Below are 138,076 nucleotides of genomic sequence, written 5' to 3'. Positions count from 1 at the left end.
ATCGTGTACAACCCACGCACAGAGGCGACGTTGCTACCCACAATCAAGAAATTCATTACACCACGGTACGTAGTCATCAGGTACTTGATGCTTTACCTACGGTATTGTTTACTAACTTGAGTGATGCACTGATATTTTTGCGTCTTACGTGGCTGGAAGGGTGAACTGGGCGCCCAAGTCCACACCCTCGCCGACAACCGTATGCTAGCTGGTATGCACTAAGATCACAGCTGGGTAAATCATAGCCTCAACTTTGTGTACCCTGTGGCGGTACCCAAACTAACACCGTTCAGCGACGCTGGGAGATGCTCATCAAGGCAATGCACGGCATCAAGAAGGACTCCCCCGACGGTTATCTCGATGAGTACATGTGGTGTTCGTGAATATCTCTGGCACGTTCCTCGTCTGGCGAGTATATTTGCGGGCTAGTGTAGGCAGTAATCCGCCACCCTAAGCAAGAGGAGTAGGTTACATAGGGTACATATGATTATTATCAATAAAGTACTTTTTTATTTGACATTCTATAAAAGCTGTTTCGAAGGAAAATAGAGCTCTGGTTGGGGACAACCAGGTCCGTCGCACCTTCGCCAAGATCGTCCACGTTCCTCTCTTTGAGTCAGCGCTTTCCAAGGTCGGCACGGAGACACCCTGATGATCGCCGAGGCTTGCGCGGTCAGTGTTTCGAGGCAGCCAGCGACAGCGAGGACGAAGGAAATGAAGTTGCCGCCGACCACACAACAGCCATAAAGTAGAAGAAGAGAAGGTGGAAGAAGCCGAGCTGCGAATACGCGGTCGCCATTTTGCGCGACGGTAAGAAGCGCCATGTGTCAGCGTGCATAAGCGTCCGTTAGAGGGAGCTGGTAAAGCCGGTGCCGCCGACCTCGAACACGGTCGAGCGGCTGTGTTCATCGTGAATGTGGATCATGACCCTGTAGTGTAGCTGCACGATACTTGCGAACTTTGAGACGATCGGCTTTTTGCGTGCGAACCGCGAGATATGGAACGCGTCGTCGCTCTTTGAGCAAGTCGAGTAGTTGGTCTACCACGGTTGCGATACACTGGTATTATCCCAGTCATTGGTCATTGGTCTTGCCTGCTATTGCAATCTTATTACTGTTGCTCGTTTACTCCAGTTCTTTTTTTCCTGTATTTTACAAGGCCTGAGCGTTCGCGTTGGTTTGTCTGCTTTGGCACAGGATATTTGTGATATGTTTGATGTCTAACCGAGATTGCGTGGCCTTGGGTGGTGGCTGCGCTTGTGGTTGGCGTCGTTTCAGCGGCGTGGCGATCAACTTGTCGTCCTCCTACCAGCTGCTCGTCGTCGAGCTTGACTCCACCTTGTGCACCACCGCAAGCTCTGGTGGCTTCAGCTTGGTCGTGTCTGGCGTCATTGGGTATTCTCTGAGCCAACAAGTTAGCTCCTCCGCTAAAGGATTATCACCTGTTGCTACTCAGTCACATCGGTCCCTAGTCCACCAACCAGTGAAGCTGGGTCTCGTGCTGCCAGTTCGAGATTTACCACTCGCGCGAGGAGGACGTGAAAGCAGACTGAATACAGTCATCCCCAACATTTATCGACCTCACGGCAATTTCTAGACTTCAATAGCAATAACAGTCGCGAGCCACAATGCCTTAAACACTGATGTCATTAACTAGCGCGCTACCAGCCCAATCCTCTAGTTAAAATCAGGGTTTTATAGCCCTGGCACTCGTTATATGTTACTGTATGTAGGTTTGCTGCGCAACATCGAAAGCTGCCATAGCATACAATAACTCGATCCAAGCCTTTAGAACTACAGTGACCCCCCCCCCCCCTCTCTCTCTCTTTTCGCTAGGGCGGACCATATCAAAACCTCGGGTTCATAGAATTTACAAATCAAGGCAAACGTAGTTGATGTGAACATGCTTTAGGTAAGCAGAGTGTTGGTGCTCATCTTATTAACGAAGCCCGTGTGGCACCAACAGAGCCAGATACTATCCCTACTAATCTCTTGCCAGCCTTTTGAGCACGACTTTATCGCAATGTACACGTTCAGAGGCACGTAGGCTTCGTCATTGTTAAACCTTCGAATTTCGTCTTCTCCTCTCACCTGGCGATACATGTCCTTTAGGCACTTGATGAATCCTTGGTCCGTAAGCTGCAAAGCAGTAATAGTGTTAGGGTCCGGATAGATCACCGTCGAGCAGAACTTCATTGTGCGAAGAGACGTTGTCGAAAAGTAGGATAATGTGCCACCCTTGCTGTTTCATGCTGGCTTAGAGCCGTGACAACCATTTACAGTACTTCTGGGTGTTCATCCAGGCTTTGGCTGTGTTCGTGTATGTGGCACCGAATTTCGCGGACACGTCGTGGTCCATCAGACACTTCGGCTCCTTCGCCTTGCCACTGTCGTGGAGAGGCAGGAGGTCACTGCCGTACGCTTTGGTAGCAACACACACTGTGATCCTCTCCTTCGACTGCTTTGTTCCTTTCTCATGCTTGTCCGTCGTCAATGTACATCTGTACTCTTGGCGATAGAAAACGACGTTTCATCTACATTGTAGACGCCGTGGAGGCAATATAAAGAGACGATTCTCTCCAGCTCCTTCTCAACCGAGTCCCAGTAGATCTTTTTGCTGGACTACCATGTCCATCACCGCTAGGTGAAATCTACCATGCTGGTACGAAGCATTAGTTACAGTACCCACAAACGCGGCAGCAATTGTCAAACATCTTACCACGCTGGATGGCAGCCTGTGCGCAACGATGCACAAGCCCACCGCTGACCAAAAGTTGAAGCAACAGCTCCTTAATAAAAAGAAGGAACGAGGTGAGAATATAGTCAACTTTGATGTTGGCGACTTCGTGCTACGTTCCTGTGTTGACAGTAAGTAGGGCAACAAACTCCTCGTCATATGACAAGGACCTTACAATGTGGTCCGGGCAGTACGAGGTATACCCAGCCTTTTGTAAATATTGTTTTTTTTTACTATAGGATCATAGCCCGTAGGGCTTGCAGGATATCGCGGTTTACCCGCTCTGCAGACTCGTTAATCCATGGACTATATGCAAGCGTAAAGTTCTGTGGACTTTTGAGACTTCTGCATAGCTCGTTTACTACCTCGTTTTTAAAATGACTGCCTTTGTCGCCGACCCACAACTGTAGAGCGCCAAAACGGCTGTGCCAATCGACGTTAGCAATTGTAGCATGCGTGGGGAATCTAGATTCGGAGATCCAAACGAAGCACACTATCTTCCTCTCGAGCCGTCGTAGGAGGCGCCGTGTGTTGGTGCTGTGCGTCTCTGGCTTCGTCCACTGACAACCAGACTAAATCCGCATCGTCTAGGGGCCGGAGGATATTCTCCATGCGTGGCTTGTCCGCACGGTGCTTCTTGGAACGCTTCCGTGTAAATCGTTTAGCCTCAGCACCAAGGTGGACTATCCAGTCAGCGCGACAGAATATCAGCCCAAACATTGGAAACACCGTCAATGTGCTTGATGGTGTAGCGATAGGCTACCAGTATGATATCCCATCTGGGTAGCTTGCCCTTAATGTGCTTCTTAATGTTTGGCTGCGGCGTGCAGACATGACCAGGTTTCTGTGATCGTAGAACAGCCGAAATGGCCGCGCTCGCATCAACAGGTAATCGAGCTTTTCTTATATTACGACGACAGGATAGGCATCCGTTTCGATGACAGTCCAATTTAATTGAGCATCGTGAAAACAGCCGCTCACCCAGGTCAACAGCTCGTGCTGCTGTGTCGCAATAGGGGGCTTCGCATCAAAATGGGTCACCTGCGTAACCCATTTTGAGGAGGCATCACTGAAATCACGATACCTCTCATGAGATATATGCACTACAGGTTATCCAGGTGACCCATTTTGATGCGTTGTAGCCTCGTCATCTGGGAGTGCTAGCGTAGCCAATGTGGCCAGCAAGTTCTTAACACTAGCGTACACAGCTTTTTCATGCTCTGACAAGTCAATGGAAACACCAGTAGCAGCACGCTTGGTGCGCTTATTATTACTCAATACGAGGTTTAGACGCTTCTACAGCGGATCAACAGCCCGCGCATAATCGGCGATGGATTCGCGTATCCAGTTCGGCGCGCTCAGGAACCGTTGTAGCTGACCTGCGGTGCTAGGATAAGTCGTGGCTCTTATGGTAGCAATACGCTCTCGGTCATGTGCAATTCCGTCGCTGGTAAAATGACCTGTCCGCACCACTTGACTGACCTCTGATACAGGCTGCCCTTCATCGTGCTTAGTTTGAGGCCAAATGCGGCAACAAGGTCGACGAAGTCCTAAAGCTCGGATAGACATGGATTGATGTCGTCGGCGAATATAGCAGTAGATCATCTGTCCAAATCACTAACAACTTGTAGAGCAACGAATCGAAACACTTTTCCATCGTCTACTGGTAATGCGAAGCGGTATCACAGCATCCCTGAGGGACACAACGTGGAGTGTATACTGCGTTGTCCGTTATGTACGATAAGCGCTCTTGGCTAGATTCATCACGTTGTAGCTGCCAGAAACCTTTTTGGATGTCGAATAGACTAAAATGTTCCTTGCCTAGAGTATGTTCGAGCAAGGTCACCATGTGAGTCATCGTGCTGATGAGCACCTCGATGACGTTGTTCACTAGGCGATAGTCGCATGTCTGCCGAAACTCAACACCCTGGCGTCCCGGTTTCTGCACCGGAAGAACTGGCCTGGTCATGCCACTGCTGGGATTTTCGTAGACCCGGCCCAGTCCAACGAACTTCTTGTTAAACTCGCGCAGGGAGGTCCGGACAGAGGGCGGATAGCGGCTTTCTCTTCATAGCCGCGGTCATTCCTTGAGTCTGATCTTCAACGAGTCAACGTTGACCGGTAGATCGTTTCCTAATTCTATCCGCCAGATGTCATGCTTGTGAGCAATAGTACGGAGAGTTGCCTCCGTGTTCCAGTGCTGTAGAGACTAGCCGTTCAATAGCAGTGCGTAGCACACCTTCACTCGAGTGTGATGGAAATCCAGGTAGATCATCGCTCGAAGCAATGTCGCCTTCATCTTCTTCCTCCTCGGCACGCACAGGGAGCTGTTCAAATTGTTGGCCAATGTCAGTACTGAGTGTCTTCAGTGCTCCTGTCCGAAATGAACTCGGTTTCACCTTTCTCGATAGTACGGCATTCGACCTGTTTATGCAATGCTACTGGGTCTGCGGCGGTGTTAAGCTGCAATCGAAGTTGCACCGAGTTCGCACACGTAACCTCATGGATATCAACAGTAAGCCCACTACTGGGACATCTAGTTGCTTCACAGTGACGTTGTTGGGGCTTCGTCACGTGGTGTTCACCAATTGCGGTCCAGTCGGCTCCCGTGTCAGCGCAGTATGACACATCGAGCATATCATTGAGGGGAATGGTCTTCTCTCCTGATCGATGACAAACACACTCTTAGACGTTTCGGCCGGGCCACAGCTCGATTGCCAGCGTCACCACCACGCTGAGCACGTAACGTACGGTGCAGCCCCGACTTTTGATTATATGTTGTCGTTAGGCACTCAGCCAACCGGTGCAAGTTCGAACAAAGCGGGCGAGGTGTGGGCAATGTCGTTGTTGTTGACACTGGCGATGACTTTGTCTACGTCGGTCAAGATGTGACTTTCAGTGACATCGTCGATCGAAATGCGCTAGCGCAAAAGGCACCACATTTACAGCAGGACATCTCGAAATAGTTCTTGATGGGAACGAGCATGTCGTCCGAGTTCTCCTGCGCACGGCCCCGTGTACTCTTTTCGGTCCGGTCACTTGAGTGGAATGCATTCATGCCAACATACTTGTTGTTATGCTTCGGGCGTCCTCCTAGTTGTCGTTATGCCGATCGTGCTGTCAGCAGCCTTGTCGAAAACGACAGCTGCTCGGTGCTCGTAGTTCAACACCAGAGTCCAGCGTGCATTGTGCTGCTGCTGCTGCTGCTAGATAGGGCGGGCTGAAGTGCACTATACTCGGAGAGCTTCTGAAGGACCTTCAGGTCGGAAGCGCAAATGGCTGGTGACGATCGGCGCTTGCGCGCGCTGGGTGTCCAACGGGTCGGCAAAGCCCGCAGACCGCTTTAGAATGCCTTAGACAGTAGTGCGCTTGACTCATCCTTGGGTCTGGAATTGCTGGGTAGCCCAACGGGTAAGTTCTGAGTGCGCAGGCGAAGGCTCAGCGTTGTGCTTCTGGTATACAGCGTGCTTTGAATGACAGTCAACGAGACGTAGGTGTAGCATGGCTTTCCCGGTGAAACTTAAAGTGAGCGTTTCTATAGATTGCCTTCATGCCAATATATGAAACGAGTTCCTTGAAGGTGCGCGACTGTAGCTGTCAGCTCGAGGCTGATACAATCTGCAAAAGCACAGTACATCACGATGGTTCGACGCTTGGGAGAGGTTGTTGATTAGGGGCTGCAAAGGAAATTGCAAAGTATTCGAAGGAGTCCAGCCTCAACTAATTAACGCACGGAACAAGTGTCGCGGCCTGTGTGCAAGTAGTAGCACTGGCACGAAGCTCTAGGTCTCGTGAACAAGCTGGCGTCAAAACATAGGCGGTGTCCTATAATCGCCGATTATCTATCTCCCATACAATGGTCGATTCGGTATCGTGGGAACGGTGAAGTACAATGAACTTAACCGCGGTTTCCGAATCTGAGGCCAACGACGAATCTGGGTCATTCGCGGTTTATCAGACCAACGTTAAGAAGGTCGACGAACTCAGAGCTCCGTGAAGAAGCAGCCATGCTGTCAGCGAGAATATTATATGGTTATCCACGTCATCGCGTCGAATCCATCGGTCCCTCCCCGCAACCCGCATCGCTCGTCCTACGCGGGCCTCGGCGGTCGAACTGTCCGCGTTGAGGCTCCCGACGAGCTCCCCGGTACCTGGGACGGTACACCACGATTTCTCGCGAACCTCAGACCATGAAATCGGCGATCAGCTCCTTCTTTGACGAAAAGATCGGTCTCAAGCCGCCTGCTTGGCATGCCACCCTGACGTTCTTCCTTCCTGGTCAACGCCGTTCGGAGATTGAGCCCGCTATGAGCGAACTTGTGAACGTTCCTTACTGGATTCCCCATTGGCGTGTTGCCCAGCTGTCCCATGGTCTCCGGCTCGCGATCCAGGAGCGGCCCTTGCTGTCAGTGTTTCGATTTCTCCGGTTCGCCGAATTCTATGTCGCAGAACCCCGCTGTGACACAAAGTTTACCAAGCGCACCTCTGATGTGTACCTCTGTGGCCAAGTTCTAGCGTATGTGCACACTTCGTCCATTGCTCTCGTCGAGGAGCGTACCTGCTCCAGGGGCCAGGCTGCAATTACATGCGCATGATCACCATCCGGTGTTACGCTGATGAGCGTCGGCAAGTGGTCTCCGTCCCCCTCGCATACGTCCGCTGTCAGGCTATTTCTCTCGCGACGCGTTCGTACTCGGTTTCTACCATGGGTTCCTGATGACACTCCATCCCTCTAGCTTTGAAGCCGCCTGGCCGTCTTTCGCCGCGTTGTCTCTGTCGAATCTCCGTTCGTCCTGACCTGGCCAGCGCCCTCCCCGCTCTTGGTGCGGCCGACGGTGTCCTTGTGGATTTGGGCTCCCGCCCGGTCTCCTACGTGACCCCTCGCTGCACCAAGGCGGTTGCTGTTCCTGCGCCTTACACGTGGCGGCTTCTCCACCCGCCCTTGCGCTCCCTGGAGGATGTGGAGTCACCTAGCACTCCTGGTTCTGACTCGGAGGCTGGGCTCAGTTACCGCTCCTCACCAGGACGGACGCCATTCCAACCTCTACGGATATGTTTTCGGTTCCGCTCCCGGGGAGTACGACTACGCCGCCAGACGCGTCACGACACACTGATGGTTACAACTATGCCCGAGGAGCCAGGTTCCAGATCGGCTCGATCGTCGACGTCTGCGGAGTCACTGGCCCTTCCTGGAGACCCGGTGTTGCAGGCGATGTTCATGGAACTGCGCAAGTCGAATGAGGTCATGAGTTCACGTCCGTTACTCTAACCAACTTCGGTCGTTTCGCTTCAGCACCAGATCTCCGGACCGGCGGCGTTTCAGCCGTCACATCCAATCCCCCCCCCCCGAGTCCTGAACGAAATCAATTCGGTGTTTTACGCTAGCACAAGCTCCAAAATTCTGGGTTGGTGTAGGTCTTGGATGTTTGTCAACGAACCGCCGTGGAAATGACGCCAACCGCGTTCCATACGTCCGTTTCAGCATTTTGAGGCGTATTTTCAGCTGATGCTGACTTTTTCCAGTGTTTGACATGTCACGCCAAACTCAGTTCCAGTTGATTTTGTATCGTTCATCGAGTTCGGCTTTCGCTAGCTGAAACAGAAGCTTGTCTGCATTGTGGGAGAAATTCGCCATCTTAAATGCACTAATGGCAATACAAACCTAAGACAACTGTACTGCTGGTTTTAACATCAGCCGCCGCGACATAATCTTTACTTCAACGAGGATTATTTCTTAATGCCGTCCTATTCGCGCAAATTTGAAGTTGGTGACCAGGTGTCGATTTCGCCTCGGGGTTCGCTTTAGCCAATGAGCTTCATTCGTGCCCAGTATAACGAGCTGTGATTGGCGGAATTTTCCTTCCTGACCCCACTTCAACGGACTTCCCGGTGAAGCAGCGGATCCTGAGGCGGCAAAATCAATTGTCAGCCACAGCTCGTTTCCAAATTGTCTAGGCACCGCACACACCGAACACGTCATCGCTGCTAATATCCCCGTCCCCGCTTGGCAGAACCAATCCCTGTTATTACACTACGCGCACTTCGAACGCCGCCATCTATGCTCAAGATGAACACCACCAGACCACCGGCCAGCTTCCTGGTGGACCGCGCCCCCATCGCCCTCCGACCGATACCGAAGCTAGCCACAACGCTAGGGGATCCGTTTCCACCGTCCGACAAGCTTCCTTCAAGCATCTGAGCCGGTCGTCCCGACGTTCGAGAAATGCATTCAACCTCTCTCTCTCATGCTGACTACAATGTCAGCACCTCTGTTCACGACGCGCGGCGTCAGTGCTGCCGGTCTCGAGGGACGCACCCGACGCAATGCTGACAACGGTGTCGGTTGCTGCTGTTCACGGCGCGCGTGGAAGACACCCGCCATAACAGATCAGTAGAGCGGCGGTGAAACCGCTTCGATGCTTGACGACTCGTGGTATCTGCCACCGCACAGTTCGCATTGTGTTGAAGCTCAATGCCTGGATTACCAGACAGACAGCATAACTTGAGCTGGCGCTGGACGAACTGCACGTACCATCCGGAAGCTAACTTTGGAGTCCAACCCTTTGAATCAGGTTTGCCAAGCTGACAGCTAGGGCCGTCTCATCACTTGAGGTCCTACACATGTTGTGCTGCTACCAGCGATGCCAGCGATACTACATAGGGAACGAGGTCGTCGTTTGGTATAACGTTGTTATGTACAATAAAACTCGGTAGCGTTTTCTTAATTTCTGGAATCCTTTCCAGCGTTGTAGTTTACACGCTCAATCTATTAGTGTTGATAATTGTATTGTGTTTTACAGAGCCTACTTATATTTGGCGTTTGACCGCATTTACACAGATTTTATGGGGAAGTCCACACGTGAGAATTCTCGCGAGGTGTTTCACGTCGATCTTTGCATATCCACTCATCGCTCAGGGGATATACAAAACCCAAGCCATTTGGTCCTCATTTGACCGTTCGTGAGCGCGCCGAGGAAGGAACCACTCACTTCCAAACCAACCACCCTTCCAGACGTATTCGGCAGGACGAACCTCGATCCGAATGCCTAGTGAGATCGCAGTTCGAGCAACGCGTAATCGGTTGCGGCCCCCGTTGCCTCTACATCCTGATCGTGGTAGGTTTTGCAGAAATTATTAGAATTCGCATGGTGAATCCTATTTGACCTGTTTGTACTCAATACGCGGTGTTTCAAGGATGTGTGGCGCGTTTGATATCGTGAAGGTTGTAATTCACCCACTCAGCAATCTCGACCTTCGTTTTAAGTATATTTGCCTTGGAGGAAGTCCGAACGGAGAAGAGGGTAAAGACTATTTTCCAGGGGAAGAGAACCTTATCAAGTATTACGTATCGATGGTTGGAGGAAATTCGTCACGTGAAGTTGGGGAAGTGAGTACAGATTTAGGAACAGCGGGGGGCGTCTTGGAAATTGGAGACGTTGAATAAATGGATAAGCATCCTGTAAGCGGCGACGACGGGTCCGCCGTATGTGTGACTTTGGAATGTAGAATCCAACAAGCTAATATGGACATAGAGCTTGAATTGGTAGAGGTAAAGGATGATGACGTCCATGATGAGAATTTGAGTAACCGTGACTGCAGTAACGCAAATAATTGCTCCGAACAAGTTATCGCTTTTCGCTGTGCCGTTTGTCGAATGGAGTGCTCTACCGATCGGTCAAGCACATATTGTGGTGCGTTCATGCATCATTTCTGCTCTCATGATGTCTGCGTAGACCTGGAACTTAATGACCCCAGCGGCCAAAGAATTCGTGATTTTGGTAGCGCAAGATATTGTAGTGGGAGGTGCGACTTTGGGGCTACAGCCAAATCAAGTGAAAGCATGTTGCTTACTTCTAGCGGCCGAATCTACAATGGTGCGACATGTCGGAATCGTTCCGAATCCAGCGTACACCAGGGACCATCAACAAACCGCACAACCAGTCCCCGTAGTGGGTCTGCTTTGGCTCACTACTTTAGCTTACACGTTGCGCTACGTGTATGAGGAAGCGTAGGAGTTTATTAATAATTTGAGTTAATTATACTTGAGTCCACAAGTATAATATAAGTCAAATAAAACACCAAGTAGCTAGTTTAAGGTAACATGAGAACTGTGTTGTTTGAAAATTGATCTTTCTCCTACATCTGCTCAAAATGTTTATCATCTATGAAAGGGGTTGACAGCGGCTGGCTGTCAGAGCCCCGCTAATATGCACGTCTCTAATTGGTAGAAAGATGTTGTTTTCTACCAATAGGATCTTTGAGTATGTGTGGACCACTCATTGTGGTGCCCACTTCAATGTATCCATTGGTGTGCCTTACACCAAGGTGAGGAAGTATCTAAAACTTTTAACAGATATTTTATCTGTTAATATCACATGTGCAATGCAGTCACTTGTGTGAATAACCCTGTTACAGTCCCTGTGAGGTCTTTGATGATGCAGCGTGGCTGTCGACGCATTTTAGATCGCAAAGGAAGCACGATAGCATTTCTACAACAATCTCAAAACGGACCAAACAAGATGCCACCCAAGCAAAACGAAAGATAACCCAGACTAAGAGTCCAGTTGCGATGAAAAGAAGAAAGTTGTTTCCTCTCGTACCTCCATGAAGCAAACATTATCAGCAAGACCAAGCGGTCGAGGAGCCAAGACGAGCTCGAACACGAAACGAAGGAAGCCGAAAGCAAGCAGCACCATAGAATCCAGTTTTAGAACCGAGATCCTCCGCAGATTGCGATTGACAGCTGACCGCTTTGTGAATGCAAAAGTGACTTTTTCCCCGGCAGAGGAATCGTAGATGCCCTCAAAACATTACCGCGATGTTGGAGCAGCATATCTCACTGGTAATGTGACGCGGTTTACGATTGAAGATTCAATGGGAGCTTTTCACAAATGGATCAACCACCCGCCTAATCTGCAGCAGATATGTCGAGGCATATACGCGCATAAACGCTGTGAGACGAGATTTACGTCTCACCAGGCGGCCCTACCCCTAGCTTTATGCTGTGTAGCCATCATAAACAAATATCTTAGTTTTTGTATACTTTATGATGACCTTCACTCTTACGTAGTGTACTCACTTATCGAGCTGCATATATCTTCCGCGACCTGGTGCGACGCTCACTTTTGAATCTGCCTCCAAAGAACTTGAACGCGGCAACATGGTGCATCTCACGCAGTCGGCGCGTCATTGGAAGCAGCGCTGCATCCAAGTCAGCGACGACGAGAACACCTCGTCAAACATCCTGATCCTCTAGAAGTACGCCGATTGCAGCAGCGACGGGGGTTCCAGCGACTCTGTCAGTGCTACTGGCACTGCGACTCCGCCGTGGCGGTCTACTGAGAGGAGCAAGGGTCGTTCGAAGGCAGCGACGAATCGACCGCCAGCACCAAGAACGACACCGACAGCGACCACTCGTCAGTCCGCTAGCCCTACGACTTCGTCGCCCGTGCTGCTTGACACGCCTCCCAGATCTGAAACGAGAGTTGGCAAGATGCCGCGTCGGCGAGAAGGAGTCCATATGCGTCGTGAAGCTGCTGCGCCTTACGCGCGTGTGCGTTCGTCGCCCCAGCGGACAAGTCGTATAGTCATCAACCCACGCGGGGCGATGCAAACGGGTGCAGTGGTGTCGCTGCGACTACCGTCGCGTTCAGCGCGATCACGCGATCTGTACGTGCCTGAGCACTGGCCATGCCGCGTGGCGCATCTGCGCGAGCAATTTAATCCGCTCGCAACAGTTTTTCCGGTGGTTCCGCATTTTGGATGGTGCGATTGCGAGTCACCGTGCCGAGTCGACTCGTGCCGAAACTCGCTGATGAATCTATATTGCAACGTGAATTGTTGTCCGTACCAAGGTCAATGCGGCAATGGATTGTCGGAGTCGAGCAAGGTGTACTTGGCGCGGAACGTGCGCACGAGATCATTGGGCGTGGTGGCGGCTGACGACATCGGCGCGAGCGAGGTGCTGAGGCAGTACCTCGGCGAGATGGAGCACATCAGCACCTCTCGCGCCCATCGCCCCCGCAATAGTGGCTATCGTCTGGTATTGAAGCAGCGGTCTGAGTAGTCAAGGGCCCCGGTGTGCGTCGCGATCAACGCAGAAAACATGGGCGGCTTGATGAGGTTCGTGAACCATTCGTGCCAGCCCGTCGCAAAATTCGTCGAAGTGGCCAACGGGCGACGTAGCACCGTGGTCGTGGCCACTACGCGAAATGTGCTTCGTGGAGAGGAGGTGACAGCGGACTACGGTGATGACCTATGGTTGTCTGCAGGTGCGGGCATGATGGATGTCGTCACCGTAACATCCAACACGATCAGGACCCATGAATGGCTATGGAGATGGAAGACAATGAGGTGATTGGCGGGTGTGTAGGTTCGAGGGTTGTGAGGATGCATGTTGAAATGAATGTATTTTATTTTCATTGAAGTTAACAACTGTCATGGTTCGTGTTGAGTGCAGTGACTCTTGGTTGGAGCGCGACGTGATTCAGATGAATAGGCAGCTCATTTCGCGCCAACGGCGAGCGGATGGGCCCTTCGAAGATCCGATAGAGGTCCGACTTGCCATTTGCGCGCGCAGGTTTCGCGCCCACCAGCAGGCATTTCAAGACACAGGGTCGATCGGTGGCGACGAAGCCTCTCCCCTGGAAAACTACCCTCGGGGACGACTGTCGTCCTCTCTCACGTTTGCTTTTTCCAAGCCGCGAGCAGTGCTACACACCAAGCTCCCCCGCCCCAACCACGTCTACTCCACACCACCTTCGATCCTGTACGTCTGACCCGCTGTTCCCTGCAAGACCGTATGCTAAGGAACGAACCTAATGTTGTCGTGTGTGCTAATAGATGGTGAAGCACTCCAGCAATTCGAACTACACCATGGCCGACATCGGCCGCTTCCTGCTACTCGTGGAGAAGATGTTGCCCCTTGACAAGGACGAGTGGGAGCGCCTGGCGGTGTCGTTCAACACCAACCGACCCCGTGGCGCACCTGAAAGGGACTTTGAAAGCTTGCGGCGCAAGTTTAAGGTGTTTTATAGCACCCGGAAGCCGACTGGCATGCTGGTCATGCCCCCGCATATCAAGCGGGCGAAGGAGGCCAAACAGGCCATCGACGACAAAGCTAACGTCATCGAATTGGACGACGCTGGCGATGACGACCAGGATGGTGAAGGCCCCGACGTTTGCTTCGATCTCGACCCTGAAGACAGCTTCTACGACGACGATGATGGTGATGCTGTGAGAACGGAGCCCGCATCCTCTGAAACCGGTCAGGGTGGGTCTCTCGGTAGCATGGAGTCAGTCGACGGAGAATCGACGACTTCGAGCCGCCCGGCGGGCCGCGGCGAGTTCCAGGATTTGCTTGCACCGGACGACGGTGCGTGTACGCCACGTCCAGCTTCCTCACGTGCGGCACCAAGCACACGCCGTTATGGCTCCGGGGGCTCCAACAGCCGTGCAAGTCGGTGGTAGGCACCACTGACATGGGAGTGGCACCACCACCAGCGGTCCAACAGCCTTCGGGTCAAGGCCAAGGCGGCCGAAGCCACGGTGACGTCAAAACAGCAAGGTACCCAACGCTGTTGCGCAGTTGAAATCGCCTCGGAGGCACGGGCTTAGCTGACTTCCGTGACACGATGGGAGTGAAGCGCGCCAACGAAGAGAGCAAAGATACGTTGGAGGCGAGCTACGCTCAGGCCAAGCGTATACGTGCAGTGAAGAAGACCACTGCACTCAAGTCAAAACTGGACGGGTTGGAGAGCTCTGCCAGCGAGATGTGTGGAAGTATCCTCGAAACACTACTTCTACTGTGCGAGGAAAACGAGCGGAAGGCGGAAGTCCGCCGTGCGGAGAAGGAGAAACGCCATCGTGATGAGAACGCGGCCAGAGAGGCCCGCTTTCTTGCTGAGAAGGCTGAAGCGGAAGAACGTCGTCGACTGGACAAACTGGAGATGGAAGATCGTGTTCGTCGAGACCGCGAATATGCTCGTGCCCGCACTCAAGAGCTGGTCGTGCTCATCGGGGCGCTTACGAATAAGGCCTAACAAGCGATCGTTGAGAACGCGAGGTGTGCGTATCCCAAAGTTTGTCCTCCTTTTCATATAGTAGTGTTGTTGTACTTCAAATTCATTCAAATGAAACTACGCATGTGTATTTCAACTCCCTTTGCTATCTCTACCTCCTATGAACGCACCTTGTTGCGATCGATGAGGACAGCCTTACTCCGATGTACACAACCAACTGTGAAGTCGATGGCTTGGCCCCCAACCATGCGAATGTATACCTCAACCAAACAAACCAAATCTCGTACATGCAACCTAGCATCTGCAGCAGGAAACCTCAGGATCTATTCTGTTGGTAGTGTCACCTCCAAGTCGCCTGAGAATGTCGTTCGAATCTGTGAGATCCCCACCGTACGTACACGGTAGTTGCACATGCGAAAAATATTGTTGATTCTGAGTCCACGAAGCTTGGGTTCATACGGCAAGGGCAAATTGAGGCGGTTGTACACCTTCTGCATGCTCCCCATCCCCCACTCGGCTGCCTGCCGCACCGACGTGATCGCGTTATGTAGGGCCCGTGCCGAGCTCCTTAGAGACGGAAGAATTCGCTCAAGATCTCCGTCTTTCAGAGGCGTCAAGATTCTACCCGTCATGGCGGTGGAACATGCGATCGCCGAGTCCGAGATCACGTTCATACGTGTGTCCGGACAAAAGTCTGGATCCAGCAGCTTCGCTCGAAATCCGAGTGAAGTATCAGAGTCGTTCCACGACCCTTGGCAATTGTACTTGCACCAGATGATGCAACCATCAGCGGCGAAACAAATCATGCCCGTCACGAAGACGGTGTGCAACCACCCGTTGTACATCGCATTTTGCAAGTCCGAGTTAGAAGGCTGCTGAGCCTAGTGTACATCAGTATAGCATCGTTCGTGATTACAATATAGATATTATTAAAATATATGAAAAAGAAGGGATGAACGAACCTTCAGGTTTTTCCCGTCGATGAATCCAAATGTGTGTTTGAGGAGAGGCTCTCGAGCCTCCACCAACTTTGCCGATTCGGCTTGCCGAGCAGGTGATGGCCACGATATCCGTGCAGGGGAGTAGCCATTCAGCGCCATGGATAGCGCTTCCTCTGCACGGCGTAGCGTCCTAGACACCGCAGTCGGTGGAACTCTGAATAGCATGCACAGCGCCGGCAGTTCCATCGAGCCCGTGTAGAAACACAGCACCACCCCGAGAATCTGGTGCAAATAGCGCAACTTAGGAGGACGGCCGCGCCCACTACGGCGAGGAAGGTAGTAGAAGCGGCTGAATCGGCGCAATAGCTGGTGAAAGGCTGGTCTGAAAACAGGCGTGTGTTAGAATTGGTGTTTGAAGCAGCCACCACAAAAGTACTGCACCTGGTTAGGCTCGTGGCATTCAAAAAGTTGAGGTCACTGCCAAACTTGTACAGCTTAATCCGTGCCGAAGCACTCGGGGTGTCAAGGCACTGTGTCGTCAGGTAGTGGCGGCACTTCATCGCTATTTTCCATGCCTCTTCTACCAACAGGCGATACACCTCCCTGCGAACGTCGTCGAGGGTCAGCGAAGCAAACTGTAAGCATCAGCACGGAATCCGAGTCATCACTCGACATCGTGGCGTGTGCTCGATGGTGTGCGGTTTTGAAAGTGACGCGATCTAGAAGGTGTGCGGCGTTTGGGGTGTAACGGGGTTACACGTACAAGTGGCTGCAAGCCACTTGTGAATTTAACAGATAGGTTATCTGTTAAACGTTTTGGATACTTCCTCACATTGGTGTAAGACACACCGATGGATACATTGAAGTGGACCACCACAGTGAGTGGTCCACACCTACCTAAAGATCCTATTGGTAGAAAGCAGCATCTTTCTACCAATCAGAGACATGCATATTAGCGGGCTCTGACAGCCAGCCGCTGCCAACCCTTTCATAGATGATAAACAGTTTTTAGCAGATTTTAGAGGAAGATCAATTTACAAACAATACAGTTCTCATTTTACCCTAAACTAGCTACTTGGTGTTTTATTTGATTTATATTATACTTGTGGACTCAAGTATAATTAATTCAAATTATTAATAAACTCCTACGCTTCCTCATACACGTAGCGCGACGTGTAAGCAAAAGTAGCGAGTCAAGTTAGACCCACTACACCTGGTAGCAATATGTAATCCGTCTAACGACCGACGGCTTGACGTTCGTACGAGGTGTACGAACGCGGAGCCGAGAACCACATGAGCACGGAGGTGCCAATGGAGAGCTCCAATACGCCTGATACGCATGTTGCACGTACTGACCGCCCCCACCTGTCGGACCCAGAGTGGGAGGCCCTCCAACGACTGTCAACAGTCATTGGGGCGGCGGCGATAGCTACGATGCTGCGTGCGCTATCGTCGACGGAGCAATATGGTGTTGCTCTAGGATTCATCATGAAGGACCAGCATGATGCTGTTTCTTCAGTGACGACGTCGTCGCGGGCAACACCGCGAGCTCAATCATTAAAATTTGAGCCTAAGCAATTACGTGGGAAGAGAGGGCGAGCCTCTCCTCCGGTGGCTTGTCGAGCTCGACACAGCCATAGCGGCTCGACGCATCGTCGACCCGCTGTCGAAGGTCGCGTTCGCCATGTCCTGCCTTGGCGGACGCGCAAGGCGTTGGGCGTATGGACGCCGACTCTCCGATCCTACGTGCTTCAGCACGTACGAAGTGTTCAAAGAGGAGCTCAAACAAGCGTTTGAGTCCCCGCAAAACGAGTTCCGGTCGAGGGCGGAGTTCCTCGACCTTCAGCAGGGTAAGCATGACGTTCATGCTTATGCGCAGCGCGCACGATATTTGGTATCAAATATCGTGACTAATCCAATTGACGAGGCAACCAAGGTCGTCACGTTCATGAAGGGGCTTAGAGATGGGCCTGTGAAGACCTATCTCTTCCGAGAGTACCCGAGTACTCTCGAAGCTGCGATTACTCTTGCCATGCAAGAAGAGTTTAGCCTGCGGCAGGCTAAACTGCATGCGAACGTGCCGAGGTCGCAACCGCGCCCGGTAGTGAGCACGGGAGGTCCGGAACCAATGGACCTCTCGAATGCAACGGCTGCTGGTCACCAGCAGCACGGAAATAATGTGCGATGCTTCCGTTGCGGAAGGATCGGTCACTTTGCCAGAGAGTGCACGGCTCCCGTGCACTACAATAGTGGCCGTCGTGGCGATGCTGGGCATCGCCGCGAACAAACAAAAAACGTGAACATCCAGTAGGCGCGGGGCGCCCTACTGGTAATGCAGTCGCGCGTGCCGACATCGGGCACGCGACACTGAGGACTGCAGCCCCCAGTGAGACCAGCTCTCACTGCAAGAAACAAGATGACAGGCCAAACCTAGTCATCTTGGAGGTTTACTCGAAGAGAGCGAGTGACTCTCTTCGAGCTTTGGTGAATTCAGGCGCGTCGAACAACTTTGTTCGACTACGAAGCCTGCCGAGACTTGACTTCGAGGAGGTAAATGTACCTCGAAGTCTTCTGGAGGTACGACTGGCACAGGTGCCATCGTGACGACCGAGCAGCGCGTCGTGAACGTGCGCTTCTCGTACAAACAACGAGTGTTTGTCGAACACTTTATCGTCCTGGACCTGGACGATAAGTTCGACATGGTAATGGGCATGCCGTGGCTTGCACGGCATGATCCGGTAATTGACTGGAAGAAGCGCACGCTCGTGCGCTTCGGTCGCGACTGCGGAACAGAGAGCGATGGCCCTGTTACCGCAGCGCACGCACCAGCAGGTGCGCGCGACTCGCCAGTCGAGACAGCGCTTAATGCCGCTGTCCCGGGGTGCCCAAGGGGTGCGCGTGGATGCGCACAAGAGAAATCCACGTCGGCAATGCTGCCGACGTCGGAAGGAAAAGATGTGTCGGTTCCGGGAACCAACACTCGCGTTCAAGTACGCACGAGACAGTCCCTGACCCGAAGAGGTCAGGTCGGCAACGACGCGTCGGCTCTGGGAGTCGACGCACCCTCGGTCATGAGGGGCTCCGCCAATGAATGGCGTCGAGATGACGAAGGCGTGTCAACTCCGGGAGTTGACGCTGCAAACAGTGCGGACGGTTGCAAACGTACCGCACTGACGCAATTTGCATGCTGTCGTGCAGCCGGGCTGCACGACGAAGCGCCATGCGATCAAGCCGGGCTTGATATCGCGCGCCCGCAGACAGGGTCTGCCGGCGAAGGGACACATTACCGTGCAGCCGGGCTGCACGAAGGAAAATGCGGTCAAGCCGGGCTTGATACCGCGCGTCCGCGGACAGGGTCCGCCGGCGAACGACTGTGCGGAGCCGGGCTCCGCACAACAAGAAGACGGCGCAAGCGAAAAACGCTGCGCAAGTCTCGGTCCGGGACCGAGACGCAACAAGAGCAGTCTGCCGGGCAGACTGCGGCGGTGACACCGAATGTCAAGACGCTAAGCGTCTGGACGCGCACCGATACTGGATTCCAGTATCGTGACATGGAACTCGCTAGTCCTCCGACGACGGCGTCGGAGTTGACTTCGCTTCCAGCCATGAGCTGGAAGCGCTTCACGCGCGACTTGCACGATGGACGCATCGAGCAAGTCTGCGTTCTTTCGGACAGCGAAAGAACGGAGACCGAGAGCGAAGAGCTGAGGCAGCTCTTCATGGGAAGTACCACTGAGAGTGAAGACACTCTCAGTGCGAAGACGAAGCGAGAGCGCTTCGAAGAACAAGGTTGGGACTCGCTGAAGTCGAGTCCCTATTACGAATTGTTGAGGGAGTACAAAGACTTACTCCCGGAAGAGATTCCTGCGGAGCTTCCGCAGGATAAGGGCATTCAGCACGAGATTGATCTCGTGCCGGGCACGAAGTACTGTGTCACGCGGCAGTGGCCACTGCCGCGAGAGCAAGTGAAAGCGATCGACGACTTCTTTGAAAGTCGTCGTAAAACAGGACAAGTGCGGGAATCAAAGTCCCCGCACAGTGCTCCGACGTTCTGTGTCAAGAAGCCACAGGGCGGATGGCGCATCGTTCATGCCTACAACAAGCTGAACGATGCGACGGTACCGGCGCAGACGCCGATACCGCGAAAAGATGTTATCATCGATTCGATGGCCGGGAGCACCGTTTACAGTGCTCTCGACTTGCGAGATGGATTTTATCAAATCCTAATGCGTGAGAGCGATATCCCTCTCACGGCAGTGAGCACGCCAAGCGGCATGCTCTGGGAATGGCTAGTAATGCCACAGGGGCTTAAGAATGCCCCTGCGACTTTCAACAGGTGCGTGACGCACTTGTTGCGCTCGGTGCGCGACTTCGCACCGAGCTACTTCGATGATGTGTTCATCCACAGCCGGGCTGTGGACGGGAAGACCGACGTAGAGATGCACAGGGTGCATCTCCGGAAACTACTTGAGTTTATGCGAAAGCATAAGCTCCACGCGAACCTGAAGAAGTGTATCTTCGGGGCGAGCGAGATACCCGTCCTCGGGTGTCTCGTAGGGAAGAATGGTGTTCGCCCTGACCCGGAAAAGGTCAGGGTGATCAATGAATGGCCAACGCCTTCAAGTGTCAAGGAACTGAGGCAGTTCCTTGGCTTGGCCACGTACTTGTGTAAATACGTGGAAGATTATGCGGGCAAGATCCGCCCGCTGTCACAGCTTCTTAAGAAAGAAGCTGTGTGGAATTGGACACCCGATTGCCAAAAGGCATTCGATGCAGTCAAGCGGGGCTTGACTGAGGCGCCGATCTTGGCAGTAGCTGACCAAGATCGCCCATTTCACGTAGTGTGCGACGCATCCGATTTCGAGATCGGATGCGCGTTGATGCAGCACGATCACGAGGGCCGTGATCGTGTCGTCTATTACCAGTCGCGTCAGCTGAAAGCAGCTGAGCGTAATTATCCGGTACATGACAAGGAACTCCTTGCCATGAAATATGCACTCGCAAAGTTCCGAGTGTATCTACTTGGAAGTAGACCATTTGTGGTCTACACCGACCATGCTTCACTGCGCACCGCAGTGAAGTCGCCACACATATCACAAAGAATGGCGAGATGGCTCTCATTCTTTGCGGAGTATAACTTCCGGGTCGAATACAAACCCGGAAGATTGAATGTAGTGGCCGACGCGTTATCACGTCGGCCGGACTACGCAGAAGCTGCTGACGTCAATGCCATTGACGCCATGCGAACAAGCACACCCACGTCGTCTCTGTTGGACGACGTGAAGGCCGCGTACGCGCACGACGCGGACGCGAAACTCTTGCTGGCCTATGGCACAGCACCTTCTGACAAGGCTCGTCAGAAGTTGCCCAAGCACCTTCGTGCGCGTGCACACCGATATCGGGTGCACGACGGACTGCTTCTTTATAATGCAGTCGACGACAACGCGGACCGCGTTGTCGTGCCAAATGACCATGACCTGCGACTCAGGATCATGTACGAGTATCATGATGCCCCGACAGCGGGACATCTCGGACGTGAGAAGACTTACGTCCTTCTCACGCGCGACTTCTACTGTCACCACCAGTACAAGTGGGTGCGCAAGTACGTCCGTGCTTGCGAGGTGTGCCAACGCGTAAAGCCTGCGCCGTTTGCGCAGGCTCCATTACAATCACTACCGACTCCGTCGGAGTGTTGGAAGTCCATGTCTTTGGACTTCATCTTTGGTCTTCCCCCGGACAGCGGAGGGAATACCGGTGTTGTCGTCTTCGTCGACCGCTTCAGCAAGATGGTACATCTTGCTGCGGTGCCGGCAGAGGTGACCGCGAAGCAGACGGCCCGTCTGTTCGTCGACATGGTGTTCAAACACCATGGCATGCCGTCCGACATCGTGTCGGACAGAGACCCGCGCTTCACAGCGCACCTGTGGCAAGAAGTGTTTACACTTCTTGGGAGCCAGCTTTCCATGTCGACTGCGGATCATCCGCAGACGGACGGTCAAACCGAGCGCGTGAATCGCGTGCTCGTCGACATTTTGAAGAGCTACGCTCACTCGTTCCAAAACTGGAGCGAGTGTTTGTCGATGGCGGAATTCGCCATCAACAACTCGGTACATGCCTCGACCGGGCATACACCGTTCTACGTGAATGCCATGCGGCATCCCCGTCTGCCGAGTTTACTCGGAGTGGTGGCTCCCACTTTAAGTGGGGGAGGATCTACGACTGCAACACAGCAGTCGCAAAAAGCCGCTGACACTGGCACAGTGTCAGCCGCCACAACAAGGACCAAGACAACCAGGTCTGCGCGGGGCGCAGACCTTGGCAGGAAGAACCAACGGTCAGCGCAGTGCGCTGACCCCCAGAACAAGAAAAACGAGTCTGTGCAGAGCACAGACTCCACAAGGAATAAGGACCACGGGTCTGCGCCCTGCGCAGACACCGCGAAGAACCACGCAGAGGCCGGGCCTCTTGCGGAGAGCGAGCTGAACGAGTTCAGCTCGGACGCGATTGACTTTATCAATAAAAGACAAGCCGTAATTCGGTTTGTCCAGGACACGATTGCAGCTTCTGTGGATAAACAGAAGATGAACGCCGATAATATTGGCAACACAAATGAATTCAACGTGAATTCATTGGTTTTGTTATCTACTCAAAACCTGCCCAAACATGCAGTTTCGGATTTCGGAGCAAGCAAGCTTGCTCCGCGCTTCATCGGGCCATTCACGGCGATGGCACGCCACGGTAACGCATACACGCTAGACATACCGTCTAGCATGCGGCTCCACCCGACATTTTATGTCGGGCGGTTAAAGCCATACCTCCAGCACGAGCCAAGTGGCTCGTCTGACCCGAAGAGACAGCCTCGACAGGGGAAACCCTCCCCTCCAGCGCGTAGTCGCGCTGGAGCAGTTAATACAGTCGGGCCTACAGCCCGACCGGCACGTTCAAGGCGGTCTGGGAGACCGCCAGAGCCGGGACACGAAGGAACAGAGCGGCAACCGCCGCGCTCTGAAAGTACTCCACGACCGTCACTTGGTCGTGGAGCAACACGAGATGAAGGTCAACACGGCGTTGACCATCGGGGCGTGTTTCCACCACCTCCGTCACCGCTGCGAGACGCACGCGGAGAAATTCGCTGGATCGTCCAGCGAATTGTTGATCATAGGAAAACAATCCGAGGTCCGGATTGTTTTCGCATTCGCTGGAGAGGTTTCCCTCCCCAACACGACACGTGGGAACCACGGAACGTCCTGATGGAAGACGTTCCGGACATGGTGAAGGAGTACGAAACCCAACACGCACTACCAGCAAGAAGGTAGTGCGAGCGCTGTAGTAATCTACAACGCCTGACGACTCGCGTGCTAGATAATTAGCACGGAGATCATTGAAGCTCTCAGGTATACATATAGTATACATGTTGTGGTCGCGGTTGCTAATACGCACCGCCGCCTGGACGGACACCAGCCTCCACCGCAACAGCGTGGAGTTGTTAATACTTGCCTCACTTCGAGAAGGACTCGAAGTGCTTTGGCGCTTGCTTACCCGATCACGGTAAGCAACAGAAATTCGCTTAGGGATGTCGACGCATAGACGTGGTCGACATCGAAGAATCATACACAGACACTGTGTTGTCTGTCCCCGTGGTAGCGGCGCACCTCGCGCTACCGCGCATTGTACTCAGCAACAGAGAGTTTACACTCTGTTGCAATGGTGGTCTTCAACTCGATCGTGCTCATTGCAGATGAGCACGGAAATCCCCAGCACAAACAATTGACAAGCAGTCAATATTAATTGACGTGTCGATACCGACACGTCTAACCTTAAGGGGGGGATGGTGTAACGGGGTTACACGTACAAGTGGCTGCAAGCCACTTGTGAATTTAACAGATAGGTTATCTGTTAAACGTTTTGGATACTTCCTCACATTGGTGTAAGACACACCGATGGATACATTGAAGTGGACCACCACAGTGAGTGGTCCACACCTACCTAAAGATCCTATTGGTAGAAAGCAGCATCTTTCTACCAATCAGAGACATGCATATTAGCGGGGCTCTGACAGCCAGCCGCTGCCAACCCTTTCATAGATGATAAACAGTTTTTAGCAGATTTTAGAGGAAGATCAATTTACAAACAATACAGTTCTCATTTTACCCTAAACTAGCTACTTGGTGTTTTATTTGATTTATATTATACTTGTGGACTCAAGTATAATTAATTCAAATTATTAATAAACTCCTACGCTTCCTCATACACGTAGCGCGACGTGTAAGCTAAAGTAGTGAGCCAAAGTAGGCCCACTACATGGGGTGTCCGGCCCAAATTGACTGGTACAGTTTCAAGCAGGAACGATTTCCTACTGAAAGCTTCTGATCCAGGGCAGTAGCAGTAGGACTTAGAAGGTAGTTAAACATCATTTGTGGTAAAGGATTTAGCTATATGTCGACATATATCTTCTGAAAGGCCGCCTTATCTGCAGCTGATAAGGCGGGTGGTTAATCCATTTGTGAAAGGCTCCCAATAAGTGATGGAAATGTTTGTGTGCCAACCGCGTTATTCAAATTGCAGTGGACAAGTACTGTTTTTCAATCTAAAGATCACATTCATGAAGTTACGGAAGATATCGTGGTACGTAGTGTGGGTCTGTTTGTGCGTGTACATTAGGACCAGGCAGACTTTATGTCGTGATGGAGTTCGCTATATAGTACGATACCTACTATTCAAATATCCCGGCTCTCACCGAGGAGTATGAGGAGATAGGTGAAGCAGATTATCGTGCGTATAATGCATTCCGTTGCCGCAAAGAACTCCAAGTTGCATTGAGTCCGGCTGAAGTTGAAGCCATTGAATCCTTGATTTTTACTCCAACCGAATTGCTCGAGCAACCTATAGGACTGTTTACCCACGATGTCGGATCTATCGCGACAAAGTTGCATGAAAGTAGTCGAAAGTATTTCGGCCGCCGTGCTACGTCGAATTTCTTTTGCACCTATCCCCATTTCATTTTGGAAACAAGCGGTTGAGTTCAGGAACGCATACGCGGTTGCAAGAGGCATCGCGTCACACCAGCCAATTTCACTAGATGAACTCATGGTTTTCTTGGGAATGTTGTGGTAGATGGCTCTCGTAGCCAAAGGAGAAATGAAGAATTATTGGAGAGACAACGAGGAATCAAGAGTCTTTCCAGGGTCAGGTTCTACTAATCTGTCGGCAGTCATGGTTTGGAATTGGTTACTCTATATTAGAAAGAATTTAGCGTTTCGAGCTGATGTAACTAGGCCGGATGTCCAACGAGATCCGTCAGTTTGGATTCGCCCGTTGCTCACCATGCTGAAAACCCGTTGCAAGCGTCACATTGTTGTTGGCAGTAATGTGGCCGTTGATGAAACAAAGTAGCTTGTCGATCTCAGTCCGCAAGACATACAATCGTTTAAAATCCATGGAAACCAACAGGGAAGTATCACTTCAAGTTTTATAAGTGCTGCTGTCCAACTACCTGGTTGGTTGTAGACTTCAAGTTACATTGTGAGAGCGAGCTACAGGACCGCTTAGACGGTGTGTTGAAGACACCGGAAATCGAACGACTTGCGGAGGCAACGAAGAAATCATCCGACATTCGGTGACATGTTCTAGAAGTCATGTATTTGCTGAATGGATCGCGAAGAATGTAAACACAGACAAATTTTACACTTGTTGTCTACTTCTTGAGAGCTTGCGTTCTATTGGATTGTACGACCGGGGAACCGTACGCTCTTCAAGTAAGTACTTTCCTCATTTTACAATGCTTGACCCGAACGTTGACAAAGATCGAGGTAGTAGGAAGCAAGGCGTGTGTATTGACAAGTATATTGTATCTGTGGGTTGGATGGATGGCTCGATTGTAAACATTATCTCGAATGCGGACGCGTCGAGTGCATCTAGAGTCTTACCCTGGATCAAGCAGGACCGAGTGGGATTTGATGCTCTGACGTGTGTCAGCGAATACAACGCCTCTAAGCAGGGCGTCGATCGTCACCACCAACTTCGGAGTAGGTTTCCCATTGCGGACGGGCACTCCTTCACAAAGTGGTATAAGAAGGTGACAATGCCTATTATTGATATTGCACGCTGTAATGCGTACATATGCCATGGACTTGCCGCTGGCGCATCGCGAGGTGTTAGTTGTGAAGGTAGCTCGTCTGGATCAGACGCTAATGTGTCGCAGGGCCGTGATCCACACCGCGCGGTTGTTGCTGAATTAGTTCGTGAGATGTTTGATGGATCTTGGACGAAATGGCTAGACTCTGTAGATAATCTCGTGTACGCTGGTGAAGATCTGTTGCCTACTCAGGCACTCGATGAAACCAACGAAGACAGTGGAATGACAACATAGCACCGCTTTGTCTAGCAAAAGAATCATTAGTGGTCTTGAAGAACAAGAGGCGTGCAAAGCATGAATGTATGGTGTGTAGATTTGAGAGAAGAGCGCCGACTAAAACAACCGACTATTGTGAAACTCACCGTGTTGCTCTTTGTAAGTGGTCGTATCCCAGTGACGACGTGAAATCCCATTTGTGTTAAGAAGCTTCATGGACATGTTGGCAGAAGTACTATAACTACTATTTGCCTCGACGAGTGATTAGCCTTGGGGAAAATTTGCTGAGAAGCTCAGTTATCTATAAAGCTCAAGCTCCATTTATGATACGACGAACCAAGAAGACATCTGGGTATTCTGGAGAATTGAGTTGTCCCGAGAGTACAAGTGGTGGTGATCCGCTGTCTATCGCACCGACATGGCATATGCAGAAGGTATGTACCCTTCCTTTCATTCCGTACGTGTTCTTTTTTTCTTCAACTACAACTCGTCTTTTGTTGAACACCCAAGAAAGCTTGGCCCGGGCGAAGCCTCATGATCTGTGACGGCCTCCCTCCATACTTCCATACTTAGTTTGTGCTGGTAACATACAAGCCGACCCTCCACGACAAAATGCACGACGGCATTCTCGCCGAACCTCCACGATGAACTGCTGCAGGCTTGGTGGCGCGCCGGCGTTGAAGCACGACGAACCGATGAACTGACGTCATGGCGGCGTGGAGCAACCTTGTTTCTTTTGCGGCGTTTTGACGGAGAGGTCGTTGGCATTGCGACTTGCTACGTACTGTATCTTTGAGTTTTGAAGGGAGGGGGGGGGGGGTTGGCAATGCCTACTAAGTGCGCCTGAGACCCGTGCAAAGTACTTGCAGTTAGCAGAAGGCTCCCTAGCGTCGACATAGAAGAAGAATACATCACCCGAACCGAGTTCAAAGAGATATGCAACGCCATGATGCCGGCAAATATGAACATCAACTCCAGGGGCAAGCTACTCCTTCGGCGCAAGTTTAGAGACCGTCAAATCCTGGTCGAAGACTTACCACACCAACTAAAAACATTTTTTTAAGTCCAAGGCAAAAATGATTGTGGGTGTATACATGACGTGTTTTGCGCGAGGGTACCTGGATTGACCAGCGACACCAGTCCACCTGTGGTGCAAGAAGACATGCAGGTTGAAAGAGGCGTGCAGGTCGGAGGAGACGTCTAGGTCGAAGCACAGTGTACAGCGTCTGGGTTGTTGGTATGGCGCCCCACCGAAACTCCAATCGCATGCTGCGTCGTAATGAAGATAGGGATGCAGTTCAAAATATCATGCGAGATAACGTGCGCCGGACCGGTCAAACTGCCGATAAATATTTGGAGAGTGCGGGCCTCATGGATCCGTAGTTGTTTTTGGTTCATCATATCAAAGATGGAGCGTTAGCTTTATAATAATGCCTGGAACGATAAGCTGATACGAACCTTGGTTCATTCACACACAGTTTCTTATTGATTCAACAGATGGGGAGTTTTTAGGGCACCTCGGCAAGTATACTGAGCTTGCGTTATCGTCGATCACCCAAGTTCTTTGGTGGTCAGCATGGATCGGAGCCTACAACACCATCGTAGATAATCACACCACCACAGTTAGAAATCTCGCAGCTAGGATTCGGAAATGTAAGCAGCAACGTACCGGTGGATGCGAGTCTCTCCGATATGTGTACTCCACATCATAGTGACGTCCGTGCCCTCAAACGTGCTGTCAACTAGCGTGATGGTCGCCTTTGACTGACGCATAATTAGCCCGTGGGCCACGAGCTGGACGTGATTGACGATCAGGTTGCGAAGGACCTCACTGCTCAGAAGGGCATTGCCGAGCTGCTCGAGTCGTCCGTTGTCAAGTAGGTGGCGATTGCGATGCTGCAGGTGCTGCAGCAGGTCACGGGTATCAACCCGTTCATGGGATACGGCACTTTCAGCTTCAACAACATAACCAACACCTCCATTTACTCGGCATTCTTCCTCTATGACGTCCACTTCCTAAGCACCATCCCATCCGTGAGCCAGGTGGACACGTTCGGTCGCCGCGAGCTTCTTCTCATCGGCATCGTCGGCGTGATCTTCGATCACAGGCTCGCGACCATCCAGTTTGCGGTGGTCTGTGACGGCAACGTGGACGACGCGGGTTGCTCTTTGCCGCTGGTTCGTCTGAGTGGGTCCGGCGTTCTTTGTGTTCAACATCTCCATCTCGTGGGGTCCGGTGTCCTGATCTAACCGGTCGAGATCTTCCCGTTGGACGTTCGCGCGCCGTCCGTAGTGCTGTCATGACGGAGGTTGTCATGCTCTTCTCATGCTGCAGGTCGAAGAGCCCTTGTCAGCAAAAATACACCATAGATGGTGGTCTCAATACCAAATTCCGAGGTGTCAATCGAGCTCCTCGAGAAGAGCGAGAGAAGATCCCGCGCCACTTCCTTCTCGCCTCTCTCTGCCATCGCCTTGAGAGTGAAGATGTCGAAGGTGCCGGGGAACTTCTTGAAGATGTCCATAAAACCCGTCATTCACGTTCAAGAACTTCTTGCTATTTCAGAGCCACGTAGGTGCATTCCAGAGGCACTGATGATACGTCGATGGCCTCAAAGGATCACTACCTGCAGGCCTGGCGGATTCTTTCCGTGTGGGTGATGAGATCTTTCCACAAATGTGAAATTTGAAATGTCATGCTGTCGTCAAGGTATTTGGTGTTACTCACAGTACTGCGCTTAGTGTTGTATTCTGGTGGGGTTACGGACGCATCGCAGCATTCCCGATTTGTTTCAGCAAATTAACGAGCCGCCTGCAGAATGGTACTTTAAGTACCATTTCGCTGAAGGGTCGCCTGGAACCTTCCGCATCTAATAGTAAATGCTGTTGCAACACGATTTACGTGGGAAAAAACTCATGAATAGATTAACAAGAACCGGACATTATGTCCCATCTAAAGTATTTGACTTGATTTCAGTATACGACAACTATATATAGAGTTGTATGGCCGAACGAAAGGGTTAATATGCAGCAGATACCAAGCGACTCGAGCACCTGGAGGAAGACCGTAAACAGCTTAAACAGCCTGCAATCTCAGCGGGAACCCTGGGAAGCTACAATAGAAACTTCGAGTTGTTGGAATCGTTGTGCAACGACTTCGGATTCCCCATGTGGATTGGCGACCTGCCCCGGGCAGAACAATCGAGGATGGTTGGACTGTTTGCCGTCCTGTGTGCATCAGAAGAACACAACAAGGCGAGGAAAGGCAACACATTCTATACATACGATAACATTCGCACGCAAGGCTGTTCGGAACGCCAAACTCAATTATCGTGATCCGGAATTTGAGCTCGTCGTTCAAGGCTACAAACGCGCGCATGGCGACGTGGACCGGAAGCAGCCAGTTACAACACTGATGCTGATCGCGATGCGAGAGTTGATCGTCGAATGAGACTCCGAAAGTGAATTGCTGTAAGGTTCTGTCGTGATGGTTTTCTTCTTCCTCGACCGTAGCTCAGACTATGGGCCCAGTGGTCATCGATCGTTCGACAGAGGCCAGTCGGGTGAATTGTGAAAGCAGCTAACGTAATTTTACACGACAAACACGGAGGTCAGGTCAGACCTGGAGGACCGGGTGCTACATCAGTGGAAGTGATTTTCGAGACACACAAAGGAGACCGGATCGCCCAAGAAACAACTGTACGACACTACGACACGAATCGTCCTGTGTTCTGCTAGTTAAGGCAGCGCAACTGTGTCTGAACGTCCAAGCGAAATGGCTGTCCGCAGGGCGAAAACTGGGGCCATACCTCACATCAGTTTCAGCGGAGAGAAAAGTCAAGAAGAAACAGGTATCGAACCTCAACAAGGCCGCTGTAAATGAGTTGGGACTTCAGAAGTATGATTACTCAACGCACTCGCTCCGCATCGGAGGAGCGTGCGCACTACTGGCTGTCGGTAAGGGAGACCTGGTCATCAGACTTATGGAACGATGGGGCGAGCTGGTGTTTATCGGTCTACACCTGACTACGACCCGGAATGATTCGCGACGCGGCAAGTCGTATGCTCAATGCTTCGACCTGGGGGTGCCCCGAATCAGGCCTCGTTCCGGACCAGAGATCAGAACACTCAAGGAGGAGTACCAAGGAGTCTAACTCGCCAAGCTAATCAAATCAACTTGCCCTAGCCGTGAAGCCCCTAAGGAGGAAAACAATTATGTTACCTCCGGCGGGGTGAACTACTAAGTACTATCGTAGCAGACGGTAAGAAAATACGCAAACTACTGATTACAGCAGTAATACTACTGCTACTGTTACTGCTTTATACAGCCCAACCAGATTACTGTAAAACTGTATTCGTGGCTTTTCACAAATGGCGGTATGCTTTAAAATTTAACATATTCCAGTAGCGCGCTTATGGCGGTCCTGATTCTATTGTATATGTATGCACCGCTCGCTGGTTTTGTATCATTTCTTGTGTTATCTTCTGTATTTGGCGCATACAAGTTCTTTAACGCACAAGTGGCTCCTCGTTATATCTGCTGGTATTTTTGGAGTAAACGCGACTTTCTCACGAATTTGTCTGCGTTTCACGCAGAAAAAAAAGCTACAATCATTCGGGAGCAAATTTCTGTTCTGTACTCAGCGACACTGATATGACACCGAGCGACTTAGTTATATTGATTTATCTGCTAGCAGCGGCTACACGACGTAGCATACAAGTCGAAATGCTATTCCTACCGGGATTTCTACGGTTTGCTCGAATTTTCTGTAAAGCACTTCGACCACATGAGTTGTCTCTTACGACGCTGGCGATTCTTACCTGTAACGTCACCGATCGGTAGGTCTGGCAACACTGTCTCGAGCATTGAGCGCGCTTGCTCTACCGTCGGGTGGTCAATCCAGAATAATCGTACAATGACTCTTGTTTGAACTCCCAAATCATTCATCTGTATTATAGCGGTAGCCAAGAATGGGGCTAGCTCATCTGAAAGTAAAGCATCGTTCCAGTGCAGAGGTCACAGCTCCACCAATATGGCAACGATCAGAGGATGAAGCACAGCAATAGGAAGCGTTGGTTTCGTAGTACCATCACTATAGGGCTAAGGCCTTCCAGCTCTCACAACCAAACTAGCACGATGGTGCGTAGACGCCAGCTCAGCCCTGAAGAGAAAGCCAAGTCTGCAGCGTCTACGATTATTTTGTCGCCGAGGCGGAGGAAGATCGAAATGGGGGTCGCGATTCGCGCCAACAGACTAAAGATGATACACACTTCGGAAAGAACACCATATTTCGAGTGCTGCGCGCCCGCAATAGGAATCCAAACGCCGATTCCGTCGAGGTGCGGGTGCCATTTTCAACCTTGTAGTGTTGCCTTTTGCCAAAGTGAATTACAGCTGTTATGCTATAATCCTATATTTCATTAGTCGACTGCGCCATCATCTCGAGGACGCAAAAAGCTCTACAACGAGATCGATCTCAACCTTATTGTTCGGGAATATATTACCGCTCAAACCAAGCTATCAAGCCGATCACAGCTCAACTCGTATGCAATCACGAAGAGGAAGTTTTGGGCAAGTGCTACAACGTGCGAACAACGCGGGTGTGGTTAAATAACTTGGGATTTAGACACTTGCGAGGTCAGCGGCGTCACTATCTCGTAGAGACTAGTGGCAATGTGGCGTTACGAGCCACGTATCTACAAAGACGAGTGACTAACCGAGACGCCCGTAACCACCCCATCCGACCCGAGGTCTTCCTCGATTAAAGCTATTGTAATATCGACCACGTCACCGGTAAGACGTGGTTGACTGAAGATAAGATACGGATTTCGAAAAGCGGTCGAGGTGTCTGAATATGTATAGTTGGTGCTGACATCGTGGCACGCCACGGCAGCATTAAACAGGGAGAGTTACGCCAGGACGATCCTGCTCCAACAAGACGTACGGTCAAGGCAGACATACAAACGTGGCTGTTCAGGAACCGTGAGTTGATACATTGTATAGGAGGTAAAGGCTGACTTACATGTATATTTTAGACATTGGTTTCGAGCCGAGTTGGTTCGTCCCCCAGCTGCTTAAGCTCGGCAAGGTGCACAAGGGCAAGACGCACTACGTAGCTCATCGGATTGCAAACGATCATAGCCACATCCTGTTGTACACGCCCCGTACCATCCCGAGCTACAACCTAGTGAAACGGTTTGGGGGCGTGTAAAGAACAAAATCGCTCGACGTCCAGCCAATAACTTGGCGGATCTTTCAGCTAAACTGACTGCTGAGTTTGGCCGTGTTAAATCTAAACATTGGTGCAAGTTCTACAGACGCGTGCTGAGATTCGAGAGGAAGTACATGACGGCACTAGAAGAATGCGAGCTAGTCGACGAAGAGGAGCTCTGTGTCGACGAAGACGGCGCCGAGAAAACCCTCTTTCATCTTAAAAAATCCTCTGAGAGCAGACTGACCTTTTTTTATTCGAACTACTTCTCCCATATATCACGTCCTATCCAGCGCGCTTGTCGAATACGCTTCCTAGATTTCCCCAGGAAACACGGCCTCTGAGACGGTACTTTGCAACTTGTAGCTTCAAAACGACTGCGAATTAGGATTTTTTACACCATAACCATACTAAAAGTGGGCGGTTTTACCACATATCTAAATGGCGTACCAGGTTTTCATAAAAGTGAGAGAACCACAGTCCCGTTTTTACTAGCCCCATCACTTTCTGCCGCTATAATAGTGCGAATATTTTTTGTGTGTTTTATGACACTTGAACCATCTTGCCACAGGAGAAGGCGGAATGATCCATAATCGCCCGATGGAGTACCACAACTCCAGTGCTCCCACGCACGTTCCAAAGTCATGATAGGGATAGCAAAATCAGGTTGAACTCGTGTCAGACGAGAGCTTTACATGCGCAAGTTTGTGATTGAGGTATCAGAAGCTTCCTGGTTTGAATGGTGCTCACTAGAATGCGGAGCTGAGCCAGAATCAACGGGTAGACGCGGCTGTGACGCACTTTACAATTGAACAGATCGTAAAAGTTCAACAACGCCACACTCTCTCAGCGCGCGGGAGATGCTTGCATCAAGAGTTTCAGGTGATAACGAATCCACCTGGGAACTTAATCCATCTTTCATCAGCGAAATCACAGTTGGTGCCATCGAGTTTACCGAAAGCGTCCACCTTCTAAGCTGCTCTGATTGATTTTAGATTGCAAGCAGCATGTGAACATGAGGTAGGACTCCTGTAGGATGAATACGGTCCGTCGGTGTTGCTGATCGGCATGTTATGCGATCCTCTTGTGTTGGTAGAGCAAGCACATATAGCGAGTAATTCCTCGGTGGTACATTTACACCGTCTCCTTGCCCATGACATTGTTCTTGATGGCCTCACCTTGGCTGGTGAGGTCACAACGATCATTCAACGTGCGTCTGGTGCTGATGGTGGGCTTTGCGTTTTGTGCCTCTTCATAGTCTACACAGCACTACAGATTCATCTCAATTAGGTACGAGCAGAACAAGTTCTGGCTACAGTCACCACGGTCACTTCCGACAAGGGGGTCTGCCTATAACCCGTGTCTGTTTTATACGAAACAAAAATGTTATTGTAGAGGTATTTGTGCGGGAAAGCGTTAGGTAGGCTCCGGGTCCAGTTCATCTAGTGCTTGCAGGTTCTGGCGCAGCACCTCCTGCCCAACGCGACAGTGTTCCTCCAACCGATGGACGCGTGTATTATAGCGGCATACAAGAAGAAGCAACTCCGTTGGGTCTACGACAAGCTGGGTGGGCTCGTTACTATCAATAAAGACCCGTACGCGATCGGCCAGTTCCGAGCTATGCGCTGGTGCAATGAGGCCTGGCGTGAGCCAACAGGCAAGGGGACGATCAAGAACTGTTTCCGTCATGCAGGAATCTGCTATCGTGGCCCCAAGGGCAAGCCAGACAACGGGGCGAGCTGCAGCTACGGACACGACGTCAACGTAGGCGAGGTCATTCTTCGACTTTCAACTGTGCCCTGTAGGACCCTCAAGTTTGATCACCTGCTTTAATAAATTTAACTGTTGAAAATTATGCGTGTGCTCATGTGTCGGAAGTGAGAGCACTGTCTGTACAAACACTCCGTCTCAAAAATGTTGTCTCATACCACTCCTTTGACAATCTCAAAATTGAGGCCCCAAGTTATATTTAATTTAGCTATGAGGATCAGTACTTGCTACGCGGTGCTGCGATACGATAGCAGCTGTTTCGGGCGTGTATGGCAAACGCACCGGAAGTCGTCCTTCCTGTTCCAGTTTCGCGTTCGCCATGTGACGGGGCTTGAACGCGTTGCCTCCATCGTCGAGCATGCACGAGTCCATTGAGCCTCGAAACCTCAAGAATGTCGCGTTGATAGTCGATGGGGGTAGCTCCCAGTTGGCGACAGTTACAGCGTCAACAAGTTCGTCCAGGTTGCGGGGCGATCGGAGGCGCTGGTGTGCTTGAATTCGATCGTTCCTGCTGGGCGCCGTGCACTGCATTGGGTTGCGGGTTCACGGACAACAAAGGGCCAGATCCCAAGCTTGCCGTCGAAGAAGGAGGCCGTCCCCTCGTCCCACCTTGGCCGTCCAACTGCTGTAACTGGGTCACACGCAAAAAGTGGCTACAAGCCACTTGTGATTTTTTACAGATAAATATCTGTTAAAAGTTTTAGATACTTCCTCACGTTGGTGTAAGGCACACCATTAGATACATTGAAGTGGGCCACCACAATGAGTGGTCCACACCTACCCAAAGATCCTGTTGGTAGAAAGCAGAATCTTTCTACCAATTAGAGACGTGCATATTGGCGGGGCTCTGACAGCCAGCCGCTGTCAACCCCTTTCATAGATGATAGACATTTTGAGCAGATTTAGGAGAAAGATCAATTTACAAACAATACAGTTCTCATTTTACCTAATCTAAGTCACTTGGAGTCTTTATTTGATTTATATTATACTTGTGTACTCAAGTATAATTAACTCAAGTTATTACTAAGTACTTACGCTTCCTCATACACGTAGCGCGACGTGTAAGCAAAAGTAGTGAGTCAAGTTAGACAGCATCATCACCATGGTAATGTAGCGCTTCGAACGCACCTGACGATGAGGAGCTTCTTCACCAGGAAGTAAGTAATATCGACGCCTTACTTCTGTCAGATAGAATAACTTTCATCAACATGAATGGAATCAAAATATCACAGAAACCATTGACAATGGTTGCACGTGGGAAATACACCACGCCAACCTTGTAGTGGGTCTAACTTGACTCACTACTTTAGCTTACACGTTGCGCAACGCGTATGAGGAAGCGTAAGTACTTAGTAATTACTTATGTTGATTAAATTTGAATACACAAATATAAGTTAAAATAAGACAGGATTCCAAGTGACTTAGATTAGGTAAAATGAGAACTGTACTGTTTGTAAATTGATCTTCCTCTAAAATCTGCTAAAAACTGTTTATCATCCATGTATCTTGATGGGGAGGAAATCCTCTCCAACGAATACGAAAATGAGCCCCTTGAGGGTTCGTTTTCGGGATACTATGGTCAACAATCCGCTCAACAATCCAGCGGGTTGAGCCGCGGGCGTCACGGACCGGCGGTGGCGGGGGTGGGAACACGCCCCGAGTATGATCAGCCCCGGGCTGATCAGTATGCGCCTCTCCACGACCGGGTGACTGCCGTGGAGCGTCTTCAGGGCGCTGAGTTTGCCGCCCTGAAACAGGAGCTGGCGAACCAGAAGGCCCAAGTCGCGGCGGTCTCGCAGACCGCCTCGAATATCCAGGTCGAGCTGGGGACCCAGATGAAGGGGTTGCTCCAGCGCGTCCGCGCGCTGGAGGAGAGGTTGCTCGTCGCCGAGGCCAAGTCCTCAGCTTCTGCCTCGGCTCCTGCCGAGGCATCGGGTCAGCCGAGCTAGATGGCTCGTGCTGCAGGTATGGCTTCAGCCGTCCGACGTATAAGGTCGGATGGAGGCGCATGCTAGACGGTATGTCTAGCGCGTATGCGTTGCCGTGTCGTGCTAACACAGTGGACGGCCCGATGAAGCGCGGAGCAAGCTTGCTTGCTCCGAAATCCAAAACTGCATGTTTAGGCAGGTTTTGTGTAGCTAACAAAACTAATGAACCAACTTTAAATTCATTTGTGTTGCCTCTGCCCGCATTGTCTGCGTTCAGCTTCTGTTGATCAACAGAAGCTGCTATTGTGTCTTGGACAAACCGAATCACGGCTTGTCTTTTGGTGATGAAACTGATTGCATCCGAGCTGAAGTCATTCAGCTCGCTCTCCGCTAGAGGCCCGGCCTCTGCGTGGTTCTTTGTGGTGTCTGCGCCCTGCGCAGACCCGTGGTCGGTGGCCTTGTTGGTGGAGGAGTCTGCGCCCTGCGGAGACTCATGTAGTTTGTCCATTGTTGCAGCTGACACTGTGCAAGTGTCAGCGGTTTTCTGCGACTGCTGTATTGCAGTCGTAGATCCTTCCCCACTTAAAGTGGGAGCCATCACTCCGAGTAAACTCGGTAGACGTGGATGCCGCATGGCATTCACGTAGAACGGTGTATGCCCGGTCGAGGCATGCACTGAGTTATTGATGGCAAACTCTGCCATCGATAAGCACTCGCTCCAGTATTGGAACGAGTGAGCGTAGCTCTTCAAAATGTCGACGAGCACGCGATTCACGCGCTCGGTTTGACCGTCCGTCTGCGGATGATCCGCAGTCGACATTGAAAGCTGGCTCCCAAGAAGTGCAAACACTTCTTGCCACAGGTGCGCTGTGAAGCGCGGGTCTCTGTCGGACACGATGTCGGACGGCATGCCATGGTGTTTGAACACCATGTCGACGAACAGACGGGTCGTCTGCTTCGCGGTCACCTCTGCCGGCACCGCAGCAAGATGTACCATCTTGCTGAAGCGGTCGACGAAGACCACAACACCGGTATTCCCTCCGCTGTCCGGGGGAAGACCAAAGATGAAGTCCAAAGACATGGACTTCCAACACTCCGACGGAGTCGGTAGTGATTGTAACGGAGCCTGCGCGAATGATGCAGGCTTTACGCGTTGGCATACCTCGCAAGCACGGTTGTACTTGCGCACCCACTTATACTGGTGGTGTCAGTAGAAGTCGCGCGTGAGAAGGACGTATGTCTTCTCACGTCCGAGATGTCCCGCAGACGGGGCATCGTGATACTCGTACATGATCCTGAGGCGCAGGTAATGGTCATTTGGCACGACAACGCGGACCGCGTTGTCGTCGACTCCATTACAAAGAAGCAGTCCGTCGTGCACACGAAAGCGGTGTGCACGCGCTCGAAGGTGCTTGGGCAGCTTCTGACGGGACTTGTCAGAAGGCGCTGTGCCATAGGCCAGCAAGAGCTTCGCGTCCGCGTCGTACGTGTACGCGGCCTTCACCTCATCCAACAGAGACGATGTGGGTTTGCTCGATCGCATGACGTCAATGGCATTGACGTCAGCAGCTTCTGCGTAGTCCGGCCGACGTGATAACGCGTCGGTCACTACATTCAATCTTCCGGGTTTGTATTCGACCCGGAAGTTATACTCCGCAAAGAATGAGAGCCATCTCGCCATTCTTTGTGATATGTGTGGCGACTTCACTGCGGTGCGCAGTGAAGCATGGTCGGTGTAGACCACAAATGGTCTACTTCCAAGCAAATACACTCGGATTTTTGCGAGTGCGTGCTTCATGGCAAGGAGTTCCTTGTCATGCACCGGATAGTTGCGCTCAGCTGGCTTCAGCTGACGCGATTGGTAGTAAACGACACGATCACGGCCCTCGTGATCGTGCTGCATCAACGCGCATCCGATCGCCAAATCGGATGCGTCACACACTACGTGAAATGGGCGATCTTGGTCAGCCACTGCCAAGATCGGCGCCTCAGTCAAGCCCCGCTTGACTGCATCGAATGCCTTTTGGCAATCGGGTGTCCAATTCCACACAGCCTCCTTCTTGACAAGCTGTGACAGCGGGCGGATCTTGCCCGCATAGTCCTCCACGTACTTGCACAAGTACGTGGCCAAGCCAAGGAACTGCCTCAGTTCCTTGACACTTGAAGGCGTTGGCCATTCATTGATCACTCTGACCTTTTCCGGGTCAGGGCGAACACCATTCTTCCCTACGAGACACCCGAGGACGGGTATCTCGCTCGCCCCGAAGATGCACTTCTTCAGGTTCGCGTAGAGCTTATGCTTTCGCATAAGCTCAAGTAGCTTCCGGAGATGCACCCTGTGCATCTCTACATCGGTCTTCTCGTCCACAGCCCGGTTGTGGATGAATACATCATCGAAGTAGCTCGGTGAGAAGTCGCGCACCGAGCGCAACAAGTGCGTCACGCCCCTGTTGAAAGTCGCAGGGGCATTCTTAAGCCCCTGTGGCATTACTAGCCATTCCCAGAGCATGCCGCTTGGCGTGCTCACTGCCGTGAGAGGGATATCGCTCTCACGCATTAGGATTTGATAAAATCCATCTCGCAAGTCGAGAGCACTGTAAACGGTGCTCCCGGCCATCGAATCGATGATAACATCTTTTCGTGGTATCGGCGTCTGCGCCGGTACCGTCGCATCGTTCAGCTTGTTGTAGGCATGAACGATGCGCCATCCGCCCGGTGGCTTCTCGACACAGAACGTCGGAGCACTGTGCGGGGACTTTGATTCCCGCACTTGTCCTGCTTTGCGACGACTTTCAAAGAAGTCGTCGATTGCTTTTACTTGCTCTCGCGGCAGTGGCCACTGCCGCGTGACACAGTACTTCGTGCCCGGCACGAGATCAATCTCGTGCTGAATGCCCTTATCCTGCGGAAGCCCCGCAGGAATCTCTTCCGGGAGTACGTTTTTGTACTCCCTCAACAGTTTGAAATAGGGACTCGACTTCAGCGAGTCCCAACCTTGTTCCTCGAAGCGCTCTCGCTTCGTCTTCGCACTGAGAGTGTCTTCACTCTCGGTGGTACTCCCCATGAAGAGCTGCCTCAGCTGTTCGCTCTCGCTCTCCGCTCTTTCGCTGTCCGAAAGAACGCAGACTTGTTCGATGCGTCCATCGTGCAAGTCGCGCGTGAAGCGCTTCCAGCTCATGGCTGGAAGCAAAGTCAACTCCGACGCCGTCGTCGGAGGACTAGCAAGTTCCATCTCACGATACTGGAATCCAGTATCGGTGCGCGTCAAGACGCTTAGCGTCTCGACATCCGGCGTCACCGCCTCAGTCTGCCCAGCAGACTGCTCTTGATGTGTCTCGGTCCCGGACCGAGACTTGCGCAGCGTTCTCCGCTTGCGCCGTCTTCTTGTTGTGCGGAGCCCGGCTCCGCACAGTTGTTCTTCTGGTCCAGGCCCGGCCGTGGACAGTTGTTCGCCGGCGGACCCTGTCCGCGGGCGCGCGGTATCAAGCCCGGCTTGACCGCATGTTCCTTCGTGCAGCCCGGCTGCACGGTAATGTGTCCCTTCGCCGGCAGACCCTGTCTGCGGGCGCGCGATATCAAGCCCGGCTTGATCGCATGGCGCTTCGTCGTGCAGCCCGGCTGCACGACAGCATGCAAATTGCGTCAGTGCGGTACGTTTGCAACCGTCCGCACTATTTGCAGCGTCAACTCCCGGAGTTGACACGCCTTCGTCACCTCGACGCCATTCATTGGCGGAGCCCCTCATGACCGAGGGTGCGTCGGCTCCCGGAGCCGACGCGTCGTTGTCGACCTGACCTCTTCGGGTCAGGGACTGTCCCTTACAGGCTTGAACGTGGGTGTTCGTTCCCGGAACCAACACATCTTTTTCTTCCGACGTCGGCAGCATTGCCGACGTGGGTCTCACTTGTGCGCGCCCTCGCGCACTCCTTGGGCACTCCGGGACAGCAGCGTTAAGCGCTGTCTCGACTGGTGAGCCGCGCGCACCTGTTGGTGCGTGCGCTGCGGTAACAGGGTCATCGCTCTCTGTTCCGCTGTCGCGGCCGAAGCGCACGAGCGTGCGCTTCTTCCAGTCTAACACCTCCGTCGGCGATAGCGTACGCGGCATCGTAGCTATCGCCGCTTCTCCAATGACTGTTGACAGTCGTTGGAGGGCTTCCCACTCGGGTCAGACAGGTGGGGGCAGTCAGCGCGTGCAACATGCGTTGCAGGCGTGTTGGAGCTCTCCATGGGCACCTCCGTGCTCATGTGGTTCTCGGCTCCGCGTTCGTACACCGCGTACGAACGTCAAGCAGTCGGTCGTTGGACGGACTACAAAGTGCTACCAGGTGTAGTGGGTCTAACTTGGCTCAATACTTTAGCTTACACGTCGCGCTACGTGTATGAGGAAGCGTAAGTACTTAGTAATTACTTAGGTTAATTATATTTGAGTACACAAATATAAGTTAACTTAGACAAGACTCCAAGTAGCTAGTTTAAGGTAAAATGAGAACTGTATTGCTTGTAAATTGATCTTCCTCTAAAATCTGCTAAAACTGTTTATCATCTATGAAAGGGGTTGACAGCGGCTGGCTGTCAGAGCTCCGTTGATATGCATGTCTCTGATTGGTAGAAAGATGCTGCTTTCTACCTATAGGATCTTAGGGTATGTGTGGACCACTCATTGTGGTGGCCCACTTCAATGTATCCATTGGTGTGTCTTAGACCAAGGTGAGGAAGTATCCAAAACTTTTAACAGACAACCTATCTGTTAAATTCACAAGTGGCTTGCAGTCACTTGTACGTGTAACCCCGTTACAAACCTGGCGGCTTGTTCGCTTCGGTGAGCAAAGGCTTCACGTTGCTCACATGGGCGACCAGCTCGCCTATCACGCGCCGCTGGAGCGTGGCTCTGGCCACTTCACATGCGGCTGACGCCGATCGCAGCGTGCTTCGCTGGGTGTACGGGGTGATGCGCAACTTCTCGAGCTGGGCCGACAGGTCCAGCGCTCCGTCGACGTGGGTGGCGACGAGACTCCGCGCGCAGGCGACCGGTCTTTGCTTCCTCCTCCTTCGCGCGCTTCCAGACCCTCGAGATGGTCCGCTGGTGGACTCGAAACTCCACCGCAACTTCCTTGATGGCGCAGCGGCGCGGCACCCCCTCTACCGAGCGCTGCAGTAGCGCTCCGACGACACGGTCCCGCTCGCAGTCGCTCAGCTCTCCTCAATGTGGCTCGTCAAACCAATGGCAAAACTGAAAATGAGCCGACAGCAGGGAGCGGGTGTGAGAGAGGAGGGGGCGACACCACACGCTACATCTCTTTTACACACCTCGCGATAGATGCCCAGAGCGACTCATTTGTTAACGATGGGTCCAAATCGAATTGCGTGCCTGAACTGGGCACACAGTTCGAACCGCTAGACTCTATCGCGTTGGATGACACAATCAGAATACAACCTTAGTCAATTTTGACAGAATGCGCACAAGAAACCTAGCACTATGACAACACAAAGTCGTGCGCCGCACGAAGAGAAGCTCTGAAATTTCGTGGCCTAAATTTGAAAGGCAGATGAAACAAAGCTGTGTACTGCCTCAATTCGTTTATTTTTCGTAGCCTACGCGGCGTGAACGCGGTCACAGGCAAGCTCTAACAAAGCCGTGCCTCGCCCGAAACAGCTCTGGGTTTTAATTTGCGGACACAACAATAGATAGATTCTGCTGTAGCATAGTACTGCTCTCATCTTTTCTTTAATAACAGGAATTAGATAGTTTAGTTATTTCTCCCACCGCACTACTGCCCCAAACGGATATAGTACAGCAGTCGGAACTAAAACAGAACAGCATTGCAATACTAAATGGGAAATTCCCCTTCACTTTTTACCAGTCACACTCTGAGAGACTGCTTGAAACTGATACTCTATTAGTAGATAAAACTGGACATGCATATGGGTCTGCACTAGGAACTGTGTCAATAATACGGAGCGGGACGGTGTTTGGGGGAACAAGACCAGACCTCGGAAAAATACATGTAATTATTTTATTTTACTGAGAGGATGGTACAACTGTCACTGGACTATGAAGCACCCGCGGCCTCGAAAGGATCACCCGTCACCTCCATCCTCAGCTCCATGCCATTTGACGAGCAAAAGCATATCTGCAGTCTGAGCCCTTGTTCGACTCCAGGTACAGCGCGATCAGAGCGGCGCTGCATGGGTCAACCTTCGTGCAACATCTGATTAATGCGATTGGCTAATAGATTTAAAGAATACGAGCTTATTGGCCAATAGGTTTCGCACTTAGCTGAGGTGGACGACACACGTAACATCCAAGTAATTTATGGTTTTGAGCAAGTTATTATATAAAACAGGAATAACCAAACGATAATTTCTTTAAACCCAAATGCGATTTTAAAGGGTATTGACTTAGCAAACTCGCACGGCACCTCTTAGCTCTGAAATAAATTTCAGAGAACTCTTAGTTCTGAAATAAATTTCAGAGAATTATTGAGACGGAGTAGTACGAATTTCATGTCACAATCTTCCTTTGCAAAGTAAAACCTTATTTTCTGACCAATCAGCGTCAACGAACATTTGTAAACTTTACGAAGGCAAAACTTCTTGTTGAGGATGCGCGAGCGCGTGGGCGAGAAGCGGCGCCGCGGGGGCCGGCGGCCGAGCCCCGTGTGGGCCTTCTTCACGGAGATCCGCACGCCCGACAACAAGGTGCACGCGTGCTGCAACTTCTGCGCCAAGCGCTGCGCCGGTGTGGCCTCGCGCCTGCGCAGCCACGTGCTGAGCAAGTGCGAGAAGGCGCCCACGGACATCGAGCGGCTGCTGGTCGACGCCATCGCGCCCACTGGCGCCGCAGCTCAGGCCCATAGCGATGCAGGCGTTATGTCAGATGCAGTCGTGGATACGGCCACAGTCTCGGACGTCGCTGACACAGAATCCCCAGTCGAGGGCAAGAGGAGACGACCTCGGGTGCAAAGGACTCAGCAGGTTGCAGCTCCAGTTGAGGAGGAAATCAGACCTGCAGTCGCCCAGGAGGAAGAAGAGGAGGAGGAGGAGGAGGAAGAAGAAGAAGCTGTGGCGACTTCAGAGCCTGAAAGTGAAGAAGCCGAAGCTGAAATTGAAGTTGAGGAAGAGGAAGCTGAAGCTGTTCGGGCGACTCAGGAGACTCAGGAGTCCCCGCGGGTCCTGGCAGGAGGTTACACGGAACAGGAGGCGGCACAGGTGCATCAGAAGCTGGTGCTGGCCTGTGTATTGAACGACGTCCCTGCTACTTTCCTGGAGGATGAAGCGTTGATGGAAGCTTTCACGTTGGCCCGGCCTGGGTTACCCCAGCTATCAGCTGAGCATGCTAAAACTGCGGTGTTGCAGGATCTGGCGGATGTAGCTATGAGGAAGATGGTGGAGGAGTTGGCAAGTTGTGAAGTGCTCACGCTGGTGCACAGACACTTCAAGAAGCAGGATGAAGCTGGGTGGTGCAACCGGTGGATTGGCGTGGACGAACGGCGCAACGTTGTCCCGCTGAAGGAGGCGTGTCGGAATTCAGAACCTTCATCATTATTGTCAGCTGATGAAGACTGCTGCAGATACTGCTCGCCGCGCGATGAATTTCTTGAGGTCGTAGTAAAAGTTCGGTTGAGTATGACACCGGAGGCGGTGTTTTGTCTGTGCTGCGAATGCCCACTAATGTATCAGCAGCTACGGCTCGAGCAGCGGGAAGCTTTATCGACTCCCGCCCAAGACGCTGATAACGTCAGTGCAAAAGCGAGCACCCAGATGCTGCTGAGCACGTGCTTACTTCGTCAGTCACTTGTCTTGCGCAAGGAGCTACTGAATACGTTCCCCGCGGTTGTCGATCTACTGAACAAAACTATCTTTCTAGGCCATAGTGTATCGAAGATCACTCCCTTGCGACCACAGCTGGAGGGTCTACTGAAATCATCAAACTGGGACGCTGTACCTCGGCTCGTCAAGCGCATGGTATTGCTGGAGGAAGATATTCGCCGTTATCAAGCCAAGGTGTCCGTTCCAGCGGAAGAAGTTTCGTCGTTTTGGAACAAACTGCGCGTTGTGGATCAATTACTCACCCCATTCAACTGGATGCTGGCGCTGAGTGAAGCAACCGAAACAACATCAGCGCAGTATATAGTTCTGTGGCTGTGGTTGCTGTCGATCATCGAGTCCACCAATTCGCAGTTGCTCCCACAGCAAGACAAAGAGTGTTTCACAGCGGCTGTAATGTCACTGATCGGGCGTAATATCGACTCTCACGAGCTGGTGTGTATGCTTCTGGACCCTCGAATAGCTGGCGCGGGACTTTCGATTTCGGGCAAGCGACGCGTGAAATCACTGGTCGTACAAATTGCAGAACGAGTGTTTCCCAGTGAAGGATTCGGCAGTGGTGCTGCTCGCTCTCAACTACTGACCGAACTAGGTGACTACGCGGGCAGGTCGGGAGGTTTCGAGGATGTGGTCGCCTGGGAGATGGGTGTGGGCAGGCCACCGAAGCTGTTCTGGAACGATTTCGTGGAGGACGCCCCGCACCTCGCTCGCGTGGCACGGGCCGTGATTTCCATCGCACCTTGCGCGCAGACAGCGTCCCAATCATTAAACCCGCCGCCCCCGGCCCAAGACTTTGCGTGGGAGCAGTCCTTTGCCGTGCGGCAACTGAAGTTCCAGGCCGAAAAGCTTCTTTCTGTGACCTCTAGAGGTATGAAGCAGTACCAGTCGCTGTTGTTTCCCCCCGCTTCGTCGCGTCAGAGCAGCATGTCGGACGGCACGTTATCCTCCGAAGTCGACAAGGCCCTTCGGGTGACCAACACGCCGCGGTGGTCTGCCAGCGTCGAGTCCGAAGTCGAGGCGTACGTCACCCACCAGCTGAGCCTGATGCTCAAAGTAGGCGGCGACAACGAGCACGAGGGCGAGGGAGAGCGCTCGATACCATCACGAGCCACGACGACCCAAAGCGTCGGTCTCTCGTGGTTTGCGTTCCAGTCGCCGGCCGACCGCAAGGCGCTGGAGCAAGCCGTCCGCAGCTTTCTGCTCTGCCCTCCAGCAGCAGCCAGCATCATCTAAGGGTGCGTCTGCATTGTGCGTAGGAGAGAGAGAGAGAGAGAGAGAGAGCACTCACCAGTCAACCAACGTCCGTCTACTTTAGTTTACAGCTAGCATCTACCCGAGCACGGGCTTGGGTCTCGACGTGAACACGACGCGCGTGCGGGCGATGCCCACCACCTCGTACTTGGTCTGCGTGGCGTCCTGCTCGTCCTGCTCGTCCTGCCGCCCAGCCACGACGGCGTCTCCTCCGTCCTTGTGCAGGATGGCGAAGGGCTTGGGCAGCGTGGCCACCTTCCCGGCCAGCACGTGGTTCCCGATGCGCAGCGTGATCTCCTTCCCCCCGTGGCCGTAGCGCAGCGTGCCCACGTCCAGTCCGCGCAGGTCGGGCGTCTCGGCGGGCAGCAGGTCGCCCTGGAACTCCAGCAGACTCCACTCGCGCGCCGCCGCGTCCACCACCACGGGCACCAGCATCCGGTCTGACTGTCCGTCTGCTCAGCTGGTGATTAAGGTGGTCCACATAAGCGATCCATGTTGACTACCGGGGTAGTCATCGGTCGTCCGACTACCCGGTCGCCATCTGCGGGGGCCGCTCATTTTGCCATTCCGGGGGTGACCGATACCAAGATGCTCGCTCTCGCACGCTCCAAGGGCCTGATGCGCGTCGCCGCGGGCGCGCGCGCCGCCAGCACGGTGGGCGCGGCGCTGGACGAGGCCGTGGCGCGCCTGCCGCACAAGGAGGCGCTGCGCAGCGTGAAGCAGGACGTGCGCTGGAGCTTCAAGGAGCTGGGCGCGGCCGTGGACGAGCTGGCCAGCGGCTTCCTGGACCTGCAGTTCCAGCAGGGCGACGTGGTGGCGCTGTGGCTGCCCAACAGCGCCGAGAACGTGCTGACGCAGCTGGCGGCGGCGCGCGCGGGGCTCACGCTGGCCGTGATCGAGCCGGAGGTGGCCCAGGCCGAGGAGCTGGCCTTCGTCCTGCAGGACAGCCAGGCCGCGGGCCTCGTGTTCGCGCCCAGGCAGGCGGGCCGCAACCAGACGGAGATCGTGCAGGCGCTCTTCCCGGAGCTGGCCACCTGTGAGAATGCATGACTATAGAGGATGGCAGGGGCTGATGCGCACTGACCTGTGATACTTGTTGCTGGCTGCAGTCCGCGAGCGCATGGAGGTGTTCCGCCCCAAGCACTTCCGCCACCTGCACAGCGTCATCACCACGAGCTGGGAGCCGGTGGAGGGCATGCTCAACCTCAACGGCATGATGGTCAACAGCGCCGAGCCCTACGCCATGCAGGCCGTGACCAAGACGCTGAGCGACAAGACGCCGCTCGCCGTCACGTACTCGAGTGCGTTGACTGACTGTCGTGGTTTTCTTTTGTTTTACTGCTGACAGAGCTGGTGCTGATGCTTTTTTTTTTTTGCTGTTATTGTGTGCAGAGGTGGAGGGACAGAACCCCAAGAAGAGCGCGGTACTCACGCACGGCGACCTGCTGCAGCGTGCCGAGAAACTGGCCAAGAGGTGCGAAAGAGAGCAAAATAGTCGACTCGTATTAGGCTGGGGAGCATGTTGTTGACGCTTGTGCTTTATTTTATCCGCAGCCTGAACCTGACCGCTTCGGACAAGATCCTGCTCACGGGCGAGGAGGCTGGCCTCTCGCTGGGCCCGTTCGCCGCCATCAGCCAGAGCTCGCAGGTCGTGCTGCCGTCCACGGAGTTCAGCGAGGAGGCCGTGCAGCAGGCCATGAAGGTGGAGCACTGCAGTATTGTAGGCAGTGGACTTGAGAACTTCAAGCGCGTGTAAATTGGGAGCGCTACGAAGTGCAGCAAGCCGCTCGGAGGCGACAGATACAGACACAATGACATCACCTCCAACTACCCACCCGAGCAGATGATGAAACGAACAAACATGAAGCGAGAGTGAGTGAAGTAAGCGGTCGTGTCGTGTTGTGTGTGTGTGTGTGCTTTGCTCTGGTGCACCAGGTATGTGGACGTGTGTTGCTTACGGTCAGATAACTTCATTGATCGATATACAGGTATCGATACTGCACATGAAAATATACAAATCGGCCTCTCAAGCCATGAGGATGCCACCCAGTCCGAATGTGATAGTCGCAAGAAGCATGGAGCGCATGGTCTCGCGCGACGTATAGGGCGGCAGCTCGACTGAGAAGAAGCACGTGTGTGCAACTGGTAGGCTGCGCGTCGCGTCGCGGCCTCCTTTCTTGGACAACTTGAAAGGCTGCGGCCACTTGCCTCGCGGAAGGCGGCTGCGACCCCACGCAAAGCGCACGAAGTCGGCCCGCTGTTCGTCTGAGAACTCCGCAAGCGCTTCCCAGAAGAGCAGTACCGTCGGGTCGTCCTCCGAGTAGCCATCGTAACGTGTGTGACGCTGCCACAAGTCCAAATCGATCTTGGGCGAGCCACACGTGAGTATCTCGAGCTCCTGCCAAGTCAACAGCGTCAGAACGCGTCGAGGGAACAGTGTTGCGAAGCCGCGCGCCATGGCGGCCACCTGCGCACTGCATTCATCCAGTCGAGCACGCTCTGCCAGACGGCAGTACTCCAGTCGGTTGTGGAATCCTACGGTGAGATGACGACCACCTGGCACCAGCTCGATCTCCTCGCCAGTGCACGACGAAGCAGTAAAACGTAGTTCAAGCCCAGCGAAGGCTGTGGCAAACTCTTCCTCCGTGGATATGCCATCATTTTGGCAGTTAGCAATGCCGTCGAGCATCTGGATGAACATCGCATCCGTGCCCTCGAGGTCGGAACGTGTGAGCGTCTGTCCCAGTAACTGCTTCCACACTAGGGACGGTAGCATGAACGGAAAATCTCCGTGCGTTCGTAACGAGATTCCGAGCAGTTGGCCAACAAACGCAAACATTTGCATGGCAACAGGAGATGTGCACTTGGGGTTGGGCAGATACATTCCGCGGTTGTTGCCCGTGTCGTGCTGGCCATTGGGGCACAAGACGAACAAGCTGAAGTGTGGTGAGAACAGGTCGTCAACCATAGACGTAGCACCCTCGCGGTATACTCCACCCCAGTCCACGCCTTCCTCGCCGCGGAACTTGACGCTGAAAAGCCGACCCTTACTGTCGATTTGCCGCCGCAACAGTGCGGGGTCTACTTGATTCAACTGACGGAATGCTTGAGCGAAGAAACACTCTGACACAGACGGCTCCACCTCGCGGTCATCACGCGATTCCAGTGCTTGCATCCGATCCAGCGTGATACGGGCTGTCTGTTGTTGCGAGTTTGAACCAGAAGTTTCTCCCGCAACGTTTGTGGCTTCGATAGCAGCTTCCACCAGCGCGCTTTTAACGTCGAAGAAAATGCAATGGCTTAGCTGGCGCAGCCGGTGAGCAATTGTCCACGGTGATTTCGTGTCACGCAGGTCTAGCAGAGACAAGCAGTGTTGTAGGCTCAAATTCAGGAATTTCAACAACGCGAACCGAAGTTGCAGTGACTCCAGCGAGAGACCTAATAGTTGCGAGCAGCGCAAACCATCGAGAGTTTGATTTAGCTTGATATCTGATGGCTGCAGATCAACGGAATGCTTCGTCGTCGCCGGCGTAGACGACGGTAGCGACGCTGCAGGTTCCACGTGGTTGTTTACCCAGTCCACGAGTTGCAAATCCATCTCGTGCGTCCACTTGTCACCCCCTGATGGAGAGTCTGCTTGCATCCGTAAGAGTTTTTGTAGAAGCTTCTCCATATCATCGACAGTTGCGCGAGCAATTTGTTTCTCCTTCGGAATGTTCAATGCATTTACGGTTGCTGCAAAACCGAAGTGAGCCCCTGCGTTCTCATCCGCGTAAAACTTGTACTCGAGATTGTTGCCATCGTGAGAAATGGCAGCCTCAGGCCATCCGCCTTCCCCCGCATATGTTCGGTTGCTGCGGATTTCCTTCACGATTTCACCGGTGCCGTCGTCACGGGGGACAAGCATAAAGCTAGCTAGCTCCAGCCGTGACATTGTTTGTCCTTGACCTGGAGCGAGTGAGCAGCGCGAATCGAACGTTATCCGAAGCGCTTGAGCAGCATCGAACCCTAAGTGTCCACTCAACGACACCCCAGGGGTGTACGGGTGGGAGGTTTCGATTACAGTAGAAGAACCATACATTTCCAGCCAAATTGCAACCAGAACATGCTGGGGGAGACGCGCTGTTTGGCCGAGTAAAAACCTTGTCAATTCTGACACATCGTTCAGGCTGTCGCGCACACGTTTCCGTTCGAAAGGAACAGGCAATTCAAAAGGTGTTGTTAGGTGTGAAGCAGGTTCTGCGCCCAAACCGCTAAGCTTGCGATCGAAAACTGATGAGGCTGAGGTTATCACCATTGATAGCTCTACCAGCTGCAATAAATGAGCCGAGAGGAAGACCTTGCCACTCGCTCTGTCCACTTCCGCACGTGTCACTGCCAACCGAGAGATCGATTCAAGCGCATCAAGTTCAGGGACTTCATCGGCGGGAAACAACTCCGAGTGATGTAACAACTGCTGGAGTAAGCGTACGACGCGCCCCTTAAACGGAGCTCCTGGAGAACGCAGATAACGTACGAGGGCACCATAGATTTTGCGGTTGTGCACAGCTCCATGAGCTACAAGCTCCGTAGCATCGTTCAGCAAAAGTTCTAGCACCCAGCATGCCCATTCCAGCGAGGGGCTTGCTAGCACCTCCGACTCCTTTGACCAACGAATACTAGCCATCGGCTTCACTTGAAAACGATAACCATATCCGTTGTCTTTTGTGACGTTCTCTTCTGACGCGGTAAAGCGGAACCAAAATTGATGCGAATGAATGATCAAATCTGGAAGTAGATGGCCTGAGGTTGTCATGGCATTATCCACCACGCCGATGCGGTCCTCACACTCTGGGTCTGCATAGAAAGTCAACTTGGCCTTGGGCCCCAGCCGGCAACGATGATCAAACACGATACGCAAGCAACGGTATGAACTGTCAATGCTAACTGCTCGAGCGTATTCGCAACGTCCAAAATATGGGTGCAACGATTGGAACTCTTGGACTGCTGCCTCGCCTGCACCGTCTCCTGCCATTCGCGTTGACTCCACAAAGTGACTGACGCACTCTTTAACCAGCACACTCGATAGCAATCCATCGTGATCATCAATTCCACCGCCTAAGTAAGCGCTAGCAACTTCTTGCGCCTCCGTATCGGAAGGCTGGCGAGTTCGTCTCATTCTGTACCCAGAAATGTCCTCACTCTTGCTCTCTTCGTTAAGCCAGCCTGCGTCAACTGCGTCCTGCGTGATGTCCGGTACAGGAGCAGGAGGTAACTGTGCAGATTCAATAGACATTGCGATTGCTCGGTTCAAAGCCTCATCATCGTCATCCTCTTCACCATATTCAAGAATTTCCGGAACAACAGGATGTTCACTGATAGATTCTGAAACACCTCCACAATGGGCACTTGTTTGATCCCTTTTCGGAGACGGGCTCGACGAAGTAACTTTTGAATGTTCAAATTTTTCCGTGTGTGCTTCTTCACGAAGCATCCGCAGTGTGATTGCCTGAAGACTTGCCAACAACGATGCTGGGTGGTCGGAACTATCAACAATGGGCGTATTATTTCCTCCTGCCATTGTCCCAATTGCAGTGCTGTTTTTCCCATCAGCTTCCGTGTGTTGAGTCGAGGTCATTTCTGAGGCTGCCACCATTTTCAGGAGACTTACAAACTGCCGTGGACCACCCACCACACTCAAAATTTCACTTGAGAAAGAGGAAGACAGCGACGGTGGTTTGTCTTCAAGTGCTTGGGCTCCGTCTGAATTTATTCTTGATGCATTTCCGATTGATCCTCCAGCAGAATCGAATGCACAGAGTAAAGCTGTGATCGCGCGTCTAGCATAATACGTGGAAAGAGCATTTTCGGTTCTTAGTGCGACGCGGTGTATGCTTTCCACACCTTCTAGCGGTTCATCGTATATCTTTACAATCCTGCGTAGGTCCCGTGGGAAATGCCACTCGTCCTCGTACGCACCAGACTCTGTGTTCAAGAAAGTGACCAGCACACCATCGTCCGGTGAATAACGTCTGTAGATACCTGTACGCCCACTAGTTGCTAATCGCTGAACTGGACCAATATCACTGGTTACCGTCAAGAGAACATTGGGCGTTAGATAATCTGGATCAAGTGGTGAAAAGGCTGTCATGCTCGCATCGCGTGATGCTGCAACTCCTGAAGATGCTTTTGCAGGTCCGGGGGCCAGAATCGGGGCAAGTGTCACAGCCATTGCATCAACATTAGGGGCGTAAGACAACTCGGCGCTCCTGGATAACGCAGCCGAACCTAAGTATTCTGCAGCAATAGCATCCCGACGATCGGAAGTTGTTACCAGCGGGTCTGGTTGATCAATCTCTTCCATTGCCGCTCGATCTTCCAGAACAACCGTTCTTGCAGCAGAAAAGGAGTCCGTTAACAGGTCTAGAGAATCAAATTTCTCAGCGTAATTACTTCCGTGCTCCATTAACCACTCCATGGCGCGATTGGGATCGCTATTCGAGAGCTCCAGTGCACAGAAGGCCAGGCAGTAAGGCATTCCAGATATATTCTGAAGCTCTGATGCCTTTGCTTCAAGTGTAAGACCCGGGGATCCTTCCGCACCATCAGCTAATTCGTGCGCTGCAATAGTTGCTTGAGCTAGACGTTGTGCTTGTTGACGTTCCTGATAGGTAGCTGCTCCGTCGCCCATCAGCCACTCAACAGCCAAGTTAGGATCATCACGAGAATGTTCGAGGGCAGCCATGCACAGATCAAATTCAAACCCCATCGCAGCCAGCGTAGACGCGAAACCTCTTCGAACACGATGCGCTTCGGTTTCTTCCTCGGCAGGATCATCATTAGCTTCAACGCCGCCGGTACCAGAATTATTAGTCGAATCCGATGCTGGTAGAGCCGGCGGGGTCGGATCCTGTAGCCCTTGAAACATTGTTTCTCCCAGGGGCGTTGACGACTCAATCAGCCGACATAAAATCATTCTGCCTCGCTCTTGTAACAGCGGCAGGCTTAGAAAACTACTAAGGCTGATTGGTGTCAATGCGAACCGAAGCAGCTTTTGCGCCATAGTGTCGTGAGCGAAACTTTTCGTGACGTGAAGCGAGTGGCGTAAGAGGGCTTCCAGCGCCAGCAATGCACGAGATCGAATTTGAAGTCGCCACAGACTATCAAACTCTTTCAGGGCGCTTGTTTCATCCAAGGATGAAAGTTGAAGAATCACTGGCATCATGTCCATTGTAAGTGGTACTGCCGTCGGAGGCAGGCAAATTTCTTCTGTGGGGGAGACAGCTGACAGCTTCACATCTTGAATATTGTGACTGGGATCGAAATCAAACTCTGAAGACGTAGGATGGAACACTACACGAACTGTTGAAGCTTGCGAATTCATCTCAATCAAGGTTGCGCTCACAGATTGACCACTGCCGTCAGCACTGGCGTCACTCGTACTGTTAACGCCTTGTGCAGCCACAGCAACTTTTCCTCCGACTCGTACGCAGTCCGAATGAGACCCAAGTACGCAAAGTGCTCCGACAGCACGAATAATTGCTGCTCGAAATCTAATATCGGAGGGATCCGGGCTCACCCTTATGTCAGGTGACGGTGGCCCAGACTTCTTCCTGGCCAAGATCGGCGCGATATTGCGAATAGCGTTGCACAGATTGTCTGCAACCCCCTGCTGCCACTTTTTCTCCATCAGCAGCCGACGCAGCAACGCCACACTTTCCGAAGCAACTACTAGTGAGATCTGCCCTGAACGGAATCCAATAGGATTGCTTAAAGACTCTGTGGACGCCATTGTGGTATCTCGGACGGCTGTTCCAACCAATGCGCTGCTTGATGGAACATTTACGGCGTGCGTTGGCATTGGCGCAGCGGTGCTGCACACAGATTCCGCTACCTGATCGAGAAGCAAATCAATCAGCACAGATTCAGACCCAAGAATGGCGCCAACATCGGACGGCTTGATACTTCCACTGCAGCAAATTCTGCGAAGAAGTAGCTTGACAACACGCTGGGATCGAGGTGACGCCAGGCGCAGCATTTCTAGCAAACTCCTGAGCATGTGAGGCCGTACTAGGTATGTAATCGCCGGGGATTGCTGGCTTTGAGAAAGCAAGAACAGCAAAATTCCGAACATGTGTGTTTCCACCTCAAGAGGCTCCAGAACTTCGACGTCACCCGTTAAATCGCTTGGAGCATGATGAATATTCACAAATCCGGATTTCCCACGAGCTACGTCACTCGGATACTGACGAAGACTTGCACCTCGCTTTTGAACCGGAGTTGATACCGAACGAAGCATCCGCTGAGCGCGCGTCAGCCCTTCGGCTTCTTCTGTCAGTTCTTTCCCTTGAATCAGCTCTTTCTCAAGCACTTCAAATACCTTTCGATGGAATTCTTTCGAGAACCATAGAGTTTGGAGAACGGGTTCTTCCAGTTCTCTGTTAGTTGCTGCGGTCTTTGCTGCATCGCTGGCAGCCTCGGCTGTACGGGCAGCTACATCTTCTTCTGTGAAACTCAGGCCCTGTGGTCGTGAGACCTCTGCACTTGGTAATCCGGTAGCTACGGCCACATTTCCCGAGCTTCCAGTCTTTTGAAGTCGCTGTTTTCGCTTTTGTTTCGCAAAGGCCGCAACAGATTTCGCTTCTCCTTCTCGCCTCTCGTAAGCCCCACTTATACCAGTCGAAGCTAAGAAGCGGAAAACAACCCATGCGCATCGCCTTGTTTGCTTACGAATAATCATTTGCTCATCCGTACATGCACTCCATCGTGAGATCAGTTGGCTTGCAGCCGCGTCCAACGGCTGGCTGTTTCTTGGTGCAGGTTTCCCCCCTCCAATTTGGCCCTCACTTAAGTATGCATCGTCGCTATCAGACAATTCCAACTCGTCGTCATCGTCATCAACCCGAGATAACTGGCTCCACTTCACTATACCAGCACGTTCATCATGCTCACAGATCAGTTTTGATAGTCGGACGGACGCATCAAACTGCTTTGCTAACCACGACCGAATTCTTCGCTGGAAAGATCGAATACATGCAATGACCCTACTCCACTCTTTCGGTTGCAAATTGTCCACTATTTCATTTCCGAAGACTGGCATACTTGTGGGAACCCAGCGGCAATGCGACGCAGTTAAATTATTGCCCCTTGCCTCTGGGCCTTCGGTCGCAAGTTTTAAAACAGGCGCGGAATCGTAGACACATATACCTTCTCCTTCCGTTGCATGCCACAGCCCCATTAAGTTATTGGAGAAAACGTGTGATTTTGTCGAGGACAAATCTGTAGAGGGCTTCACTAGTGGAACACTACGCTGGAAGTCATACAGAATGTCGTGGCCAGTACGTGAAACTCTCCAAATTCGAACTTCTGCAATTGAACCCTTAAATTTGCGTTGAGCTGAAATGTTTGTGAGCGCTGCACCTTGTGCATCGACACCGCTCATCCAGCAACCAAGCCGCGAAGCTCTGAAATTGATATTGCCATATACACGCTCAAATACCATTTTCTCCGACAAAACTCCATTCACAAAAAGCTCTACCGACCGTTTAATTGAGTCATAAGCAACTGCGAAGTGAGTCCACTCAAATGTTCGGAACTGGAATGATCTGAACAGCCGTTCGCGAGGGAAGTTGCCTGGGATCGATAACTGCAAATGTCGGCCAATTAATTCCAGATACACACTACCACTTCCAACACCATTATCGCAACGCAAAGCTTGGCACCCCATCAGCTCAGTTGGGTAGATCCACATTTCCATCGTGAAATCCTTTGTCTCGCCCAGAGCAGGCATCTCCACGTAGCTAATATCGTCCGGTTTCGGATTTGTTGATCCCTGTGCGCCACGTGTGGTTGCTGGTGTTATCTTAGCACCAAAGAGCAGCGCTTGAGAGGTAGGTGTACGCGCCGGAGGTCCCAGGAGCTTGCGTTGGAGCCCAGCTAACATGTCAGCATATAGCAAGGAAAGCGACGAAGCTGTATGCCGAGCTGTCAAAGGTACCGCATCTTTCACGCCCTCCAAATCTAGCTCGTTCTTTTTCCACCATTCTGTTGGGCAAGCATAATGAGGAGCCCGGCGAAGCAGACAAATCACATCGCGCTTTGTCATGTAGCCGCTTCGCAATAGTCCTTGTTGAATGAATTCCTCCGACAGAGGGTGCCAATTAATACTTGAGTATTCATGTGGAGAGCTGTGGGTCAGAGCACCATCGGCACTGTTCGTATGTGTACATTTATTGTCAGCAACTGCTTCTCGTAGAACGGAACTGATGGAAAATATTTCTTGCAGCTTGGACAGCATTCCTGTATCAAGGAGAAATTGATGGTCTCGCGGCTCAAAGTCTAAACTCCATGCACACAGAATCGTCTGCTTCAGCTGTGGATCCGCCACACTATAGCCAGAACCCCCTCCAAGCAATTGAGCTAAATACGCGTACAAATCACAGAAAGCACTCTGAACGCTTTCGATGGTTTGTCGATTACAGCCTTCGAGCCCCTTAAGATAGTGGTGGCGGACTGTAGCTCGGAACGTCTCCGCCACAACTTGCCCGTCATTCAGTTCGCGTGACTCTTTCTCGCTATCAGTGAATCCTCTCATAGCAGGGCGTAGGAAGATCAAAGCGTTATGGATGGCCGAGTCATACGAGAGTAGTGAGATAATAGTTTTCATCGCTTGAAGGCCAAATAAGCGAGAATCGGATCGCCGCTGTCGTCTTTCGATAAGCAGCGCTAGGACCTCGGGCGGAGCACCAGTACCGTCGCGAATATACAATTCACAGGCTTTCATCATCGCTGAGAAACTGTCCGTGTAGTCGTACTTCTTGCTCACAGTGCCATCATCAGACCCGTCAATATCATCGTTGTCATCGCTGTCAGTCGGTTGTTGGATAATACTTTGTGTCAGTGCAGATGTTGGAATAGCAATCACTTGAATTGAGGCTCGACGAGCTCTCCACCGATGTTGAGCTCGCAGCACGTCCACGATACCAGACCATTTAGAGCTATCTGCCTCGCCGAGTGTTTTCCACCGATCGAGCATCGGCTGCAACGAAGGGGGGGTCTTCTGTGCACTCCACTTTTCAGCCAAGTTAAATAATGCAATCTGAGAGTCTCCCTTCAGGCGTTCGGCTTCCTCTGAGGGTGGCGCTAATTTACACAAAAATTCCGCTCGGTGTATCACTTGCTGAACGAGTTCATCGAACGTTTTAGGCACTACTACACTTTGTTCCAAGTTGATATCATCACTCAAGCGCTTTGAACCAGCCGTATTATCTTGAAGGGGCACCTGGGTCGAATGATCAGACACAACTTCGCTTTCTCTTTTCTCGGTCGGTGATGAATCGTCTGCTTCTCTAGCTCGGTATTCCTGCCTAGCCTTGATCAGCCAGTGACGAAGTATCAATATTCGCTTCCAAACAAGAATTAGGTCATCAGATGGCGTTAAATCCGCGTGAGCAAGAAAGAAGTCCGCCCCTACAACCTCCCCCGCCGTGGTCGCACCAGCGCCTGCAGCAATTGCCTGTACCTCCTGAAGCACGTGAAATGGTGCATGCATAATCAAAGCAGCGCACATCCATCGTTCACACGATGGGAATCTCCCGAGTCGGCTCAAGAAGGTACGATCTGGGCAGTGCTTCTCCAACCACGACATGATCAGTTGCACGATCCCCCGTTCCGTCATATCCTTTGTCCAGTTACCCCAAAAGGACGGATCGCGTTGATTGACACCTTCAGTAGAATCGAAGCGCCCTCCAGAAACACGCTTTCTCAAGCTGGATTCGTTCTCGACACTTGATGGTGCATTTGGTGCCAAGCCTGTGAAGCTTCCAGTTCCTTGGTCGTTTGATGGGTAGCGAGCGCATTCGGCTTGGAGCGCATCATTCCAGCGCAATGGAACGTTGGCACCAGATTGATCCAAGCCCATTGGTGACTCAGCAAGACCCCCACTCAGTAGCGGTGACTGTAGCCACGGTAGAAGCTCCTCTTCTACACCATCCACTGGGTGGCCAGCAATTAGAGTGCTAGATATCCGACCAGCCAAAGAAGCCAACGAGTTATGTAGATCGAAAAGCCAGTGAATGCGGAGAGTTGACTTCGCAATCCCTGAAGGGCTTACTTGAACAACATCTTGAGACCCATAGAGCGACGCACCTGCAGTTACCACTTCAGGAAGCCCCTCAATGGTAGTGCCAAGAGGTCGGAATTCCTGAGGCCCCACCGCAACCCCCACGCTCTCTCCATTATATGCGAACGACAACAATTGTAAGTCGTAGTCTATGGTAACTGTGAAGATGTCGCCCACAGAAACCGAGAGTCTTGGGCCGTAATCGTAGCGCTTGCCTTTCACCCAAACAGCACCTATAGAGGGCATCCACCCGATACTTGTTGCCGTTTCCCCCATAAACGTCTCGTACGCTGACAACCGAGCATCCGAACGACGCAGCTCTAGTGGATGTCTCCAATCAATTCCAACGGATATATGACCAGACACGGTCCCGCCGGCCCGCGAGCTCTTGAGTGCGAAATCAACAGAATGTACGCCATGCAGGAAAGCCGTCCTCAAGAGACAAGTCCGCCACGTATCCGTGCTATCTTTCACATAAGCGGAAGTTCCAGTATGACTAATGCAAACTGAGTTCAACTTCCTCTTCGTGTTGAATCTTAGCGAAAGGCAGCCATGCGGAGGAACGAAGCGTGGAAGACTAGCCAGAGGGGTTTCATCTTGAACCATGAACGTAGGTACACCGTATGCGGCACCCATCATGTTTTGAGAGCCCGGAAAGCCTACAGATCCGGAGGCATAGCAATCGCGCAAAATTTTGATGAACGACTCGTCATACTCTTCATCAGGCAGGTTCTCTTTCTTGTACCATGGGTCTCCCCCGTTTGCAAACTCCTGGGTCGTCAATCGATACAACTTCCCTTGAATAATCTTTGCAGGTGCTGGAAGCATCTCCAGTGCATACCCAAGTGCATCCTTCTTGGAACTACCACCGACAGTAACCTGTGCTACTAGGAGCTGCGACCCTTCTTCCCAAAGCCGAATCGTATGCTCACGCGTTAGTCTACCACCATGTCTGGTAGGATTGACCGAGCGACCGAGCGCTACAATAGAAAAAGAGCTAGTTGCTTCAAACTGAAATCCGATCTGGCCTTCAAAGTGATCTTTTTCGCCGGTGTAGAGCTGGTGAAACACGTTATACAGCCGCTTCGATGTGTGCGACCGGAAGCTTGGGTCTCTTTCCAGCGTCGCAGCACGCTCGATTTCCTGTGATTCAATCAGTCTTGCCTTTTGATGGGCCTCCAGCTGCTGAAATCGGTGCGCAGATTTACTAACGATTTGAGATTCAGAGCAGTAGTGATCCACCGTTTCGAGAAGTCTGACCACAGCCGGTAATATCAACCGTGCGAGCCATGTTTGGCGCCGTAACAAACATAAACAGGATACAAACCATGGAAGAACCTCCGAAAGCAAAGGAATCCTGTACGAACGCACACTAGCTTGGCGAACTGCCGCTTCCCTGGAGAGAACAAATGATTCTTCGGCCTGAAATCCGACAATATTATCAATCAGGTCCCGATACGCGTTTAGCGAAAGAAAGCAAAACTGGATGGTAGCTTCTTGAACCTGAAATCGCCGCTGCACCATGACTCGTAGATAACTTAAGTCCTTGGGATTTGCTGGGTCGTTTTCGATAGAATTTGTTTTTGTCAGTTCGACCGCTTCTGATAGCAAATACAGCTGATATGTCTTGAGCAAGCGAATTGCGACATCAGAGAGCCCATCGCAATTAGGAGAGCTGTCGGCATCAGCTGCAAGTTGCTTCCTGTGAGAATCCACCACTAATTTCATCAGGAGCCCTATCGTTTCGTTCACCGCCGAAAACCATGCCATTTCTTCGGTCTCAGCAGCCATGAATGGCATAAAAGTCAATATTCCATCTGGCCCTGGTGCAGCAAGCAGCTCCATCACTGATGTTAATACGAAATAATTTGATGAAGTGGCCTCAAACGGATGGTCAATGTATGATTGTAGCAACTGAAGAAGCAACTGTAGTTTTTCAATCGCAGAAGGATACAAAACGGATATGCCGGACACAATCGTTCGAGCGGCGGATTTTTCAATATCCTCGGCCAAGTTCACTCCGAGATTATCACTTTCTTGCCGAATATTCGCCATTGTTTCAAGCTCCCTTCGTAGAGTACTAACCAGCTCCGTTGACACACCGAGCTCTGTAGAAAGATCCTTCACATCATGAGACGAAATGCTCTCCAAATTGGCGCTAATGATTCCAAGAATGTGCACGCAACCATCTCGCGCATCTTTTCCACTCCTGTTTGTATCACCACATTGGACGCGGAATCGCTGAAGTATCGTCAACAGCAGCGAAAAGACATCCTTGCACGGTTGACGACAAAACGGCTCCTCAAACTGAGCAGATTGCTTCGTTGATATAAACGATGCGCTCGGGCGTTCAGATTGAAGCCTGTACAAATCGTCGATTTGACGGATAATTGTCGTCCCGAGCTCACCGGGGGACCCTAAATTCTGGATATAGTCTTCACGCGTAATACAGAGCTGAGAAGTTCGTTCGCTTCCTGCGTCTTCGGAGCTAAGCTCTTGAATTGATACCGAGCCTTCGTCACGGACCCCAATTCTGCAAACCGTGCACGTGTCTGACGATCCCTTGTTGAGGAAATCGCACTGTGAGCACGTCCACTCTTCAACAGGATGCAAACAAGGATCGACCCATACTGCATGTGCGCAATGGTTTGAACCACGACATGACACTTTGAGTTCCAGCATCCTTACCTTCCTAATATCGACTTCAAACTGCTCGACCAAACAGGTATCGGACATTGGCTTCGATTGCCACAGCAGCTTATCGTCTCCAACTATCTGGAATACTAAGGAGACGCCTCCATTTTCCAGAAACTCATTGCGTGTGTCGTCATTAAATGCGACCCCACCACTGATCGTATGATATGCTCCAGCCAAGTCATATATCACATAAGCATCGCCGTGCGAAGGCGGGTGCGTCGACAAGCAACGTTGCTTAGCCTCGCCATTAATGTGTATCGGGGCACTACCTGTCGCTGATGCATTGGGTTGCGAAGCACTCGGCCCTCCATTGCTAGCATACCCTAGCTGATTGCCTTTTCCCAATGTCCCATACCCAACGGAGAAATGATACTCTCTCATACTGGAAAGAAAAATTGGTTCGATGTCAGCTGGCCCGGAGCTAGTACAATCCCATTTAGTGACTCCAAGCAAGGTAATCACTTTCCCCGAACCGTAAAATGAGACAGCAGGGTGAACTTCATGACCTGCAAGATCGGTAAATACCACTCCATAATCCGTCCCATTGATTTTGTATGCTAGAGTACCTTCGCCCATGTCAACATCAACTTGAACGATGTCGCCCGGGTGAACTTTGCCAATAGTTCGGCTAAGTTTGTGTCCTCGAGCGTATAGATTGCCGTTGTACCCTCGTAGCATCCACAGATTAGGAGAGGAATCATACCCGCTCACAGTCACGGGAAGTATAGCAGCACCAAAACAAGTCATTTCGTCGTCCTGCGTATCCGTATCGAGGCGGAATTTCCATGACGCCTTTCCTGAAGAGATACCACAATTCACAGCGGCATACTGATAACTAGTCTCCCGTGTCCGAACAACAAGACCTCCATCCTCAACAATTACTCCTGTCGAGCAAACCGACGACTCGAAAATCGCTGCAACTCGGCGAACATCACCGAAGGCGATCTTATCGCATTCATGTGCCAGACGTTGGGACTTTTCCTGATGATAAGCGCTTATTCCCTCGCAGAGAAGGCGACCTTGCTCTACCGCCAGCGCCGCGATCCTGTTTCGTTGATGGCTCTCATCCTGAATTTCCAAACGGAGAAGCATATCGACAAACAGCATCGTTACACTAAGTGATGCGGTAGACAATGCCCACGCTCGCAATGCTCCAATAGCTTCGGCCGCCATTACTTCATCCGCAACATCCAAAGCTCCAAGAAGCCAATGCGCTATCGCACTCAAGGTTGACTTTGGGTCCGCAAACAGGGAGCCGGGCGCAGGCATATTCAATTTCAAATGCTCGATCGCGTAGATTCCGTTCCGATTCGAGGACGGGAGTCCCGACAGGACAACTCGCGTCTCACAAGTCGCCGGCGGGAAACTGGTTTCAATGATCGTGGGGCCTGACGGCGACACCGATCGTTCCTCCACGAGTTGCACAAAGCTGTCACTTCCCTGGGCGCGATACTGAACGGCGACAGTTTGCGGGACGTGCTTCATATGCCAGTGAATGGCGATCGACGTCACCTTGGTCAACTCCGTCGACTTGACAGCAAAGTGCACCACCCCCGGCCTCGGCTGCGACTGCCAGGACGTGCTGTCGCTCCCATCCACGGCGCAATACGCTGCATGTGCGTCGGAAGTGGACGCGACCGACGAGGCCTCCACCTGCTCCTTGTCCAGCAGCAAGAGCTTGTCGGGCGCGCTCTTCATGGGGCTCCAGAACGAGTACAGCGACAGCACGGGGAAGCACGTGAGCAGCTGCGACAGGTCCTCGAAGGGCCGCGTCGCGTGCGGGTTCCTGTAGTCGAAGGCGCCCAGCAGCGCCGACAGCGTGTGGATGGCCAGGTGGTGCAGCTCCTCGTTGCTCGGCGCGCTCTCCACGGGGCGCGGGGTCTTCCTGCCGCCGTCGCGGCGCAAGAGCTCGCACGCGGTCTTGGAGCTGTGCGAGATGACGGCCAGGCGGCGCTCCAGCACGTGCGTGAACACGGGCGTGGGCAGCGCCTCGACCAGCATCTCCTCGAGCGTGCGGACCGAGCCCTTCTCCATGCCGGAGCGGTCCACGACGCCCGCGCTCGTCATGTTGCGGTAGTCCGCCGCGCTCTGGCGGCACTTGAGCTTGCGGTTCTTGTGCATGCGGTGCTCCGTGGGCAGGTCGCCCGCCGCCGTCTCGCCGCACAGCAGCGACGACACGAAGGCGTCGCGCAGCACGTTGGCCTGCAGCTGGGCGAGGTACTCCTCGCTCTGCAGGTACTCGTCCCAGCTGGCGCACGAGGAGTACTGCAGCGCCGCGAAGCACACGGCGCAGCAGCGCGTGCGCCCCGAGTGCAGGCGCGCGGGCTTGGGCATCCAGCCGTCCTCGTCGTCGCCCGTGCCCCAGGCCTCCGCCTCGGCGCGGGGCGGCGCGTCCGCCTGCAGGGCGACGGCGTCGTCGCCTGGTGCGTGCTCGCTCGCGCTGGCGCTGGCGCTGGCGCTGGAGACGCCGGCGGCGGCGCGCGCCGGGTCCAGCTCCTCCGCCTCCATGGGACGCTTCGGTCGGTCTGGGAAGAAAAAGATATGAGCAGCTACGGAAGCAGGGGATTGGCTGAAATGGAAGCGGCCAATCGGATGCGCGAGACGAGATGGCTTCAACTTGGGCTGCTACTTGAAGTATTATACTGAACAATGCATCAATGACCATATATAAGCGTTTTCTGCGGTACTTCTCATCCTCTTTCTCTTCTCTCCTCTTGATGTGTTGTGTTTCATCTTCTTTCCGCAGCGTGTTGGCTGGGGGAGAAGGTGGGGGGCTAGAACAGCCCGTTCTTACAATGCCTGCGAGCCGTTGAGTGTCCGGCGCGCGCCGCCGTTCACGTTGAGGCCGGCGGGGGACTCGAAGTTCGAGTAGCTGGCTTCTTGCGGGGTCAAAGCCGCCACCGAGTAGTGCGACGACGAGCGCCGCACCTGCGAGCGAGAGCGCAGGAAGCTCTGCGAGCGGGACACGCGCGCCACGAAGGACGGGGCGTTGCGCGCGGCCTCGGCGTCCTTGCGCATCTTCTTCTCGCTCTTGAGCTCGATGGCGCCGTACTTGGAGCTGGCGCACACGACGAACATGAAGACCGTGAGCAGCAGACACAAGCCGGCGAAGGCCAGGTGGCTGATCGCGAACGAAGGCTCCGCCACGTAGATACCAGCCTGCACGGCGTAGTACACGACGAAGGACATGATGATGTAGCGTCCGTTCTGGTAAGGCGGGAACACCTCGATCGCGGTGATCCACGTGCCGCACGTCAGACTCAGCGAGCCACTCACAAACACCAGGAACACCAAGATCTCTGTGATGACGCTGTCTTCCTGGTTGGCCATTCCCATCGCGCCACACGCGAGCGACAACGCTGCTGAGAATGGAAGCACGTCCTTGAAGATGGTCTTGCGGCGCAGGCTATCGACCGTGAGCAGGCTTAGCACCGCGCCCACGAACGTCATAATGCCGTAGTAGATCTGCCACTTGGACGTCTGCGCGCCAGACTGGCTGGGTGATGGCTGCACAAGCACACGGTGCAACAACGCACCAGACGTGAAGAGTGCGAACGTTGCCTGAAGCACGATCACCAGTGCGATACGGAATGGCATGTTCACGCGACCGGACTTCACCACGAACAATTCCTTCAGCTCGCCCACCTCCTCAATCACATCATGGCGCTGTCGCAGGCGCGTCAACGCGACTTCAGCCGCCTTCGGGTCGTTCTTGCGGCGGTATTCCCAGTAGTGGCTTTCAGGGAGGAAGAACATACTCGGCACAAGCAGCACAATCGGGATGACACCGAAGATAAACTGCCACTGCCAGTCGTGGTACGGTGAGTTACCCCAGTCCTTAGACATGGTCGTGGCGTTGATGTTGTTAATAAGTACTGCCTCGATCAGGTAACCTAGGCCAGCACTCGTGAGGAACAACAGCACACCCTTGCCCTTCCAGCCTTGCATATTAATCTCAAAGTTGTACAGAGGGCACACAAGCGAGAGCATAGCAATACCCGCCGACGCCAAGCAGATCCCGATGAGCACCATCGAGCTCGACTCCAACCACACGAGAGCGCAGCCACCGAACGTCACAAAACATGACACCTCGATTGTCCAGCGACGGCCGATTACGTGTGCTAGGCCACCGCTCATGATGACTCCCACAGCAGCGGCGCCAGCCGCGTACACCTTGATCATAGTCAAGTCCAAGGCGCCGTCCAGTGTTTCGTTGTTGTAGTAAATGAATGACTCGTTCACGAAGTTGTCTGATGACGAGTTCACGTATCCCAATGAGAAGATGAGGCACGTCAACCAGCCGTACGTGAAGCCACCAAGGCCGCCCACGACAACACTCAATGAAGCCGCAAACTCGCTGCCAGAGCTCAGTGCCCGCGAGAAACCGCCATTGTACATCATGCGCGTTTGAATTGTCTTCATAAACGGGAATGCCGACAAAACCATGAGGGGGATTGCCAGGAACAGACCCACAACCACATCAAAAAAGAAGGCAAGTTCGCGCACGAGACCCCATTTAGCAATGGGCAGACCAAACAAGCCATGCAACAGTTGCAAGTAGTGCAGTAGCGAAAATAGTCCAGTGAAAATGGCAATCGTCAGCGAGAACGACTTCATTCCATCCCAATCTTGCATCGAACCCACGACAAAAGGTGCCACACCGATAATTACCACCATCAGCACATACAACATACCACGCGGAACGCGAGCCTTGTTGCGCATGCACATTCCGAAGCCAAAGCCACCGATCCACAGCAAAACTGCAATTCCACCGACACATCCCAGCAGCATTCCGATGTCGCTCAGCTTGAAGGAGTAGATAAAGATATAGTACATGACCAATGGATGACGGAATTCACGGACTGCGTACACGAAGCGGCTCATCGGTCCAATGGGGTACATCAGACTGGCCTCGTAGTTGTAAAAATCGTTCCAAGTGTCTACCGGCCCCGAAGGATTGCTGCTCGGCAATAGTCTTTCTTCACTGTCCTCCTCCCGCACGGACATAAGCCACGAGAGCCAGTACGTGATATCCACTCGAGTCTTTGAAAAGTCGAGGCCGTCCGTGTTGAACAGGAACGGCGCAAGCAGCCAGCACGTGCCGAGCAGCCATACAGCAAACGAAGCGATACCATAATCCTGGCCCTTCGAGCTGTAAGAGTTCAGCAGCGTAATGTTTGATGGGATCTGGTCGGGGTTCTTGTCGCAGTCAAAATCCGCAGTGGCACAGTACTCGGCCAGCACATTTGTACCGATGCTGAAGTTACCATATGTGCCGAAGATAACCATCAAACCCATCAGCTCCACAGCCTTGCGGTAATGGGATGCTGCATACTCCTTGTAGAAGTTCACTAGAGTTTCACGGACGATGGCAAATCCACGACCTGTACCGCGGTACTTGGAACCACCGCGCATAAGCGCGATGTCGTAGAAATGAGACTTCGTGCCCGTTTCGAAAATGTAAAACACCGGACCAAGAGTCACAACAAGCTCGACAAAGTTGACGACAGCCTGATGCCATCCGTATTCCACGAACAGCGTGGCGATCAGCGGAATCGTCATCAGCATACCGAACTGGAAGATGAATTGGGTGTTCATCACCTCTGCGAGATCATCCAGGTAGTTCGTGGTGATGATGGCGGATTCCTCGACCTCTTCGTGCAGTACGATGTAAACTTTGCCGTACGCGTACGCGAACACACAGAGCACCACAAGTGCGTTACAGATGTAGAAACCCATGTGGCCATAGAACATTGAGTTCAGGCGGAAGAAGTCCATGCCAGCACCCATTCGATGCGATTCGCGACTTAATGAACTTTCAGCGCTACCGTTTGCCAGTTTGGCCTCGAAAGCGTTAATCTGACTCAGAGTCACATCACGACCCTTGCCACACTGCATGAACTCTTCGTGTGTAACCTTTTCGCCACGGAGTGCCACATTGTAACCAGCGAACACATCCTCAGACAGGTTAATTCCCTTGCTGGCCTTCGACACGCCACCATTCGACATAATAAACGATTTCTCGAACACATCAGGGTGACCGTAGTGCATACGACTCTGGAGAGGGTTCGCAAGCACACGCTGCGTCAGACTCACGAACACCAGCTCTTGCAAAGTCATGAAATGCGCCAAGGAAGACGCTCGACCTGTGAAAATATGTTCCTTCATACCAATAATTGTGACATTCTTTCCATTTGCCGTAGCCGTCGCCAGGAAATTGGGAATTTTGAGTGCTTCTTCGAAGTAGTGTTCTTGGTTCATATCAATTGTTTGGATGTACTCACCACGTGTGAATGGAATAGCGACGTTCTGGTTCTCAGGCTTACCTTCACCAACCATCGGGTTGCCTGGCAGTTCGTAGCGGTAAACTTCGACGATTTCATCCCCATCTGATTTAACCAGCACACAGTCGAAACGAGGTTCTGTGCCACTGCCTACAGGTGGGCGAATCGTGTCAACATAACTTACACGCCAGTTCGGGTACTTGCGCATTAACAGGTCAATATCCGAGGCTCGAGAGTCACCAGCCGCAAGTTGATCGGCGTAAATTTGGCAACTCGTCACGTACGAGAACTTAAGACCAGCGATGCGATCCATGTGCTTAATCTTTTCCAAGTGCGAGATGTTTTCGTCAGAGCCGATTTCGAGCCAACGCAACATTTTCAACGCGTCTTCGTACATCATCATGCCGTGCACTGTGCGTGCCAGCGTTTGTCCGCGCATTGATGCCCATAAACGAACCTGCGTCGGTGTCTCTGCCAGCGCTTCGTCCATAGAAGCCACACCCACGCGCTCGAGGAAGTTGCCCCATTCGTCATCGTGGAAAGTAACAAGGTATTTCAAAATGCTGAGGTCGCGGCCCTTTGCCTCCACCTTACGGAAGAGCGGGTTCGAGTCCACACGTCCGTTCAGCTCGTCAATCGAGAACAGCACCGTTTCATTGTAGTAAGGTGTCACCACAGAGAACGACTGCATCGCTGCAATGGATGCAATACTCGGGATCTTCATGTGCAGCGAGTTCAAAAAGAAGCTCATGCGGCGCTGGGCTTCGTGGCAACGAGGTAACGCGTCGGCAGCATCCAGCGTCAGCAAGAAGAAGAGTCGCGTAGACAGCGAGACAACGCTTTCATTTGAGCTCGGTGAGGTTGTACGCGTTGGCGAGTTGGAGTCGCGTTGGCTGATACGATCAGCAAAGATAGACAGCAATTGTTCTTTCTGGTACGCAAGGTCGGGTGTAATCTTGGCGAACGCAGACTTGCGCAATTTTTCCGCCATCCATTCCTCCTCCAACATCAGTTCAATGCTTTTCAAAAGAGCATCCACACGCTGAACGACAACAAGGACCTGGTCATGCGGGAAGCCAAATGCGGCGCCTGAGGGGCCAACAGTTGGCTCCGGCAGATCCAAAATGCTCGCAAGCAAGTCGACGACGTTCTCGCGAACCAAACCGATGTGCGTGAGATTCACCACGCCGCTTACCTTTCCTCCCGCCAGAATCTGGTGGAAAACACCTACGAGCTCCGAGTCCTGGGGGCCCAGTAGCTGTCGCAATATCTGGAACATGATGTCAACGCAGTTGTTGGCACAACCCAGCACTCCAGCCTTCTTCAATTCCTTGAATAGCTGAGTATCGCTCATGCGCTTTGTCTTAGCCTTCGCGGCAATGTCCGCGGCTGCTTGGGCCTCGCCAGCGATCAAAAACACGGGCTCCTCAACGGCCCCAGTGTCTGAAATCTGATATTGAAGGATGGCCGTCTCGCGGTCATCCAGCAAATCGGACAAGCGGAAGCTGCTAACGATCTCATTCCACACTACTGCGAAGCGCAGGCGGCTGTTGGCATCAGGGGCAACAGAGCTTGATGACAGCGGGTTGTTGTTGATAGCAAGCTGGCCACGGGCCGCAGCAGAAACCACTTTTTCGTCAAATAGGTTAGGCGCCTGCTGAAGACGCGTCACGAACTCCTTGATGCGTGCTGAGTGTCCAATCTTGAGACGGAATCCAATCCAGGCGCCTACAATTGCCTGCGCGATGGCGAGCCAGATCTGTGAGTCGTAAAGATACACGAGTACCACCGGGGCCCACATGGCAGCCAAGAACGCGATGTTGTGGTTTGACTCGATGATACCATTTTCGAGCTGGGCAGTAGAAACATCCACGCTGTAGATTTCGACGCTGGGGCCAATTAGAGGCTTCACCATGAGCTGCAGATTGAACAGAAACTTGCACGCGAAGATGATCGTCCAGAACAATCCGTAGCCGAAGAAGTCCCCCCAGCTCTGACCCATCGTGCGGCCAATGTACTGTTCACGCGTTCCATCCAGCGAGCTCAGGAAGGCCGAGCGCCAAATAACTCCACGGAAGAACATCTGCATAATGGACGCGAGCACGATCGGCACCATGTAGACACCAATGAAAACCGGCGCCATCGTGAGCAAGTCGCTCGAGCCCACGAGCTTCTCGTACGGCGCTGCGTTCACGGCCGTGAAGAGGCCGAAGAACACCGTGTGCCACACGAGACGGCAGAACACCGACACGGCGTACATCAAACGGCCGAAGACGCGCGTGCCGTCCAGCCAGATATCCAGCACCACCTTGAGCGCCAGCAAGCCGCTGATCGTCATGAAGATGGAGTAGAAGGCGTGGTTGCGGATGTCCGCGATCTCGGACGTGAAAAAGTTTGCGTAATAATGGAACCCGGTGGTGTTGTCCGGGTCCGAGCGGTATGCCACGTAGCCGATCACGACCAGCACGTGCAGCATGACAAATAGGAAGAAGTAGATCCGGAAGAAGGCCAGGAACGGGTTGCACAGGCTGCGGCGCTCCTTGAACGTCTTGTACTCGCGCACGTTGACGGCCTCGGCGACGTTGAACTCGTCGAAATTGAGGCACACGTCTCGCCAGAAGAACTCGTTCACGTCGTCGTAGTTGGTCACGTTCTTGTGGTCCGCGCCGGCGCCGTTGACGTCGCGCATCTTGGCCACGACCGAGTAGAGCGGCCGCACGACGCGGCGCAGGAAGGCGCCGTCGGGCGCGTTGGGCGCGTTCTCGATGCCGTCCAGCTTGGCGGCCATCTTGTGGTACAGGAAGCACAGGCACTCGGGCATGAAGCGCAGGTTGGCGCTCTCGCCCCAGATGAGCAGGAAGAGCGCGGCCTGGCGCTCCGCGGCGCCCGCGTAGGGCGCCGTGTCCAGCAGGTAGGGCTGCGTGCGCAGGAACTGGCACCACTTGACGTAGTTGCGGAAGAACTTGGCGTGGATGCTCTGGATGGCGTTCTCCGTGTCCACGGGCGTCACGGCGGCCTCGAGGATGCGCGACTCGTAGTTGAGCACCCAGCACTCCAGGTGCTCCTTCTGGTTCAGCACGTTGCCCTCCTGGAAGCCGAACTTGGCCTGCAGCAGCTCGAACGAGCCGGCGCCGGGCCGCGGCGGCCGTGCGGTCCCCGCAGACGCCGTGAGCGCCGCGATGGGCTGCTGCAGCGGCGGCCGGCTGATGCTCACGCCGCGCTCGGCCGCCACGTCCTCCAGCGTCTGGTAGTTGGACGGCGCGCGGCGGCGCGGGGGCGCGGCCGACAGCTGGCGCTGCAGGCCGTGGTCGCCGTGCTTCTCCTTCTTCATCTACGAGTCTACCGATGGGGCGTCGGTGCCGTCCGTCGGCGCGACGAGAGGAGACGGAACTGTTGTGCGGAATGGGGGCGAGAGCTCCTCTCGCCTCTCGCCTGCGGTTTCCCTTCCCTTCAGTCACGAGCGTCGAGCAGATTGTTCGGAGCGGGACCCTAGCCCTCGCTAAATAAAGTTTGGCGTCGGGAAGCACGCGGCGCCGAAATAGGTGCGGAAGCAAAGCGCACGCGCGCAACAGGCGCGAGTTTGGAAGTTATGCACTGAATGTGCGCGAGGGCGGCATGGCCGCGGGGTCATCTTCGGCGAGGGGAGACCGACGGCAGGTCGCCATTACATGACCATTGCTATTGCTCCGGCGCGCGAGCCAAGCAAGGATGGCGGAGCTACTGGAGAAAAAAGAGACAGATCGCTGGTAGTCAGACCAAATTTCTCTCGTTTAAGTAAACGCTGTCGTGCCAACGACGGGGCGACATCCGTCTAAGTGCGAGTTGTAATGGGGACACACCCCGGCCAGCTGTCACGTACGACAGAGTGAAAACAGCCACTTTACCTAAGCGGGAGGCCAGGACCGAAATAAGTGGGACCATCGCAGCGGACTTTGCACCTGTTATTGCGGGTCGGAGCTGAGCGCCGAAGCAGAGCTCTTCAAGCAGGTAGCGTACCGTAAGCTGCGCCCAGGCACGCACGCCGGCACTTTCCTCGTGGCGTGGACACCGAGGGCTTGAGGCTCTGCCGGGGCCTGTCGCTATTGGCCCGGGACAGGCCTCACTCCCCGCTCCTGACGTGGTGGCCGACGCCAACACCTGGCGCTCCCCATGCATCGCACCGAATAGCAGCTACTATAGCGGGCGCATAGTGGCCGCAAGTCACGGCCAGCCGAGTGGGACGCCCAGCATCGCCGCACTCTGAGAAATGTGTCGCCATTTGTGCGATCGGTTTAGACGGGGGAGCTTTCGAACATGGCTACACTGTGCTTGTGGCAATGACAAATACTGTAACGCAGCGTGACGTGCACGCAGCGTCGTCGTTGATAAAAATGGGAAGCAGCGTTGGAATGCTGCTTCGTGCGACGTGCAAGCTGCAGGTTGCAACCTCCGTTCCTGCCCCATACGAGAATAGTCCATCTGGAAATTTGAGCGAGGGTGACACCGCGCCTGTTGTGGGTGCAACCGCCGGATCGATGGCGATTCACCGCAGATGAACAGTAATCCCGTGGCGTCCAATGTGCCGGCATGAATTCAGATGAAATGATACAACTGGGAATCGACTCGGACAGCAAAGGCTGTAATAGTGTATCTGTTACTGAAAACTTGGTCGTGAGTGCACTACCTGTACGATAACAACTAATTTCACGGTGTTACAATGATCGTGTACGGTAGCGGTGCCCGATTCGCTAATCTGTGCCGTGTTGTTGACTCTGACAATGCTAATGAATCTGAACGGAGCAGCTACAGATACGCTTCGAGCGCTGTTGAAAATAATGATTGTGTTCCGTCGGGCGGGTGCAAGAATGACAAGGATGTTTTAGAAGTCCAAAGCCTCATCGATGTGCTGCAGCAGGTTCCTTAAAAATCATCCATTCACTTGGTGGTGGTGAGAAAGTTGCAAGATTCATACTTGCGCCGCCTTCTCTTGCTGCTTCTGGTGCTTTGGCAAGTGCCAACCAGCAGAACGCAGATTTTTTTCGCATTTCGAAATGCGGTGTGCCCCAGGAATTTGATGTCATCAGGGCAACGGCCTACTGCGGCATATCCGACGAACGAAAAGGGAAAAGCGAGATGGAAATCTGGTTCTCTTCATTGAGATCGATGAGATGGCAGAGAAGAACAGAGATGCCTGAATCCGAAAAGCTCGGTCCGAAGAAACATAGGGTACCTGGTGAGAATGGGCATACGTGAGCTACAGCAAACGTTTTGATGAACCTCGAAATGAAAAGGTGAGGAGTTTTGTGGCTAATGCTGCGTTCCATTACTGAGGCAGGACATTTGAGCGCGGGAACGACGACTTAATGTCGCCGCTACTACATGTTGGTTCGAAGGGGTGGATTATTGACATTATCTATCTTCGGTCTATCGCTGCCACGAATTCCGTGCTGTCAGGAGCCAAGAGAGGCCCATGCTGCCAGCCACGGCGATGTCCGGGAGCAGGAGCCGCCTCGTCTTGCAGGTGTTCTCTTGGTTATCCTCGCAGAGAGCTCCGAGGCAAAGAGGAGACGGACCGAAACGATTGCACCGTGTCGGGGCGACGATGTCGTAATGCCATTGAAACAATCAACGACTTTAGTCCTTGTACTTCATGTCCTCCTCGCTGAAGCCGATGGTGGGGAATTGGCGCACAAAGGCAGTCACGTCAGCCTTGAGCGAGTTCACCTTGTCCTTAGCCTCGGCGTCGGCAGCGACAAAGTCCTTGAAGTCCTTCACCTTCTTCATGCCCTGCTCGCGAGCGCGCTCGTTGAGCTCGGCCGTGAGCTTCACGCCGCTGTCGATGAAGGCAGCCACTTGCTTGAAGTCCTCCTCCGTGCAGCCGCGCGTGGTCAGCGCGGGGGCACCGAGACGAATGCCGCCGGGCACGAACGCGCTCTTGTCTCCGGGCACCGTGTTCTTGTTCACCACCATGTTGGCGCTCTCGAGCACGAACTCGACGCGGGCGCCGTCCACACCGCGCGACTTCTTGACGTCCACCAGGGCCAAGTGGTTGTCCGTGCCGTTGGAGACGATCTCGTAGCCACGCTCCATGAGCTCGCCGGCCATGGCGCGCGAGTTGTTGATCACCTGCGTCTGGTAGGCCTTGAACTCGGGGCTCTGCGCCTGGAGCAGCGCCGTGCTGAGCGCCGCGATGGTGTGGTTGTGCGGTCCGCCCTGGAGGCCGGGGAACACGGCGAAGTCGATCTTCTGCTGCAGGTCGTACAGGACGTCCTTGCCGCTCTTCTTGTCCACGTGGTGCACGCCCTTGCGGTAGAAGATCATGGCGCCGCGCGGGCCGCGCAGCGACTTGTGCGTGGTGGTGGTGACCACGTCGGCGTACTCGAAGGGCGAGGGCACGACGCCCGCCGCCACGAGGCCGCTGATGTGCGCCATGTCGGCGAGCAGCACGGCGTCCTGCTGGTCGCAGATGTCGCGCATGCGCGCGTAGTCGATGTGGCGCGAGTAGGCGCTGGTGCCGGCCACGATGAGCTTGGGGCGGAAGAGCGCCGCCGACTTCTCGAGGCCGTCGTAGTCGATGAGCCCCGTGCTCTCGTCCAGGCGGTAGGGCATGCTCTCGAAGAAGATGGACGTGGCCGAGATCTTCTTGCGGCCGAGCTGGTAGCCGTGCGACAGGTGGCCGCCGTGCGGCAGGTCCAGCGCCATGATGCGGTCGTGCGGCGCCAGCAGCGCCGTGTACACCTGGAAGTTGGCGGGCGAGCCGGACAGCGACTGCACGTTGACGCCCCAGCGCTCCGGGTCCAGCCCGAAGGCCTCGAGCGCGCGCGCGCGGCAGAGCTCCTCGGCCTCGTCGATGATCTGGTTGCCGCCGTAGTAGCGCTGGCCCGGGTAGCCCTCCGAGTACTTGTTGGACATGACGGAGCCCAGCGCGTCCAGCACGGCCACGGACGTGCAGTTCTCGGACGCGATGAGGCTGATGCAGTCGCGCTGGCGCTGCTTCTCGCGCTCGATGATGTCGAACAGCGCCGGGTCCGACTCGGCCAGCGGCTTGTTCATGGCGGCGGCCCACTGCAGGCTCTCGCTGGAGGCGTGGCGGCGCGACAGCAGCGCCGCGCGGCGGGCGGGGGCGCGCAGGAACCCGAGCATCTTGTGGCTGGCGGGGCGAATGCGGGAATGGCCGCAAGATCGGCGGCAGCGTTGAGTGTGCACCACGCGCTAACGTTGTCTCCTTAACACTTTGGGTCTTGCAGGGAGATAGCTTGTCGAAGGGGATAGTAGATACATTTCCTGTTTGAAGGTCGATTCAGGGACGCAAGGTATGCGTTTCTAGCGGTGGCAAAGTTGCTGCGTACTTGAAGCTGGTGATACGCGTGGTGTCACGGCCATTTTGCACCAATCGCTGGCGGATTGATTAGACGGCCCGTGCGTGGCCAACGTTTACTGTTGCAGTTGTTGCACCGTTGGCGTTGATGTGCTGCGGCAAAGCCTCCAACGTGTGCCTGCTGCTCGGGTTCGACCCGGGCCTTCTAGCCTAGAAGGCCCTGCGCCTTAGAATCTAGGCGCTTCGCTCAATTTCCCACACGTCGATCCGGTCCGTGGAAAAGTCCGGATGCAGGCTCGCGGCTGGGACGCGCGTCTTGGTGAGGTGGTGGCGCTCCAGCTCGCTGAAGAGCAGTCGGTCCGACACTTTGCTGCGCTTCTGGTACGACATGAGGATGCGGGTCTCGGCGGCTGAGTGGCGCAGCAGCGTGTCGAAGGTCGCCACCAGCGGCGGGATGAGCTCCTCGACCCACACGACGTCCGACGCCAGCAAAAAGTCGATATCGCCCAAGTCCGTCGGCGGGTTGAACCAGTCCAGCATTCGCGTGGAGACGTCGCTATCGACGGGCTTGCCTGCATCCACTGCAAGTTTCATTGTCTCGGCGACGTTCTTGGCGAGATTGTCAACGACATAGTCGAGGTCTGTGAGAATCACTTGTCGTGCTCCGAGTAGCGCAGCAGAGATGCCCACAAGCCCTGTTCCAGCGCCCAACTCCACAACGCGACTTCCTGCGATATCTCCACGCCGCTGATGCTCCAGGTACTTGGCCAATACGACGGATCCGTCCCACGTCGTCAAACCTGTGCCCTTGCCCGAGTTGCCCACCTCGCCGATATGCACCACCCTCCCGTCGATTTCAAACTTGTCGCCGTCCGCCACATCAAACCCAAAGAGCCTGGACGGCAGCGCTAGGCAAGATTGATCAGGAAAGAGCTCATCGACGTTGGTTAGCGCCACGCTCAGTCTCGAGCGGCGTCCGAGTTGCGAGAGCTCTTTCAGCTGGGCAAAGTGCTGTCCTTTGTAGTCGTAAATCTCAATTTCCATCTCCAAATCATTTGCTGCCTGATAACCTCCTTCAGCCGGCGCTAACCGCTCCGTTAAATGCTGTCGAAGCACGTTGTTCAGCTCCGACAGCGAGGCTGGATACTCTGCCAGTCGCAATGTCATCGGCGCCTGCAGCGTCTCCGGCAGTCCGAGCTGCTGCTGCAATTCCACGCGCAGCGTCAATGGCCCGTGGGCGGTCGCCATACTTGGTGTCGCGATAATCGATAGCAGCGGTGCGATCAACGCCAGGATATGCAGCAGCACGCGCGGTGCTTGCATCGATCTCCGCTTGGTCGAGTCTGACGTATCCCACGAACGCGCGTGCCACATCAAAGTTGTGTACACTTCGTGTACAATCTGAAAATAGAACGTTCTGGATTTAGCGCTTCTAAATGCGGACTTCAACCACTTCAACATGGGCGGCCAATCGCACGCACATAAGACCTCGAGGCCGTCAACGTCTCTTGCAGCCTTATGTCGTTGCAGTTGCTGCAGCTAGCACTTTGCTACCGACCCTCTAAGCGGCAGCCGCCACACCGACGACGAAGCCACGGCGAGCATGAAGACTCCAGCTGAGCGCGGCCCCGTTCCTATCAGCGGCTACCTGTACAAGATGAAGGCCAAGGAGCGGCTGCTCACCCCGCAGTGGAACAAGCGCTTCTTCGCCTTGGAAGGCAAGAAGCTCAAGTACTACCAGCACGAGAACTCGCAGGAGGCGTCCAAGGTCATCGATCTCCTGGGCATCGAGTCCATCCGGCGGTTCGAAAACGGCGACCACGGCGTCTACAGCTTCGTCGTCAAGACACCTGAGCGCAGCTACTTCCTGCGCGCCGAAAGCAAGGGCGACATGAAGCGCTGGGTGCGCGGCCTTAAGGATCAGCAGGATCTGTGGCGAGCCAAGCAGGAAAAAGGCAGCGCGGTGCCAGACCCAGCGGTGCGCAGACCCAAGCACTACAGCGAGTTCCCGCTTGTGCCGCAGGCCAGCTCCGGCAGCCTTCGGACCTAGTACTATGCGAATCAACCTTTACCAACTCACTGAATTGACTCCACCACATTAAAATTTACTCGCAGTCACGAGCAGTGACTTCTGTAATCATCTTATAAAAATGTGGAGCCCATACTTCTCCAATTCATACCAATCAACCTGGCCCACGAGACAGCAACACCCTTTCTGCCTTCTACTCGTGCCCGACGCCCACGAAGGTGTCATTCTATAATCCCGCGAATTTTGCCCAGCCTGGTGCGCTCTCACATAGTGCCCGAATGAGAGCGTGCCGCTTCTCCGAATCCTGCAGCAGACGTGCAAGGTCCGGCACCAGACGTCCAACGAAGTCCGGGTCGAAGGAGTCCATTAAATATTGGTAAAACTCGTGCGCCGTGATCTGCTCGTTGCCATACTTCCGAGTATGAGACGTAAACGACTTCATCTTCTTTGGGTCGCCGCCAAATGCCGCCAACACAGACTCCAATATAGATTTGTGCAGCAGCTGAGCCTCTTCTCCGACTACTGGCTCGATGTCCTTGATTGGCAGCGGGACAACCACCTTGTTGCGCCTGCGACCTGCTGAAGACGACCCTGCTCTCTCGCGTCCTTCGGATGGAGGGGACACTAACGAGTTACGTTGTTGTTTCTTCGACTCCTTCTCTTTCTTCACTTGCTCCTTGAAGCGAGCGAGTGCCTCCAGCAAAACGTTCTGCTTTGCTTCGTCGGACAAAAGTTTCGCGCTGTTCGGAATAATTTTGCTAGCACATTTGGACCCGACACACTGCCGCACCTGATCGCAAAACTCATCAGCAGTAATCTCATCCAAGCCAAACCTCCTTGATATGTCCTTGAACTGCTCGATCACTGCATCTTCATTGCCTGGCGAATGCTTTCCAGCCCAAGAGGTGATGATGGACATGATTTCAGCATAAGTCGCCTTAGTTTCCAGCGAATTCTGCTGTCGTTCCTCTTCCTGGCGCTGTCGTTCTTCTGCCTCTCTCTTAAGCCGCTCGGCCTTTTCAGCCTCAGCAGCAGCACGAGCCGCGGCAGCTTCCTCATAGATAGTCTGGTATTCCTTAGTCTGATTTTGACGGTAAGCCTTCTTAAATTCCGTCACAAATTCATCAAGGATAGTAAAGAACTCCATGGGGCCGACCTTGCGTGGGTCCTCACCAAACGAGCTAACTAGCTCTTGGTACGAAGTCTCCAAGCCGTTAAAGTCACGTCCCAGCTCCTCCAGCACCTCCTCGGCGTCCTTTGCAAACGGAGTCATCACTTCGTAGAACTTGTCACCCTCAATGTGATCGTTCTTAGAGGCTCGTACTTGACCCTTCAACATTGCTAGCTCGGTGTTGTAGGAAGAAAGATCTGCACGCAGCTGATCAAGAGACAATCTCTTCGCCTCCACAATGTGCGGTACTTCTCCGGCGAACGTGATGACATCGGGGGCCTTCTCTTCAAGTTGACGCAACAAGAAATGCATCAAAGTGACACGAGGGTCCACCGATTTGAGAGTATGCAGCTTCATGAGCGTGTCCAGTTTAAAGCCGTAGGCACCACCACGAGGCGTGCTGCCGTTCAAATAATTTCCGATTGCCAGAATGTGCTCCAAAACGCGGCGGAATTTGTCGCTCTCAGTCACTTGATCCGTAGCAGCGACCAGCGTATCCAACTGCGCCTGCGTTTCCAGAATACGATTTTCGAACTGCAACTTGTATCGGAAACACTTGATACGTTGTGTATAGCGGGGAATTGTCAGCAGATCAAGAAAAAACTTCTCCACGTTGCCTAGCAGCTTTACATCTCCATCGTAATTTTTCAGCATGTCAATCTCTTCCAGAGTAGGAGAAATAGAAATCAGCACGTTTAGCACTTCAGAGCCGAGCTTCTGACCGTCCAACGCATATATAGCGTTTTTAATATCCTCCGATGACATCTTAAAACGAGCGATTGCAATGGACACATTCTGCTGTCTCTTGGGGTCGAACAGGAGTACTTCCTTGGGCTGGGCTGGTACCTTTTCAGCCTCCTTCTTCTTTTCATCCATCTTTTTCGACGCCTCAACGGCGTTTTTGCGGAACATCCACTCCATTTCATCCACGTCCAGCTCAGCATGCGAATCGTTCAGCTTCATCCAAACAGTGCTACTGACTACATTGACGGGGACACGAGTCCAGAACAGCGGCCGCAGTTCAACGTTCGGCTTTACAGTTTCCTTCTTGGGAAGCTGAGGCTCCTCCGGCTTCTTCGGGGCTGCCTTGTTTAGCTTTAGTGATAAGCTTGTCTTCAAGGCCGAAGGGTCCACTTTTACCGCTTCTGTTGGTGGAGGGAGTCCAGCAAGAAGACCACCGCCTCCACTACTATCCGCTGCCTTTTGGTTCGGAGATGGCGCATCAGGCGTATCCAGCAAGTCCGCATTCAAACCTGCGGCGCTCATTTTCATTTTCACTTGCTCGAGAGGCATGCCCATCTTAACCAACTTGAAGAATTTCTCGTAAGCTGGATCTTCTCTCAAAGTCATCACTTGGTTAGACGCCGTTGTTGGAGCAGCAGCACCACCACCGGATGCAGCCATCGGGGCATCGGGCGTGTCGAGAAGATCCGGGTTTAGGCCGCTTGCACTCATTTTCAGCTTGATCTGCTCAGCAGGCATTCCCATCTTCAGTAGTTTGAAAAACTTCGCATACTGTTCGTCGTCCTTCACAAGGGTACCACCTGCCCCGGCAGGAGGAGCTGATACACTATCTGCGCTCGGAGCAGCACCTCCGATAATCGCATCCGGGTCATCAAGAACCGACGGATCCACACCCGCTGCCTGCATTTTCATCTTCACTTGTTCAGCAGGCAGGCCCATCGTCAGCAACTTGAAATACTTCAAATAATCCGGGTGGTCCTTTGCCGCAACGCCCGTGCCGTTGCTAGTAGGTGCAGCTGAGGCGACCACTGCCTGGGCGGACGGATCCGACGCCCCGCGGTTGTTCACCTGTGCTTCCGCGGCAGCAGCTGCAGCGGCGGTCGCTGCTGCAGTAGCCTCCGACACCGCGCGCGCGTGTTCCTCCTCTCGTTCCAGTCTGCGCCGCTCCGCCTCCGAGACCTTGCGCTTGAACTTCTCCACGCGGCTGCGCAGCTTCTCGTTCTCCGCCTGTAGCTGCGCGACGAGCTCCTCGTACTCCTTCGCCTTGGCTGCAGCGTTCTCATCTCCCTCAGGAGTTTCCTCATCCACCTCCAGCTTCTTCTCCACCGCCACCTCCTCCTCCGACTCCTGTTCCGCCGGCGCGTCATCCTCCGATCCGTCCGTGGGCTCCGTGGGCGAGCCGCTGTTCTCGTCAATGACCATGAGGTTGGAGCCCAGCGAGTCGCGGTAGCCGCGGTTGCCGCGCTCGGCGTCGGCGGCGCCTACGCCGTCCACGCTCACGGGCGACATGAGCTGCTGACGCACCGAGGTGCCGCACTCGATGCAGAACTTGACGCGCGGCGGCAGCTCGTAGCCGCACTCGATGCAGAACTTGGCCGTGCTGGCCAACTGCCCCCATCAATCCATAAAACAAAATCAAAATAAAAAAATAAAAAAGAAACCTCTCGTCAGTCAATAAAATAAAAAAAAACACCTGGTGCCACTTCAACTTGGGCGAATCGTCCAGCACTGCCGGGGGGCACTCACATTAGTGACCTGCGGCGCGCTCGTGGGCGCGAAGGCCGACGACGACGACGAGAAGCTGCGGCGCTTGGTCACCGAGGGCCGCGAGCCCGTGACCTCGAGCGTGGCGTCGTCGTCCAGGCAGCCCATGCAGTACCACTGCGGCCGCGCGCGCTCGGGCTTCTTGCGGTCCACGGCCTTGCGGCCGCACTCCTTGCACACGGCGATGTGGCAGCTGCGGCAGTGGTGGCGGCGCCGCAGGATGTTGAACGACTTGGCGCACACGCCGCACTCGGGCTCGCGCGCGAACGCGTCGTCGGGCGCCAGGCTCAGCTTGCTGCTGAGCGACGCGCGCGAGCGCGTCGTCGTGGGCGTGGCCGCCATCGCTGCTGCGGGGCCCAAGCCGTCGGCGCTCGTGGGCGAGAACAGGCCTTGGCGCGCGCCGTCCATGCCCGAAGTGCTGCGGGTCGGTCCGATGTCGCGCTTCTTCTTGTGTCTGACTTGGGCGCGGCGCTTCCTCCCTCGGCGCATCGGGTCTCGCGGGTTTTTTATGCGTTCTCGCGGGCGTCGAACGCATGTCGCAGATTCCGGGTTCAGCCCTGCTTGTCCAACGTGGGGACCAAACGTGATGACGGCACAAGTTGCAGCGTGCTCCGGACGGGGGCGGACTTTGATTTTTGGTGGCTCCATTGGTGCTACCGGCCTTAACTGCGCTGCGGCTCGGTGTGGCGTGGCGTAAGCGCACAGTTTGTCGCGGAGAAGATGGAGGAAGAGAAGGACGAGACATTCCAGCGGGTCTGTCTTCTCACGGAACTGGTTTCGCTGCCAAGCTTCACTTTGAGTGACGGCGTTGCACTCCAGCCAGAAGCTGCCTGCCTGCCTGCCTGCCTGCATGTTTTCGTAGACGCCTGGCGGTGTCGAGTTGTTGCTCACGGCACTTTCTTCGCGCTGCAGTGCAGCGGCTGCACACAGGCGTGGCGGCGACTTCAAGCGGGTCGCCATGCTCTCTGGAAGGCAATGCATGAGGAGCGCATTGCTGCTCTTCAGCGCTGGTAGGGAAGAGCACTTTTAAGGAGCATGACGGGTTATACATGTAGAATGTATATTGGTGCTCGTTGGCGCTGTTGGCATTGAGATGGTGCTGGGGTCGAGTACGACACCGCGAGGGAGATTCACGCTGCTCCTCTAACCTCGCCGCGTTGAGTTCCTCGTCCAATGTAGCCTGGTGATAGTGTAGGTTGTTGTTGTTTATTCCACTCGAGTCGGACCTTCATGTTGAACTCACTGCATTTCATTGGGGTTGCTGCTCAATCATATGGTGTGCTTTCTTGAGCGCGCAGCTTCGTGTTGAAACTCGCTGCACTTCAAGATAGGCTGGCATGGCAGACCCGCGTTACCAACCGTTGTGCTGGCAGATGCATCGGACGCATGCATGGTCCGCCCTAATGGGTGGCGCTGCTAGAGACGGGGGACAGCGAATGTTGCGTGGCCGAGCGTTCCAGCAATGCAATTGTGAGCTGCCGAATCTGGATCAAGGGCTGCAAGTCTACGCGACGAAAGGCATCCGCACGCTCCAGAGGAATTTGTCTGTGGACTGATTGGGTAGCGCCTTCACGGCAAGGGCCTGAAGTTCGACATGTGAACCAACGGCGCAACTCACTCCGAGATGTCACGACGTAACATTGGGTACTGCACTTCCTACCAGCCAAATTTGGAGTTGGGTGGAAACAAGTACTGTGCTAACAAGTTAGCCGAGTACTTCGGAGTACAATAGAGCAATCACTTGAGTTTTTTTTCTGAGCTCTGTTTGCCTGTATTACAGCTTACCTGCTAGTGAAAGAGTAATTATTATCGGTACGCCAACAGCAATCGCAGCTACAAGCGGAAGGGTTCCACCGTAAACCCACGCTCCGTTGCCAAAAGGTGGTGCGCATAGTGTCGACTTCCTTTCTGGAGAAATTGACACCATTTCTCGACATAGTCTTGGACAGTTGGATGACGTTTGCTTGATTTTCCAGCTTCTTCATGCTCTCCCGGTTGCTCGCGAACCTTTTGGGGATGTAAGCTTAGAGTCACTCTTCGCGGCGGCGTTGAGCTTGATCAGACTCGAGATCCGCTCTAGCGCCGTCACCATCTCTGCGTTCGTAAACTCGAACTTCCGAATGGTCGAGGAAGATTTTCTGAAGAGTGTGGTCACCCTCTTGAAAATCTTCATTCTCTTCTTCCGTCCAAGAGCAAGCGCTAAACCTTGTTGTCCATGGCTAGTGACTGAGGCACCGAGACATGTCCCAACGACGATTAGCATCCCTACCATATTGGAACTTTGACATGTACGGGTGAAATGAACACAAACACAAAAGTAAAGTGCGAATCCACGTTAACGGATAGCTTCGGCCGAAGTCGACGAGATAGCCATCCATCCAGAAGTGACTTCAAGGAGAGTTCCACAGGCTGTTTGGGCGTGGGTCGATCGCAGCTTCCAATGTATTCGTCCGAGCTCTGGGGACACACACGATCGCAATGGTAGCACATGGGCTGCACCTCTAAATCGGATGATATGTCCATTCAATCGATCAGGTCGGGTCAGCAACTTCGGAGTCCGAAGCAGTGCACGGCAGGCACGTTGTGCCAAACGGATCAGCCGTTCCAACTCGAGCGTAGTCGAGCAGCGCTTTCTTGAACGATTCGCGCGTCAGTGGATCGGGGATAGCAAAGGGAGGTGTTGGAACGGTGGCGCCATCTGCCTCATAGTCGCTGTAAGCAGCAGCTATTGCTTCCACGAACTCTTGCACAAACTGCCACCCAAAGATCACTGGCGGGTCGTCATCAGCATGCACGACCAGCTTCAAGATATTCTCGCACAAATGAATCTCGCCATTACGGCGCAAAACATCCTCCAAATTCCACTCGTCTTCTCTCTTCCCTCGCTATAGTTCTTGTCTTGTTGCAGAGTTCTGAATGGATGTCCACTTCAAGCACGATGTAGTCAAATCGCCTTCCACAGGGACCTTTCATTCCCGATTAGCCATTTCGACAGGTAACTGCAAGCACACGCAGCACAAAAAGCAGAGGACAGAAAGCTTCCAAGCTAGTCACCAAGATGCTGCTCACGTTCCTCGAGAAGCTGCCGCTGGGCCAGGGCGGCAAGGTGTTCGTCGGCACGTCCATCTGCCTCGCCATCTGCGCGTACCCCGTCATCCGCAAGCGTACGTGGTGGCGTTGTCCACTGTCATCCTCCAATACTGCATGTGTCATTCTCAAAGTTTTGTCAAAATGTCTGCAGAGCAAAAGGCCGGCCACGACCTCTTCTCGTCCGAGAGGCCGCAGGACATCGTGGACCAGGAGACCAAGGCCCGCCGCGAGAAGCTCAACATCAAGTAGAGCCAGCTGCTTCTTATTCAGACCTCTCGCCTTTTGTGGTGGAGATGGGAATATAAAGTGACCCCCCTCTTGTCCTTAATACTTGTGGTACTCTAGCGTCACATCATGTTGTACGAGGACACCTGCACTTTGAACTGCCCGGGACCTTTCTTCAGCAGGTAGCACTCGTTGCGGAGGATGTCCACGAAGTCGCGGAAGTCGTCCACCTTCAAGCCCATGCTGTCGGCCACTTCCAGCAGGTCGTCCATAGTAAACAGCGAAGTGTTGCGTCGGGCGGCGGCTTTCATGAGGCGCGCCACGTACGCCTTCACTTTCTTGGCCAGACTCATGCCCCCGCTGCGTCCGAAGTCCAAGTTCCCGTCCTCTGTGACTAGAGTGTCCAGCAGACACTCCTGCATGATGTCGACGACGTCTTGGGCGTGCTCGGCGGAGACGGTCTCGGCCAGTTCGGCTCGGGCGCGGGCTTGTGAGAGGCGAATCAGCGACTCCAGCTGACGTGTTGTGATCGGGATACTGTCGGTCGGGTTCTGCTGGCCTTCACCTGCCGAACGAAGCTCCAGGTACTTCTTTTGAAGCACTGCGGCGGCCTCGGATGATAGCCGTGGGTGGACGTATCGACGAGCGTAGGCGATGAACTTGCGCACAAAGTAGAGCGGGATTGGACTCATGCTGTACTCAGCCGCATTGTGACGAAGACGGTGTGACAGCAACTGGTGGTCCGACGTTGGAGCCTCGTCGTAGCCACTTGCAGGCGGTTCATCCGCGTAGCTTCTGGAGCTCCAAGCACCCATTGGCGCACTAGTATCTCGCATGCGCTTCCTTGATTTCCGCCTACCGCGAGCGTGCGAGTTCATCACGTGCTCCGACAGGAGTCGATCCCGCTCTTCGTCTGGTCGGTCAAGCAGAATGAAGACGAGATCGAAGCGAGATAGCAACGCGGCTTTCATCTTGAGATTCTCCCCCACTGAGCGGCTGCGATCGTAATGACCACCGCTTGGATTGGCAGCAGCAATAACAGAAGTCCGCGCATTAAGATTGCACACGATGCCCGCTTTGGCAATGCTGATACTCTGCTGCTCCATTGCTTCCAACAACGCCTGGTAGTCGATGCCCATTTTGTCGAATTCGTCAATACAACATACGCCCTGGTCTGCGAGAACGAGCGCGCCAGCTTCCAGTGCGTAGTCGCCAGATCCATCCTTCACCATTGTGACTGTCAAACCAGTCGTGGTAGTAGTGTTTCCGCCCACGTACACTGCTCGCGGCGCAACCATAGATACTGCCCGAAGCATTTGGCTTTTACCCAAACCTGGATCTCCAACGACCAGCACGTGAGAGTCTGCTCTGCGCACGCATGTGGTATCTTTATCATCGGTATTCCGCGTTCCACCGAGTAGTGCGAGGATCAAACCCGCTTTTACGATATCATTGCGGTAAATTCCGGGACACAGTGAGTGGACCAGGCGGTCGAACACATTGCCCTGATTGATGATGTTGCTGATTTGCTCCAGGTCCTCCTTCGTGAAATCGATATCCGACGCTTTGTCCTTGTCTTTATCAACCTGAAGGAATGGGAACCCAGGACAAATATGACGAATCAGACAGCTGGATAGTTAAGCAACAAACAAACATCAGCACTCACCTTGGCTGAGTTCTCAACTGAGTTGGCGCAGATATACAGAATATACAGACTATTCGCTTGTGCACGCTTGCCATATCTTCCTTCGTGGATCTCCGAGTTGATGCTCTTTACGATGCCAGAGATCGTCACCACGTTTCCAGGAATGCAGGTATCAACGAGGTCTTCATACAACTCCACCTCAATCTACGCACCAACAATTTACGTTAGCCCCGTGGCCATATCATCTCAAGATCTTCTCCGCAAAAACGCACCATTCTAGGCATGCGGCCGGGTCCAACATCCGTGGTTTCCATCTCCTGAAGCCTAACACCAGCAGCGACCTCGTCAGATAAACACCCGCAACCAATAAACACCTCCGCCAGACTCACTTGATCTTTTGGTAGTCCACCGTGTCCACCGACGATCGATTCGGCAGCAGCGTTCTTCCTCGGCACGGCGCGGTCTCGCATCTCTGCGGCGGAACGAACTTGCCGTCCGGGAAGGCTCGCGACGTGGCTTCGTTGCACTTGGCGCAGACGAAGTCGCACCTCGTGACCAGCGGTTTGATGGCGCTCACCCTCACCACCGTCCCCACGACACTCACGAACTGGTTCACCACGTCCGCCTTCAGCGCCGCAATTGGCAGCACGGGCGTCACGCCGTGGAGGCGAACCGTGATCTTGGTCCGGTCCACGGGCACGCTGCGCTGCCGGGCGACGTCCTCCTCCGCCTCCACGCGCAGCTCGTGGCGCCGCATGCACAGCGCGATGCCCAGACACAGCAGCACGTCCTCGATGTTCTCGGTCAGCGCGCGCTCGAAGTCCGCTGTGCCCGTGCGGATGAGCTCCGCGTAGGGCAGCCACACCACCGTCACGTTCGGCTGCGTCAGGTCGCACTAGCGACATAATATAATATTAGTATTGTAGTTATCGTATTGCAGCGGCAACGGGACCGTATTACTTGCAGCAGCGGCGCCCACTGCGCGCCGTCGCGGAAGCAGGTGAGGAAGGTGAGCGCGGCTTGGAAGCGGCCGTCCGTGTCGCTGATGGGGCTGTAGTACTGCGCCGAGCGGGTCTCTCCGGGCTGCCGCGTGCCGATGTTGTGGTCCTCCGGGTAGTACTGGTTCCACACGCACGTGGCGGCGTCCACGAGGCTGCTAGGGGACGTGCCATATTGGCGCATGGTAAAGCAAAGTGATGGAATCAGGTATTATTGAATTGGGATCAGGTGTCGATGGGACCTGAGACGGTCTGAGTCGAAGCTGGAGTAAAGTTGAAGTTTACTTGTCGGCCAAGACGAGTGCGTATCCTGACACTTTCTCTGGTTGGTGCTTGGGAATCACCAAACCCGGTGCGCTGCTCAAGGAAACGAATTCCGTACGTTCAAAGGGGACAGTACCGGCGTCTGCCAGCTCAGACGACATGAAATCTTCGAGCAGCGTCGAGAACTCTTTTTTTTCGATCTAGCAAACTTGCGTTCTTGAACGCCTCGTTTCCTTGTTCACTGCCACTACAGTAACTACCAGCTAGCCAGCGCTTTTGGAGCACTAGTACTCTGAATCCGAGCTGTTGTATCCGATTCTCGGGTACCGGTACTGGGGGAAATCATTTAGGCCACCAACAGCGGGTGCGCGGCCATAGCGTGTGGAACTGGTTGGCCGCGCCGGAGCGATGCTCGAACTTGGGGCAGATCGATACGATGAGTTTCCAGTGTTACTGGCCAAGAAGGGCAGTGGCTGCCAGTTGCGGATGTAGGAGTAGTCAGTCGTGCTAGGTATCGCCGCCGCAGTATTCATCGGTCTCCGCGACGGGTTTTGCACGCCCCTCAATATGGTGGCGCTTGCTGTGTTTGACGTCGTATCGGTCCTCGAAACTGCTTGCGAGCTCGCAGTAGCCGACGACGCTGGTGACGGACTTGTCCGTGACGAACGACGACGGCGCGAGTTAGAAGTCCGTCCTCGACGTCGCCCCCTATTGCTTGCCGGTAGGGTGGAAGTAGACGATGCGTTCGATCGGGTGGCTGTCCGATGAGGGACGGCAGATCGAGCTTGGACTCGTTGGTTGCGTTGGTCTCGGAGTTGGCTTTCACGCGCGGCTGAGGTCACCAATTGCCGCCCGCGGCCTGATGCTTCAGCTGGTCCAGTCAGCCTTTCTTCTGTCGCCGACCTCTCATCAGCACTAGTAGCGACGACTGAGGCGCTGGGTGCAGCATTGTCGGCCAACCCAAGGACTGAGCGTTCATTGCGATGAAGTTCCACCAGATTTGCCATGTCTCGATTGGCATGACTCGTCACCCTGCGCGAGCGACACACCGGGCACTGCGAACTGCGTCTCAGCGCCTGAGTCAGCGCCGCCGACGAGAACGTTTTCCCACAGCATTCCGTCACCACGGGGTTCTCGAACAAGTCCAGCGAGATCGGGCAGGTCAGCGCAGCTTCTCTCTCCGTCAGGTTCCTGCGCGAGATGTGTTGCTGGGTATTGGCTGCGTCACTGGCTTGCTCCAGCAACTGGGCTCTCTCCGCGTCAAACGCCGTCTGCAGGTCCGTGAGCCTCTGGTTTAAATCTCGGTTAGACTCGGAAGTTTGCGTCAGCGTGACAGTGCGCGTACTTGTACTTGCAGTTGCAGCAGCAGCAGTAATAGCTGCAGTGTCCTCAGTCAGGTCGACGTGCTGCCCTCGCTCCCTCTCGTAGGCGTCCAGTAGTCCGCGTAGCTGCGGCAGGACGCTGTTGAGGGAGGAGCTGAGCTCGGCCTGAGCTTTGAGCGTGACCGTCGCCTGCTGCTGCAGACGCGCGCGCTCCTGCTGGAAGGCCGCGCTCTGGTCCTGCAGCTGCTTCTGCAGTCTGTCGACGGCGGCCTGGAGGTCTTCTTGGGCGTCGTCTTCGTCGGCGTTGCCTCTGCCGCTCTGCTGCTCGCTCACGAACTGCTCCAGCCGCGTGACGAGCTCGTTCTTGCGCCGCAGGACGCGCTGCGTCTGCTGCGGCGGCCCGCGGTTGCGGAAGCGCTGGTTCAGGGTGACGCCGAGCTCCAGCACGACGGCCTTGGCCTCTTCCGCCAGCGCCAGCACCAGCTCCTTCTGCGCGCTCTGCTGCTGGCGCCGCCCGCGCGTCTGCATCACGTTAGTGCACTTTTTGGGAAGTAGTTGACTGACGTTTTGGTACATTTGTAGATTGTTTTTTTTTTTTCAAACCTACCACGCATACTTTATTTAGCTAGTTTGGTCTTAGTGGCATCACTCCTGGAAGCATCACGCAGAATGGCACAGGTGGAGCCGTGGAAACAAGCCGTGTATGTTGCGTCTTCTGAGAGCACGCTTGCTCGGGAAGCTCTACCACGAAAGTCAGTCTGGAAACGAGTCACGGAGAAATGGGAGGCCATCCAAATCGAAAATCAAGGTGCGTACTCCATTGAACGCCTCGAGAGCCTCAATTTGTACTGCAAAACGGCATCTATCAGCCGGGTCGTATTCTTTTGCGTGTTGTCGCCCATTCCTGCGTTACTGACAGCTTTGGTGGTGGAGAGTTTCCCACTTCGACTACCAGCAGAAGGGTGGGCCGCCAACTGGGTCTTCTGGCTACGGTTGTTCGTGATGCACACTGTGATCGGTTTTGTTATCAAGTTTCAAATTGCCAGACTGATACCAGAGCTCAATTTCCCCATTCTCAAGAGAACGGTCGTGTCGTTGGGGGTCGCTGTTGCGTTCGTGGCGACATGTCTTCTTTTTGCGAGCAAAGTTGGATTCCCAATCCCATTCATGATTCAAATTGGCGCAATTCCACGTAGAATTTACGGCTCGCTAACGACTATGGCCGTACTTGGGCCAGCGATATTTGCGAAGAATTCCCCATCGAAAAGACAGTATGACCGATACAACCGCTTCTACGGCCCCTTTATGATACTTTCCCTCTCATTCCCATTCTACAAAGTGTTGTATAACCTTGTACCAGTCGCGTATCGGGGTGTTACGGTTATTATATTGGTTATTTGGAAGTTTACCGCAAGACATGTTATTGTGCGCAAAACCCGAGCTCTTGAAGACGTCATGCCAGTACTAGTGACGTTGTCCGTGGATTTCTTGAGTACACTATTCATTGCGGTGTGCGTGTCGACGTCAAGGTCCATCTACTTAATGCTGCTATTCACCGGAGTGAACATTGGCCAGTTACTGTTCCAATTCCGAGCGATGAGTGCAAACGGGAAAGCTCTTCTTAAGCTGCTTGACGCACAGAGAAGCTCGCAGACACTCACTGGCAAGAAATTGGACGTGTTCACGGGCTCGACCAACCTGCTGCTGATCATTCTTGACGCAACGCAGAACTCGGCATTATTGCCGCCGAAATCTCTGGAAGAAGTTCGATTGTGGGCGTGCCTGCCGTATCCACTCACGGCAACCATACTCGAACGGCTTCGTGTTCTCGATTCATCAGGAGTATACAGAAGTAGAGACGATATAACCAGCCGGTGGAAATATTCTAGTTGGGGTTACGAACAGGATGGTCGATTGAGCACCATACAGCGTCCCGCAAGCCTACGTATACGAAGCGCTTCCATTACGCCATGTGCGGAAAATTCCGCCGCGGTAGTCTCATTAAAGACGCCGCCAGAACAACTTGCCAAACATCAAACTACCCAGGGGCGTAGCCACAGGTCGATAAAAGTCGTGGTCCAAGGAATTAGGCTTCCGAATTTGTGACGCTTGTTCAGTATGTTGAGGTCATTGTGCCGATAGTATTTCTGATCTTCAAGTCCACGCTGGAGCACTTGCCAAATGTTGTGTACTATCCTGGTGGTGCTGGCAACTGGAACATGGAGTGTGTGTCAAATATTTCGCTGTTTGCGGTGATGGGAATCGGGTTATTGCTGTTTTTCAACACGCTTCTGCACCGCCGATTCGGGTTCTCTCCATTGTATCAGCTGGCGTTTGTCCTTGAAACGGAGATGTGGGTGGTTCAAGCAATGCTATTCAACCTTATGCTCCTCGTATTGCAATATGATCTCGAGCATTTCGGTCAGTATCGTGTTTCACACCGTAGAGCAAAGTTTTGGTGTTTTTTTTTTTTTTTTTCTGACGTTCACCTGTTTTTTGTTTTTTGTTCTGTAGGTGCCGACTTCACTTTTCGTTTCGAGTGGCTTCGAAGCAAAAACGATTAGCTATTGAGTTGAGGCTGAAAAACCTGGGCTGTCAAAACTAAACCAGCTGATATCATAAACGCCGAGCTTGCTAGCCTCTCTGAGTTGGGCGGGGCAACTGCAACACGATCCTGACGGCTGCGTGATTCGGCTCGACCCATTTCATTAAATTTATATACACTTCAACTTGCCTTTTAGCTCGAGAGCTGCACTTGGACCAAGTTTCCAGCGATAGGACAGTACATAGGCGGCTCGGCGGCTTCGACTGGCGGTCCAAGTCACGACCGCGGCTCACGTCGCCCATCCGCTCGAAATCGTGCACTTCATCGACGGGACCACCGTAGTCACACCATTGCTTAAGTGGCATCTGAGCACTGTAGGTCTCTGCGCCAAGATGCGAGATCTCCGCTTGTTGCCGTGATCTCCGTGTCTGATGCCGAGTCAAATGGCTAGCCTTTTGGGTGGGGCGCAATGGACCGTTAGCGGCGAGTATTTCGTGCCTTGCGAGACACTTCTTCCAGCCTCCTGTCCAACGCGTCAAGTTCAGCAGCCAGGAGAGCAGAATCTAGTGAGGATAGCGGCTCGAATCGATCTCCTTCAGATACATCGCATTCAGATACGCATTCAAGTGATGCAGCACTCGGAGCGGCACTCCGAGTGTCAGAGGCACGTTCTTTGAGCGACAGGTGGCGTGGTCATCGATCACTTCTTTCCCAGGCATCGAAAATGCTATGCAGTGTCCTTGATTGTGAGTGAAAATGTCGACACGAAAGTCTAGTGATGCCTGAAGTATTTCTTGTCGAGACACTTGGGGTTGCGAGGCCATCTCTGGTAGACGTTGGCGTAGACAATAATGGATCGGGTGTGGCGCTTGACGCACCAGTATGCGAAGCTCTTGGAGGCGACGAAAAGGTCGAGCTTCCTGGGGTGCTGCAGTCGTATTTGCCGGAATTGGCTCCGGTGTCGGTTCCATAGTGGTTGAGGCTCGACTACGCGGAATTTCTGCGCGTGCGTGCACCCTTCGACTGTGATGCGTCCGGTGGCGACTTTGGCGAGTGTTAGAGGCTTCGGTCCGTCCGTGCAACCCGCTACCAAGCGCCGGAGTAGATGAATCGCTTGGACGAGACGTGGCAGTTGTTGGGGTTGGCTCCGGGATGGCCGGGAGTCCAAGAACGGAGCGTTCCGCGCGATGCAGCTCTACCAGCTTTGCTACGTCGCGGTTTGCATGAGCCGACGCGCTGGATGAGCAGCAAAAGGGACAACAAATGCTTCGCCTCTGGCTCCACGTATCGGGCGAAAAGGTCTTGCCGCAGCATTCGGTCACAACGGAATTCTCAAACAGATCCAGCGAGATGGGGCATGCCAGGACTGCCTCGCGCCCCATAAGATTTTGCCTGCTAATATCCTGTTGCGTTCTGGCTGCGTCGTTGCTTCCTCCAACAACCGGGCTCACTCTTGATTAAACGCGCTTTGCTGCTCATTCAGATGGTTGGTCAAGTCTTGACCCGCGTTGTGGTCTGAATTGCGGGAGTATCTGCAGTCAGGTCAACAGGCTCAGAGGAACTCTCAGCTTGGCCATGGTTGCGTTCATACGCCTCCATCAACCTCCGAAAGTGAGGCATGGCACTCTCCAGTAATGAGCGGATATCGTCGTGGACACTCTTACGTCGACTGCTTTGCTGCGGCAATTGTGCCCGCTCCTGTTCAAGCAGCGTATTCTGCTCGCTCAACTGCCTCTCGAGGTATGCCACCTTGTTCTCAAGACGCAACTTGTCCGTGTTGGCCAGCGTCTCTTGCTCACTCAATCTCGTCGTGGCCGACACCTGCTGGTCGTGAATCTGTCACTGCAGAGTCTCATTTTGCGCTTTCATCTCCGCGTCCGCCTGCAGTTGCTCGGCGATACTGTCCACAGCACGCTGCAGCTCATCAGCTCGTCATCGCTCCGATTTATACTCGGTTTCCTTCTCGCGCAGATGCCCCTGCAGTCGCTTGATGTCGCTGTTCTTGAGTTGGAGAGCCTCCGCTTTCTGGCGGATCTCTCCCCACGATTGCTCTCTCTCTCTTGGTCGCGAAATGTTGGTGCTGCTCCTCCAGGTCTCGCTCCAAGGCTTGGTGCTCGTGCTCCACCAGGTGCTGGAGAGCAGCATACGCTTGCTCTTCCTGGCCCATCGCGCTCATGATGGTGCAATCTATGATGGAAACGGGATCCCCCCACTAATTGGCTAAACGTGGGGCTGAGCCCCGCGAGCTCGAGCCGAGCAGCTCATGAATGTGTTGAGGTTACGTACCATTGATTAGCCGATGCATTTGAAATGCTACATGTACGTGAGATGCATGGTGCATGCCGACGGTGTGCCTTGTTGACATGATAGCGATTTTCAGTACGGGTCTGCGCCGGGACTCGAGGCGGAGCTTGAATCGGAGCTTGAGCTTGAGCTCGACGAGCTCGAATCGTACATATAAGTAGTCGATGTCGCCGCGAGGCGTCCCGTACTGCTTGGCCATTGTTGGCTAGAAGCAGGCTGGCTTGGCGGCAAACTGGATGCGGAGCCATTTTGCGAAGCTAACTGGGCAAGCGCAACATCGTCAGATCTGCCGTCAACACTTTGCTGCGGCTCTGCCCTTGAGCTTTGACCACTTGCATCGGCACCAGCCTGCGAATAATAAGAGAATCTAAACCGCAGCCCAGAGTGTCGCACAGGGATTATTAAGCGCGGATCACTGCTTTCTCTTGTTTGTGATCGCACGAGCTCTCGGCGATTTCTGGTCGACGCACCTCTTGTCGTGCTAATACTGGGATCCGCCATGGCGGCAGTACTCGTTGGTAAAGTAGGTGGTTGCTCACCACTTTGGTGCGACCGTGCCCTCTGACTTTGGTCACCTTCAGTGGCACCAGCGCGCGAGACATAAGAGAACCTGTGACGATGAGAGCCAACAGTTGCCACAATTGTCGCGTCAACTCCTTGTCGTGTTGGTTGACGACGAGAAACACCCGAACGTGCGTGCACTCGTTCGCTACGATGATCGCGAAACCGACTTTGACGTGTGCTAGGTGGGCTTCGACTAGGATAGAAGCGACTGGCGTCGGTTGTACGCGCATCTTGCTCTTCCGCTTCCTCGCTGCTTGGTACTGGGAGTTCCGGTAGTCCGAGGACTGAACGCTCCGCGCGATGGAGCTCCACCAGTTTTGCCACGTCGCGGTTCGGACAAAACAAAACATCCGATGCACGGCAGAATGGACACAGAGAGCTTCTCCTTAGTGCTTGACGCAGTCCATCCGACGAGAACGTCTTCCCACAGCATGTTGTCACCACAGGATTCGCAAACAACTCCAAGGATATCGGACACGTTAGCACTGCTTCCCGCTGTGCCAAATTGCGGAGGCTAATGTCATATTGAGTCCTGGCAGCATCGCTTGCTTGCTCCAGTAACTGAGCGCGCTCTTCATTGAATTCTTGCCCGCTCGGTGGCGGAGTGTCATTTCCAGCCTGCGTCAAATCAACCGTCGCGCCAGCCAAAGAAGCCTCTTGAGCTTGAACTTGCTTATTACCAGCATGCTGTGGACGTGCATCATTATCCCCTAGCTGTCGATCGCAAGCTTCCAATAGACTGCGCAAATGAGGCACCGCCCTCAAAAGCGATGACTTCAACTCCCGCATATCCCGACCACCTGCGGCAGTTCCTTGCTGCGTCCACTGCGCGCGTTGCTGTTCAAATGCTGCGCTCTGCTCCCTGAGCTGCTCCTGCAGCCTCTCCACCTCCCGCTGGAGCTGTTCTTGCCTTGACTTAGCCTCAGCATCCTTCTCAATGAGTTTATTGGCGGTTTGTGTGATATTCGCCTGTAGGTCCTGAAGCTGCCGCTGCAGGTGACGCTTATCTTCGGCGAATTCCCTTGCTTGCGCACCAAGACGTCGCTCCAGCCGCTGCACGGCTTCGTTCTTGCACTCCAGGGCCATCTCGCCTTGCTCTATTTCATTCCAGAGCTGCTCTCGCTTGCTGGCGTAGGCGAGGCGCTCATCCTGCAGCTTGTGCTCGACGTCCTCCTTCTCTCGACTTAAGGTTATTGTCTCGCGGTGCTTGTCCTTGATCTGCTGCTCCAGCGTCTCGGTGCGTCGCTTGAGGATGATCTCCAGGTCCACCAGAGCCGTCTTGGACTCTTCGGCCAGCTCCCGGGCGCTCTGCTGCTCGCGCGGGTCGGAAGTCGGCGAGAGGAAGCTATGCTCGCGCGATCCCATCGTGTCTTGGAAGCAGGGAGCTGTTCTGACTGCTGATTGGCTGCGTGGTTGAAAAAATGCGATTAGCGAACAACTTCAACTGCAGCATTTGCAGCCACGAAACAAAACCTCACTTAGTCCGTATCCGAGTCAATGCCACCGCCGGAGTCATCTGGAAGCGGCTAGCCCAGAATGGGGCAGAAAGAGGTGGGGGTGGCCCCACAATAGGTACAGCACGTGCTACCGCTCTTGTGATTCTTCGCTCATAATCTGAAGAAGGGTTTCGAGCCCAGGTTATTCCAGCACTCGGTCACCACGGGATTGTCGAAACGCTCAAGCGATATGGGGCACGTCAGAACTGCCAGCAAGTTTTGGCGATGAATGTCTGTCTGGGTTCGCGCCGCGTCACTAACTTGCTCCAGAAGCTTCGTTCGCTCTTGATTAAATGCATTCTGCTGCTCTTGCAGCCGTTCGCTCGGATCTGAAGTCGAGCCTTGCTCTTCAAAGGCATTGACTTGCTGGAGATGCATCTGCCCCTTGCTTCTCTTGTTCATAAGTCTCCAGTAAGGCACGCAGGTGGGAAATAGTCGTCTCCAGCAACGCGCTGAGCGTTGATTTTCTTTGCAGCCCCCACATCTTCCGTTCTTGCTCGAACGCAACATTCTAGTCTCTTAGTTCCGTCTGCAGTTCTTCCAAGCCCGGCTCTCTTCGGCCTCCCTCCCTGCCGCCACTATCTTCACTGTAAGCTCTCGGCGTACCTGCACCTGGAGTCGAGGCTCCTGTCTCAAAGTTGCGCGTAGTTGCTCCAGCTCTAAGACGTGATTGGTTGGTTCGTCCAAATAAATTGAGTACCACTGCAAATCTAAACTTCAACTTCTTGTTGCCCTTTTAGTCGGAATCCGAGATGGATTCGAAGTCCGAGCCCAGGAGGTCTTCGAGGGACGTCACGCTCCGCGCGAGAGCGCTTAACGATTGGCGGGGAGCTGGCTGGCTAGCTGTCAGGCGGGGAGACTCGTGCTTCACGCGGCCAAGCGCTGAGTCGTCTTGTGTGGCCGAAAACCGGAATGGTCGACGTGGCGCAGCCGTAGTCGATGGGATGGCGGTAGGCGTGGCTGATCTTGCCGTGCTTGACGTGGCACTTCTGGCAGACCTTGGCGCAGTAGCTGAAGCGACATCCAGTCTCTTACTTGATCTTGGAAGTTGGTGTGTAGTTGGTGTTGGGCCCGATGCCCCTGTATCTGGATGATCATGGGCCAATGACGCCTTCATCCATGCGTCCAACGAAGTGGCGGAATCTCCTGCTGTGTTTAAAGCACCACTGGTGCTTGACGGCTGACTACTTTGCGACCCATTAGCTGCGGGGCTTATAAATGAATGCTGCGCAGCATTGGTGGCAGCTAAGCTCGCTCCAGCGGACGCAGCACGTGTCAGCTCTTCAGTTATTGACGCAGTTAGCATAGAAGGACGTGGACTTGAACGTGAAGTACGCCTTCTGCTTGAAGCTGCAGAATTTGGCGTTGGCACTGTAGTCGCTCCAACACTCGATCCAGTACTAGATCTTGAAACTCGACGACGAGAAGAAGACGGTCGTACTTGTTGTGTCACAGCAGTTGACACGGCTACTGATGACGCAGTTGAATCACCAGCCAAAACATCAGTAGCTCTAGACCTTGCGCGCTGACAACTGCTAGCGGTAGACCGGTGTACGCTAGACCTTGAACGTTGACGACTTGTGCCAGTAGACCGGGACTGCGCGCTTGGAAAACGAAGTGTGCTGAGTACCGAACGTACCATATTCCTCGGCACGGCAATCGGTCCATCGCTGCCTAGTCGACAAATATGAAGACCCGATGGTTGCACACCCTGATTGGTGTCAGTAGCCGTGGTCCTGGTAGCAGTGGTCGACACAGTAGTGGTTGGTGTAGAGTTCGACGGAGCAACTGGTGTACCCGGCGAAACATTGCCTTGGGCGCGAGATATTGAGAACGGGCGATGAGGTACCTCGGATCGTGCTTGAACTCTTTCACTGCGATGCTCCCTCTGCCGGCTTTGACAAGCGTTTGGTGTACCGTTGCTTCGCCGCCGACGGCCTGCCGTTGCAGATATCTCTGCATATTCATTCGAATGAGAAACAGAGGTTGTTGCGGCGGATTCTTCAGCGGCTGGCATACCGAAAACGGAGCGATCCCGTCGGTGCAGCTCGACGAGTTTCGTCACGTCACGGTTTGCGTGAGTCGATACCAACTGCCCGCGGCAAAGTGGACACAGCGAGTTCTGACTGACTGCCTGTCGTAATACCTCCGACGAAAACGTCTTGCCGCAGCACCCAGTTAACACGGGAAATTCAAACAGTTCAAGCGAGATCGGACATGTCAACAGTCCCTCGCGCTCCATCAAGCTTCGTTGAATGGCATCTCGTTGAGTTTTGGCTGACTCGCTTGCTTGATCTAGTAGTTGTGCTCGCTCCTGGTCAAAAGCTTGCTCCTGTTCTTTCAGACGCTGTAACATATCCAGGTCGGCTGCTCGTCCGAGTTTCGTAGAAATTGCAGCTTTTTTGCCTTGTGCGGCTTTGCCTAGCTGGTTGCTACGTACCCGATCATAAGCACTCAACAGACTTCGCAACTGAGGCATGGCTTCATCGAGAGATAAGTTCAGCTTTTCCTGTGCGTCGTCCCGGCAACTGTTCGCAGTCTGCATCGACTGTGCATCATTCCGCCATTTAGCCGCTTCCTGTATCAACTGCCCACGTTCTTCCTCGAACGCTTTATTCTGCACCTCCAGACGTCGCTCAAGCTGCGCCATCTTCTCTTTGAGACGTGCTTTCTTCGCGGTAGCCTTGCTGGCCTTCTCATTCAACCTCGCATTCGCTTGTGAGAAGCTCGTCTTCTCGTCGCGAATCAGTAGCTGCAATGACCCAATCTCCGCGTCTTTTGTCTTCAAACGCCGTTCAAGCTGCTCCACAGTCTCTCTCAGTCGCGCCTGCGCCTCGGAGGCCAGCAGTTCCTTCTCATTAAACCCTGTCGTAGCTTGCAAGAAACTCTCCTTCAGCTCGTGGATCTCTCTCCGCAGAGAGACAAGCTCCTCCCGCAGAACGGACTCCACCCGACGGTACTCCGCTTGTCTGTCCTCCGCCTCCCGCACCTCCCTCTTCTTCTCCTTCACCTCGTCCTTGAAATCTTCGATTGTTTCCCACAGCTGCTCTCGCTTCTCGCGCAGCGAGGCATCCAGCTGTTGCACCTTCCCTCCGAGCCGTGTCTTCTCCTTCTGGAGCTCGTCGTTCTGCTCCTGCAGCTCGGCCTTGGCCTCTTCGAGGTCTTCATTCTGCTGCTCGACGTCGCGGAGGCGCGCCTTCAGAGTGGCACCCAGGTCGGTCAGCGCCATCTTGGCCTCTTCCGCCAGATTCAGGAACAGCGCCTTGTGCCGCTCGCACTCCTGCGTCGGCGCGACGCCGGGACCGCAAGTCCCCATGGTGGTCCCCATGACACACACCGCTGGACGTCAGTCAATAAGTTGCAATTGGAATAAGACTAGCTGATTGGTTGAAATGCGAGTTTTGGAAGAGTCCCTTGAAGTAGGCAAAAGCGACGGCTCCGTGCAAGTATCGTAAGCGGTCGGGCTCGCTGGTGTATAGTGTTATATGGCCCCGTCTAAAGTCGTATTCATGTTGGAATGCGTTCAACGAAATGGTATTTGCGTAGTTGAAGGCAATTGTAGTTCGCCTCGGGTTCACGAAAAGCGCGAGTAGAGCTGCATCGCCCAGAGATTTCGGAGAGCCACAAGGTGAAGTGACCTCACCAACTGGTACATGTATTAACGTTAAAAACACTTAATATTAACAGACCAGTTGGTGAGGTCACCACGACTTGTGGCTATTAAAATATCGCTTGATGCGTTAGTTTGGACTCTAAACAAGTAGCAATGCAAAATGGTTCCAGCGGGCGATAACGAAAACATCGCGCCAACGCTTCTTGCAAACGCTTAGCCACAATTTCTGACACTGAACCTGAGCAGCACCTCGCTTCACGGAACAATACTTTGCCTTGTTCAGTTCAGCAAGGGTTTTCCTCCGTCTAACAGTGTGTTGTCTTGCAAAGCAAAAACAGTTACTCCGCTCTCGGCTTTCGAGTTGCGCGATGGTCGTATGGAGCTCATCTCGGATCATACGACAGTTGGCTTTAGTGTGAGCGATGACTGCCGGTTGAGTAACATTGTCCTCTTGCAACCTCTGGATCTCTATTGCTAGTCCACCTTCGCCCTGAAGTTGTACTGCTGTATCGTCAACCTCTTGCTGCAGATTGTCCGCTCTTTGACCCTCGGCACCACACTTCTTCCAGACGTCCTCGCAGGTGCTAAAGTTTTGACTCCTTGCATGCCAAATCGCAGCAGTTACTTTTCCAGGTCACCGATTTGTTGGCTGAGGTTCTTTTTGCGCTGTATCCATCGCAAAAGTTCCACCAGCACAACTTCGACTCTTCCGCTGGACAGCTCGAATGATATGCAAACGCTGTCGTACAAGTCGCCCTCAAGAACAGCCTCAGATGTCCATAACTGCAACGATCTATTACGTGAGCATTGTACTAGCATACTCATGAAAACCCTGGGCTTCAATAGCTCGCCGCTCGTCTGGATTTGACAGCTCGTAGACCCAATCAGTTAGCGAAGTAGATGGTTCCGATAAGACTGGAGATCGTGATTTGCTCCAAGACGCAGCCCCAAGGTAATTGCGGCAGTATTTTCCAGGACTTGATGACGCATTCAGCATTGCTCGTGATGCTGGCCTTGCCTCAAACAGATATCGGCAAGTTCGGCGAGCATCTATACTTGTCAGAGGACGTGGCACTGTATTCGGTGAAATATTCGGCGCCCCGATTTCTCCAGCCGTTGGCGACGCCGCTCGGGCATTCGACCCCCACGGATAATTACCTGCTTGACAGAAAACTCCAATATCATCAGAGTCGGCAATATCCTCTGCACTTGATGCCGTACTGGACAGGAGGCTCGATCGCCTTGTGAGATATAGGATGGTCGATTGCGACCTTATCTTCTCATGCTGGTGCCGTTTTCGATGAATATCCAAGTTGGAAGTGCGTCTTTGAGTAGAACGTGAACAGGCTGCAGTCAAACCAGCAGCAGTACGGGCGGTGATGAATGCAATATCGCTCAACGCTGATCGCTCCGAGCGATGGAGCTCTACTAGCTTTGCCATGTCAGAGTTTCTGTGGACCCAGCCCTCTTTCGCTTGGCAAAACGGGCACAAAGAGGTCTGCGAGAATGCTTGCCTGAGCGGCTCCCACGAAGAAGTTTTACCACAACATTCAGTGACCACCGGTTCTTGAAACAAGTCCTGTGAAAGCGGACAAGTCAGCACCTTTTCGCGCTCCATCATGTCGTGCCATCTCGTTTCTTGATGGGCACTGAGGGCTTCCCGTGCTTCCTCGAGCAGCTGGGTTTGATCTTGCCTCGCGACTTGTCCAGCATATGCATCCGTCTCGACGGATTGATCAGGCCCACTGCTAAAATCCAGCCGATCCACGTTGCCACCTCGTTCTTCTTGGTTATCCCAAGATCCGCACAAGTGCGGTATCATCTCGGCGAGGGTGATGGCCACATCTTCTTCTCGACTGGCCATACATGTACTCTGTACTGCCTGTGCCTTCTGGTTCTGCTTCCCCATCTCTTTTGGCGTATCGGGATCGTCACAGATCCGTTTACCATCGTCGAACCCATCGGGCTCCGTGTGCAGATGACGAAGCACCGACTCCGTCCACCTCCGCTCTGCTTCGTCAGCAGCCAGCTGCTCCAGTTTATCCGCGCGCGCTCTCTCCGCGTCGATCTTCTCGCTCAGCTGCCGCTGCAGCCGCCGGACGTCCTCGTCCTTGAGCCGGAGCGCGTTCTGCGCCTCTTGGATCTTGCGCTGGAGCTGCCGCCTCTTTCGCGCCGACTCGCGGTGCAGCGCGTCCAGCTGCTGCTCGAGGCGCTTATTCAGCCGGACGACGGCTTGGATCTGCTGGTCGAGCGTCTGGTTGCGCTGGCGCAGCAGGTCCACGAGTGCCAGTGAGGCCTCTTCCGCCATCTTGCGGAGCTCCCCAGTCCAGATATGGTGTTCTGTACACAAAAAAACGTCAAAAAGAAACCGTCCATTTCTAACCGTTAGAAATAACCATACCTATATACAGAAACATTTCTATTTCTAACTGAATTTGAACTTGGCGCCAAAACCAATTTGGCGCCGGATTTTTTTTTTTTGAATCGGTCTCAGTCGCAATTCCACCGCCGCACACGGAATATCCCACCAGGAGCTACGCAGCTACCGAATCCGATCGTACCATCCCCCTGGACTCTGCACGCGCGCCGTTCAACTTTTGCCGCCTCACACCATCCAGCCCAGTGATGGCGACGCAGGACATGATGAGCCCCTTGCGCCGCAGAGCGCAGGAGCTGCCGCCGCGCACACCTGGAGCCGTCCGTGTGGCGGGGGCCGCCAGCATCCAGCCGAGCCCCAACCGCACGGAGGCGGCGGCGGCCATGATGCACCTGCTCGCGGGCAGCACCAGCAGCGGCAACAGCGAGGAGCCCAAGACGTGCCCGGCCCTGAAGCCCGCCAAGGCCAAGCGGCGATACGTGCGCAAAGCCCCCAAGAAGGTCGGCACCTCGGCCAAGCGGCAGATCAAGACGGCGTGGATGGACTCGGACTCGGCGGCGGCAACGGGGAAGCCCCCGGCCAAGGCGGACGCCGAGACGCCGGAGGACGGCGACAAGGACGCCAAGAACGGCGACTGGCGCATGGACGGCGACGAGGTCCGGTTCTTCCCCTTCCGGGAGTACAACCGCAAGGACAAGTCGCTCGGCCTGCTGTGTGAGAAGTACGTGCAGGGATTTCGTGGATTAGAGAGGGGCAGGGCTGTTGACGGGTGCTGTGGTTGTTGCAAATAGTTTTCTGAAGCTGTACCGGGACGACAAGATTTCCGAGATCTGTCTGGACCGAGCAGCGACCGAGTTGGGCGTGGAGAGGAGGCGGATTTACGACATTGTCAACATCCTCGAGAGCATCCACCTCGTGAGCCGCAAGAGCAAGAACCTCTACAACTGGCACGGACTGGCCTCGCTCCCGACGTCGATCAGTGCCATGAAGGTAAGAGTGCAGATTGAGTTGGCGGGCTTGGTTGATTGGTGCTCACATGTTTGTCGTGATTTATGGCACGCAGCAACGCTATGCTGAAATGCACAAGTCTTCCGGTGGCTCTAAGAACGCAGAGTACCCTTCCATTAAAAGTAAGCTGAGCTCAAAAGTTGCTTTACTCCGGGTAATTAAACTAACTTACTACTTTTCTAGGTGATCGTCGGAGAGGGAAGTCGCTGTCGAAGCTGAGCCAAATGTTCGTCCAGCTCTTCCTCGGCAAGGTACGCCGTTGATTAACGACGACCTTCATGTACAACTCAGAGCTGATTTCATGTTGTGTTCACTTGGACAGGAGGATTGCATCATACCGCTGGACCAAGCTGCCAAACAGCTCATCCAGATGGAAGATAGCGAAAACGAAGAAGATCGTCTTCTGAAGAGTACGTTGTGCGAGTTGGTTGGTAGCATCGTAAACTATTTCTCACTACATCCGCTTGTCACTCCTGGATAATAGCCAAGATTCGCCGACTCTACGACGTTGCCAATGTCTTAGTGAGCGTGGGACTCATTGAGAAGTTACAACTCTCCAACTCCCGAAAGCCGGTCTTCCGATGGAAGACCCGCAACTCAACGTCGACCTCCACCACTTCTTCCAACGCTAGCAGCTCCATGATCCAGGAAGCTGAACGTGACAACAAGACAGATCAGCCAACTTCAGTCGGCCCGGTTCGAGTAAAGTCGGAAACGATGTCTCCTGATGCTGACATGGAGGATGCGGACGTCACACAATCTCCCCAGTCATGCGACAGCGACGCGTTTGATGACGGCAGTGACTCCCCGTCCGATGCAAGTAGTTGTGGCTCAAAGCGAAAGCAAAGTGATCAAGAAGGAAGCGACGTCAGCATGTCGGGTGAAGAATCTTCCACCAAGCGCAGCCGGCTTAGCGAGAGAAGATCGAAGCGCTCGCCTCGAGCAACGGAAGAAAAAAGTATGGGCCTTCTTCAAATGGACGCCAACAACGAGCCTATTCACCCGCAGACTATCCTCCTCGAGCAGCAAGAACAACTCAAGCTGTACATGCAGCAGTACATCCGCGAATACGTCAACTACTTGGCTGCGCATCAGCAACTCGCGGACGATGCCAAGACCACTCAAGGTTTAACTACCCCGTCCAAGCCCAATGGTTCAAGAGATACACATGGCACCCCAGTTAGCCTGCCGTCTTTGGCTGGAAGTATCCAAGATCTGTTGCTGTCAGAAAGCCCTCAATCCGTGGCTGACATCGTTGCGGCTCGAGTCCTGAGCAACCCACGCCCGCCTCTCGCAACGTCGCCAATTGCCGCCGAGCCAGAAGCAGAAGCAACCCCAAGGCCGTTGATTCTCTCTAAAAAGCACTTCAGCTCTGTCATCAAGACCCCGCCGCCGACAAAGACCAACACAGCAGGCGCGGCCTCCAAAGATGATGAAGAGCAGTACGACGCCCCGCGAAATCTCATCATGGCTCTGCAGCCCCGTTCACAGTCCTAGGAATATTTAATCGCTGCATGTAGCAGGCGAGATCACAAGGTGAACAAAACGCTGACAGTGACGAGCTGGTTTGTCTACAAACCTAGGACGAATCCCGCAGAGCTACGAGCTGCCACCTTTGCTGTATTGTGAAATGTATCTCAAGATCAATGTATGGATATCTCTACGAGCTCGGGCTCTTTGTATCGTGTGACGTCTGAATTGCGGTAGAGGCAGGAGCAGTCTCAAACCAATGTTGAGTCAAGTCCTCTCTTGGTCCTCCCAGTGCTGACTAATCACGGCTATGAAATTCACTATCCCTTCTGTTGCCACGCAGCCTCTGATGTCATTCCTCGAAGAACCATCGACCCGACACGACAGTCTGGAGATCATGAGGAAGCCCAGCCAACGGAATTCGACGCGAGACCGCGAGAAAGCGGAGCTGACAGCACTCCGCAGCCTAGTTGGCGAGTTAGAAACCCACTTGGCCACACTTTCTCGGGGCGAGAGATCGCTGTCCCGTCCTCAGCCCCAATTCCGCCAGGGTGGGAAATCCGCATGGCGATGTGTTGCTGAGCGCCAACTGCGTGCTAGACGAGCAGCAGAACAAACCAACCGCGCTCTTAATGACCGTGTTCAGAGCAATGCCGACTGGATCCAGCGTCTGTGGGAACTATTGCACGAAAAGCGGAAAGCTACCAAAACCTCCAGCTTCAAGAGGATGGCAGCGCTGCAGCGAAAAGCAGAAGACGATCTCGTGCTGGGTCGATTAAAGGAGCAAGTGGAGGCATCTGTGCTGCAATTACCGAAGATGTTCACAAAGCATGGCATCCGAGTTCTCGATGAGTCGCTGCAAGGAGTCGAACCAGAATTGGGGTCGGATCTGTGGATCCACAAACAAACCGGTGACCTGGAATCAGCGCTGGTGTGTGTACGGCGTGTGCCGTTCGATATGCACTCGACATCATGCGCTCTGTGGACTGCTCTCTCACGCCCGGAAGGAAGTTTTGCATCGGGTAATGGTACCGGAATGACCCCACATGATATCATACTGAAAGCTCGAGTAATCGAACGAACACCGAGCCTCTGCACGATGAAGGTGCAGGACAAACTGCTACTCAATAACGAGACTGCGGTAGTTGATTACCACGCTGTAGTCCATCGAAGCACGCTGGGAAAACCTTACAGCGCAATGGTATTTGTGTGGCAGTCACTCTTCATGCTGACGGATGGCAGCATCAAGCATGAGGACACGATGTGGGCCACGGTGCTTCGATCTCCGTCTGGAAGGATGGAATCGATTGTCGCGATCGTGAGTCAGTCGCAACTCGAGACCAAGACTGGATTCAATGGCGCAGTTGACCTGAAAACTTCAACAATGGCGTCAGCAGAAGAGTGTGTTGACAGCATCCTCTCTAGTGCTGAAGACATGCTGGTTAGCGAAAGCCTGAGCGGATCATCACACTCGAGTAGCAGCACTGATGAAATGCCTGGATCCATCAGTGTGTAAGTTTTCACGCTGTACCATGCAGCTTGCCGGTAGCAGAATGTACCTTGATGGCCTTAGAGCAGTGCATACGCAGAAAACTATCGTTCTGATAACTTTCTACTCGCTGATCTACGCAACCATCCTTACACGATGACCTTCGGGTCTTGCTTGACCGCTGCCAGTAGCTCCCGCACCGTGCGGAAGTGGACGTTCGGGAAGAACTCGGCACGGTCCCGCTTCACCTTCTCCCGATCCAGCTTGAGTGTCCCCAACGGCACATACAGCTTGAACTCAGCCACAATGGCGGCTTCGCTGAGGTCTCTCTTGGCGAAAACCTTCTGCCACTCATCGAGCGGCTCGAAAACAACCTCGAGCTCAGGGATACCTCCTTCGGTTTTCAGCATTTCCGCCAGCTGCAGCCACGTCGTCTGCTCGCCCTGGAGGAAGGTGTACGGGCGCCACTTGTTAGGGCTCTTCAGCATCGCCGCGACAGCCTTCGCAACATCACGGGCACTTGTCGTCTCGAAAACTTCGTTGCCGGTGCCCGGAATTGTCATTGTCTTCGTGTTCAGATCCAACGCGTAGAGCGGGCCGATGTCTGGGTGGTAGCGGTTGCCACTCGGGACGATGTAGTCCATGAGGAAGCCAATCGCGATGACAGTCCACTCGAGTTCGCTTTGTTCCTTGAGCGCCTTCTTCACGGGCAGGTTAAACTGGTATGCCGTGCCTGGTTCTTCGATGAACTCCTCCGTGTTGCCGCCGAACTCGGACGGGATGAAGCGCTTGCACTTGGGCGTCTGCTTGCACGCCTCGATCAACGCCAGGTGCGCTTCCGCGTACGCTGGGGACATGTCAGAGATCGTGCTGACAAGCGCATCGCAGTCGCTCAGTTGCTGTACGAGCTGCGGCACCGACGAGTAGTCGGTAATGCGCTGCTCCACGACGCCCTTCTTGCCGTCCAAGAAGTCCTTGTGCGAGCGGGTCAGAACGACGACTTCGTGTCCTGCAGTGGGCAGCTCATCGACGAAGTGCTTGGCAAATGATCCGGCTCCAGCGATGGCGACGCGCATGGTGGTTAGGCAGAGTGAAACTTGTAGTTGTTGGCTTGAGGGCGATGATTGAATAGTGAGAGAGCAACCATCCTTTGTTCGAGATGCAGAGCGAGCGGAATATCATGGTTAGTCGAGCGAGGTGCGGCTTGTTGGCGCGCTGACTAATCCCTAGGATCAGTCAGACAAGTCCACTTCAACTTCAGCACTGACTCATCATTTTTAGTGCGACTACAAGCTACTAGCTACTAGCTATTGCGCTACCTGCGGTCTTCTTCCTTGCTCTTGCTAAGACAAGTAGAGCTCTTCGTAAAATACAATGCTGTCCGAAGTGCGTGCTTGTCAAGATATCTATAACTTGGAATTCTCGTCGCTGCAGTGACTCCGCACAAACTCTCGCCAAACAGGACGTGTCTCCTGCACACTTCTCGAAAAGAAGTTGTCACTCGACCAACCTCAACTGGTATAATACTGTAAGACCGAGGTCCGAACATGTTGAAGCTGTTCAGAAACTGTACCGTTACCACCCTCACTAAGTGCGATGCTTACGCTCGGCATGCACGCCCGACTGTATTGCGAGCCTGCGCCAATATGCGCACGGAAGTGGACGCGTCGGCTGCGCGTATCAAGAAGAAGAAGCGCTCGTCGGAGCACTCGAAGCGCCACGACAGGCCCGCGGAGGACGGAGGAGGAGAATGGAAGCAGTTCACGTCGCCCGACGGCCACCCGTACTACTACAACGCCGTGACCAAGGAGAGCAGATGGGAGCTGCCCAAGGAGGAGGAGGAGCCGCCCCCCGCCCGCTCCAAGCACCGCCGTCCCAAAGGGAGCAGCAAGCAGGTCGTTCTGGAGCAAGAGGCGCCTCTGAGTGAAGCCGCTGACGAGCCCCAGCCCAAGAAGGAGAAGAAGAAGCGGCCCGAGAGTCGCCGCAGCGCTGCGGAGGAGCCCGTCCCAGTCCGCAAGTCCAAGAACGCCATGTTCCAGAAGCTGCAGGCCTCGCTGGAGGGCAGACTCAATCCCCCCGTGATGGGGAGACCTCCACCGATGTTGAACATCCGGCGGGAGGGGGAGGTGGAGCATGCAGGAGGTGCTGCAGCACAGGAAGAGGAGCAGTACGAGGCCGAGACGGCGGGCATGAGTGCGGCCGAGCGGCTCCGCTTTCTGAGGAAGAAGCGGCAGGAGAATATGATGGCGAAGAGGGAGAGTATCACTGGCGACGACTTCATGGCGGAGGTGGCCAACAATATGAAGAAGAAGGGGGCCACGCTCAAGTCTAAGGAGAAAGAGAGGGACGGCGGTGATAAAGCGATGACTTGGAAGGAGCAGGAACAGGCGGAGGAGGAACGCAAACGGCAGCAGATGCAGGCGGAGATGGAGGCGAAGGAGCAGGAGGTGGCGAGGAAAGAACGCGAAGAACAGGCTGCGAGAGAGCGAGAACAGCGGCGCGAGCAGGAGCGCGCTGAGCAAATTGCACTTGAAGAACGAAGGGAGCAAGAACGGAGGCAGCGACAGGAAGAGGAGCGAATTGAGAAGGAGGAGAAGAAGAAAAAGAAGGAGCAGAAGAAACAGAAAAATGTTGTCGATCTGGAGGAACGCGACTCTGAACATGACACTCTCGCTGGTAGCGAACAGGATCCTACCGCTCAAGATACCCGGGCAACTACTGATAATGTTAGCACTGGAGGCCGAGACGAGGAAGTTTCGGATGCATCATCACCGGAACGCGTGGGGCATAGGAAGCGCAGTAAAAGTCGGGGAAGCAAGCATGGAAGCTCGACTCGTTCATTGAAGTTCGAAAACACGAAGGAAGCGGTGAGTACCAAAGATGATCATTCCCCGGCAGAAGATGGACATGGTACACTATCCAATGTAGCTCCAGATACTTTGCACGAGGAAAAGCTGCGGGCGCGCGAAGAGCGAAGGGCCCGGAAATTGAAGGAAAAGGAATTGGCTGGATCGAAACTGACCGAGCCCGCGACATCGGAATCGCTACGACGTAAATCGGTATCTAGTGCTGGTGATCTAACAGAGGACTCTAGCACCCGCACAAGCAGCAGCGCTGAAGCCGAAGAGGAAGCCAGGGCAATCGAGAAGCAATTGAGGCGCGAAAGGAGGCGAGTCGCCAAGTTGGAAGCGGCATTAGCTGCCCAAAGCTTGGGCGGTGATCCGAACAATGTGCAGCATGAACAATCTCAAGGCGGACAGTATCCTACAAGCAGCAACGGGTCGGCTCCGGGGTCAGCTCAGACGGGAGGCTATCCTATGGGTGGCCCGCCATTGAGCGGAGGGATGTATGCACCTTATCCTTACATGATGATGCCGCCCCCGCCGCCACCACCACCAACGCCGTACGGATATTACTACCCGTACATGCAGCCTCCCCCCATGATGCCCACTCCGATGTATTCCCCTGGCGTGGCAGGTGTGCCCCCGGTGTACCAGTTAATGCCCCAGACACCACCACCTTCGTCAGACGGTATGGCAACTCCATCTGCAATGGTACCGTATAGCGCGGAATCGTCACTGGAGAGCGCATACGGCATGCCTTTTGGATCCATGTATGGACAGCAGTCTGCTCCAGAGCTGAGCAGGTGCGATTGTTGTCACGGTATCGGCGTCGGACTGGTAGAAAAGAACGGAGTCTGCGCTCATTGCAATCGCCTTCGCCTAGCTTTCATTGTGGATTCTGCGCAAATGCGTCAGCGGTGCTCCGTTTGTGGTGGATGGGGTTTCCAGTTGCTTCAAGCGAATGGTATGTGCGAGCATTGCAGTCGGCAAACTTCCCAGAAGTCAGCGGAAAAGGTCATCGCCGAAGCTCGGCGCCGCGGCAGTGTTGCCACTCCTCTTGCCGCTCGTGCACCCCAGCGACGCGGGAACCTGCCCAAGAACGATGCTTTAGATGATGTTGACTGGGACAAATCGTCGTCAGATGAATCCGACTGGGATGATTAAAGACTACATGTAACATTCAAAGAATAGTTCGCTCGGGACTCAAGAACCAGTTAATCAATCAATCATATCCGTGGTATCCCGAGGGGTCGATATTTTCCGTGCGTGGAGTGGAAGTACAAGAAAGTCAAAGAGCGAAACTAAACTATTTCGAGATGAACTCCGCTGTGATGTGAGAACATCGCATTGCCGATTGTGATCAAAGGGACGAAGTCTGGAAGAAATCTCCATGCACGTGAACAGGAACACTACCCATAGTTGTGCTCGCTTGCGTGGTAGAGTTTCAACATAACATGTCTTAGCGTGATCCTACCACCCGAAACTTTTCGCAGCTAAGTTACGACGGGGCCTATCAATTCTCGCGTACTCCCTACTCCAACGTGAAGACGGACACGACCAACGAGACCATTATGGCCGTGATCGACATGCAGAACATGTCGTCTGGCGCGAACACGTCGAAACGGACTACGATGCTGGACCCTACAGATATTGCAGTTACGACCGTCGCGATTAACGCAGCGGCCATTCTGCTCGGCGCTCAAGAGGCAGCGGTACAGCAGGATGCACCACCGCGGACATTTCGGGGCGGCTACAACTTCATCTTCTACGTCGTGATCGAGGCCATGATGCTCATGTGTCTCATCTACGACATCGTTCCTCCGCATTGCTCCGAACGTATTCCTCCATCGTTCGCTCCTATCTGCCATGGTTGCAATCAGCTACGATCAACATGGAAGCAGACTTGACTGGACCTCGACAAACCCTTGCATTTCACTGTGAGTGATCGACACCGCTCAACACCTCCCATTGCTTTCGGTGGCCATACTACCTCGCGGAGGCGCACCGATAAAGCAGTTGCTGGTATAGTCCACATCCATCCATCCATCGAAGGCGTGCAACTCCATCCATCGCCACACCGCCACACCGATCGACAAGCAGCAGGCAACCACTGGTTGAGGCTTGCATTGGCTTCGCAGCAGCAGCTCCACCCGATGGTCCTCGCCTCGGAGTCTCGAACGCTCGCGCAGTGACTCGGCCACGTACGTTCGAGAACACCTGCAACCGTTCCACCCCCTGCCACGTACCCAAGCATCGGTACAGTGTACCATCCCCGGCTTTGTCATGAAACTTCCATCGATCTCGCGGAGGGGCGACGTGCACAGTTTGTACATGCTCCCACCTCAAGTCAGGAGGGGAGACCCGGCCGCCTCGTCGAAGATTCTAGATTGCGACGGGCCAGGGGCGAAAGAACCCAAAACAAGAAAAGATCGCACTTAGTTTGGGCGCCGCGCGTTGTTTGGCTGGCTGCAACCCCCTTCCCCGACCAAGGTGCAAGTCGAGTCCGCGGCCTCATTCTTCCATCTTCCCTGTCGGAATCACTCCAAGCCCAAGACACAAGAGACCATGAGCGCTCCGGAAGCCGAAACGTTCGCCTTCTCGGCCGACATCAACCAGCTGCTGAGCCTGATCATCAACACGTTCTACTCGAACAAGGACATCTTCCTGCGCGAGCTCATCTCGAACGCTTCGGATGCCCTGGACAAGATCCGCTACTCGTCGCTGACCGACGCCAGCGTGCTGGACACGGACAAGAACCTCGAGATCAAGGTGATCCCGGACAAGGCCAACGGCACGCTGACCATCCAGGACTCGGGCATCGGCATGACCAAGGCCGACCTCATCAACAACCTGGGCACGATCGCCAAGTCGGGCACCAAGGCCTTCATGGAGGCCCTGGCCGCCGGCGCCGACATCAGCATGATCGGCCAGTTCGGCGTGGGCTTCTACTCGGCCTACCTGGTGGCCGACAAGGTCGTGGTGCACTCGAAGCACAACGACGACGAGCAGTACGTGTGGGAGTCCGCCGCCGGCGGCTCGTTCACGGTCACGCCCGACACGTCGGAGCCCATCCTGCGCGGCACGCGCATCGTGCTGAAGCTCAAGGAGGACATGCTCGAGTACCTCGAGGAGCGCAAGCTGAAAGACCTGGTGAAGAAGCACTCGGAGTTCATCGGCTTCCCCATCAAGCTCTACGTGGAGAAGACGGAGGAGAAGGAGGTGACTGACGACGAGGAGGAGGAGGACGAGAAGGAGGGCGAGGACGACAAGCCCAAGGTCGAGGAGGTCGACGAGGAGGAGGGCGAGAAGAAGAAGAAGACGAAGAAGATCAAGGAGGTGACCCACGACTGGGACCACCTCAACTCGCAGAAGCCCATCTGGATGCGCAAGCCCGAGGACGTGACCCACGAGGAGTACGCCTCGTTCTACAAGTCGCTGACCAACGACTGGGAGGAGCACGCCGCCGTCAAGCACTTCTCGGTGGAGGGCCAGCTGGAGTTCAAGGCCTGCCTGTTCACCCCCAAGCGCGCCCCGTTCGACATGTTCGAGGGCGGCGCCAAGAAGAAACTGAACAACATCAAGCTGTACGTGCGTCGCGTGTTCATCATGGACAACTGCGAGGAGCTCATGCCCGAGTACCTCTCGTTCGTCAAGGGTGTTGTCGACTCGGAGGACCTGCCGCTGAACATCTCGCGTGAGACCCTGCAGCAGAACAAGATCCTGCGTGTGATCAAGAAGAACCTGGTCAAGAAGTGCCTGGAGATGTTCGCCGAGCTGGCTGAGGACAACGAGAAGTACAACAAGTTCTACGAGGCCTTCAGCAAGAACCTGAAGCTGGGCATCCACGAGGACTCGACCAACCGCACCAAGATCGCCAAGCTGCTGCGTTACCACTCGACCAAGTCTGGCGAGGAGATGACGTCGCTGGACGACTACATCTCGCGCATGCCCGAGAACCAGCCCGGCATCTACTACGTGACGGGCGAGAGCAAGAAGGCCGTCGAGAACTCGCCGTTCATTGAGAAGCTCAAGAAGAAGGGCTACGAGGTGATGTTCATGGTTGAGGCCATCGACGAGTACGCCGTGCAGCAGCTCAAGGAGTACGAGGGCAAGAAGCTCATCTGCGCCACCAAGGAGGGCCTCAAGATGGAGGAGACTGAGGACGAGAAGAAGTCGTTCGAGGAGGCCAAGGCCGCCACGGAGGGCCTGTGCAAGCTCATGAAGGAGGTCCTTGACGACAAGGTCGAGAAGGTGGAGATCTCGAACCGTATCGTCGAGTCCCCGTGCGTGCTCGTGACGGGCGAGTACGGCTGGTCGGCCAACATGGAGCGTATCATGAAGGCGCAGGCTCTGCGTGACAGCAGCACCTCGGCCTACATGACGTCCAAGAAGACCATGGAGATCAACCCCCTGCACCCGATCATCAAGTCGCTGCGCGAGAAGGCTGAGGCCGACAAGAGCGACAAGACGGTCAAGGACCTGATCTGGCTGCTGTACGACACGTCGCTGCTGACCTCGGGCTTCAGCCTGGACGAGCCCACGACGTTCGCCAACCGCATCCACCGCCTCATCAAGCTTGGCCTGAGCATTGACGACGACGATGACGCCGCCGACGAGACCATGGAGGACCTGCCCCCGCTTGAGGGCGAGGACGAGGAGGAGAGCACGATGGAGGAGGTGGACTAAGCGCCTTTTGCGCTGTAGTCGTTGCCGGGATCTCTAGTGCAGACTGAACGCCTCGGAGAACGGTGCCAGTTGTCCGACCTAGTGGCGCGCTGCAGCTCGCGAGTCCTGTCGACTTTCGCTGGTTAGCTCTTGCATTTTTTGGTGGTGAGGTTTAGTTAGATCTTCGTAGTCGAAGGTTACATATATTTACGATTCGCCTACCCAACTTTTTTCTCAAGTCTTCATTGTGGTTCATTGTCTGTGGTGATTGTCCAAACTGTGGCGTGCGTTCACTTGGACTTTGAAGTGGTCAATGGTAGTGGCGATCAACTACTGTTGCTATCGGATGCTCAGTGTGTACAAACTCACAGACGGCGAAGATCGAGATCGACTCACGTAGGCGAGCTGTCTACACACATTGCATTGTGAGCTTCTCGCATTGCCTGACGATCGCAACTTGCATGTCGAAGTTGCCACCGAAGCCATCGAAAAGTGTACCCTAGGGTTACGACGTTGCATAACCTACGAATTGGACTTCAGTGCATAGACGAGCCTACCATACCCAAACTAAAGATTGCCCAATTTGAAGATAAAATTTGAAAGCTATGTACTTTTGGTTGCAATCGCTACCGACTTGAGTACTTGTGCATGTAGCGCATCGCGCAACAAATGCGGCGACGGAGGCTGCTAACCCGAACGAAGAAAAATATGTCTTATTGCAAGTTGTGGTGAAGGAGTGACTTGTGGCGATTATTCATCACTGATGAATGAGTATATCACGCTTCTTATGATTGCAGTCAACTATAGGAAGCGGTGGTGCGAGCTCTTGCTTTCACCCGAAAAAGCAATCAACACTGCTAGATAGATTCGCACACGGTACATCTGCGAATCAAATGCTAAAATAATGCATGCACTTTAGAGTAGGTGCCTATACTAAAATCTGTGCAAATTTCATGGACGAGGTCATCTGCTCGACGAATAAACACTATACAGGGCACATGAATGGGCGAGCTATTGCAAGGAATCATTTTTCAATGAGGACTACGGCAAGTTTGCAGTAAATATCACACCGTAGGGCATGGAATTCTCAGCACCGTAACGTGCGCAAGAATACTATCTCAAGCGAGGTGCAGTCGCCATTGTATCGTAAGTTTCAATTGGCAGGCCCAAGACAAAAAACGCGAGCCTTTCCAAAGCATCGTTTCAAAAGAGCAACATCTCATGCCAACCTGTAGGCAACAAGGTAGCCATCTGCGTGTTTCTCGCCCATCCCATCTCAGGACGGCTCTCCTCCAGTCGATTTTGGGCCACCTGATCTGACCCCACCGAGAAAAACCTCGCCTGATAAAAAACCTCGTTTGGTAACCCATCTGTCTTCTTGGCGGTACCGTGTACCACCCGACAGATGGCTACAGATGGCTACCCTCCATCCAAACGGAGCCCTTGCGTCGTCAATCAGACACAAAGCAGCCGAGTCCCCGCTAGGTATCGAGCTCTCTCTCTCTCTCGCCAGCAACCATGGACGTGGCCGCCCTGCACAACATCCTGCTGCACACGTTCAGCAACGACGACGCGGCGCGCAAGGCCGCGGAGGACGCCGTGGCCGGCCTGCACACCGTGCCCGGCTCGGTGCAGCTGCTCATCCAGATCACGGTCGAGGCCAGCGTGACGCGCGAGATCCGCCAGGCCGCCGCCGTGTCGCTCAAGAACCTGGTGCAGAAGTACTGGGAGGGCGCCGACGGGCCCGAGGGCCAGTGGGTGCAGGTCATCAGCCCCGCCGACAAGGTGCTGGGCCGCCAGAACGGCCTGGAGGCGCTGCTCGTGTCGCAGGACTCGAGCATCCGCTCGCTGCTGGCCGAGACCGTGGCCTACATCGCGCGCTTCGACTTCCCCGAGTCCTGGCCCACGCTCATCGACGAGATCTGCAAGAACGTGCAGAGCGGCGATGCCAACCGCATCATCAACGCGCTGCTGGCGCTGCGCCGCGTGGTCAAGAACTTCGAGTACCGCGCCGAGGACCGCCTGGCCCCGCTCTACAAGCTCGTGGAGGTGGTCTTCCCCATGCTGCAGAACATGATGGTGCAGATGCAGACCAACAACTCGATCGAGGCCGCGCACATGATGCACCTCATCCTCAAGACGTACTGGTCGTGCGTCAAGACCAACCTGCCGCCGCACATCGCGCAGACCGAGCAGGTCGTGGCCTGGATGAACATCTTCCGCATGGTCATCGCCAAGCCGCTGCCCGAGGCCAGCGAGGGCGGCGAGCCCGCCGGACAGCCCACGGACGAGGAGGAGCGCGGCAACTGGCCCTGGTGGAAGCTCAAAAAGTGGGCGCTGCAGATCCTCTGCCGATTCTACACGCGCTACGGCAACCCCAAGAAGGCCGAGGAGGAGTACCTGCAGATGAGCACGGTGTTCCGCAACCAGATCGCCCCGGAACTGCTGCCCTGCGTGATGGAGACGCTGGCGCTGCGTAAGAACGGCCGTTTCTGCACGGACCGCGTCGTGCAGCTCGCGCTCGTGTTCCTGCAGGAGGCCGTGGACTCGGCTGTTACGTACAAGCTGATCAAGCCGCACCTTGGCTTCTTGCTGTTCGAGGTCATCCACCCCGTACTGTGCCTGACCCCCAAAGACCTGCAGCTGTGGGCCGAGGACCCGCACGAGTTCGTGCGCAAGACCAACGACGTGTTCGAGGACTTCCTGGACCCCGTGTACGCTGCCTCGAACCTGCTGGCTGACCTGTGCACGAAGCGCGGCAAGGACTGCCTGCCGAACGTGCTGTCGTTCTACAACAACATCCTGAACACGTACCTCGCCACCCCGGACGACAAGAAGGATTACATCCAGAAGGACGCTGCGCTGCACGCTCTGTTCTCGCTGGACGGTGTGCTGACCAAGTCGAAGGCGCACAAGGACCAGGTGGAGTCCATGATTGTTACGCACATTCTGCCCGAGTTCAAGAACCCGCACGGCTTCCTCCGCCTGCGCGCTTGCAAGATCTTCTCGCGCAAGTACATCGAGGGAATCAGGTTCCAGGACGAGCAGACCCTTGTGAACATTGTCAACGGTATGCTTGACGCCATGTTCGACCCGGAGCTGCCTGTGCGCATTGAGGCCGCCAAGACTATCCGTTTCGTGGTCATGTACCCGCACTCGGACACCGTGGTGGAGGTGCTGCGCCCGCGTCTCCCGCAGATCCTGGAGCAGTTCTTCAGCCTCATGGACGAGATTGGCAACGACGAGGTTGTTGTTGCTCTCGAGCACATTATTGATCGTTTCTCCTCGGAAATCGGACCGTTCTCGCTGCAGCTGGTGTCCAAGTTCGTTGAGTTCTTCGGCCAGTTCACGGCTGTCGCTGAGGAGGACGAGGATGCCTCGCTCGCTGCTGTGTCGTGCCTTGACGCCATTAACACGATTCTCATGAGCATCCACAACCACCCGGAGCTGTACGCTTTGCTGGTGCCTACGCTTGCGCCGGTCATCCACAAGATTCTCACGGACTTCGACTACGTCGAGTACATGGAGAGCGGCATTGACATCCTCGGCTCGCTGGCGTTCTACAGCCACAAGATTGCCCCGGAGCTGTGGTCTCTGTTCCCGCTTATCTTCGCGAGCTTCAACGACTGGGCCTCGGACTACCTGACCAACTTTGTCCCGGTGATTGACAACTTCGTCGGTCGCGACATTGAGGGTTTCCTCACTGGTTCGGCTACGGACCCGGCCACGGGTGCCAACGTGCGCTACCTGGAGCTTGTGTTTAACATGGCTAAGACGGTTTTCGAGAGCAAGAACGTGCAGGAGATCGACCTCTGTGCTGCTTGCCGCCTGCTGTACTCGCTGCTGCACAACCTGTTCGGCAAGGTGGACGAGACCATTCCTCCTATTACTTTGATGGTGTGCACCAAGCTTTCGGAGCCGCTTGTGGACTCCACGGCCCGCAACCTGCTTGGCGTGTTTGCCAGTCTGCTGCACTACAACCCGGCCCTGACGCTGGATGCCCTCAACTCGCTGGGCGCTGCTGACGGTGTGCTCAAGATCTGGCTGAGCGACCTGTCCCGGTACGACAACTACCTGGACCGCAAGCTGTTCGTGCTCGGCGCTATGTCGATCCTGCGCGCGCCTGCTGACAAGATCCCGGTTGCCCTTCAGCCTCACATCAAGCAGCTGATTCAGGCTGCCATGAAGGTGCTTGCCGAGTCGATTCAGAACCCGGCTCCGGGCATCCTGGAGGGCGGCGAGGAAGCCGAGGGTGACGACGACGAGGGCGAGCACCTCGAGGAGCTGCTCGAGCAGGGCGGTTACGCCTCGAACGAGGACGCTGAGGACGTGGTGGACGACCAGTACTACGCTATCCTGCGTCAGCTGCGTGAGGAGGCTGAGGGTCAGTTCGGCTACGACGACGAGGGCGACGAGGACTACATCAGCCTGCTGGACGAGGTCGACGAAGTGGAATTCTTCCTGAACTCGCTGCAGGGCTTCGCGCAGGCACATGCTCCTCAGTACCAGGCTCTGGGACTTGAGGCGGACGCTACGACGCAGCAGGCCCTAGTGCTCTTCCAGGCCGAGAACGCGAAGAGGAAGGAGGCTCAGGCCCAGAAGACCCAGTAAGGGAGCATCTAGATGATAGTTTCCTGCCAAGCTGTGACTACTGCTGAACTGGAGGAAGACAGAGAGGAGAGGGAAGGGAGTGATATGGTTTTTAAGACATACATTTTTTGTTCAAATGCTTGGAACTTCTACGCGTCTGGGCGCTCTACGCCTCCGCAGCAGGCTCTGTGACGTCCTTGAGCAGCGAGCGGTAGGCCTCGAAGTCGAACTGGTCGGGCTTGTTGTTGAACTTGTCCACGTGCTCGTAGAGCTTGTCGTCCTGGTAGCTGGCTAGCAGTTGCTGCAGCAGAAGCTGCGACTCCTTCTTGTCCAGCATGTTGATCACGTCGGCGCGCACGAGCGTGAGCTCCTTCTTGTCCAGCAGGTCGTCGTACAGCGAGATGGCCACGCAGGGCGGCGCCGCGCTCGGGTTCTCCTTGAACGCCTCGAGGTACGTGACCAGGAAGCACGACTGCTGGAATTGGCACAGCATGTTGAAGAAGCCCTCCTGGCGGTAGACCGGGAAGATGAAGAAGGGCGCGGCCTCGGCGCGCTTCACGAGCGCCTGGAACTCATCGGCGCCCAGCGTCGTGGCCACCGCGTCGTCCTTGTCGGCGTGGAACTCCTCCCAGATGCTGCGGATCTGTGGCGCCTGCTCGCTCTCCAACAGCTCCAGCTTCACGATCTGCTCCAGCGAGCGCGCGCCAGGGTACGAGAAGCCGGCGGCGGCCTTGGTGCTCGCGAACGCGCGGGGCTTCAGCGCGTGGCGGCTCGAGAGCAGCGCGCGACGGCCGAGGCGCAGCGCAACGGGCGACATGGTGGTCAATGACGTACGTGTGGACGGGAATCAGCAGGTGTGGTCCACACGGGGCACGGCCCCATCCAATCAAAGCTCGGATCACCAGGCACTTCAACTTGCGGTGTGGACACTCACGCACGCTTGCTTGACTCCCTACCAACAATTGACGTGCAAGGCGATTTACCGCCAGCAAGTGTCGGAGGCTATAAAGCGTAGCTTGGATTACGAACCATCATCGCCGATCCGAAGTCCAACTACAGTAAGCTTAGCTCCACCGTTGACTGACGAACCGCTCTAAGATATTCTAGAGTCTGAAAGCTGTGCTTTCGTTACGCTTCGAATGCACCTCGCAACCCAATTAATTACCTGATGATTCGTCTCACGATACGGAAGGATCCGATTTTATTCTGGTCTAGGTGAGTTGAAAACGGGGTCGAGTTGATGCCGTCTACTTCGGATACCTCGTCGACCTTGTCACCAACTGCTGCCATGAAGACCAGGCTGGTCACCAGCGGGCAGCCTTCGATTGTGATCGCCCTCACAACTTCGACCAACGGCTGAGAGGATCGGAAGCTTGCAAGTTGCTGCCTGCGCGCACGAGCTTGGCACCACATCATGTTGCAAAAAGGGGCGGACGACAAGCATTCCCGATTAATTTCTTCTGGAATGGTGGCGTGCAGCGTCACTGCAACCGCGGCGCATTGTCGACACCAAAAAGCTGAGGCTACGCGTGGGAGCACTGCTCGACGAGCAGCGCTCCCCATCTTTGGTTGTTGGTGACGCAGATCAGCGTACATGTACAGTGGAAACGTTCCAGTATCCTTCGGTGGTACGTGGCTTACACGTAGAGTAAATTAGACCAGTGCTTCACGGATACCGCTCGGTTGCACTCGCACGCACGCTACTGTAATTCGATAATTGCGGTACACTACCTGTAGCCTACAGGTAATGCACCCCAAATATCCCCCTCGTCATCCACTGGATGACAAGTTGAAGCACTTGCAATACTTTCGCACGTGTAGGCCAGCCTAGGCCAGCAGAAAGCCTCGACTTCTGCATGCCTTCTGGCCCCCGCTCTGCATTGCAGCACCCCGTAGCACCGATCGTTTCAGCCGAGCCGCGGCCACAAGTTTTTGCCGGCGTTGACTGCTCATGAGCAGCACCACGTTCTCCAGCGAGCCCCATGTGACAGGTCCGCATCCTGGGCGAGTGCGGGCCACCGGAGCCACGCGCCTTCAAATCACCGCGATAGTCCGACGACGAGCTCAGATTCGCCGCCGAGATCCTGCGCTCGCATTGAAATCTGCGGATTCATTCATTTCCGGCTTTTTGAAACGGCTCTTCGTAACGGTCATGATCGAAGCAATAACGGAGACCAGACCGACAACAGACATGCTTGCATGGAGCTTGTCCGATGCCATCAGGCTGGTGGATGGAGTCCTGGGTACCCACTCCCACTGACGTGATCCTCACGACCGGGGCTCCTCGTCCACCCGTGAGATCGGCGCCGCCGATTCTGCGGGCGGCATGGGCCCCGGACAACCAGTCACCCTCCAGTACGCACTGTACATGTAAGCTGAGGCCTATTCCCTGCGCCACCATCACGTTGCCGGCGCAAAAGAGGAGATCGCGGCCTGTTTCTGCGTGTTAAGCGCTGCAAGCCCGCGCTGCGTGTTGGGCAGCCCATGGCCGCACGTTGGCCATGTTCGCCGCGGTCCTCACCGCATCAGGTCTTGCCACTCTCCAATGCCACACAGGCATTGCCGGGTGATGGCGAACGCGGGTAAAGAGCAGAAAACTGCGCAGAAATCGAGTGGTTGGACCGCCGCCAGTGGTCAAATGGAAACCACGTCCGGCACATCACCCGGGCGTGCGTCAGCAGCCACACCTCGATTACATATCGGGTTGGCTCGGCTCTCCTCTATTCGCCGATTTTTCTCCACTCTCGAGTAGGTATCCCCCAAACAAAGATCGTGGTATCCAACGGCCGCCCTCTCAGCCCAGCGTCACAACTGAATTTGCCCCGCGCGACGCAGGCAGCTCCAAGGAAACAGCAGCGCAGCAGTTGAGACCATGGCCGACGCGCTCCCTGTCGACCCCGTGGCGACCCCCGCGCCCACGGCGGCGCCGCTCGAGTGGCCCGAGAACATGACCACGACCGAGGGCATCGTCATCGCCGTGCTGCCCTTCGCGGCGCTCGTGCTGTGCTACGTGATGCTGCGCCTCGTGTGGCGCGTGCCCACGCCGCTGCCCGTGCGCGCGCCCGTGCCGTCCTACGGCGCCACGGGCGAGCAGCTGCAGCCCATCACGACCATCAAGACGTCGCTGGTCGAGGAGGGCGAGGTGGCCGGCGACTACGAGGAGCACTGGTACAACACGTTCGACTTCGCGTTCCTCGTGGGCATGGGCGTGTACGCCGCGGCCATGCTGGTGCTGACGTACGTGTACGAGCCGCAGTGGCTGCACGAGACGCGCTTCTGGCTCATGCAGCTGCCCAAGCTCGTGGTCATGATGGTGGTGTCGCTCGCGGGCGGCATCGTGTGCCGCTGCTTCTGCGACGTGGACGAGAAGGGCTACATCATGACCAACAAGTCGTCCAAGTTCAAGGTCAACTACACGCGCAAGCTGCAGCACTTCGCGGCCTACATGGTGCCGCTGGTGATCAAGGCGGACTACCCGGGCCCGATCGCGCTGGCCTGGGGCGACTTCTTCACGATGCTGGGCTTCCTCGTGCTCATCAAGCCCATCCGCGAGCACTCCAAGTTCTTCATGCTGCAGTTCAACTCGCTGGACCGGCCGGAGGACCGCCCCAACACGCTCAAGTGGATCATCGTGGGCAACATCGCGCCGGGCATGTTCATCCTCATGTTCTTCAAGTGGCTGTTCGCGGCGCAGGGCGCGCTCACGTTCATCCTCGTGTTCATCACGGGCATCGGCGACGGCCTGGCCGAGCCCGTGGGCATCACGTGGGGCCGCCACAAGTACAAGACGCGCAGCTGCTTCAGCAAGAACAAGTACACGCGCAGCTGGGAGGGCAGCGCGTGCGTGTTCCTGTCGGGCCTCGTGTTCCCCGCGCTGCAGTACGCGGCGTTCGACAACTTCTGGCAGGTGCTGCTGTCCATGCTGATCCTGGCGCCGACGATGGCGTACGCGGAGGCGACGGCCCCGCACACGATGGACACGCCCGTGCTCATGATCGGGTGCGGCGTCATCCTGTACGCCATCGTGAACCTTGTCTAAGCGCTGTCACCCACCTCCATCTAGAGAAGAGAGCGGCCGCGCCTACTAAGCTTTTCAAGTAAAACATGTTTGAAGCGCACCTAATACACTCGCTGCCGTGTGTCTATCGTATCCCCCATGCCAGTTGCACGCAGAGGAAGAGAAGGCCAGTCTACATGCCCCGAGACCTCCAGTTGCACGGGTCGAAGTCGTCGGAGTCGTCACTGTCCGACTGTCGCTGCTGCTTCTTGGCCTTCTTGTGCTTCCTCTTGTACTCGCTCACTGCCGTTTCAATGGCACTGGCGCCTTCTGCCTCGCCACCGTCTGCCACCGAGTCGTCGGCAGCTTCGTGCAGCTTCCTCTTCTCCTTCTTCTCCGCGTTGCGGAGGCTGGTCGCACGCTCCAGCGCCAGGCGGTACCTGTCCACGTACTGCATGTTGTCGAGCTGCTCTTCGGCCTCGCGCTCCTTGGCCTCCTCAGCCTGCGCCTGCCCCTCCTGGGCCGACTGCTGCTCCACCTCCGCCGCGAACTCCTGGAACGCCTCCCAGTCGGACTCGAGCTGCTTCTGCGCCAGCTGCTGCACGTCCACGTTGCGCGCCTTGGCGTCGGCCAGCGAGTCGTCGAAGAAGCCGGCGGGGACTGCCGACTGCTGCGGCGGCTGAGAGGAGGAGGAGGCGGCGGCGCTGCTGGGCTTGGCTGGCGGCTTGGGCTTCGTGCTCGGCACCTTTGCACGCGCCGCGGCGCCGCTGCCGGGCTTCCGCTTGGCCTCCTTCATCAGCCGCCGGATCTCATCCTGCGCGCTGCCCATGCTGGTGTCGCTGGGCTTATGGAGCTGCTCGCTATTTGTGTTTTTGTGTTGTACTTGTGGCGTAGAAAATGTACTAGTAGGATGTTGAAGTTACACTAAACACGCACATGGCTACACTATGGAGATGACCACCATATGGGCACTAGGTCATCTCGAAGCCGGCGCCCGACGAGATGGAGGTGAGCAGCTTCGCGCGCAGCACCTTGTAGGACGAGTACGTGGGCAGCTTGAGCGTGTTGAAGCACGTGGACGAGCTGGGCAGCAGCTCGTCGTCGCTCCGGATCGGGATCTTCTGCACACAGAACTGCGGCGTGAGCGACGCGAAGCCCAGCGACGGCGCGCGCTGGCAGCTCGTGGTGAAGCGCAGGAACGCCGCCTGCTCGGATGGCGTGAAGCTCGCCAGCGCCTGCCACAGCCACGCGACGCGCTTGTCCAGCGCGTAGTAGCCGCCTGCGTATCGGGCGTTGGCCTTGAGGTCGTCCACGTCGATTTTGCCGCTCTTGCCCGAAATCAGCACCTGCAGCTCGGGCTCGTTGAACATTTGCAGCCATCGCGGGTCGATGAGGTCGGACAGACCCAGGCGGAAGGCTGCGCACTGCTCTCGGATCTGCGTGTTGAGGTAGTAGTTCGCGACCAAGTGGATGTAGCGAGTCTTGTTTCGATTCGTGACCGGAACGTTGCCTCCGCCCGGTATGATTTCGATCTCCTTTTGCTCACCGAACACGTCTTGGACGACTGTGTGGGTCAAGCCGAGATCCTCCACATTGCCGTCGTAAGACTTGAGGAACATCAAATTCTACACACAATAGTTCACAGCAGGGTCGACGTTAGTATGAAGAGACTTCACAAATCCGACGCACCTCATTCGCAGATAGATACCTTGTAAATCTCGGGGTCCAGAGACGGCAGCTCGTTCAGCTGATTGAACGAGTGCAGTAGTTTGGAAAGGAAGAAATGGGCGAATTTCGGCTGCACCACGATGCCCTCGTACAGCGCCTTTCCTAAGATCCGACCGACAAATTGAAACATCGTGAGGTGGTCGCTCTCGCGCGAAAAATGACCTGAGGCTGAGTTGGGATTGGGATACAGAAGTTGGTCGTGAGTCGTGAGGAAGAGCCCGTACTGCAGGTCAAACGCAAGAGTCGACAGGTCCAACCAAAACTCTTTGAAGAGCCCACCAGCGTCGATGCCAACTTCCTCGCGACCAGCAGCATTCACGAAAACCACATTGATGCGCTTTTTCAGGTTCGTCCGAATCGAGTTCAGCTTCCTCAGACCATCTTCCAAGATGGCTCCTCTGTGAATACGGATACGGTACACCGAGCAGCTTTCGCTTTGGTGGATTTCCTTGTCGGCCTTGATGAGACGCTGGAATAATTTAACTCGGTCGGGAAACGGTACCAGATATGGCATGGACTGGATCAACTTGTTTGCTCGGGGTGTGCCCAGCAAAACTTCTTCAATCAATTGATTACTATCGAGCTCAGCAATAATCCTGCAAGACATTGGGTGTTAAATACTTGAAGTCTTAGATGAACATCAATAGGTGTAACCCTCACAACGTACCAGCTCGTGACGTTGCAAAATGGTTGGCGAGAACACCGATTGTATAGAACTCTCATCAAACGAGTCGCCATCTCCACGACAAACATCCCAAATGCAACGGATTCGGAAGACGGAGCAAGATTGGCGTGGGTCCAATACGCCTCATGAAGTGCATGTTTCAGACTCAGCACGATCCGTTCAACCTGGCAAAGAGGGAGTGGATATTCCTTCTCATACATCTGCAGTCATTGACAATTAAAGCGGTTAAACCATTGATCTTGATCAATCAGTGAATTTCAAATTCAATCAAGATGCTCACCTCTTCATCGTCCATTACTACCAACAAATGCTCGTATGCCATACAAAATAGCACTAACATGCACACGTACGGATCGGAGCTCCGCGCGTGAATTAAATCCACATTCTGTTACGTATCATTTTGTCAGTAAAATGGAGAAAGCGGAGCATAACTATCAGCTGAGTCTTACCTTGGCAAAATCTTCAAAATTCCTGGTATCTTGCAAAACGCACCACAACACATGAACGAGAGATACGCTCTGTGCCGTATCCCCATCACCTTCGACAACCTCAACGTGGTAGAATGCCAGGGTGTTCAGCAGACGCATCGCATAAGACTGCCGTTTTCCTCCGTCGCTTCCCCACCGGAAAAGGAAGGTGCCGCACAGGCACGATAGTGCCTTAATATTTTCGAGAATAAAAGGCTCAGTACTTTTCGACAGCTTTAGAGTTGCTGGCCTTTGCGCTGTCGCAGATGGCATGCAGTTAGAGCCATCCACTCCTTTCGCGGCAATATGCCTCGATTGCTTCGAGGTGTTTTGCAGCTGAGAAGCACCAGCAACACTGCCATTCTCATCGTCACCATCACGTCTACGGCGTAGCCCTGCTTTTTCGAACAAACTTCTGGCCCAGGACGCTTTCCCAATCGATTTCATTTTCTGCCACGTCACTGAAAGAGAAGTTGACAACGAAGATGCCGACGCGATGTCACCAAAACCAAATTGTTCCTACGAAAAGTCGGCGGGTGGAGCATAGGTAAGTTGAGATACAATTGTACTTCAGTAAGGAGCCCTTACCGCAATTGTTGGTGCTTCAGGATACATTGGTGCTGGGCGATGAGTAGCCAACGGATGGCGAAGAGCATTCGGGGAAAACGAAAGCAGGTGATTACACATTGAGCGCAGGTACTGATCATTAACCAAAATTTGAAGTTGCTCGTTCAACGCTTCTGGGAAAACCACGGGCACGGAGTGAGACTCGGATACTTTCGTCCACGAAACGGCTACCCCCGATACTGCGTACGTTGCAGGCGGCACCGACTGAAGCAGCTTGGAGAGTAACTGGACTTCGCTCAATACAACAGTGTCTGTTTTGCCCTCCACACTGCATCAACAATTTGTTAAACATTGCTGTCAATGTCCAAATCCTCAAAAGTGCTTACCGATCAGAAATCCAGAGAAGGTTGCCAAGAAACCAGGCCTCAGAGGCAATTCCCGTAGCAGGGGAAGCTGGAAAGTCAAACACCGACAAGTGCAGCCCTGCACCAAGCAGCCTACTCCATAACGGCAGGTTCGTAAGCTGCAACAACGAATGAGAAGCAACCACCTGGTTCAAAAGTGGCACTGATAAAACCTGTCAAGCGCAAAAATACAAAATCAGGAGGCTAGAAATTCATCCTTGCACGACAGCGCCACATTACCTCCATCACAAACGCCTCAAGAATCCCGCTCGTTGTCGTAAGCAGATACACCGTAAAGTCGAGCAGAGCATTGCAGTACAGCGATTCCTGTACGCGAGACGAAACCGGCACCTGACCTCTCGCCGATATCAGCCCTTGTCGGACAATCTGCGTCACCGAAGCCTTGGGAAGTTCATAGTACTGCGCCTTCCTCATTTCTTTCAGCGGATGGCATTGAATCAACCGGGTCGAAAGCAGGTACTGCTGCATCTCTGGTAGCATATCCACCAGTGTCTTCACTGTCTTGAACCCAACTGTCACTTCCACCGCGGCGGAAGATGCTGTACTGCACTGCAGGCTCAAGTCCACAAGCCGCCGCAGCTGCCAGTCTCTCTGCTTGTCCTCGCTGCCTTGGATCCCGTCAGGTGCAGCCGCCAACGAGTCTCCAAACAGCGCGCTCAGCTGCAACAGCCTCTCAGCATCCTCCGCTTCCCCAGTATACACAAACAGCACAAGGCGTAGCAGCTACACCATCAAAGTATCCGTTAGTCTGGCTGCAAGCCTTGTCTCGGCACCGTTTCTGCAGCATTTCACCTCAAACAGCGCGTCATACGGCAGCGGCATGCTGGTCAGCTGCAGGATGGCCTTCAGCTTGGCGATGTCGCCCAGCTTCTGGTCGAACTCGGCTCGGGTCTGGGCCCGAAGGCGTCGCGCAGCGAGACGACCGCGCACGAAGGCCTGCAGCTGCCGCGCCGCCGTCTCCTGCTCCTTGCGCTTGCCCCGCGCCTCGCGCTGCTCCCTGGCCAGCTGCAGCACGCGCGCGCGGTCATCTCGGCGGCCGCCACCGCCACCGCGAGCCAGCTCGTTGTCGCGCAGGAACATCCTCTCGCCTCCTGATCGGATATTCTGCACTAACGTTATTATTTTGAGGGAAAATAATCGAATGTCCAGCCAATCACATTCGAGGAGTGTGGCAGAACATACAAAAAGTGGGTGAAAGTAGAAATGCGTACTTGTCAGGAAAACGTCGTGTAAAACTTGTGGTTTCTATGCATATCTTCGTGCACTGTGCACGAAGATTTCACCGAATGCAGTTATTTCAGGCATACAAACAGCTAGTGGGTTCACGAGAATGCAATCATTCACTAGAATCCATCGTGCAATTTGCACGATGGGACTCGATGCGTGATCAGCTCGAAAAAAGAAAGAAAATATACGTTTTTCAGCGTAAGTTTTGGGTGCTCTTCTCTCTAGCTAGTGTTTTCAACGACAAGTGATCTAATCTTCGTTCTCTGCCCCTACTAGACACAGACGAAAACGAAAGACGAGATTTGATCTGCTCGTACAGAAGACCAACACAGTCGGTAGAGCTTTTAGCTCGGCGCAGCTCGGTGTTTGATAGTAAGCCTTCTATAACATGCATCAGTCGCTGGAGCTCAGCCAGCCGAACCTTTCCAACTCGGGTAGCCATGTCATGCTTTGACAGAATCCGTAGTGCAGGTGATCCAACACACCAATGCTGCCATATTAGCCGGAGGGTCCCGTTAGGAAGTACAAAATCTTCTGCAACTCGGTGAAAGCCACCACCCCATTGCTGTAGCTCGAGAGGTGATTCCGTCGTGAAAACGACATCAACAGTCCTTCTATCCGGTTGTTCGCCAGCTAAATGGGTACAACTAAGTTGTGAACGAGCAAGAACCGCAGCAAAAGCTGATTCCAACGCCTCGATCGTCATTATTGAACCATGGACGTGCCGTTTAAGAGTATTCTCGAAGGAATCAGTCAGACCTTGTTTTAACGAATCAATTTCCGCTTTGTACTGTGCCAAGTTGACCATTATTCCCACATGTGAAGGAATTCCACTTGGAGTGATGGGATCATTGACTTGAAAATTACGACAAACAACTCGTTGGCGAAGCCACTCAAAATGCGATCGATTGCATGGTGTAAATAAAGAGGTAGTGAACAGCAGGTGATTATGTGGCAAGTGTTCGCGTAAGAACACAAAGTGATACAGTATTGAAGCAAGACCGAACTGACACACCATTCGCAAGCTTGGTGGTGCTCCAGAATAGATGGTATCCACGGCAAACTTTAAACGCTTTTCTAGCTCCAATCGATCTTCTTCAGAGCTGGTTACTGGGCTAAAAAATGGGGGTAATGTAGCAAAGTTTGGTGAATCAAAGGGCAGACCAGACACATAGCGCCCAACAATCATATCACCAGCAGCCTCAAATCTCACATACTTGTCCTGGATCCCAGGACGAGTCCAGCCAGCGCGAAGGCATATTGACGCAGCGGACGGACCTGACGTTGAGCAACTGCTAGCGTATGTAGAAGCTCCTTTCCTCGCCGAATGAGTGCCAAAATCCTTCACTGTCATCCCTAACTTTGATAGCACGTTTTGCAATACGTCTTCACTTAGCACGCGTTTCAGTAACTTGAGAAATCGACTGTATTGATTTCCATCCTTGAATAATTTTCCATCGCCGGCGAAGCCAGAACAGTAAAATAAATCCCCAAGCCCAAAATCGGACAAATCTCTGGCATCGTCGGATTGGCGTAAATATGGCGAGGATCCCGAGGACGACTACCGTCTTGGTCGTTCTTCATGTGTGCAAATTTTATGGTAACGGCATCTTCTTGCCACGAAACATGTGCATGTCGAATGGTTGCTGCATTCTTAGCGCGGCCCATTAAATTCCAACAAATAAGTAAAAAGGAGTGACCAAAAACATCTTTCTTCTTGCTTGAGCGCAGCATAGCTTTGGCAATCTCTTTGTACATCGAAAATGAGAACGGATCCTTACCCTCAGTAAGTCGCTCGTTGTTTCGCTGTGCAGTGCGGGCAACAGTGTGATGAAGTCCCTTGAAAAATCTTATCATTTGGCGGTCAAAATCATGAGGACGTGAGTGCTCAGTCGTAGCGTACAGATACACTAAAGCCGAACGAACATTACCAAACGTGGACTTCCCTTCTATACCGCGCTGCTCCATCGAGGTTAAATAGCGCATGCAATCCTTAGTCGTTAGCACCTGCAGGTCCATGGGGCTCTCCAAAGGTTCACGTGTGAACCATTGAGATATGCTGTCATCATTGACAGACTTCAGTGCGAGAAATTGCCTTGTAAACAGGACTTCACGGTGATCACGATCTGTGTTGGCATATAACCACCCCACAAGCTGTATCAACGCACGACAATACACGTATTTGGTGGACGCTGCGGTGGTGTTGCCGAGTACTTCATCAACTCGAGCGTCCAGGGCCTCCATGATGCTGTTGTGCGACTGTTCACTAGATTTGAAGTCTCAAAATATTTTCTAAAATAGACTGCGTGCACTTTGCACGACGAAATCCATTTATCTATACATGTATTGCCGCTTTCACTAATTTTTCCACCTTCTTAATCGGACTTTGAGTATAATCACCATGGTGCTCCTCTCTGTAGCGTACAGTTCGTTTCTGCTTGACGCTAAAGAAAGGTGAACCACTGAGCAGTTGCCGTGACAGTGACTCGATTTGATTTCACAATCGTTTGTCATTGTAAGCGAGAAAACCCCGAATGGCGGGGCGATCGGCGGAATTCGGACTTTCTCGTCCTCTAAGGACTGCCAACTTGCCTCTAATCTGAGTTTAACTTTAGCACAGGTCATAGCAAATCCCACCCTACACCTAGTCTCGCCTATCTTATTCCCAGTTTAACCCCCCCCAGCGCGAGCGATTTTGGTTGCGCCTATTTGCCGAAACCCTATACAACTTACGATTTATCATCACGATGGGCATCAATACTGTACCCAATATAGTTGCAAACGTGTATCTTTCATAGTCAAGTCATGACCCTAACCCAGTGTAGCCATAGCTTCACTATCGTGTGTCCGTCTCGCAAACGTGTATTCCGGACACACGTTATCGTCTCTAATGTGTCATTTGGGTTGCAAAAACACTGCGGTGTCTACATGGTCCTGTCCATATACGTGTTAAAGTCCTGTGAAGAAAAACAAATGGCTATAAGCAATGCATCAACATATTGAAAGCAAGTCAATTGAACTGAAGAACTGGATGTCACTACGCTAGTGCTCGTCTCTGCGACGGCGCTTGCGTTGCTGCGGATGACTGGAATCACTACCAGAGTCCGACTCTTCAGCTGCTTGGCCGCCGGCACTTCCTGCAGAGTTCCGTGGTTTCCGAGCGCGGATCGGTCCTCTGTCGCCATCGTGAGAATTGGGGATCATGGTGCCGTTCTTCCAGTGATCATGACAGATATTGAAGCAGGTAATCGTCTCGCCTTGACTCGTGTGTTTGATCTTGTTGCACAAGAAGACTCGCGACGCGTCAGCATATTTCGACGCTGTCTTCAATTTGCAGGCACCACAGTAATAGGTGGTCTCGCCGCCACGCGGCGTGCTAGGGGGCTTCAGCACTGAGCACACTTTACACGCGCGTTGGCGGCGCTTCCTAGTCGCCTCGGAATTACCTTTCCGCCACTCAATCGTCTGGAGGGGGATGTGACCGGCTGCAGCTTGGCGTCGCTTCGTGGGGGTCGGCTGTAAGCCGCGTTTCCGAAGGAGTTGAACCCAATCTTCTTCGCGAAGCTGGATTAGCTCGAGATGAAGTCTCTTCAAGAACTCGACATGCGACGCCTTCGGCTTGCCATCCACAACGCGCCTCTCGTTGTAGAGAAGGAAGGCATTGATAATGGCTACATCGATTAGACCTAAGAACAACGAACGGTAGTACTTCTTGTATCGCCGAGCCATCTGCAGCGAATATCTACGCCAAACGTGTACGGTACACGATAAGTAAACACGACTAGCATGTACATACACGATATGAGGACTTACCTTTGTAGGTGTAGCTGGTCGTGCACATCAACGCCTCCCATGTAAGTCTGGTAGTCCTTTACAACTGTTGGCGCCATCAATTCAGCTTCTTTTGCAGTTTGTGGATCACGACGCACAATTCGGTCTTGCTCTCCACTACCCCCCGCGGCAAGGATATGAACCCCCTGACTATCATACCATCGGATCGCCTTCATTACCGGGACATGCAGAGACTCAAAATAAGTACCTCTCTCGATATTCTTTGACCGCTTGTCTGACGCTCGTCGCCCGTTCCTCAGCTTCGCTGGGAGAATAGCTTCACAGAGCCCTTGGTTGTTCATCATGATGGTTCCGATTGTATAGATCTTCATAGTCAACAGCTGCATGGCGAGAACCACGGACGTGTAGAATCTGTCTGTGACAATGAGGCTGAAATCACTCGGTCCGGACGGCCCAAATACTTGCCTGAGGTTGCGGACGACTGCTGCGGGACCGGACTTCTCGTCAACAGGTGCGCTGCCATCTTGCATCTGGCTTTTGCCACAATAAACTTCAAAGCTGTATCAGACACATTACCATAAACATTGGCATTGTATCAGACACGATAAAGGAACTTAGAGCCAAAAAAATGAGAGTGCCCGAAGGCACGCTAATACTTACCGAATACAGTACGCCTTCTGCGAGGAACACAGCATGAAAAGCTTGGTTCCCCATTTGTGGGGCTTGTCTTTCATGAAGACCCGCATGCGGTTGAACGTGGAACGTGACGGGAGCATCGCTTCATCGAAAGCCATGATAGGTGGCGGAATGTAGTGGGCCTGGAAAGTTCTTTGCAGAGCGTTGATGACGGGCCGTAATTTCCAAGCTTGGTCCGTGCTTGCACGCGGGCCTGCATTGCTACTAAAATGGAAGTTTTGGGGATATGTGAGCAAACCGATCGCGCTTCATGAAGGCGTTGAAGCAGCCTCTCGGGATAGCGCCTTTATCCGATGTGTTCCAGTGGTGCTCGAACTTCTCTTTTTTTTGGTGCAATGGTGCTTGCAATCAGAAGCCCGATGAAAATGCTGAGTTCCCGGCTTGTTATAGCAGGTAAACGTTCCAGGGCGGCCTTGATTTGCTCGGGTTCCTGCACTTGAAAGGTGGGACGCTTGAGTTTGCGAGCTTCCTGCTTCGCGTGCTGTGCAGCTACTCGTGCATCTAGGTTTTCTTCGAAATAATCCTTGCTTTGTTGTGCGATATCATCCCACATGGACGGAGGCGTAAACTGAAAGAAAGACCCACACGTGGTTTCAGCAGCTTGAAGTGCCTCTGGCGTTGGGCCAGAAGCTCCATTATAGATATTAGGGTAGTCACGCTTGATCCAACCAACAGGGCGGGCTTCGTACAGTTCGTGCATGTAAGGGTGAGGCGTGACATTACTCGGTTCACTCCATCCATTGAACTTGATGTCCGACAGCACGTTCTTGCTCACGTTGCCACGGGAGATCTCGGCAACACCGCCCACAGCACCAAGCAATGAGGGCTGAAAGTGCAGATCCGGAGCGGTTCCGGCATTCTCGACGGCAGGTTCGGTGGGCCCCAGGTCATCATCGTCGTCGTACACGGAATTCACGTCGTTCTCGTCGTCCGAATCAAGCCTGACGAAGTCTTCAGGCTTTTCACCAGGTCGAACAATATTCGGATCATCTAACAGAGTATAAGACACGATAAATGATAGGTAAGGTGTATCGTTAACGTGTACATAGGATGTAGCCTTACCGTGATAAACTGAATGATTCGACTCTGTTTCATCGGCATCACCTTCATTGGCATCGCCGTCAACTGCACCTCCTTCATCGTTGTCGCTGCACTCAGTCTCGGGGGCTTTGTACTCACTGTCCGACTTGTTCGCCAAGCTGAATGCGTTTCCAAGGTTACGACGCGAGGGGAGTGAAGCCGCACCACTGCCTACACACACAGACAAAGTACAGGTTCTCATTAACGCTGGCCGAATCATCCATGCTTCATTACAGCCCCTACCAGAGGTTGACGTGCGCGGACGGGAGCCACTGGACGACAGACTCGACGTTGGAGCATCTTCATCCATCACATGCGGTGAAGTGGGAATCAGTTGTCCTGAAGTGTCCGGGCTATTCGGTACGATGCGATCACTCGGTTTGGCAGAAGCTGTACAATACATGATAGCGTGAGATCAAAAAGTATAATACAAGAAAGTTCACAAAAATGTACCATCAGTCGATTGAAGCGCGGTGGCGTCCAATTGTCCAGCAGCATTTGGGTTATTCGCTACGCTGTGGTCATCCTGTTCGGCATGAGCTGTACCAGGCACGATAACGTCAGAACCGTAACGTGTATAATACAATCAAGTTCACATACCATCCGCGTCTTCTCCACTCGCATTAGCTCCGTCCTCAGCGCTTAGGTCGTTCGGCGCAGCAATTGTGTGCGAATACGCATGCCGGGCCTTGTCTTTCTCTCGCTTCGCCTCCTCTATCAACACGTAACAGGTGTGAAACATCGTTTGCTAACCGTAAAAGACGCAGCAACTTATCCAGGCCCAAGTGGTCCAAATAGCGCATAAGCGCTTCTTCTCCGACGAAGAAATCCACATTCTCTGTATCCTTCTTTGTCTTTCCGGGTTTGAGATACGTGAAATCGTCCGAGAGGCCCGTAGGGCGCTTTGAGTGCCACCCGAGCTTCTTCAGCTCTCTCCATCGCGCTTGGAACGCCATTTTGCAGCAGGAAGCTGGGATGTCAGTACTAGCCGCGGAATTCCCAAATGAGGCCAGAAATGAATGGCAAGAAATCAACCTCAAATAATTAATACCAAACTGATGTGGACCACGCCATGTCCATTGAAATTCAAGGTTCAAACATGTGGGATGGTGAGATTAGCGGGAAGCACCACTCACTATCACACCTAGCCCGCTTTGAGTAAAAATTGTATGAGACCATATAAAATTTTAGGATAACAAATGCTTAAGTTGTATAATACAGTTTAAGCATTTCGTGATATCGTGTCTAATACAGCGTCTCGCGCTGGGGGGGGTTAAGACATCGTGTAACGGGATTACACGTACAAGTGGCTGCAAGCCACTTGTGAATTTAACAGATAGGTTATCTGTTAAACGTTTTGGATACTTCCTCACATTGGTGTAAGACACACCGATGGATACATTGAAGTGGACCACCACAGTGAGTGGTCCACACATACCCAAAGATCCTATTGGTAGAAAGCAGCATCTTTCTACCAATCAGAGACATGCATATTAGCGGGGCTCTGACAGCCAGCCGCTGCCAACCCTTTCATAGATGATAAACAGTTTTTAGCAGATTTTAGAGGAAGATCAATTTACAAGCAATACAGTTCTCATTTTACCTTAAACTTGCTACTTGGAGTCTTGTCTAAGTTAACTTATATTTGTGTATTCAAATATAATTAACCTAAGTAATTACTAAGTACTTACGCTTCCTCCTACACGTTGCGCAACGTGTAAGCTAAAGTAGTGAGTCAAGTTAGACCCACTACACCTGGTAGCACTTTGTAGTCCGTCCAACGACCGACTGCTTGACGTTCGTACGCGGTGTACGAACGCGGAGCCGAGAACCACATGAGCACGGAGGTGCCCATGGAGAGCTCCAACACGCCTGCAACGCATGTTGCACGCGCTGACTGCCCCCACCTGTCTGACCCAGAGTGGGAGGCCCTCCAACGACTGTCAACAGTCATTGGAGAAGCGGCGATAGCTACAATGCTGCGTACGCTATCGCCGACGGAGCAACATGGTGTTGCTCTGGGATTCATCATGAAGGAGCAGCGTGACGCTGCTTCCTCAGTGACGGCGTCGTCAGGGACGACACCGCGTGCTCAATCATTGAAATTGAGCGTAAGTAATTACGTGGGAAGAGAGGGCGAGCCTCTCCTCCGGTGGCTTGTCGAGCTCGACACAGCCATAGCGGCTCGACGCATCGTCGACCCGCTGTCAAAGGTCGCGTTCGCCATGTCCTGCCTTGGCGGACGCGCAAGGAGTTGGGCGTATGGACGCCGACTCTCCGATCCTACGTGCTTCAGCACGTACGAAGTGTTCAAAGAGGAGCTCAAACAAGCGTTTGAGCCCCCGCAAAACGAGTTCCGGTCGAGGGCGGAGTTCCTCGACCTTCAACAGGGTAAGCATGACGTCCATGCTTACGCGCAGCGCGCACGATATTTGGTATCAAATATCGTGACTAACCCGATAGACGAGGCGACTAAAGTCGTCACGTTCATGAAGGGACTGAGAGATGGGCCTGTCAAGACCTATCTCTTCCGAGAGTACCCGAGTACTCTCGAAGCTGCGATTACTCTTGCCATGCAAGAAGAGTTTAGCCTGCGGCAGGCTAAACTGCATGTGAACGTGCCGAGGCCGCAACCGCGCCCGGTAGCGAGGCCGGGAGGTTCAGAACCAATGGACCTCTCGAATGCAACAACTGCTGGTTACCAGCAGCAGGGAGGTAACGGGCGATGCTTCCGTTGCGGAAGGATCGGTCACTTTGCACGGGAGTGCACAGCTCCCATGCCCCCTGGAGGTGGCCGTCGTGGCGATGTTAGGCATCGCCGCGGACCAACAAAAACGCGAACATCCAGTAGGCGCGGGCGCCCTACTGGTAATGCAGTCGCGCGTGCCGACATCGGGCACGCGACACTAAGGACTGCAGCCCCAGTGAGACCAGCTCTCACTGCAAGAAACAAGATGACAGGCCAAACCTAGTCATCTTGAGGTTTACTCGAAGAGAGCGAGTGACTCTTCGAGCTTTGGTAGATTCAGGCGCGTCGAACAACTTTGTTCGACTACGAAGCCTGTCGAGACTTTACTTCGAGGAGGTAGATACACCTCGAAGTCTTCTGGAGGTACGACTGGCAACAGGTGCCATCGTGAAGACTGAGAAGCGCGTCGTGAACGTGCGCTTCTCGTACAAACAACAAGTGTTTGTCGAACACTTTATCGTCCTGGACCTAGACGATAAGTTCGACGTAGTAATGGGCATGCCGTGGCTTGCACGGCATGATCCGGTAATAGACTGGAAGAAGCGCACGCTCGTGCGCTTCGGACGCGACAGCGGAACAGAGAGCGATGGCCCTGTTACCGCGGCTCACCAGTCGAGACAGCGCTTTATGCTGCTGTCCCGGAGTGCCAAGAAGTGCGCGAGGGCGCGCACAGTGAGACCCACGTCGGCAATGCTGCCGACGTCGGAAGAAAAAAGATGTGTTGGTTCCGGGAACCAACACCCACGTTCAAGCGTGTAGGGACAGTCCCTGACCCGAAGCGGTCAGGTCGACAACGACGCGTCGGCTCCGGGAGCCGACGCACCCTCGGTCATGAGGGGCTCCGCCAATGAATGGCGTCGAGGTGACGAAGGCGTGTCAACTCCGGGAGTTGACGCTGCAAACAGTGCGGACGGTTGCAAACGTACCGCACTGACGCAATTTCATGCTGTCGTGCAGCCGGGCTGCACGAAGGAAAATGCGATCAAGCCGGGCTTGATACCGCGCGCCCGCGGACAGGGTCCGCCGGCGAACGACTGTCCACGGCCGGGCCTGGACAAGAAGAACAACTGTGCGGAGCCGGGCTCCGCACAACAAGAAGACGGCGCAAGCGGAAAACGCTGCGCAAGTCTCGGTCCGGGACCGAGACGCAACAAGAGCAGTCTGCTGGGCGGACTGCGGCGGTGACGCCGAATGTCAAGACGCTAAGCGTCTTGACGCGCACCGATACCGGTTTCCAGTATCGTGACATGGAACTCGCTAGTCCTCCGACGACGGCGTCGGAGTTGACTTCGCTTCCAGCCATGAGCTGGAAGCGCTTCACGCGCGACTTGCACGATGGACGCATCGAGCAAGTCTGCGTTCTTTCGGACAGCGAAAGAACGGCGAGCGAGAGCGAAGAGCTGAGGCAGCTCTTCATGGGAAGTACCACTGAGAGTGAAGACACTCTCAGTGCGAAGACGAAGCGAGAGCGCTTCGAGGAACAAGGTTGGGACTCGCTGAAGTCGAGTCCCCATTACGAATTGTTGAGGGAGTACAAAGACGTACTCCCGGAAGAGATTCCTGCGGAGCTTCCGCAGGATAAGGGCATTCAGCACGAGATTGATCTCGTGCCGGGCACGAAGTACTGTGTCACGCGGCAGTGGCCACTGCCGCGAGAGCAAGTGAAAGCGATCGACGACTTCTTTGAAAGTCGTCGTAAAGCAGGACAAGTGCGGGAATCAAAGTCCCCGCACAGTGCTCCGACGTTCTGTGTCAAGAAGCCACAGGGCGGATGGCGCATCGTTCATGCCTACAACAAGCTGAACGATGCGACGGTACCGGCGCAGACACCGATACCGCGAAAAGATGTTATCATCGATTCGATGGCCGGGAGCACCGTTTACAGTGCTCTCGACTTGCGAGATGGATTTTATCAAATCCTAATGCGCGAGAGCGATATCCCTCTCACGGCAGTGACCGCGCCAAGCGGCATGCTCTGGGAATGGCTAGTAATGCCACAGGGGCTTAAGAATGCCCCTGCGACTTTCAACAGGTGCGTGACGCACTTGTTGCGCTCGGTGCGCGACTTCGCACCGAGCTACTTCGATGATGTGTTCATCCACAGCCGGGCTGTGGACGCGATGTCTGACGTAGAGATGCACCGGGTGCATCTCCGGAAGCTACTTGAGCTTATGCGAAAGCATAAGCTCTACGCGAACCTGAAGAAGTGTATCTTCGGGTGAGCGAGATACCCGTCCTCGGGTGTCTCGTAGGGAAAAATGGTGTTCGCCTTGACCCGGAAAAGGTCAGAGTGATTAAAGAATGGCCAACGCCTTCAAGTGTCAAGGAACTGAGGCAGTTCCTTGGCCACGTACTTGTGCAAGTACGTGGAGGATTATGCGGGCAAGATCCGCCCGCTGTCACAGCTTCTTAAGAAAGAAGCTGTGTGGAATTGGACACCCGATTGCCAAAAGGCATTCGATGCAGTCAAGCGGGGCTTGACTGAGGCGCCGATCTTGGCAGTGGCTGACCAAGATCGCCCATTTCACGTAGTGTGTGACGCATCCGATTTCGCGATCGGATGCGCGTTAAAGCAGCACGATCACGAGGGCCGTGATCGTGTCGTCTACTACCAATCGCGTCAGCTGAAGCCAGCTGAGCGCAACTATCCGGTGCATGACAAGGAACTCCTTGCCATGAAGTATGCACTCGCAACGTTCCGAGTGTACTTGCTTGGAAGTAGACCGTTTGTGGTCTACACTGACCATGCTTCACTGCGCACCGCAGTGAAGTCGCCACACATTTCACAAAGAATGGCGAGATGGCTCTCATTCTTTGCGGAGTATAACTTCCGGGTCGAATACAAACCCGGAAGATTGAACGTGGTGGCCGACGCGTTATCACGTCGGCCGGACTACGCAGAAGCTGTTGACGTCAATGCCATTGACGCCATGCGATCGAGCAAACCCACATCATCTCTGTTGGATGATGTGAAGGCCGCGTACGCGCACGACGCGGACGCGAAGCTCTTGCTGGCCTATGGCACAGCGCCTTCTGACAAGTCCCGTCAGAAGCTGCCCAAGCACCTTCGAGCGCGTGCACACCGCTTTCGTGTGCACGACGGACTGCTACTTTACAACGCAGTCGACGACAACGCGGTCCGCGTTGTCGTGCCGAATGACCATGACCTGCGACTCAGGATCATGTACGAGTATCACGATGCCCCGACTGCGGGACATCTCGGACGTGAGAAGACATACGTCCTTCTCACGCGCGACTTCTACTGGCACCACCAGTACAAGTGGGTGCGCAAGTACGTCCGTGCTTGCGAAGTGTGTCAACGCGTAAAGCCTGCGCCGTTTGCGCAGGCTCCATTACAATCACTACCGACTCCGTCGGAGTGTTGGAAGTCCATGTCTTTGGACTTCATCTTTGGTCTTCCCCCGGACAGCGGAGGGAACACCGGTGTTGTGGTCTTTGTAGACCGCTTCAGCAAGATCGTACATCTTGCTGCGGTGCCGGCAGAAGTGACCACGAAGCAGACGGCCCGTCTGTTCGTCGACATGGTGTTCAAACACCATGGCATGCCGTCCGACATCGTGTCGGACAGAGACCCGCGCTTCACAGCGCATCTGTGGCAAGAAGTGTTTACACTTCTTGGGAGCCAGCTTTCCATGTCGACTGCGGATCATCCGCAGACGGACGGCCAAACCGAGCGCGTGAATCGCGTGCTCGTCGATATGTTGAAGAGCTACGCCCACTCGTTCCAATACTGGAGCGAGTGCTTATCGATGGCAGAGTTTGCCATCAATAACTCAGTGCATGCCTCGACCGGGCATACACCGTTCTACGTGAATGCCATGCGGCATCCACGTCTACCGAGTTTACTCGGAGTGATGGCTCCCACTTTAAGTGGGGGAGGATCTACGACTGCAATACAGCAGCCGCAGAAAATCGCTGACACTTGCACAGTGTCAGCTGCAACAATGGACAAACCACATGAGTCTGCGCAGGGCGCAGACTACTAAACAAAAAGGAAAACGACAACGGGTCTGCGCAGGGCGCAGACACCGTAAAAACCACGCAGAGGCCGGGCCTCTAGCGGAGAGCGAGCTGAATGACTTCAGCTCGGATGCAATCAGTTTCATCACCAAAAGACAAGCCGTGATTCGGTTTGTCCAAGGCACAATAGCAGCTTCTGTTGATCAACAGAAGCTGAACGCAGACAATGCGGGCAGAGGCAACACAAATGAATTCAAAGTTGGTTCATTAGTTTTGTTAGCTACACAAAACCTGCCTAGACATGCAGTTTCGGATTTCGGAGCAAGCAAGCTTGCTCCGCGCTTCATCGGGCCGTTCACTGTGTTGGCACGGCACGGCAACGCATACACGCTAGACATACCGTCTAGCATGCGCCTCCATCCGACCTTTTACGTCGGACGGCTGAAGCCATACCGGCAGCACCAGCCATCTAGCTCGGCTGACCCGAAGCCTCGGCAGGAGCCGAGGCAGAAGCGGAGGACTTGGCCTCGGCGACGAGCAACCTCTCCTCCAGCGCGCGGACGCGCTGGAGCAACCCCTTCATCTGGGTCCCCAGCTCGACCTGGATATTCGAGGCGGTCTGCGAGACCGCCGCGACTTGGGCCTTCTGGTTCGCCAGCTCCTGTTTCAGGGCGGCGAACTCAGCACCCTGCAGACGCTCCACGGCAGTCACCCGGTCGTGGAGAGACGTGTACTGATCAGCCCGGGGCTGATCATACCCGGGGCGTGTTCCCACCCCCGCCACCGCCGATCCGTGACGCCCGCGGCTCAACCCGCTGGATTGTTGAGCGGATTGTTGACCATAGTATCCCGAAAACGAACCCTCAAGGGGCTCGTTTTCGTATTCGTTGGAGAGGATTTCCTCCCCATCGAGATACATGGGAGCCGCGGAACGTCTTGCTGGAGGACGTTCCGGAAATGGTGAGGGCGTACGAAGAGCAGTACGCGCTGGCGCAGCGGAAGTAACACGAGCGCTGCGATCATCGCCAGCGCCCGAACCCTCACGTGCTAAGAAC

General features: G+C 54.0%; 27 protein-coding genes across 30 annotated transcripts; 10 read left to right on the top strand and 17 right to left on the bottom strand.

Moving 5' to 3' along the window:
• Positions 1-27,941: 27,941 nt before the first annotated feature.
• On the top strand, positions 27,942-28,298 carry IUM83_11028 (Sugar transport protein 10; the record flags this gene model as incomplete). Its single annotated transcript, XM_067935564.1, has 1 exon — positions 27,942-28,298. One exon carries the CDS (start codon positions 27,942-27,944, stop codon positions 28,296-28,298), a length of 357 nt encoding a protein of 118 aa, XP_067798732.1.
• A 14,260-nt stretch (positions 28,299-42,558) lies between these two features.
• Positions 42,559-45,108, top strand: IUM83_11027 (uncharacterized protein; the record flags this gene model as incomplete). Its single annotated transcript, XM_067935563.1, has 4 exons — positions 42,559-43,474; positions 44,246-44,801; positions 44,935-45,017; positions 45,098-45,108. The coding sequence occupies 4 exons, from the start codon at positions 42,559-42,561 to the stop codon at positions 45,106-45,108; spliced, it is 1,566 nt and encodes a 521-aa protein (XP_067798870.1).
• Positions 45,109-45,111: 3 nt separating this feature from the next.
• IUM83_11026 (chromosome transmission fidelity protein 8) lies at positions 45,112-45,468 on the bottom strand (the record flags this gene model as incomplete). Its single annotated transcript, XM_067935562.1, has 1 exon — positions 45,112-45,468. One exon carries the CDS (start codon positions 45,466-45,468, stop codon positions 45,112-45,114), a length of 357 nt encoding a protein of 118 aa, XP_067798868.1.
• Positions 45,469-45,621: 153 nt separating this feature from the next.
• Positions 45,622-46,789, top strand: IUM83_11025 (amp-binding protein; the record flags this gene model as incomplete). The annotated part of the gene is made up of 4 exons (XM_067935561.1): positions 45,622-46,069; positions 46,143-46,334; positions 46,426-46,507; positions 46,588-46,789. The coding sequence occupies 4 exons, from the start codon at positions 45,622-45,624 to the stop codon at positions 46,787-46,789; spliced, it is 924 nt and encodes a 307-aa protein (XP_067798744.1).
• A 270-nt stretch (positions 46,790-47,059) lies between these two features.
• IUM83_11024 (putative HECT E3 ubiquitin ligase) lies at positions 47,060-48,967 on the bottom strand (the record flags this gene model as incomplete). Its single annotated transcript, XM_067935560.1, has 1 exon — positions 47,060-48,967. One exon carries the CDS (start codon positions 48,965-48,967, stop codon positions 47,060-47,062), a length of 1,908 nt encoding a protein of 635 aa, XP_067798731.1.
• Positions 48,968-60,893: 11,926 nt separating this feature from the next.
• Positions 60,894-62,338, bottom strand: IUM83_11023 (putative HECT E3 ubiquitin ligase; the record flags this gene model as incomplete). The annotated part of the gene is made up of 2 exons (XM_067935559.1): positions 60,894-60,898; positions 61,054-62,338. 2 exons carry the CDS (start codon positions 62,336-62,338, stop codon positions 60,894-60,896), a joined length of 1,290 nt encoding a protein of 429 aa, XP_067798728.1.
• Positions 62,339-62,620: 282 nt separating this feature from the next.
• On the bottom strand, positions 62,621-69,445 carry IUM83_11022 (Callose synthase 5; the record flags this gene model as incomplete). 2 transcript variants are annotated; one of them, XM_067935558.1, is made up of 2 exons in its annotated part: positions 62,621-69,220; positions 69,329-69,445. In XM_067935558.1, 2 exons carry the CDS (start codon positions 69,443-69,445, stop codon positions 62,621-62,623), a joined length of 6,717 nt encoding a protein of 2,238 aa, XP_067798726.1. The 2 variants fall into 2 exon arrangements, with proteins under 2 accessions (XP_067798726.1, XP_067798727.1); XM_067935557.1 differs by having other exon boundaries at positions 62,621-69,445.
• A 2,282-nt stretch (positions 69,446-71,727) lies between these two features.
• Positions 71,728-73,236, bottom strand: IUM83_11021 (Serine hydroxymethyltransferase, mitochondrial precursor; the record flags this gene model as incomplete). The annotated part of the gene is made up of 1 exon (XM_067935556.1): positions 71,728-73,236. The coding sequence occupies one exon, from the start codon at positions 73,234-73,236 to the stop codon at positions 71,728-71,730; it is 1,509 nt and encodes a 502-aa protein (XP_067798730.1).
• A 409-nt stretch (positions 73,237-73,645) lies between these two features.
• Positions 73,646-74,734, bottom strand: IUM83_11020 (putative N2,N2-dimethylguanosine tRNA methyltransferase; the record flags this gene model as incomplete). The annotated part of the gene is made up of 1 exon (XM_067935555.1): positions 73,646-74,734. One exon carries the CDS (start codon positions 74,732-74,734, stop codon positions 73,646-73,648), a length of 1,089 nt encoding a protein of 362 aa, XP_067798729.1.
• Positions 74,735-75,014: 280 nt separating this feature from the next.
• On the top strand, positions 75,015-75,461 carry IUM83_11019 (grb2-associated-binding protein 2-like; the record flags this gene model as incomplete). Its single annotated transcript, XM_067935554.1, has 1 exon — positions 75,015-75,461. The coding sequence occupies one exon, from the start codon at positions 75,015-75,017 to the stop codon at positions 75,459-75,461; it is 447 nt and encodes a 148-aa protein (XP_067798734.1).
• A 205-nt stretch (positions 75,462-75,666) lies between these two features.
• Positions 75,667-79,608, bottom strand: IUM83_11018 (formin-homology 2 domain-containing protein; the record flags this gene model as incomplete). The annotated part of the gene is made up of 2 exons (XM_067935553.1): positions 75,667-78,963; positions 79,102-79,608. 2 exons carry the CDS (start codon positions 79,606-79,608, stop codon positions 75,667-75,669), a joined length of 3,804 nt encoding a protein of 1,267 aa, XP_067798824.1.
• A 2,569-nt stretch (positions 79,609-82,177) lies between these two features.
• On the top strand, positions 82,178-82,458 carry IUM83_11017 (uncharacterized protein; the record flags this gene model as incomplete). Its single annotated transcript, XM_067935552.1, has 2 exons — positions 82,178-82,283; positions 82,361-82,458. 2 exons carry the CDS (start codon positions 82,178-82,180, stop codon positions 82,456-82,458), a joined length of 204 nt encoding a protein of 67 aa, XP_067798827.1.
• A 98-nt stretch (positions 82,459-82,556) lies between these two features.
• Positions 82,557-85,261, bottom strand: IUM83_11016 (DNA replication licensing factor MCM8; the record flags this gene model as incomplete). Of its 2 annotated transcripts, none has more annotated exons than XM_067935551.1 (5): positions 82,557-84,020; positions 84,095-84,283; positions 84,352-84,403; positions 84,469-84,974; positions 85,040-85,261. In XM_067935551.1, 5 exons carry the CDS (start codon positions 85,259-85,261, stop codon positions 82,557-82,559), a joined length of 2,433 nt encoding a protein of 810 aa, XP_067798828.1. The 2 variants fall into 2 exon arrangements, with proteins under 2 accessions (XP_067798828.1, XP_067798829.1); XM_067935550.1 differs by having other exon boundaries at positions 84,469-84,959.
• A 960-nt stretch (positions 85,262-86,221) lies between these two features.
• IUM83_11015 (uncharacterized protein) lies at positions 86,222-87,191 on the bottom strand (the record flags this gene model as incomplete). The annotated part of the gene is made up of 2 exons (XM_067935549.1): positions 86,222-86,308; positions 86,391-87,191. 2 exons carry the CDS (start codon positions 87,189-87,191, stop codon positions 86,222-86,224), a joined length of 888 nt encoding a protein of 295 aa, XP_067798830.1.
• A 5,595-nt stretch (positions 87,192-92,786) lies between these two features.
• Positions 92,787-93,441, bottom strand: IUM83_11014 (uncharacterized protein; the record flags this gene model as incomplete). The annotated part of the gene is made up of 2 exons (XM_067935548.1): positions 92,787-92,815; positions 92,877-93,441. The coding sequence occupies 2 exons, from the start codon at positions 93,439-93,441 to the stop codon at positions 92,787-92,789; spliced, it is 594 nt and encodes a 197-aa protein (XP_067798831.1).
• Positions 93,442-93,554: 113 nt separating this feature from the next.
• Positions 93,555-96,900, bottom strand: IUM83_11013 (uncharacterized protein; the record flags this gene model as incomplete). Of its 2 annotated transcripts, none has more annotated exons than XM_067935547.1 (2): positions 93,555-93,602; positions 96,013-96,888. In XM_067935547.1, the coding sequence occupies 2 exons, from the start codon at positions 96,886-96,888 to the stop codon at positions 93,555-93,557; spliced, it is 924 nt and encodes a 307-aa protein (XP_067798892.1). The 2 variants fall into 2 exon arrangements, with proteins under 2 accessions (XP_067798892.1, XP_067798891.1); XM_067935546.1 differs by lacking the exon at positions 93,555-93,602 and adding an exon at positions 95,994-96,004 and having other exon boundaries at positions 96,168-96,900.
• Positions 96,901-98,627: 1,727 nt separating this feature from the next.
• IUM83_11012 (uncharacterized protein) lies at positions 98,628-99,493 on the bottom strand (the record flags this gene model as incomplete). The annotated part of the gene is made up of 2 exons (XM_067935545.1): positions 98,628-98,699; positions 98,789-99,493. The coding sequence occupies 2 exons, from the start codon at positions 99,491-99,493 to the stop codon at positions 98,628-98,630; spliced, it is 777 nt and encodes a 258-aa protein (XP_067798825.1).
• Positions 99,494-99,810: 317 nt separating this feature from the next.
• Positions 99,811-102,067, top strand: IUM83_11011 (Transcription factor; the record flags this gene model as incomplete). The annotated part of the gene is made up of 6 exons (XM_067935544.1): positions 99,811-100,283; positions 100,354-100,552; positions 100,626-100,692; positions 100,754-100,821; positions 100,893-100,980; positions 101,055-102,067. 6 exons carry the CDS (start codon positions 99,811-99,813, stop codon positions 102,065-102,067), a joined length of 1,908 nt encoding a protein of 635 aa, XP_067798826.1.
• Positions 102,068-103,678: 1,611 nt separating this feature from the next.
• On the bottom strand, positions 103,679-104,605 carry IUM83_11010 (Isoflavone reductase; the record flags this gene model as incomplete). Its single annotated transcript, XM_067935543.1, has 1 exon — positions 103,679-104,605. One exon carries the CDS (start codon positions 104,603-104,605, stop codon positions 103,679-103,681), a length of 927 nt encoding a protein of 308 aa, XP_067798770.1.
• Positions 104,606-105,175: 570 nt separating this feature from the next.
• Positions 105,176-108,279, top strand: IUM83_11009 (WW domain; the record flags this gene model as incomplete). Its single annotated transcript, XM_067935542.1, has 2 exons — positions 105,176-106,255; positions 107,866-108,279. The coding sequence occupies 2 exons, from the start codon at positions 105,176-105,178 to the stop codon at positions 108,277-108,279; spliced, it is 1,494 nt and encodes a 497-aa protein (XP_067798721.1).
• A 658-nt stretch (positions 108,280-108,937) lies between these two features.
• On the top strand, positions 108,938-111,058 carry IUM83_11008 (Heat shock protein 90-2; the record flags this gene model as incomplete). Its single annotated transcript, XM_067935541.1, has 1 exon — positions 108,938-111,058. The coding sequence occupies one exon, from the start codon at positions 108,938-108,940 to the stop codon at positions 111,056-111,058; it is 2,121 nt and encodes a 706-aa protein (XP_067798720.1).
• Positions 111,059-112,555: 1,497 nt separating this feature from the next.
• IUM83_11007 (ran binding protein 7) lies at positions 112,556-115,648 on the top strand (the record flags this gene model as incomplete). Its single annotated transcript, XM_067935540.1, has 1 exon — positions 112,556-115,648. One exon carries the CDS (start codon positions 112,556-112,558, stop codon positions 115,646-115,648), a length of 3,093 nt encoding a protein of 1,030 aa, XP_067798713.1.
• Positions 115,649-115,793: 145 nt separating this feature from the next.
• Positions 115,794-116,444, bottom strand: IUM83_11006 (protein mitochondrial precursor; the record flags this gene model as incomplete). Its single annotated transcript, XM_067935539.1, has 1 exon — positions 115,794-116,444. The coding sequence occupies one exon, from the start codon at positions 116,442-116,444 to the stop codon at positions 115,794-115,796; it is 651 nt and encodes a 216-aa protein (XP_067798882.1).
• Positions 116,445-118,499: 2,055 nt separating this feature from the next.
• IUM83_11005 (uncharacterized protein) lies at positions 118,500-119,666 on the top strand (the record flags this gene model as incomplete). The annotated part of the gene is made up of 1 exon (XM_067935538.1): positions 118,500-119,666. The coding sequence occupies one exon, from the start codon at positions 118,500-118,502 to the stop codon at positions 119,664-119,666; it is 1,167 nt and encodes a 388-aa protein (XP_067798725.1).
• A 151-nt stretch (positions 119,667-119,817) lies between these two features.
• On the bottom strand, positions 119,818-120,453 carry IUM83_11004 (zinc finger protein 830; the record flags this gene model as incomplete). Its single annotated transcript, XM_067935537.1, has 1 exon — positions 119,818-120,453. One exon carries the CDS (start codon positions 120,451-120,453, stop codon positions 119,818-119,820), a length of 636 nt encoding a protein of 211 aa, XP_067798710.1.
• A 142-nt stretch (positions 120,454-120,595) lies between these two features.
• On the bottom strand, positions 120,596-122,624 carry IUM83_11003 (E3 ubiquitin-protein ligase UPL6; the record flags this gene model as incomplete). The annotated part of the gene is made up of 6 exons (XM_067935536.1): positions 120,596-121,249; positions 121,333-121,948; positions 122,020-122,237; positions 122,318-122,422; positions 122,487-122,515; positions 122,576-122,624. 6 exons carry the CDS (start codon positions 122,622-122,624, stop codon positions 120,596-120,598), a joined length of 1,671 nt encoding a protein of 556 aa, XP_067798724.1.
• Positions 122,625-123,210: 586 nt separating this feature from the next.
• Positions 123,211-131,033, bottom strand: IUM83_11002 (E3 ubiquitin-protein ligase UPL6; the record flags this gene model as incomplete). Its single annotated transcript, XM_067935535.1, has 10 exons — positions 123,211-123,244; positions 123,319-123,399; positions 123,458-123,648; positions 123,716-124,219; positions 124,289-124,587; positions 129,935-130,201; positions 130,274-130,462; positions 130,535-130,681; positions 130,745-130,831; positions 130,892-131,033. The coding sequence occupies 10 exons, from the start codon at positions 131,031-131,033 to the stop codon at positions 123,211-123,213; spliced, it is 1,941 nt and encodes a 646-aa protein (XP_067798723.1).
• Between the last annotated feature and the right edge of the window lie 7,043 nt (positions 131,034-138,076).

Source organism: Phytophthora cinnamomi (genome assembly GCF_018691715.1).
Source record: "Phytophthora cinnamomi strain GKB4 chromosome Unknown Contig7, whole genome shotgun sequence".
Classification (NCBI taxonomy): Eukaryota; Oomycota; class Peronosporomycetes; order Peronosporales; family Peronosporaceae; genus Phytophthora; species Phytophthora cinnamomi.
This window is presented reverse-complemented; position numbering and strand designations above follow the sequence as displayed.